This window comes from Mauremys reevesii, linkage group 1 (assembly GCF_016161935.1).
Source record: "Mauremys reevesii isolate NIE-2019 linkage group 1, ASM1616193v1, whole genome shotgun sequence".
NCBI classification, from domain to species: Eukaryota; Metazoa; Chordata; order Testudines; family Geoemydidae; genus Mauremys; species Mauremys reevesii.
In genome coordinates this window covers 271,138,583-271,256,734 of record NC_052623.1, presented here as the reverse complement: position 1 = coordinate 271,256,734, position 118,152 = coordinate 271,138,583, and the positions used below count along the sequence as shown (strand labels likewise).

At 47.9% G+C, this 118,152-nt stretch overlaps 5 protein-coding genes and 2 long non-coding RNA genes across 17 annotated transcripts in view; 2 read left to right on the top strand and 5 right to left on the bottom strand.

Annotated features, from left to right (window-relative positions):
* Positions 1–3,006: 3,006 nt before the first annotated feature.
* SMDT1 (single-pass membrane protein with aspartate rich tail 1) lies at positions 3,007–7,990 on the bottom strand. Its single transcript, XM_039496988.1, has 3 exons — positions 7,729–7,990; positions 4,691–4,830; positions 3,007–3,305 (listed from the first exon to the last, which is right to left on the bottom strand). Exons 1-2 carry the CDS (start codon positions 7,882–7,884, stop codon positions 4,693–4,695), a joined length of 294 nt encoding a protein of 97 aa, XP_039352922.1. The 5' UTR covers positions 7,885–7,990; the 3' UTR covers positions 3,007–3,305; positions 4,691–4,692.
* A 3,797-nt stretch (positions 7,991–11,787) lies between these two features.
* Positions 11,788–26,287, bottom strand: PHETA2 (PH domain containing endocytic trafficking adaptor 2). 6 transcript variants are annotated; one of them, XM_039496983.1, is made up of 4 exons: positions 22,802–22,966; positions 19,437–19,556; positions 17,836–17,988; positions 11,788–16,610 (listed from the first exon to the last, which is right to left on the bottom strand). In XM_039496983.1, exon 4 carries the CDS (start codon positions 16,604–16,606, stop codon positions 15,794–15,796), a length of 813 nt encoding a protein of 270 aa, XP_039352917.1. In that variant the 5' UTR covers positions 16,607–16,610; positions 17,836–17,988; positions 19,437–19,556; positions 22,802–22,966; the 3' UTR covers positions 11,788–15,793. The 6 variants fall into 6 exon arrangements, with proteins under 6 accessions (XP_039352917.1, XP_039352919.1, XP_039352920.1 ...); XM_039496985.1 differs by having other exon boundaries at positions 22,855–22,873; XM_039496986.1 differs by lacking the exons at positions 19,437–19,556; positions 22,802–22,966 and adding an exon at positions 26,178–26,287.
* Positions 26,288–30,370: 4,083 nt separating this feature from the next.
* NAGA (alpha-N-acetylgalactosaminidase) lies at positions 30,371–49,200 on the top strand. 3 transcript variants are annotated; one of them, XM_039509936.1, is made up of 9 exons: positions 30,371–30,540; positions 36,955–37,113; positions 41,623–41,797; positions 42,071–42,248; positions 43,194–43,288; positions 44,265–44,426; positions 44,894–45,091; positions 45,692–45,835; positions 46,689–46,871. In XM_039509936.1, the coding sequence occupies exons 2-9, from the start codon at positions 36,959–36,961 to the stop codon at positions 46,869–46,871; spliced, it is 1,290 nt and encodes a 429-aa protein (XP_039365870.1). In that variant the 5' UTR covers positions 30,371–30,540; positions 36,955–36,958. The 3 variants fall into 3 exon arrangements, with proteins under 3 accessions (XP_039365870.1, XP_039365860.1, XP_039365881.1); XM_039509926.1 differs by having other exon boundaries at positions 30,372–30,540; positions 36,936–37,113; XM_039509947.1 differs by lacking the exon at positions 30,371–30,540 and having other exon boundaries at positions 36,959–37,113; positions 46,689–49,200.
* A 4,378-nt stretch (positions 49,201–53,578) lies between these two features.
* On the bottom strand, positions 53,579–68,550 carry WBP2NL (WBP2 N-terminal like). Of its 2 annotated transcripts, none has more exons than XM_039491755.1 (8): positions 68,433–68,550; positions 63,453–63,561; positions 61,613–61,748; positions 59,514–59,606; positions 58,389–58,595; positions 57,672–57,809; positions 56,785–56,861; positions 53,579–55,735 (listed from the first exon to the last, which is right to left on the bottom strand). In XM_039491755.1, exons 1-8 carry the CDS (start codon positions 68,489–68,491, stop codon positions 55,688–55,690), a joined length of 867 nt encoding a protein of 288 aa, XP_039347689.1. In that variant the 5' UTR covers positions 68,492–68,550; the 3' UTR covers positions 53,579–55,687. The 2 variants fall into 2 exon arrangements, with proteins under 2 accessions (XP_039347689.1, XP_039347698.1); XM_039491764.1 differs by lacking the exon at positions 68,433–68,550 and adding an exon at positions 64,837–64,885.
* Positions 68,551–71,166: 2,616 nt separating this feature from the next.
* On the bottom strand, positions 71,167–107,565 carry SEPTIN3 (septin 3). 3 transcript variants are annotated; one of them, XM_039491778.1, is made up of 13 exons: positions 107,381–107,565; positions 105,984–106,941; positions 89,855–90,046; positions 89,389–89,517; positions 88,884–88,965; positions 87,551–87,688; positions 86,903–87,020; positions 85,746–85,841; positions 82,777–82,876; positions 82,289–82,340; positions 79,482–79,606; positions 72,582–72,615; positions 71,167–71,919 (listed from the first exon to the last, which is right to left on the bottom strand). In XM_039491778.1, the coding sequence occupies exons 2-13, from the start codon at positions 106,912–106,914 to the stop codon at positions 71,850–71,852; spliced, it is 2,067 nt and encodes a 688-aa protein (XP_039347712.1). In that variant the 5' UTR covers positions 106,915–106,941; positions 107,381–107,565; the 3' UTR covers positions 71,167–71,849. The 3 variants fall into 3 exon arrangements, 1 of the variants encoding a protein (XP_039347712.1); XR_005585521.1 differs by lacking the exons at positions 82,289–82,340; positions 82,777–82,876; positions 85,746–85,841; ... (5 more) ...; positions 105,984–106,941; positions 107,381–107,565 and adding an exon at positions 80,118–80,227 and having other exon boundaries at positions 71,210–71,546; positions 71,780–71,919; XR_005585520.1 differs by lacking the exons at positions 71,167–71,919; positions 72,582–72,615; positions 82,289–82,340; ... (7 more) ...; positions 105,984–106,941; positions 107,381–107,565 and adding an exon at positions 80,118–80,227 and having other exon boundaries at positions 79,421–79,606.
* Positions 82,124–85,899, top strand: LOC120373400. Its single transcript, XR_005585525.1, has 3 exons — positions 82,124–82,231; positions 83,098–83,171; positions 85,779–85,899. It is a non-coding gene; the product is annotated as an uncharacterized LOC120373400 (long non-coding RNA).
* Positions 107,566–116,329: 8,764 nt separating the features above from the next.
* Positions 116,330–118,152, bottom strand: part of LOC120373393 — a 7,125-nt gene continuing 5,302 nt past the window's right edge. Inside the window, exon 3 of the long non-coding RNA XR_005585523.1 lies at positions 116,330–118,152. This exon is cut by the window's right edge and continues 358 nt beyond it. This is a non-coding gene — a long non-coding RNA (uncharacterized LOC120373393).

Here is a 118,152-nt window from a genome sequence, read left to right as displayed (position 1 = left end):
TTAGATTCAACCTTTAGTGAAGGCTGTCCTTGATGTGGGCATAGGACACTAAGTACAAGCCACCTCAGAAGGAGTTGGAAAACTTCATGGAACTGGCCAGTTCTGAAATTCTACAGTGGGGCTGAGGGCTACTGTGTTGAAGGCAGCTGTTGATCAGTTAGTATGTCCAAGCATAACTAAAAATGTGCTAAGTTAACCCAGCTGGTAATTCTGGATATGCTACTTGAGTCAAGTCCAACTTAAAAAAACAAACCCAAACTCTCCGCCTGGGGCTGCTTACTTTTTACCCAGCAACCCTTACTGTACACTTGCCTATGCAATTGACTACAACCTATTAAAGCTGGTGTATCAAACTTTTTGAGAGCTCTAATGTCAGCAGCTAACATCTATCTATTACTCTTGCGGGAATTTCTCAAACACTTCAGGGCCTGAGCTAGTCTGTCTGCAGCCATGAGTGAATGAATGCTGTGGTGGCATAGAATTAAATTAATATTTATTCACCACTCTGAAGCCAAATCCTATGGTAGCAAAACAGCATCTTTTCTAAATATCTTCATGTGTTACTACTCTCCCACGCATTATGTGGGCTAACCCTTCTCACATGCTTTGTCTGTAGTCCTGTCTACATTCCAACTAAGATCAGGGCAAGAGGAACCTTTTTGAATACTGGTCTGAGACTTTAAGGACCATTGAAGATTCTAGCATGGGACAGATACCTCATGACTGAGAGCTGTCTATGGCAAAGCGTAACTAGCTCTCTCTGTGGTACAGCCAGAGTCTGTTTTTGTTGGGGAAAAGTGAAATGAGCCCCATTGTTGGCCAGGTATCAAGGAAAGATTTTTCAGTAGCATGTAAATTGTTTAAAAAAAACACCCTAAACAAATTTACCTTCAGCTAAAACTTGAAATTGGCCAGTGCTCTTTGTAATACTAGAATTAGAATAGCTTTACAATGACTGTTTTCAGTGGATATATTCTTGATATTAAAGATAGTGCCACCTTATGTATGTGATAGAAGGGGTCTTCTGCCACCGGTGATTACTTTTCCCTGCCCTTGTAGAGTTGTGGCTCCCCATTTCATGCATAGCTTACAGCCCTGGATATGTGAATTGGGGTCACTACACAAAAGCTGGATAGCCTTCAGGAAAGCACCTGCACCTTACCTGGCCACACAAGCACTCTTGCATTGGGGAGTAGCAGAATCTGGGTTATGCAACTTTCTCTATTCCCACTTTCTTCACATCACTTATCCCTTCTCTGAACTAACAGCTGCCTTCTCCCTTTAACATTCTCTGCTAAGCCTCCCAGGCAGAGGGACTAGTGCTTCTGGGGAAACTTAAATATTAAAATTATAAACATTTAGCACACAAATCTGCTCCCCTTTAAAAAGAGAATCTTATAAACCTAACCAATGCTGCTGCTACTTTTCCACCCCAATAGGCAAGTGCCTGAAGAGAGATGAGTGGTCAGCATTGTTACCAAGAGGTCAAACTTGGGCTGTGGAGGAGCACCTAGGGAAGTGCATAGCAGAGGCCAAGTCTCTTCTTCTAAACACATTCTACTACCAGCACCTTTATGTGTAAATCAGCTAGTAATTCCTGAACTGTCTTAGCTAACTTTGGTATATCACAGGAAGAGAAAGCGCTCTCTGGAGTAGTAAAAACCCTTTATAGGTCATATTGCAAAGACATCAGTTCCACCAAGTAGAAAATAGTAAGCCATTGCAGCTGTTGGACTGCTATGTTTGTGTCTACTAGGACTCAAGTAGCTCACTTTGGTTCACCTGTAGACTTCCAGATGTCTGAGTACAGCACAAAATCAAGCACACTAAAATACTCTGACCTAGAAGTCAGAAAGCAATAGATTATTACATCCAGCTCTGCAGAACAAGTAACAAACAATTAACATGATGAGGCATGCAGGCTTATTAAAATGTTCCTGTTCAGGGTATCAGACCGTTGCCAGACCTGAAAGAATGAATATGAGTACTTGTCCACAGCCAGAAGGCAAATGAGATTAATGTTGTCTTTATATCAGGATTAAAAGGGAACAAGGAAATTTAAGATGTCCAGATAAGTGAGGCCTCAGTGGAACCTTTTCAGGAATTAAAAGAGAAAAAAAGGATGATATACAAGGAGGATTTCTAGCATCAAGGGATGGCTTACTGAGAAAAAGAATAAAACTCATTAAACAGAAGAGATGCTTTCCTGCAACCACCTTATCACATCACTGTGACACCCAATACATTCTGGGATATTTGAAATATAAATAAGCTATTGTCCTGTTAGCCAAACCTGGCAGCAAATACTCCAACCACACACAAGCAGCAAAGGTAAAACCTTCAGAGTCTACATGGGTCAATTTAACTGCAACAGTAAGTACCTTTTAAAAACAAAAAGTCCAGGAAACTAAATTTATAGCATTAAGGTGTGCACACAGTCAGAACATAAGATACATTAGGCTTCTGATAGGTATGTTCACTCAACCCCAGTGCAGATATGGAGTAATTTCTGGTAAAGTGTCTAGCTGAGTATTTCCTTGTTTATGAAATGCCACAAAACATACAGCATGTAGTTGACATTTGGTATTTAGAGTTTCATCCTCTGCATTAGCTGACATTAATTTTAACTCTGCAATCTTAAAGTTGCATTTTATCCTTAGTGTGAGGTGAAATTAATAGTACTTAATGCTGTAGCAGGTTGCATGGGAGCATTATAGTAACCCTAGGTCCAGTGTCATTTTGCAGTGATTGCCTTTCAAAGCAGGTGAGTCCACCTGCAGTGGCCTTGCATAGTCCAACATGAATTATTTTTCTATAGTCAACTGACAGGTTTTAAAGTAATGCAATAGATTCCAGCCTACTATGGTCCTTTTATATACTTCCAGTAGAGCAAAAGAAGTGACAGAACCTCAGCCAAAAAGAAATAAGAACATATAAAGTCTGAAGCATCAATGCTAATTAACAGGAACTTATCTGATAAGCATGAAAACAAACAACAAACCCTTACATGGTTCAGTCTGCCATTCTTTATTCATAATCTAATCATTTATACGGCCCAGGCTCATTATTACAGAAACTCAAGTGGCCTAGGGTGTGAAAGGTACAGCAGGCAAGGGTTGCTGGACCTACTGTATATACACCCCTTCCCAACTGCCATATAAACATGAAGAGAACATTCATTGGTACAGACGGAGGTCCAACTGCGCGTCCTTTCCTCTTTAAAATGAGGGAGGGGGCATGAGGAGACAGTGATGTCAGACCCAGTTCTTTGTCTATGGCTTTCTCCTTTCTGTTCCATTACAATCCTGAAAAGAGGTAAAAAGAAATGTTAAGCCAGCACCATGGAACAGCCCCATGTGATTCTTCAGCTAGACAATACTGGTTCCAGTCCATAATTAACAAGGGCAAAGCCCATAAGCAGAGTCATGTGAAATAAGCTTCCTGTGCTGATAACTACACACAATTTAAGCTGATTGTGTGGCTGAAAACAGGGAATGCACCAATTTGACAGTAAATGCAAACTTTTCAGAGGAAACCTGGCCAGGGGACCGTGGAAAAGAGAATTAACAAAGGACATGTATTCACTAAACTGATATGGAAAAATTATAGAATGTTTGTGCTGCTGAACCTCTAAAGGAAACACATGCACTCTACATAAAATATATTACCCCATTTCATCTTATGCCACTTGCCTTGTCCTCATTAAGTAATATTTGATGTAGAGTAGATAAAGAGAGAGTTGAAATAATACAAGACTGGGAGCAATCAAAGTTTAATCTTCATTATTATAAGCCATCATAATTTATATAAATCTTCACCCTGAAGGATCGGAGTACTCTTAAGACTGCTTTAGTATGGAATACAAGTCATCCTCTGAATTAATAGGGGATTTTTTAAGTAGGCAGAATGTAATAAAGTTGGAATTAGCTTAGGACACCTAAGCTACACCTGCCACACTTGCAATGGGGCAATGGTCCCCAAACTGGGCAGCATGGAGGAACATCGGGGGGTGCAGTGGGGCCTGGGCCAACCTGGGGAGGGAGCACCACCCAGCACCACTCCCAGCCCCGGGTCTGGACCCCAGCCCTGCTCCCAACCAGAGGGGCACGGATACATTCCATTACAGGTAAGGGGGAGCACAAGAGGAAGAGTTTGGGCACCACTGTGCTATGGTAATACAAATAGTAATATGAACCATCAAATTCTGTAGTCACTACAAATAGCCAGGTTTCAGAGTAGCAGCCGTGTTAGTCTGTATCGTGAGCTTTAGCTCACGAAAGCTCATGCTGAAATAAATTTGTTAGTCTCTAAGGTGCCACAAGTACTCCTGTTTTTTTTACAAATAGCCAGTTTGCTTTATATCTGACCCAAATTACAAGACTTTGAACACATTACCAGTTTCGTACTAGCTCAAAAGCAAGAGTCATCTACAGCATTTCTGTATTCTTTAGACTAGGTCTCATTCAAATACTGATACGGTCTGATCCAGATCCAGCATATATATATATATAAGATCATAGACAGAGGTAGTACATCAGCAGGTTTTTATGGGATCAAGCACCAGTACTGAATGTACAGCAGTTTTCCAAAGCAGTAGCTGTCTACATCACCCAGTTACATAATCCCCTCCCTCTCCCATGCCAAACAGGTAATACAAGTAATTGAACTGTTAGTGGCACTGATGTCATACCTTTAATCATCATCATCATCATCCTCTGGGACAAAGATATCATGTTCCTCGAGCAAGGCTGCAAAATTCTTACTGATCTGAGTCCCGATGTAGAGGAAAGGGATCACAACGGTAAATACTCGTAGGAGGCCAAAGGGCATCTATACATGTTCAGTCAAAACAAATTAATCTCTATCAGCAAGTTCCATTTTGGATCAACTGATGTGCATTAATCTAACAGAGCAAGGAGGGAACTTTAAAGTTCTGAGACCACATCTAGAATATTGTGTTCTGTTTTGAGCATTCTGAAAGATATTAATAACCTAGAGGGAATTCAGAGAAAAGAAACAAAACTGATTAAAGATTAGAATGAAAAAAAATTAAGTGTGTAAGGAACCAGAAGAATTCTTCTGGGTGATAAAGGGATCTAATTAGGAGTAATAGGACTAAAACATCTACGTTTCCTCTACAATGTAAATATCTTCTATATTAAGATATCCAGCTACAGCAATCCTGTTCCCAAACACTTACAGCACAGTCTTGTAGCATACATGACATCATTCTGTATTTTACCCATATTCCCAAATTGTGCTATTGGACTTTGCAAAGCTGTAGTACCCTTTGGAAACATGTATATAACATGCCTCCAAACCCATTTCCACTGCAAGACTAAACCATATTGTAACAACGTCCTCCAACAAGATATATTTTGTTGAACAGAAGGGACTTTATTAGGTAGAACAGTCTCCTAAGGAAATGGTGGTATTAAACCCAATCAATAGTAATTTAAAAGTTAGGCAGAACATTGAATATTATTAAACAGAATGGTGAAATCATGTACGGTAACTCCTCACTTAATGTCCTCCCGCTTAACGTTGTTTCAAAGTTATGTCGTTGTTCCATTAGGGAACATACTCGTTTAAAGTTGTGCAATGATCCCTTATAACGTCACAAGGGAGCACTGCACAAGTTCCTCTTCTCCACCTCCTCTCTGCTTCTCTCCGACCAGCTTTGAAGACGAAAGCGCCGCTTCTCTCTGGCCACTGGCTGCACGGCTGCCCCTGCTCCTCCTGAGTCCTCCAGCCCGTGCTTGCAGGGCTGCATTCCGAAAGGGGCTTTAAAGCTGCAGGCCAGGGCCCTGGGGCCCCCTTAGCCCAGGACCCTACAGCCCCCAAAGCCCCTGCGTTCCGGGTGGCCCTGCTGTTGGGGGTGGGGGGAGCTCCCAGAATCGTGGCTCCCAGAATCACGGCCATGGGGGCGGTGCCACACTGCACAGAGCCACCTGCACACCCCCTGCACAAAACAGGAGCTGCCCCAGGTAAGTGCTCTGCACCGCCTGCCTGCCCCAGCCCTGAGCCTCCTCCCGCACCCCCACCCTGAGCGCCCTCCCACACCCTAACTCCCTCCCAGACCCCACACCCCACCCTGAGCGCCCTCCCGCACCCTAACTCCCTCCCAGACCCCACACCCCACCCTGAGCGCCCTCCCGCACCCTAACTCCCTCCCACACCCCACACCCCACCCTGAGCGCCCTCCTGCACCCTAACTCCCTCCCAGACTCTGCACTTCCAGCCCTGAGCCCCAGGGGCACCTCCCCACCACACTACAGTATGGTACTGTACAGTATATAATGCCTTTTGTTTGCGCCCAAAAAATGTCCTTGGACCCTAACCCCTCGCATTTACATTAAGTCTTATGGGAATATTGGGTTCATTTAACATTGTTTCACTTAAAGTTGCATTTTTCAAGAACATAACTACAACGTTAAGTGAGAAGTTACTGTATGTTCATCCACTGAGCTCTTTGTTATGAAGCAACTTTATTATTCTATAGCACCCTTCATCCTGCAGTATCCTAATGGATTTAATCCTATGGATTAAATACACAGGGAACACTCAGCCACCACTGTAATGCACCTGGAAAAAGGCAGTTCTGTTTGCATCAAGGAAGGAAAGTGAAGAAGAACTTCTGCCTTACTCTTGCAAAAAGTGTCACTGGATTTCTTAATAACCATGAGTAACCAGGGTTTTTATTTTATAACATACCTGAAAAATTGCACCTCAGGTAATACAATGTCCCCAATACCATGCTGGACAGTTGGTTCTGTAATAACTCAGGGGAAAGATGGCCACCTCTGTGATCACCAATACTATTTCCAGCATTACCATATTATGACTTGTCCCAGGCAAGGACTGATCCCAGGCCCCACCCAGCCTGTTCAGTTTATGAGAGCTGACAAGACCACAGTCTGAGCTGATAGGACTTAATTCTAACCTATTATAACGTGACTGTCACCGGGCAGTCGGACACACTGGCTTCCCCCATCCCACACAGCCCTCTTAAAAAGGTCGCTGTTTCACACACTGGTTTTAACAACCCACATGTTAACTAACCCTCAGCCCCTCCCCTCACCCGGCTCCCGTAGAGCTGCCGATGTGCTGCATCTTCCAGGCCCGTCTATGCCTCAGTAAAGTCTTTCGCTGAAGCCAAGAGTGCTGTGACCCCAAATGAGGCACCTGTCACAGGCCGGGGCAGGGATTTCGACCCCCAGCGTCCTGCTGCTGTACCACCCCTCTCACTTGGACCCAGCGTCCCTCGCTTCCAGCAGAGTGACCAGATGTCTGATTTTACAGGGACAGTCCTGATTTTTGGGTCTTTTTCTTATATAGGCTCCTATTACCCCCCAGCCCGTCCCCATTTCTCACACTTGCTGTCTGGTCACCCTAGCTTCCAGGCCGGTGCTGTGGCTGTTCCACTCCCTCCTCCCTGTCCCACCCATCCTGTGAGCGGCCAGCGCCAGGCCTGTGGTCCCCCGCGCCAGGCGACACAGGCCCCCGCCTCGCAGCAGTGCCGCCTCCAGGGGACGCTTCCGCATTCCAAGCGCCCCCGCAGAGCCGTTCCCATTGGGCTGGACTCTCAACTTTAATCCCGCCCGACAAAGACGTGGCTTGTGCCCTGATTGGCCAACGCTGCTGTCATTAACACCAACCGGCGGCTGCCCGCGATCTGTGATTGGCTGTTCCCCCCCCGCCAGAAGGCGCCCCTCGCCCCTCACTCACTTTGGGCGGTTTGGGTAAAATGGCGCCGCTGCGAGTGACGGTCTCGTTCCGCGAAGGCACAACGGTCACCGCGGGGCCGCTCCGGAGCCCGCCGACCCCCACCCGGCCCCGGGAACCGGCCGCTGCCGCCAAGAGGCGTCCCGCCAGACCCGCCATCTTCCTGCCTTCGGCCGCCCTGCCCCGGCCCGCGCTGCTATAGCGACGCGCCCGAGCTGTGCCCGGGGCGCCGCCGCCGCCTCCTCAAATCTCGCGATGACCGGGGAGGGGTGGGGCTGTCGGGGTAAAGCGGCTGGCTCCAGTGCGCATGCGGAGCCTGCTGATTTGTGCTACGTGAACCCGGCTCTGGGCGTGACGGGGCTGAGGGTGCCCGGGCCTGTGAGTCACCTTCCCCCCCGCCAGCTCCCTGGTGTCCGCTCCCTGACCTCCCCAGCCCGTTCGCCACAAGCGCCGTCCCCGGGGCCGGGCCGGGCATCGCTGTGCCCTGCAGTGTCACAGCAGGTGCACCCAGTCCCCTTGGCACAGCCCTGCCCGTCCTGCTCCTTACCCACTGACCCCTCAAATACCAGCCCTGCTCTCCCCAGGGGAACCGGGCACAGCACTGAACTCCAGCGCAGCACCTTGCTTAATATCACAGCGCTCAGATGTAAGTAGGGGAAAAACAGGACTAAGAATATCAATCATTCAGAAGTCATGTGATAGTTACATATAAACCATATAGCATAATAGATGTAATATGCTTTCTAGAGACTAAACTGACAGGTTAACCAGCTCTCTAAAGAAGTTTCTTTCATGCCCAAAGTCCACTGCAGGATTTGAGCCAAGGTTGCCTGAGGTCCAATTTTCATGAATGTAAATTCACTGCCTATTTATTTCCTAGGTGCAGGATAAAGGGTTTGTCTTCTTTGCCTTCTACTTATATCCCCGAACTGCACACTCTGCTCAGACTGGATAACCACCCATGGCTTAATTTTCCTGGGTACTGCTGCTGACTTCACATTTATCTGTTGATTTCATATGTAAATGGACATCCATTGTGTTTGTGAGTAACAGAAGGGGAAAAATTAGCATGGGGAAATAGTTTTTAGTGTGTGTAATGATCCATCGTGTGCCAGCAATGCCCCTCTGCCATGTACATTGGCCAAACCAGACAGTCTCTATGCAAAAGAATAAATGGATACAAATCAGACGTCAAGAATTATAACATTCAAAAATCAGTTGGAGAACACTTCAACCTCCCTGGACACTCAATTACAGACCTAAAAGCAATTCTTCAACAAAAAAACCTTCAAAAACAGACTCCAACGAGAAACTGCAGAACTGGAATTAATTTGCAAACTGGACACCATCAAATTAGGTTTGAATAAAGACTAGGAGTGGCTGGGTCATTACACAAACTAAAAACTATTTCCCTATGCTAATTTTTCCCATATTGTTACTCACACCTTCTTGTCAACTATTTGAAATGGGCCATCCTGATTATCACTACAACAGTTTTTTTTCTCCTGCTGATAATAGCCCACCTTAATTGATTAGTTTCATTAGAGTTGGTATGGCAACCCCCATTTTCTCTGTATATATATCTTCCTACTGTATTTTCCACTGCATGCATCTGATGAAGTGGGTTTTAGCCTACGAAAGCTTATGCCCAAATAAATTGGTTAGTCTCTGAGGTGCCACAAGTACTCCTCGTTCTTTTTTCTTATCTGATAGAAAGCCTGTTTCTCCATCTCTGCTGTGATATAGAATCTACAAACATATTTTGAGTACCTAAACATATATTTGCAATGATATTAATGACCAGCGTGACCCCAGCTTTAATTTAAAACTTCACACAACATTCTTTGGTGAACCAGAATGAACATACCAGTGTCTGGATATTCCTGTAACCCAGTTGGTATTAAGGGGTCCTTGAGTCACAGCAGGCTCTGCAAGGACCCCACACTCTCAGTGGAATCACTGTCCCATCCCCCTAGCCACAGTCCTGAAGAGGCAGCCTCTGACACAGCAGAATGGACTTTCAGCATTTCTCATATACAGCCACCAGGGGCTTTTCCTGCAGGTACAGCCTCTTGGGTGGCTGGAGGGGAGGGGAGGGGCGGGGCAAAGCAGTAGCCCCTCTCTGGGGAGACAAAAGCTGGCGGAGCAGGCAACCAGTGAGTTTCCCACTTTCCCAGAGTTGCGGTTGGGTTGGGCTACAGTCCTGGGGTGGCAGGGGGCAGGCTCCAGCTAGGGGGCTTTGGGCTCCATTCCCTGAGCTCACTACCTCTCCCATCACCTCTGGCCCCCGCTGCCTCTCCTAGTGCCCCATTGCCCCTGGCTCCCGTTGCCTCCGTACCCACCTCCCCATCCAGGGCTCAATTTGTCCCCAGGATTGACAGGGCTGAGTAAATCTGCTGTGAAAAGTGATACTTGTGTGTTTGCTAATATCACTTTTCACAGCAGACTTAGTAGCTAGCAAGTCTTTAAAAAAAAAAAAGCAACCAAAAAAGCAAAAGAAACAATAAAAAAGACAAGAACATGCAAAGCACCTTATTTGTATTTCTATTCCATTTAGGTCCAGTAAAGAATAAAGACAACTGTACATTATTTTTATTATTGAGTCTGCAAAAAAAAAATCCTACATAAATAAATTACAATTATGTGGACATGTATATGTGCATATTCATTTGTGTTTCCTAAAGTTAATTAAGTATGTTAGGAAAAATTGTCAGAGCGGCCATCAAAAAATTTGTTGTGAGAACCCCTAGATTAGATCCTTTAATGAACAGAAAAAGCCTAACCAGACTGTTCCTCATTGGCTGTGGCACTCTCATCAGATTACATAGGCTAAACGGGGTCAGAGTTGGATGGAAGACCTTTAAATGAAAACCTGCAAACCTGAAGCATCACAGGGCACGCTTTTCCGAGTCAGTACTGTGTTAGTGTCCCAATACCATGCTGACATCTTTCAGATAAAAGCAAGGCCCTTATTGCTTGGTAGTTATACCGGGAAAGCATTTTTGTTAGAGTAGAGGGTATTGAGGATCTGTCCAGAGCAATGGGGCTAACAGGTGTCATTGCATTCTTTTGACCTAAAATTCCCATGTGGTTTCTTTTATGTCAGATTCTTTATCTGGTGTCTTGATCTGTTTGGATCTGAACACTGCTATGTAGTGTTAAATAGTTGCTACATTCCACATCAGTGGTAGATGAAGTAGTGCTGGTATATAGTATATGGAGCCCACACTTCCAAGACATTGAGTGCCCTCTGCGATTCCATCCCTCAGCTCATTTAAGTTATTTCCCCCCACAGCCTGGTTACTATACAAAGTAAAACACATCATTTTACACAACTCCATACAAAAGATGCACCAATGTTTGGAATGGAGCATGTAATTAAGCAAAGGAAAACAGAAGCTGAATATCTGCAAAAAAGTTGTGAGTGGCAAGAGCTGTTAGGCTGTGGTAACCTTGATGTTGGGGGTCATTTAAAACTCTCTGAGCCAATCAATATCAACCCACATTACAAATTCAAAAACTGTTTATTTAGCATTACTAGCTTAAAATACAAATGTTAATAATTAAATGCACAATAATATGGTGTTTTTATGTAAAATAAAGGCCATGCAAAACTGCCTTCTTTAAAAAAATATATCTACTTAAAGTACTTAAACACTTCAAGATAACTAGAGAGAAACATACTGCAAGTTGTTTTTAGTGTTCTTTGTTAAATTGTACAGACTTTACAAGGGAATTTGGTGCTGGTGAAAGATGCTAGATTAGCAGCACTGGAGACTCATCTCCACTTAATCCACAGACCAAATACACCATAGGTGCAAGCTTCCGACCATCACCTCCTGTTACTGATCTGGAGATGCCACCTGTATGGGTGAGCAGGCAGGTCAGTCTCCATGGCTATTTGAACCTTAGGCCTCTCGACTAAAACATCACAAAAAAACACTGCAATTGGCTGGGAACAAGTATGCCATTGGGAAATAGTCTGAAACCCTAAATTCACATGGGTCCACCAGATGACATATTTTGGTTACTATCAGCCCTGTCTCAATTTGAACCAAGTGGTAAACATCATAGTGGGTTGTTTTTTTGTTGTTTTGTTTTTTTACAACAAAGTGTAGGTAAATAAAGCTATAAAGCAAACAGGTCTGGAGATGAAAACCCTTCCTCAGAAGAGTACAACTTCAATTATTACTTTGGCAGGATCAGACCCAATCTTTGGCAGAGCTCATGAAGAACCACCAGCCTCCCTCCATTACTGAAATGTTATCAAGCATTTTCCTCCCGTATATGACAGAAAGAGCTTTTCATATTGTACCAAAGATTTATTGCAAAAGACAGCATCTTGAATACCTTCAGAGGGACAGCCATCAAACTTTAAAATACTCAGTCCTCTTCTGCTAGAAATTCTGTTCTGGGCAGAGATTTTCACTGTTTAAGAATAGTGAAGGAGGGGAGGAGATAAAAGAATAAGCAGCCCCAACCTGAATGACGGGGAGACAAAAAGTTTGGCTAAAAGCTAGGTCTCAGTTCCTTGCAGGGGAGACTGTGCTGGCAGGCTGTGACGTGTCTCCATTGCCCTGTAATGATCTGTGTCTGAAGGTACAAAGGCAGCATGGTCCAACTCAACTGCAATATCAGGAACCAGACATCCTGACCTGCCTAGGGAGCAGTCCAAGGGCACAGCCAGCAGGACTGATAAGGAGGTTTGACGTTCTATCCAATAGAGGGCAGTGGTGCGCACACACACACTAGCTAATTGAGCCCCTGGCTAAAGGAGCACTTGCCTTTGCTCAACCAGCAGAGAAAATTAACTACACATGAGCAGATCTTTGCACAGACCCAAATGTGATTTTTTTTTTAAGACACCAGGTGCCAATACCTACTATGGAACTGAGGTGGGAAAGGGATGAGGAACACCCTAAATCAGTGCATCTAAAGTCATGCTGCACCATAACCAAATGAAGTCACAAAAACATTTGTAGGGCAGGCACAAATATCACTCAATGTTTTCGTTTCTGATCATTAATAAGCAAAATTATCCCAAACACAGACACTGGTATCCTGCCCCTGGTTCACAGGATTTAGGGATATAAAGACCAAAAAAAAAATTAGAAAAACACTGGATGCTTGAATATAACACTGTGGGTCACACTCCAAGATAACTATTTAGCGCACACACTAGCTGTGAAGCCAGATAGCGTGAAAACTATGTAACGGGATAGGCAAAATAAAAATATTAAAATAAAGCTTTTAGCAGTGTTACTAACACTTCTTAGTCTAATTAAAATGAGAAGAATCTTAAAAATCAAACAGACTTAAATCAATTATACTAGTCCAATTTCAGCTCCAACAGCAAAACTGGCTTGATTACTTATTTTCTCTTTCAGTCATTTTTACTTCTTTGTTCTCAGGCACCAGCAAAGTGCTGGTGTCTTTGGGTTTCCAACAGTGACAGGGAAGGCTTAACCTTCCAAATACAGCTGTTTTGATTTACTTTAAAAAGTCTCAAAATATTTCTCTCCATATTAACTTTTATATACACTTTCTGCATCCCCAACCCCAACCAAAAAACCCCAGGACAAAACAGAAATTGGAGTCTGCAGTAGTTGGCAGTGTCCCGTTTAACTCATGAATGCAGTAGATACGATACAGAGAAAGGGGTGGGGATTTCAGCCAAAGAATGCTATAAAGAAACCGAAATGCAGCAGTGAATAAGAGAGACACAGATTATGTTGTTCACAGTTCAAAGTCACGCCATTTGGGATTTTCAAAGGCACAAAGGGCAGTTAGGCACCTGAAGCATTGGAAGTTGGGGGCGTGACTCCCTTTGTGCCTTTGGAAATTTCTCCTGCACATTGTGAAGAACAAGGCTGAATGCTTCAACCAGCCAAGAAGTGGAACAGTAGCCACAAGCCGGAGACCCTCATTGCTCTCACAATATGGTTCATTAATGGTACATGTAATTTAAAACATTGTTTAAAAATTCTTTGGCTGGCAGCAGGGGTCTGCGCAACGTGTTCTGCTCTGAAACAAAGTTCTTAGTAAGAGGATAGAAGGAAAGAGTAGGAAAATTATAAATACTATCTCTGCATTATATCAGCCACCAGCTTTTTACACAGTTCCTGGACAATTTGCTCTCCTTGTATATGTATCTTCATCCCTCCGAAGCCCAACTGCCTTTTTAACAGCAATTTGTGGCCTAGCAGCCTCTCTCTCAACTCATTTTCACTTATTGAAGCTATGGACTTGATTCACCACTGAGTTAGTCCACTTCTGAGCTGGTGAAACTCCACTGAGATCAGCAGTGACATAAAACCAGAGTGACACACTGGTGAATCTCTCTTAATCCCAAATGCCTCTCTTCATGCCCCTCCCTCTCTGCCCCATCCCTACAGACTGCACGATTATCTTTATCCCTCCTCCACTGATTTTCTCCTCCCCTTCCACATTGTATGAGTGTGTTCCAGTGATGAGGCCCCACTTTTGGAAGGAGCGTCTCAGCTACAATATCATCAGAAAGACCCAGCCAAAACGTGGCTCTGGACAATTAGTGTCCTCAGCCATACCCCAAGAACTGTGACCATGTAACATACAACACTTTGCACAACAACGCACTGTACTGAGGTTAACAACAGAAACCTTTGGGAGGTAGAGAAGTATTATTATCCCCATTTTACAGAAAGGGAGACTGAGGTTAATTGACTTGGCCAAGGCCACACAGCAGATCAGTGCTAGAGCGAGATTAGAATTTGGGAGTTCTGGTCTCCTGACCTTTGGTTCAGTCCAGAATTTGCTGCCTCTCTGGGAGTTTTGCTTCCAAGCTCACATTCAGAGAGGGGAAAATATGAGTTTGTGGGGTCTCTGCAAGTCTGACTGATGGGTTTAGCAGGGTTTGGCTTGGGTTTTTTTTTGTGCCTATGAAAGTGACAGGTGGTGCGCACCCAAGTATCACTGTATCCCCTTATCCTCCATAAATATTACGACACCTAAAATACACTTGTAGATATGCTAATTCTATCATATGCAATGAGATGGGCATTGACCCACAGATCCCTGCACCCCCAATCTGTCAAGAATTTCTTGGGGGAGGGGCAGTTGGTACCACAGACTTGTGTAAATAATTACTGGTTATTGAGTCACACCTACTCTCATGCTTTATACAACCATATGATCCAGAATCCTTTGGTGGCCTTTTATGTTTCTTCTCTTTAGCCACCCCATACTATAATGCATTACTGGATATACTGTATAAGAATCTGATCCTAGTTTTGAAGGCTGGGAGTCCTATATCCATAAATCTGAGCCCATTCAAATCAGATAGACTGAGACTGGGGTAAAGCACCATCAGGGACCCATGGACCAGCCAAAACAATGGGGCCTCAAATCTGCTTGAGTCCAGGCCAGTGAGTAGTGCGAGAGGTAAACCTTCAGGTACTCTTCAGAGCAAAGGGCCCGGTTCAGCCACTCTGTTCAATCCAGTCTTAATTCACCACTGATTACTCTGGGGTTCGAAGGAACGTGAGGGTGACATAACAAGCCATTTTCTAAAAGCTAACAGGCAATAGATGCTCCTTGCCTCTAACCTAAGCAAACATTCAGTTGCTGACGATACATCGTAACGGATTACTCAAAGGCTTAACAGTAAAACACACCACTCCATCCATTACTCCAGATTGGTAGGCAGTAAAAACAGCCACCTGAACGGAAGCAGAGCGATGACCTTTTTGTGTATGCAAGTCTGGTCACACACACCCCACCCCACCCACTCTACAATCTGCATCCCAGATTCAAAATATAGAGTTCCTGACATTTTACAGCCATGCTGCAATATTCCTCAGGGGAACATACACTGTCTGAGGCCCCAGAGGTGAAAATGAGGTCTTGGGACAATGTCTCTGCTAGATCCCACACTCACCCACCCACGCAGCATGCAATGATTCCAGAAAGGAAGGAGAGAAAACATTGTCGCTTATTTGGCTATTTTCTTGGATGGGAGAGAGGTCACCAAGCACAGCAACGATAGTGTCAAAATGGGCTTGGTGTCACTCCATGCCTTGCCTTCCCCAGTTCACAGTTCCCCACTCCTCTGGCTCTCCAGCCATTCCCTCCTTATCTCCGCAATCTCCTGACCATACCAGTTGTGTAGCTTGGAGAAACAGGCTGTCTCCGGAGACACGGGGCTTTCCTGTCCAGTCAAAGACAGGCCAGTGGCGAGTGCTCCGCATCCACTGCCAGCTGCCAAGCGCCGGCGAGGAGGCAGGGGCGGGGGTTTGGAACACCCCCCATCGTGGTCAGAGCAGGAGGCCCCTGCAGGGATGTAACCACTGCCCCATGTGGAGTAACCATTCTCCAAGATGGGAGGCTGTTCCTGGACGAATGCCATAGCAGGATTGGACAAATGCCTTTTTCTGCCAGATGATGACTTCCTTGGAGATTTGTGGCAGGCAGCCAAGCTCTTTCGGGCATCCTCCAGCTGCTTCTCCAGCTCTCTCACCACCAAACGCATGTAGTCAAAGCTGGCTCGTGAAAGCGCCTTCACCCATCCCTCCATGGTGGCCTGGCAGTCGGCCACCAGCACATAGGCCTTGGCGCCAGCGTCATCAAAGTGGATGGCAAAGGCAAACTCCTCGGCAGCCTCGCACAGTTCCACAGTGCAGCCCTCCAGCACAACAAGCCCCAAAGGGTCCCGGCTCTCACGATCTTCAAAATAGAACAGCAGGTTGCCCTTGAGGATGAACCAGCGACGGTGGTAGGAAGTGGTGTGGTGGTGGTGGTGGTGGTGATGGTGGTGCCGCTCGACACGCTTGTGGAGGAAGCCGGCATGGTCTGTCGGAGAGTCACATGTGGCATAATGCGCCACACTTCGCTCGTTCAGCTTCATCGTCCTGGCAGGGCAAAGACAGACGTGGCAAGAGAGCCAGTTCAGTGCAAGGAACAACTCCTGCTCTGGAACAGACTATTAAGCCAGTTAGTGCAGTGTCCAATCTTCTCAAGTAGCAGCCACTGCTTAATATTCAGGGGCGGCTCTAGGCACCAGCAAAACAAGCTGGTGCCTAGGGCGGCAAAATCTAGGGGGCGGCAAAAGGCTGGGGCCCCAGCTCATCCTGCCGCTGCGAGCCGAGGAGCGGCCCGTCCCCTGCGGCCGGGGGGGCGGCAGGCTGGGCCGGCGGTCCTGCCGCAGTCATGCCTGCGGGAGGTCCACCGGAGCCCCGGGACGACTGGACCTGCCGCAGGCATGACTGCGGAAGGGGCGCTCATCCCGCGGCTCGGCTGGACCTCCCGCAGGCATGACTGCGGCAGCTCAAGCGGAGCCGCCGGACCCGCGAACCGTCCGCAGCTGCGGGAGGTCCAGCCGAGCCACGCGGGACCAGCGGTCCCTCTGCAGTCATGCCCGCGGGAGGTCCGCTGCTCCCACGGCTCCGGGGCGCCTCCCGCGCATGACTGCTTGGGGCGGCCAAAAAGGTAGAGCCGCCCCTGTTAATATTGAAGAGGAAAGTGTAACTGCCCCACTCTGCACCTTACAAAGCAGTACTAGACCCTGGGAGAAACTTCATCCTGATTCCAGCAAATAATCATCATGATGTCTGTTGTACAATGTTTAATACTAAGTGTCAGTGCAGATGTTGGGCCAGATCATCAACCAGCATAAAAGAAGCACAGCTCCTCTGAAGTCAGGGGAGCTGTGCCAGTTTACACCAGCTGAAGATCTGTGGCCTTTTATTCTGTTTTATTCAAACAAATGGTTACTTCTTTAAATTTTTGTGAATTTCACTATTTAGTTGAATATCCTGCAGCAGTGAATTCCACAGATTAATTGTGTGTCACTTAAGAGGTATTTCCCCTTTATTCCTTTTACATCAGTTGTCTCTTAATGCCTCCGAATGCTCTCTTACTCTAGTATTATGGGACAGGATAAACAGAAGGCATCTTTCAAACTGAGCAATGTCTGTTACCTCCCCTCTGCAGCAAATGCTTCCCCTGCCCTCCCACTTGTCACCTACAAGACCAGCAGCAGCCCTCAGCCCAGTCCCCTTCCTTCAAGGCAGTAGCCTAGCTTGCCCAGAATGTGGACAGGATCAGGGATGGGGGCAAGGAGATACCATACCTTACCAGCTATGATGGTCAGATTGCAGCTCACTGGCCTCTTCCCTGAACAGGCTCGGTCTTTGACAAGGGTCCACAGTGCTCCATCCTTCTGCTCACCACGTCCAGTCAGAGGGAAGGTACCAAAGAGAGGGTCACAGAGACCAGGGCACCAGGGAACTGAAACACAAGGTCACATCACTCAGATATATATTCCCCATCATAAAGTCAACAGAATGAACCTGAGCAGAGTTCACACTAATGGCAGGGCTGAGTACAAGATTACCTGAACCACACTGTCAGGACCTGCCGAGCTCAGACACTCAGCCACTGGGTGAAAAGGGAGTTCCAGTCTAGATGGAAACACTGAACTGACCCCAACCCAGCCTTGTGTGGTCCAGTACTGCCAGTAGCTGATGGAAGAATGGATTTTAAACCGTTTTCCTTTGAAATATATATGCAACTCAATTCTCAAGGCTGGAAATAGATTCTGTGGTTGATTCTGGATCCTGAACAGCTTTTTTTGTTTACAGAAGCATTTCCGTTTACTGCAACCCTGTACTGTGCAATCCAACACACAGTATACAGTGGATCATACATAACAATGTTATGAGTGCGGTCCTTTTACTTTTCCAGCCTGCTGGCACATGTTCTCCAACTAAAACTTAGGACAAAGAAATGCACAAAACAGGATGAACTGGATTATAAACCAAGACTTTCACCTCCACCCAATCAGCATTCAGGATTCCTCTCCCAGGGCTGCCCAGAGGATTCAGGGGGCCTGGGGCAAAGCGGGGGAGCTGCGGCGCTTGTACTCACCCCGTAGCGGCCCAGGTCTTCGGCAGCATTTCGGCAGCGGGGGGCCCTTCAGTCGCTCTGCGTCTTCAGCAGCACTGAAGGGCCCGCTGCTGCAATGCCGCCGAAGACCCGGACTGCCACCGGGCCCTCTGGGCGGCCCTGTCCCCTCCTCCTACATTCCTGCCCTGTCAATTAGACTATAAAATCCCCCCAGCCCCAAATATTCCAAAGTGTTCCTCCCTAGGCTGTGCTCTTCAGGCAGGGATACAGGGCCCAATTCTCCTCTCACTTCAGTTGGAAGTGATTCCATTGACCAGTGTAAGTGAGAGGAGAAACAGGCCCTGGTTTTTCATGGGTGTACGGACAGCACATAAATCATGGGTGCCACTGGAATACATTAATGCACAGTAAGTCTCCACTACCCTCCCGCAATGTCCTGAAACCCTCCATGTCAACTACTGTATATCTGAGAACTCTGGAAATAAACCCTGGGGATACCCCTTCACTGAATTCAGCATTTACTCCTGCTCTTGGATTTTGTACAAGGGACCTCTTTAGAGTATATCCCCACTCTTGCTCACAATACAGGCACCAGAATCTCTCTGCATTTTCCTCAACCTCTGACCACTCACAAATCAACACCCTTAACTCTTCAAGGGTCCCCAGTCCCAACAGCAGAGAAGCAGTTATACAGAAGGCTGAGCCATACAGGAAAAATCCCATAGTGTGCAGGGACTTTGTTTTTATTTGTCTGCAAACGGCCTGGCCCCTTTTTGCTGTTACATACACAAAAAGAACAATCATCTTGTTCGCATAAAGGATGTGGTTACCTCTGGGTGGCTGGTAGGAGCAGCCAATTTTCTAAGCCCATGATTCCAAATGCAAATGTGAAGACTCACAGAAAGGGAAGTTTTGCTGTTTCAATACTCTTTTCCCAGGGAAGTGAAAATCTAAAAAAAGGGGGGGAGGGGGAGGATTTCCATGCACAAAAGAGAAGATCAATGTACAGCAAAGTAAATACATTAGGCCAGATTTTCAGCTGGTATAAACTATCATAACTCCATTAAAGTCAATGGAGCTATGCCAGTTTATACCAGCTGAGGATCTGGCCTACTGGTTTTGTGCCTGTGTATTTATGTTAGTTGAGTTACACTGGTTTGATGCCAGTGAACAACAAAGAATCAGATCCTCTGCTCTTAAAACAAGATTAACAATGAAAATAATCAATGATGGTGCACACATCACTTTGACTTCAAGGGCCTCAGAACTAGACTCTCTGGCTACAGGCTGACGACCACCCACACAAAGCCCACAACATTTAAAGATTCTATAAAGAAAAATCAGAGCTTTGTTTGAAGCAGGCTGCAGACACATGTGCTCAGAGCTCCAGCATAGAGCAAAGATATTGACAAGCTTTAAAAGGGACAATGTTTCAGAGTATGCTAAAGATGCCATGACTGGACTGCGATCTCTAAAAACTGGTCAAAATTCATCCACCATATAGTAAAACAATTCATGCATCAAACCTAATGTCTAAAAACCACACATTAAAAGACTGCAAAGTGCTCCCGTACTACCGTAATGGGGGCCACAGAAGTACCCAAAATAGAAATACAGAACCTACAATCTTAATGACAACCAATCAGCACATGCAACGCAGCTACCAGTTCTTGCAGCACCGCCCACAAAGTGACCAACAGCAAACTAGTGCTCACTTCTGAGGACTCTCCAATAAATAAGCTAGCGCACGCAGTCCCACTGTTCAGACACAGCCCCACAAACGACTGCCTTCAACCTATTGGAGAGACAAAGTGGGCAAGGTCATGTCTTTTATTGGACCCCCTTCTGTTGGTAGGGTGACCAGACAGCAAGTGTGAAAAAGTGGGACAGGGGGTGGGGGATAACAGGAGCCAATATAAGAAAAAGACCCCAAAATCGGGACTGTCCCTATAAATTCGGGACATCTGGTCACCCTATCTGTTGGTGAGAGAGACATGCTTTTGAGCTTGGACAGAGAAGCTTGTCTCTCTCACCAACAGAAATTGGTCCAAAAAAAGACATTACCTCACCCACTTTGTCTCTCTAATACCCTGGACCGATACAACTACAACTACACAGCCTTCAGCCTAGTCGTTCCAAATGATCCTACAGTAACAAATTGTGATGCTGGGAGGCCAGGTGCCAGCTCTTGCCAAGGCTGCAGCCATTAGCTAAGAACTGACAAGCTCATAGCTGGAGATCAGACCAGCTCATTTATGTATTAGGTCTGGTCTACACTACAAACTTCTGTCTGTATAACTATGTTGCTCAGGAGTGTGGAAAATTCACACCCCTGAGTGACGTAGTTATACCGACCTAATCCCCAGTGTAGACAGTGCTATGTTGATGGGAGGGCTTCTTCCATTGCCATAGCTACCACCTCTCTGGGATGGGGAGTACCTACGCCAGCAGAAGAAGCTCTCCCGTCAGCACAGATAGTGTCTTCAACAAGTGCTACAGTGGCACAACTGCACCAGTGCAGTGCTGTAACCGTAGACAAGTCTTTAGTGTTGCTCAAAATAGGTATTAGTCTACTAAGAATGTATTTAGTGTTTAGACTCTAAAGAATGTGTGTAAATTGCTGTATGCATTAATCTTATCTGTAATGTCTCTATTCCAGGTTGTAAGGAAATGTGTAGGTTTTGCTTTGTAACCTTGAAAATGTTTGCTCTAAACTTGTGAATTCAGATGGGAAGAGTGTTCCCCCCCGCCCCCTGCCGGTCCAGAAGAACCATCAAAAATCAGATGGGCCATCAAGGACCATCACAATACAAAGGACTGGTGAATGGCCCTATTGCACCCTGGAAATGCTCCGTGCAAGAAAGCTTGTCTTACGGTCTTGGAGGCTGAATGAAGGAAATAAAATGAAGTCATAGGAAAATGTTCCATCTCTTTTCTATTTGAACTCTCACAAGGCCAGAGACACTAAACTGAAGCCAGAGATCCCAGGGTTTACGCCTGGGTGGATCTGCCCCCCTAAAAGACATTTTGAACTGACAGATCGCTACAACTCTGTCACTCTTAGGATTTAGATTGCAATTCATTTATGTGCCTGTTTGCCTGCTTTAACCTGTAAATGACTCTCTCATTTATTTTTACTGGTTTATAAACCTCTAGATAGTTTATTACAGGACTTGGCTACAGGCATTGTCTTTGTCTAGGGTACCCACTGATCTGGGGTAAGTGACTGGTCTCTTGGGACTGGGAGCAACCTGAATATTTTGTGATTTTTAGTGTAACTCAGCTGTTCTCAACCAGGGGTCCAAGGCCCCCTGGAAGGCCCCGAGCACATTTCCAGGGGTCTGCCAAGCAGAGCCGGCATTAGACTCTCTGGGGCCCAGGAAGAAAGCAGAAGCCATGCTGCCCCGAGCCCTGCCACCCGGGGCCAAAGGCAAAGCCTGGACAGCTTCGGTGTGGGGCTATGAGCATTTGCCCTGCTTGCTACCCCCTAATGTGGGCCCTCACTTTTATATGCAGAAAAACAGTTTTTGTGGCACAGGTTGGCACTGGAGTTTTTCTAGCACGTTTTGGGGGGTGGGGGCAGGGTTCAGAAAGAAAAAGGTTCAGAACCCCCGGTGTAAGCGACCATTTATCACTAAGTCCAGCTTCCCTGGATGACAAGATAAACTGGAGAATCTAAGGGAACTGTCGTCTGTGACTCCATGGTCAGACTGTTACAGTGATCCAGGGGTTCACATTTGTCACTGGCTTGGTGCAATCTAATTATAGAACCTACCCCCAGTTTGGGCTGTCTACCCTGTTTTGACAGTCTGCTCTGTCACTCCAGACGCCGTGACACAAACAACCGCCTACTACCCCAGCCCTCATGCCGCTGAAACAACAGATCATGGCATGCAGCCGCCATGCTCACAAACATTCCTACAATAACACAGAACCACAAGGAATTCCTGTACTCACACAGAGCCCTCAGTGTGCAAAGCCCCAGCACTTATGAGCGTTCTTTCACTAACAAACCTGCACAGAGTGTCCAATGCCCCATAGCCACCCTACAACAAACCGGTGTGTTCAGCCCCGCACTTCCAAACACACAAACCATCACATACACTGCCAGTGCCCCGAATGCCCCCTTCCCTCAAGTTCCCCCACTGCACTCGGAGGTCACTGTACATTCCTCTCTGCTGTATACATTTCCCACCTTTCCTGCCTCTTTTCTAGCAGCTTTTCAAGGGGAGATTTTCGCAAACTAACTTGAGCCAGAGACCATCCTTTCTCCTAAAAGCTGTTCATTTCTAATTTCCCCTGCTGCTGCTGAAGAATTAGAGCCAGAATGAGACCTTTTCCTGCGACCGCTCTGCATCACAGTTTGTGCCGCTATGCAATCTGTAGCTATGACGACAACTGTAATGTCACAAATCTGTTACTTCAGCCACCCCTGTGGGGTTAAGCACCTTAATGGGGGAGAAAGCTGTCTGGTGTAAACACAGTTCTAGCTCATTAGAATTTTAAAGTTAATTTAGTGCTAGTGAAAAGCACTGGATTTTCAGTGGAGGGGTTCATAGATTCTAAGGCCACAAGGGACAATTGTGATCTGACTCCTGTATAACACAGGCCAAAGAACTTCCCAAAATAATTCCTAGAGCAGATCTTTTACAAAAACATCCAATTGTGATTTTAAAATCATCACTGATGGAGATTCCACCTTGGTAAATTATTCCAATGATATTACTCTCACTATTAAAAATGAACTCCTCATTTCCAGTCTGAATGTGTCTAGCTTCAACTTCTAGCCATTGCATCATGTTATACTTTTTTCTGCTAGATTGAAGAGCTCCTTATTAAATATTTGTTCCCCATGTAGATACTTTTACACTGTAATCAAGTCTGTAATTCAAAAAGAATTTGAAGAGCAACTAGCAAAAGACACAAACACTAACACCAATTTTTTTTTTAAGTAGATCAGAATCAGGAAGCCTGTCAAACAATCAGTGGGGCCACAGGATGATCACCATGCTAAAGGAGAAGCTAAATCAGGGGTTCTCAAACCAGGGGTCAGGACCCCTCAGGGGGTTGTGAGGTTATTACATGGGGGGGTCGCGAACTGTCAGCCTCCACCCCAAACCCTGCTTTGCCTCCAGCATTTATAATGGTGTTAAATATATTAAAAAGTGTTTTTAATTTATAAGTGGGGGGTCACACTCAGAGTCTTGCTATATGAAAGGGTCACCAGTAAAAAAGTTTGAGAGCCGCTGAGCTAAATGAATTCTTTGCATCAGTCTTCACTGATTTACCCCTTCATGTAACACAAGAACCAGGGATCACCTGATGAAATTAATAGGCAGCAGGTTTAAAAGAAACAAAAGGAAGTATGTCTTCACATAATGCACAGTCAACCTGTGGAACTCATCGCCAGAGGATGTTGTGAAGACCAAAAGTATAACTGGGTTCAAAAAAGAATTAGATAAGTTCATGGAGGATAGGTCTATTAATAGCTATTAGCTAAAATGGTTAGGGTCAAAACCTCATGCTCTGGGTATCCCTAAGCTTCTGACTGCCAGAAGGTGAGACTGGAGAACGGGGGATGGATCATTTGATAATTACCCTGTTCTGTTCAGTCTCTCTGAAGCATCTGGCACCAATCGCTGTTGGATGTGGGGCTAGATGGACTATTGGTCTTACCCAGTATGGCCATTCTTTTGTTCTTACGTCTCCCCTTAATCTTCTCTTTTTCAAACTAAATAGATTGAGCTCTTTAAGGCCTGTTTTCTAATCCTTTGCTCATTCTTGTGGTTCTTCTCTGAACCCTCTCTGATTTATCAACATCCTTCTTGATTTATGGACTCCAGAACTGGATGCAGTATTCTAGCAGTGATTACGCCAGTGCCGAATACAAAAGGTAAAATAATCTCACTACTCCTCCTTGAGATTTGCTTCTTTATGTATCCCAGGCTCACATTAGCTCTTTTGGCCATGGTGGCATGCAGGGAACTCATGTTCAGCTGATTATCCATCACCACCCTCAACTCTTTTTCAGAGTCACTGTTTCCTGTATGTATGGTCTGTACCCTTTGTTCCTACTTGTATATGTAGCTTTTAGCTGTAATCAAATGCATGTTGTTTGCTTGCATGCAGTTTACCAAGTGATCTAGTTCTCTTTGTTATTTGCTTCTACCCTGTTCTCTTGGAATCATAGAATATCAGGGTTAGGAAGGACCTCAGGAGATCATCTAGTCCAACCCCCTGCTTAAAGAGGGACCAATCCCCAATTAAATCACCCAACAGATTTTTGCCCCCTATCCCTAAACAGCCCCCTCAAGGATTGAACTCACAACTCTGGGTTTAGCAGGCCAATGCTCCAACCACTGAGCTATTCCCCCCCTTTCATTATTTGCTACTTCCATAATTTTTGTGTCATCTGCAAACTTTATCAGTGATGAGCTTATGTTTTCTTTGAGGTCATTGATAAAGATGTTAAATAGCGTAGGGCAGCAGTTCTCAACCAGGGGCCCAGTGTACCCCAGAGGATCACGAGCAGGTTTCAGGGGGTCAGCCAAGAAGAACTGGCATTAGACTCTATGAGGCCCAGGGCAGAAAGCCCAACCCTGAGCCCAAGCCCGAGCCCAAGCCCCGCCATCCAGGGCTGAAGCCAAAGCCCAAGCAACTTAGCTTCACAGGGCACCCTGTGGCATGGGGCCCTAAGCAATTGCCCTGCTGGCTACACCCTAATGCTGTCCTGGGCTTTTATACGCAGACAAACAGTTGTGGGGGCACAGGTAGACCTTGGACTTTTTATAGCTTGTTGTGGGAGTGGGAGGCTCAGAAAGAAAATGTTTGAGAACTCCTGGTGTAGAGCCAAGAACTGATCCCTGTGGGTCCCCACTAGAAACACACCCACTTGATGATGATTTCCCATTGACAGTTACATTTTGAGACCTATCAGTGAGTCAGTTTTTAATCCACTTGTGCCGTGTTAAATCCCATCACTCTCCTTTTCTAACCAAGACATCACGCAGCACCAAGTCCCCGGCCATACCGTATGTTATGAAATCCTGATGGCTCCACTGAAGTCAACAGGAAATTTGTCATTGACTTCAACGGACCTGGGATTTCACCCTGGGAGCCTACTGTACTAGGGCCTCAGGTTTGGGAGATTCCAGGACATTCAGCCCTTCCGCTCTTTGCCGAGACCACCAGCATGGGGGGTACAGGCTCCCCAACCCGGGCCTGCTGCGACGCCAATCCCCCAGCCAGTGGCTAAGCCTGATCGAAGCAGGCTGTTGGGGGAGGAGGGTCCCCCTGGTTCTAGCAAAGGGGGGCGCTGTGCTCCTCCCCACTGGCCTTTCCTGGAACCCCCCCCCCCTTTGGGACCCGACCGGAGGCATTTCACACAGGCCACTAGCCCCAGGCTGGCGCGCTCACGCCCCGGGGCGCCTGGCTGCTGGGACGCCTCTGCGCTCGCCCAGCGGGCTTGGGAGGCGGGATCGCAGCTGCACGGGCGGTCTGGCCGGCTCGCTGTCCCTCTCCCCTAGCGCCAGTGGCTCCAGGGCCGCGGGCCGCCCCAGCGTGTTACTCACCGCCGCCGCCAAAGCCCGTCCCCCGGCCCCGGCCGCCCTGCCGGCTCCGCTCGGCTCGCTACAAGTTGGGGCAGCTGCTCTGTGCCGCCACGGTACAAAACCCGGAGGGCCGCGCAGCCAGTGGAACAGCTGGGACTCGGCGGGATCCATTCACACAGTCCCGGGCGGAGCCGGCCGCCAGGATTCCGAGCGGATCCGGGTTTTCCACTAGGCTTGAGTTTACATAGAGGGGCGGCTGGTGTCAGTCCCCCCACCCCCAGGGCCGGGGAGCCACGTAAGAGCTGGACCCAAGCGCTACACCGCTTCTGATCTGACTTCATGCCCTTCAAGCCTCCCCTTCCCCGCTAGCTCTAGCTTAGGCTGTGCTTTGACACCAGGCTCCTGCTGTGCGGATTGTGTGGTCCTGCATTCATGAGCCAAACTTGCACCCAGTTCAGCTGCAGAGAGGGGAAAAAGTTACTGGTCGTGACTCCACAGGCACTTGCATGTGTCTGTCCCTATGTAGGTGGGACAGTCCCTAGAGTGGATCCACCCAGTGGGGTGGGGCCACAAAGCAACTGTCCTTTCCCCACCTTCCACTCCCGTGTATTTCAATGGCCTTAAAGGGCATTTTCCTGCTTTTCTCGCCTAGCTTTCGAATGCGCCCACGCTGCATAAAACCACGCACCCTGCTGGTTAACTGTAGAGCTGCCGGATCCTGCTGTCTTTAAGGATATTAGACAAGGGCAATTCTCCACTGCATGATGGCTCTTTTATGTTGCTCCAGTGCCATAAAGGGGCCATACAGGGTGACCAGATGTCCTGATTCTATAGGGACAGTCCTGCTATTCGGGGCTTTTTCTTATATAGGCGTCTCTTATCCCCCATCCCCTATCCTGATTTTTCACACTTGCCGTCTGGACACCCGAGGACCATATAGCTGGTGGAGCTGGCTCTGAAGGATACCCCTGGCACAGAGGGGGCTCCCCACTTGGCACAGAGCTATACAAAGAGCCAGCATAGTGGGTGTGCCAAGGAGGGAAAGCCCAGCACTCCAACTATGTTTGGCTGCTGCAGTGGCCCAGGACTAAGGCTACAACTTTTTCAATGAGGTCGAGGATGTCATTGAATCCGTAAATTCCAGCGACCTCCATGACTTCAGCCTCGGCTGGGAGCTGTGGGTCTCCTGACCGCCATGGGTGTCAGGGGGACCCTGGAGCACCAACCTGCCATGGGTGGTGGGGGGGACCCAATAGCTCCAAACCCCTATAGGCAGGGGCGGCTCTAGAAATCGGGCTGCCCCAAGCAGCGCAGAGCGCTGCGCCGCCCTTCCCCGGTCCCGCGGCGGGTCCCCTCTTCCCGCGGCTGCGGTTGAGCTCCCGCCGGTATGCCTGCGGCAGGTCCACCGGAGCCCGGGACGAGCGGACCTGCCGCAGTCATGCCTGCGGGAGCTCAACCAGAGCCGCGGGAAGACGGGACCCGCCGCAGTCATGCCTGCGGCAGGTCCGCTCGTCCCGGGCTCCGGTGGACCTGCCGCAGGCATGCCGGCGGGAGCTCCACCGGAGCCAAATGCCGCCCCCCCGGGAAACGGCCGCCCCAAGCGCCTGCTTGGCGCGCTGGTGTCTAGAGCCGCCCCTGCCTATAGGTGGTGGGGAACCCCAGAGCTCGGAGTGGGTCCCTACAGCTGCTCAGACGCTGCAGACAATGTGGGGACCCTGCAGCTGAGCTCCCCATTTTGTTATGGATATTTTTAGTAAAAGTCATGGACGGGTCACAGACTTCTGTGAATTTTTCTTTATTGCCCATGACTTTTACTAAAAATATCCATGACAAAATCTTAGCCTTACCCATAAGGGCCCCCAGAACTGCTCTACCTTTCACCAGAATAAGGCTTAACACCACCTTTGCCCTCCCCTGACGCCTAGTGCTGAGATGGAAGAGAGCAGAATTGCAGTCTGCAAAGCAATGGTCTAACTTCTGTGTCATGACAAACTGGTTCGCCCCATCTCTTAGGCCAAGTAAGAACTCACCAGAGGCATTGCTCATCATCCAAATCAAAATAAACTCTTAACTGGAAAAAAAAAGTGTTTACCTCTTGAGCATCCTGCTTTTGGAAGCAGGAGCACTGGATGTTCCCATGAATAGCTATTCTCACAGTATTTCTGGTATGGATGAAACTAGAGAAGTGCCAGAAATCTCCAGAGGGGATCTGATCTTGTGAGAGTTCCAGTCTAATTAAGCATCTGAACTTTTAGAAACTTATTCATGGATTCCAAGGCCAGAAGGGACCATTGTGATCATCTACTAATCTGATGATCCTATATAACACAGGCCATACAACTTCCCTGAAATAATTCCTAAAGCACATTTTTTTAGAAAAACATGCAATCTTGATTTTAAAATTGCCAGTAATGGAGAATCCACTACAACCCTTGGTTAATTGTTCCACTGGTCAATTACTCTCATTGTTAAAAACTTGTACCTCATTTCCAGTCTGAATGTGTCTAGCTTCAACTTCCAGCCATTGGGTCATGTTATACCTTTCTCTGCTAGACTGAGCCTGTTACCAAATATTTGTTCCCAATGTAGACACTTATAGACTGTAATCAAGTCACTCCTTAATCATCTTCTCCGGACAATTTGTGGTTCACACTTGTCAATAGTTGTGAGGCCATGGAGAGAGAAGGTTCCCAAACCATGTTTAATTGTCCTAGAAGATGGAGACTCTCAGGATGTGAGACAGACCCCTGAAAATCAGACCAAATGAATTTCAAGACAGGTGGTCATCCCAGTTACCACACTGTTCATGTAGCTGGTCTCTGTCATGTAACCCAAGGACCCTAACTATACAAGACTACAGATTGGGGTTCCCGGTTCCCTACACGGGACTTGAGTCGCAAGCCACTCCAGACAACGGGACAGTATCTATCATCACAGCATTCCCGGGAGGTAGGGAAGAGCCATTTTACAGGTGGAGAACAGAGGCACACATAGGTGCTGGAACTAGGGGTGCTGCGCACTCCTTGGCTTGGTTTCTATCATATAGGGCTTGGCTACACTTACAAATTTGCAGCGCTGCAGCAGGGTGTGAAAACACACCCTCTGCAGCGCTGCAAATTGCGGCGCTACAAAGCGCCAGTGTAGTCAAAGCCCCAGCGCTGGGAGCCGCGCTCCCAGCGCTGTCCGTTATGCCCCACAGGGAGGTGGAGTACGGACAGCGCTGGGAGAGTTCTCCCAGCGCTGGCGCTTTGACTACACTTAGCGCTTCAAAGCGCTGCCGCGGCAGCGCTTTGAAATGCAAGTGTAGCCAAAGCCGGGGTTTACAGTTTGGTTCAATGGCTCTGGGTGCCAGTATAAAAATTGTTCCGGTGCCCCTGGAGGCACAGAGAGACTTAGGGTATGTCTACACAGCTGCGGCAGAGCTCTCCCAGCACTGTAATAAAACCACCTTTGCGAGGAGAATAGCTCCCAGTGCTGTAGCGCTATCTACACTGCCACTTTACAACACTGAAACTTGCATCGCTGAGGGGTGTATTTTTTCACACCCCTGAGCGAAGAAAGTTTTAGCGCTGTAAGTGGCAGTGTAGACAAGGCCAACGCCCAGATCTTCAAAGGTATTTAGGCATCTATCTGCCATTGTTGTTACCAAAATATCTTTGAGGATCTGGGCCTTGTCCAAGGTCATACAGGAAGTCTAGCAGAGGAAAGAATTGAATGTGGGGTCTCTCAGGTCCTAAGCTAGTACTGTAACTACTGGATGATTGTGCGTGTGTAGACACAGGGTGAGTATAGGGCCCAATGCAGTGGAACCCTGGTCTCTAAGTTCTACCATATTACAGCTATAATAATAGCGCCTTTAGGAACCACAATCCTCTCTAGAGAAGTAAATACTGTGTGCGCCCAGGCTGACAAAACACCTTTCTTCCCTAGCATTGATCACAGGCTCAGCAATCGCACTCCACCTACGGTGACCAGATGTCCCGATTTTATAGGGACAGTCCCGATTTTTGGTTTTTTTTCTTACATAGGCGCCTATTACCCCCCACCCCCTTCCCGATTTTTCCCCTTTGCTGTCCTGTCACCCGCCCCAGGCAGCCAGGCTATGACGATCGTACAGCCCCTGAGGCCCCACAGGGCGGAATCGGGAAGGGGAGAGTTATGGGGAGGGCGTTGTCCTGCCTCCGAGTCCTCCTACTGGGTGCCGGGAAGCGGGCGCCTCTGCTCCCCGCCCACACCGGGAGCGGCCGCGGCTGCTCCCGCGGGACAGGCTGGTCAGGTGAGCGGCGGCCGGGGATCACGTGGCTGCGCGCCCTCTCCTGGCCGGGCTAGACGCTCACTTGTGTTGCGGCAGCTCCTGGCGCCTGGCCCGTCCCGCTCCGCCCGGGTAAGTGAGCCGGACCGGCAGCGGGGGGCTCGGGGGTTGCCGCGCTGGGGCTCTGCCGGCTACAAGGGTCTCCGCGGAGTGGAGGAGGCTAAAGAACCGGACAGATCCCGCCAGCCGCTGGGGCGGGGAGGGCTGATGCTGCTTGTTCCTTCGCTCCAAGGGCGGCTGCTTGGCGGTGGGCTGGGGGGGCTCTGGCTGTACAACCTTAAAAGTGTCTTGGGATCCTGCAGGATGAGGCGCTGCAGACTGCGGGGTGCTAGTTCGGCAGCTCCGTCTTTCCATCTCTGCCTACGCAGAGCTCAGCCATGTGCTTCTTGAGTTTGAATTGGGGTCCTAGATGCAGACTGCTCCATTAGCACGGACTGTGCAGTGTTCCACCCCGTCTGAGACCAGAGTTGGTTTATGGTCAGTTCCTATCCAGGGACTTGTAATTGCTACTGACCTGGGGCTAGTTTGGGACAAGTAAACTAAAAGTTAAAGATTCCATGTCCCCCTTTCCCAGGTCTCTGAGCTGCTTATCCCCTCATTGTAAGTATGTTTAGATTACTACTGTTTCCCCAAGGTGGGGGCCTCAACCTTCTCAGATCTCTGGGAATCGTTCCCAATTTTATCTTAGGGGAGATTGCAAAATCCAATGCCTGTAAAGTCAAGCGAAAGACTCCTGTTGATTTCCCTGGTGTTGGACTGGGGCCCCTAGGAAGGAGCAGTGTGTTATGAACATTCAGTTGTATTAAAGAACTTAGGGGGCACATTCAGCATCTCCATGATCATATTGTGATATCCGTTGGAGTTTTGCGCACAGATCAAAGCAAGATGATCCTGAGCTTTTAGAGCAGGCCACGTCCCAGTCCTTTCTTTAACACGTCCCCATTATCAATAAAAAATAACACTTTGCACTTCTGTACTGCCTTCCCTTTGAAGGCCTCAAAGCACTAGAGAAACGTTGACAACATTGTTACTGTCCCAGTTTGGAGATGGGGGAAAGTGATGCCAGAGGATCTGGGCCAGACAGACTTGCCCAAGATCACACAGCATGTCAGTGGCAGAAGTTAGAGACATGTCTCCAGCTGGTCCTGTGCTCCAGCCACAGACCGCAGAGGAGTTTTGCTTCTCTTTACTTTTTATTGTCTGGACAAATGCAGCTGTCTATGCACCACTTTTCTTTAGCATTCAGTATAAGCCCAGCATCTCAATATGGTATAAATCATTTTCTCCTTCATGTTTTGGGAGGAGTTTGTGACCTGAACGTACTTGCCTGGTGGTGGGTAAGCTGCAGGTGGGTGCTCTGATTGTGGCAGGTCAAAAGGTAGGTATTTCTCTGCTGGGACCAGCCCAGTCACTTTGGTGATATGGTTACAATCTGGCCCATATACAAGGGCCCAATTTTTTCCCACATTGCTCTATATGACTGGATTCAGATTAGCTACTGTTCACCCTTCATTAATGCCAATTTACTGCACACAGATTGCAGCTGCACCTGACTCCTGACCTACATTGCACCGCCACTGCTTCTTGTTTTTGCCCTAGATTTCTCTACACAGGTCTGGCAGTACAACTTGCTCCTGACAAGGAGCATCCCTTCCCCTGCTATTTTACTCCATGTGGGCCCTCCTGGGCGGAAACTGTAATGGAATCGTAGAAATGTAGGGCTGGAGAAGTCGTCTAGTCCAGCCCCCTGCACTGAGGCAGGACCAAGTACACCTAGATCATCCCTGCTGATGGGTGTTTGTCCAACCTATTCTTAAAAACCTCCAATGACGGGGATTCCACAACCTCCCTTGCAGTTAACTATCCTTACAGTTAAAAAGATTTTTTTAATATCTAATCTAAATCTCTCTTGCTGCAGATTAATCCTGTTACTTCTTGTCCTCCCTTCAGTGGCTGGGGAGAACATTTGATCACTGTCCTTTTTCTAACAGCCCTTAACTTATTTGAAGACTGTTATCAGGTGCCTGCTCAGTCTTCTTTTCTCAAGACTAAACATGCCTAGTTTTTTTAACCTTTGCTCATAGGTCAGGTTTTCTAAACCCTTTATCATTTTTTGTTGCTCTTCTCTTGACTCTCTTCAGTTTGTCCACATCTTTCCTAAAGTGTGGCACCCAGAGCTGGACATGGTATTCCAGCTGAAGCCTCACCAATGCTGACTCGAGCTAAAGTGAATGAGGTTTTCATAATATGGACCCATCTCCTCAGGAAGTAATGAGACCTGCCATGCTTGATTCTCTCTTAGTTATCTAGGTATTTATAACGTGTCTGTTGCCCTGGTGTCTGCAGCTAAAGTTACAAAAAAGCAAACAGACGGTCCGTACAGCTGTAATCTCCCTGCCGTCTGTGTGTGTCTCTCTGTGAACTTGTGACCACTTCAAGATTTGATTTCTAATCTCCAGACTAGATCTATATCTTGTTAAACAGAAAGGGGAAGCCTAGAGGCAGCTGCCCAGACTTCAGCCCCAGCTTCTCCTTTCTGTACTATTTAGACCAAGTTCCTCTTTCTAGCTGGGCAAACACCACAAGGCCCTACACTCACTCCACAGCATTTCTTTGTCACTTTTGAGAACTGTGCCAGACCAATTCCAAAATTTCGGGGAATGTTCTAGGTATTGATGGGTAGAACCCTAGTGAGCTGGGTGAAAACCAGAAAAGCCTCATTTCCACTGACATCAGGCCCACAGAACACCCGTTTGGTACTGCAGGCAGAGGAAGCTCTGGTGCCCTCTGCAAGCTGCCGCCTGCACCTAGAACAGACCGGGTCAGTCGCACACCTCGTTCCTTATGCAGCTGAGTTGTACACTCAGCCAGGCCCCATCCTCACTCCAGCCGTTCTCTCCCCTAGTGAGGCCACTCAGCCCCCCACTCCAGCCAGGCCCCTTGCCCTCCATTTCAGTCAGCTCCTACCAAGCTGGGCCTTCGTTTGCATGTGGATTACACACACAGCTTGGCTAGGTGAGCAAGGAAGTGTGCGAACCTCTAGTATGACTGCCTGGCCACTCTGTTTTTCCAGTCCCTTACCGAACGGCCCCTGATGGAATGGATGTTCCCCTAGTTGTACTCATGGCGGTCTTCTTGAATTGCACACACAGGCCCCGAGTCATCCCTGGCCTGGTGGAGAATCCAGTGCAAGGGGGAGCAGCTGGACCCTGCCCTATTCTGGAGCTGCTGGGGGCTGGTTCGGCCCCTTGTGCAGGTTAAGCAGCCCTTGGGACTGTCTTACCTTGTGCTCTGCATCTCACGGTGCTTGTGGGCTTTGTGGCAACTGATAAATATCTAGGGTATAGGAAAGCCCCTGCTGCTCTCCTGCACCAAAGGTGGGGAGATGCAGAGCCAGCTCTGGGCTGGCCAGGGAGGCCCTCTGTGCTAGAGGTATTCCCCAGCAGAGCCAGGGCTGCTGCTTTGCTTTACATTGTATCCCCACTTCGGGCAAATAGCACCCACAGTTTGTTTTTGTTGTTAACTTAAACAGACGAGTAGAAGATCCACAGGGAGCAGATGAGGCAGACAGTACCATTTTTACACAATCATGTATGTTAAACATTGTCAGTCCCAAGCATTCAAAATCATGAGGTAGGCCCCCAGAATCATGCAATTGGCTTAAATCAGATTTTTTTTAAAGTAATACCTTTTGAGGTTCGTTCTGTCTTTGTGGGATATAGCATTTAGGGGGTCATGTTCTCAAGCTTTTCTCCACAACCATGAAGGTTAGAAACCATAGGTTTTTTTTGTTGTTTTTTTAAATGCTGAGCATCTCACATCATCACATGACTCCAGGAGCTGGGGCTTGAATGAAAGCACCAGCTATTCCAAGAGTTGCAATGAAATTGCATGAGTTGACAACAATGCACTTTTTCTAACCACGACCACATTTAAATGTCTGATGCAAGCCCTTTAGAACCTCTTTCCGTGAGTGAAGCACTGTGTTGTGTAGGTGTGCTCAGAACAGGGTTTGAAGGCTGGCAGCCTGTCTGTACTAGTGCTCCCATCAGCGCTACTGCCACTGTAGCCCAACCAGTGGGAGCAGTCCTGGGAAATATTTAGGAAAAGGCCTAGTTTTGACAGGGCCACCCAGAGAGGGGCAGTTTGCCCCGAGCGCCCGTTTGAGAGCTGAGTGACATTGAGACCTGGCCCGGGGGGTTGCAGTGCCACTCATGGAATTTGGCCTGGTGGCCCCTCCAAAATGAGGGCCAAACCTGAGTGGCCCGGTGATCCAATGTGCCCGGTCACAATGCCCAGAGCGGGGAGCTGGGCCTAACCCCATGGGGCAGGTGCTGAACCACTGCTGTAGGGTGAGTGTGGTGTGGACTCCCCTCCAACCCATCCCTACCCCCTGGACTGCCCTTCAGTGGTGGTCTTTTTTAGGGAGGGCCTCAGTTTCACATTTTGCCCCAGGCCTCCCAAAACCCTCTGTTTAGCTTTGAGTGCCAGCACCCCCAAAGGGAACAGTCAGGAGGGAAAAATAGCTAGAGCATAGTGCAGGGCAGGGTGCGTAGGAACAAGAAATGAGAGCAGAAGTGGAGTCAGATTCTAGAGAGCTTGGGGAGCAGGGAGACATTTGAGCTGTATGTGGAACATGAGGTGAAATCAGTGCAGGTTCAAGAAGAGGGGAGGGACTTGGGGCCAGCAGAAGGGAAGGAAGACTATCCTGGCAGCGAAGTGTTAAATGGGCCGGAGGGAGGAAGCAGGGGATGGCTAAAGAGGAAGGTGCTATGGCCAAAACAGAGATTCCTAGAGCTGGACTAATACCTTGGTAGTGGGAATGGAGAGGAAAGGACACAGTTGGAAGATTTTGTGCAGATAAGCAGCAGGATCTGACTATAAACACAGTGCAAGCCAAAGCAAATATATTTCTTCCACTCAACCTATTATTGAAGGTCTCCTAAGGCAGAAGTGAGGATCAAAGACTAGAAAAAGTCAAGCCAAACCAGGAAGGCCTGAGGCTGCCAAGTAAATGGGTGTAGTTAAATGCTTGAGCCCACGCTGCATTATAAACCTGGGCTTACAGTTGCTGGACCCGGGGCTCACAGCCATGCTAACGTGTCCATACTGCATTACGCTGACCTTCTGACTCAGGTCTGCAGCTTGAGCTGCGTCCACACTGCAAAATAACAGGGCTTGGACCTGAGTCGTAGCAGGACCCAGCTCTGATCCATCCCTCTGGCAGGGCCCTAGGACCCAGGTGCTGAGTGCTTGCTACTCAAGTCAGACTGGCTTGTATGTGGACAGAAGTGGGGCTTGGGCTCAAACTTGTGTCAGAGCCTGGGCTTAGTGTGCTGTGTAGACACACTCCCTCCCCTGCCCCATGTCTGTACTACCCTGCGGTTGAGATTTTGATGACGTGTTTGTTCCCATCACACTTGTGGCCCAGGAGCAGAAAGGCTTTACAGCCTTGAGCCAGAGAACACGGCATCCCCCTCAGGACAGCAGAAACAACGAGTTCACCGCAGCCAAAGCCAATGGTCCAGCTCAGAGAGGATATTGGGAGGGGGTGTCGCTGAACTACGGGGCTGGCGGCGAGTGTATGTTCAGGACATCTGAGTGCACTGGGCTATTGCTAGTGGATAATGGCACTGAAGTGCACTGGCTAGGGATACAGCGGTGCTTTGGGGTGCAGCTGTCACCACTGAGGTGCTTGGGGGGACAGGCGGGGCGTTGGACTGAGCCATTTTGCTATGGCAGACTGGAGTGCATGGGGCGTAATGGAGTGAATGCAGGAGGATTGCTGTGCAAACGGGAATGAGTCATTGAGAGGAGGACCTGACACCATGGTGCTTTGAAGGATGTGTAGGGCAGGATGCAAGTATCTTACTCTGGAGTTTTGGGGGTGCAGGACAGTATGATGGCATAGTGGGGTACAGGTAGAATATTATGAGGCCATATGGGTGGGATGCTGGGGTGCAGGTGGTGTAGTAACATGCATAATTACAGTCAGGGCTCTGGGTTACTCACGGATTGCTGTACTGGAGATGGGGTTTGTGGAGGAACAATGACAACGCTCTCAGGCAGCTGGACTAGAGGGAAGAGGAAGTGGGGCTATGGAAGGAACCCTAACGCAGTAATGAGTGGATGATACAACCTCCCTTCCGAGGTAAACAAAGGCAGAGAGGGGTGATTAACAACTAGAGCCACTGTAGAACCCTACATAGATAGGTCGGCTGGGGTGGCCTGAAGCTGATAACAAAGGGCCATGATTTGCATAAAGCTGGGTTGGGGGAGTGGGCTGGACATGCCATATCTCATCATGTTCCTCCCCAGGGACAGTCTGTGGTGGATGGGTGGGTGGAGCCCTGTGACCTGCTGGATGACCCACTGCAGAGGGAGGATCCCCCGAGTGGGACCCCATTGATTTCCGAGGCAGGAGAGGGCTCTTTCCACTTGAAAGGTTTTTGTCTCTCTCTTGTCAGTATTTACCCCTCATTCCAGAGCAATGAAGTTGGTAGTCTCTGTCTCTGGCCTGGCCCTAGTGGCCTGTGCCCTGGCTCTGGAGAATGGGCTCATGCGGGTGCCCCCGATGGGCTGGCTGGCATGGGAGAGATTTCGCTGCAACACTGACTGCAAGACGGACCCTGACAACTGCATCAGGTGAGTGAGGCAACGCCAGGGGCTGCATCTGGAAGTTCTGTGTGGAGATGACGAGGTGTGAGGAGAGAAAAGGCAAACTGCCCCTACTTTTGCCTCGCCCTGCAACTGAGGGCACCATGAGGAGTTCCCATGCTTCCCCTCTGCTTGTCAAGGGCTAAAGCATCACCTTTTTGTAGTGCTCCGTTTGAAGAGCTTTTGGCTTCAGTGCTTTGGAGAGTGAAGGCAGAGGGGGAACTCTGAACCTTGGGCTGAGCCAGTGCCCCTTCCCACCTCACTCAGAGACACCCCGAGCAGCACCAGCATCCCCCTCCACTTCATCTCCTCCCCCCATTCAGAGACACCTCCATCAGAGTCCATCTCTCCCATTCCCTATCTCCTCCCCACCCCTCACTCACTCTCAATCCCTGGACATGAGTCCCCCACCAGCTCTTTGGCAGCTGGGGGAAATAAAAGGCTTGGGTGGTAGGTAGAGGGTTGGAGCAGAGACATTTGGGGGAGTGGCGGAGGAGGCTGCAGAGAAGCAGGAGCTAGGTTGTGCCATAGCATCCTGCTCAGGATGATCTGAGGTGAGAGAATCAGACTCATTTCACTCATGACTCAGGTCAGATGTGAGGCAAAGATCGCTAACCCCTGCACCATCACATCTCCGTGCCATGAAGAGTAATTTTAAAACATCGTGAAAGCCATTGAAGGAACATGGAAATTGCCGCACTGGGTTGGTACACTGGTCCATCTGGTCTGTCGCCCACCGCTAGCAGCACCAACATCTCATGCTTCAGAGGAACACTTAAAATTGTCATCATACACCTAATTGTGCAAAATGACATCCTGGAGGGACACTTCTTCCTGGCCCCAGCTGGGGGGAGCGTTACCTGCACACATTAGGGCACCCCACCTTTTCCCAATTTGTAGGGCTCCAGGCAAAAAGCACTTACCCTTACCCAATTCATAGGGCTCAGGGTGTAACTAACCTGGTCAATTTACTTACCCACACCCTTTCCCAGTACGTAGGGCTCTGGGTGTATACTACTTCTGCAGGACCTCTTACCAGTGAAAGAGCCTTTTACAGTAATATACTACACAACCTCTATTTATTAACAATCACCAAAAACAGAACGCACACATTACACATACAGGGCTCACCACTCCCAGTGAGACAGATGAACTTTTCTTGATGGCCAGTAAGGATCAGGTCCATCTAGGGGACTCCAGTTTCTGCATGGTGTCATTGGCCGAGTGTTGAGGTCTGGGAGCCCTGATCTTTGGGGCTGTGTCCTGGAGTTGATTCCCAAAGAACTTCCTTTTGGACCCCAGTTTATATAGTGAAATTTGAGTTCTTTTAGCTATATCTTAACCAATCATTATACTAAAATTTTACTAACCAATCGTAACAGTGTAACAAAATTCTTTAACCAATCCTACCCCACCACCTTAATTTACACTTAGCAAAATTAATTATGTAACAGACGGAAACAATTAAAGAACCACACAGAGACCATACAGATAAACAATAGAGAAGTGGGGACCATAATGACAAAACAATAAAGAAATTAGGATTTCACAACCACAACTATTGATAAGTGATTTCTTGACAGACAGGACGCTATCAAACTAAGGTCTTTTTGCTTTTTTTTTTTAAATCATCTTAAGCTCTGTTTCTTTATCTGGTGATAGCGGGTGCCATTAGGACAGGACCGCCTTCTTAACAGCCCGATATTACATTGTTTTAATATAATTTGGATGGAATGTGATGATGTGACTTCCTGCTTCTCAGCTAATGGCGGCTGCTGCTTGGCTGCTCTTTTAATCTGGCTGCAGACGAAAGCCTTAGGGTTTAGGCCCTACAATATGGCTGCAGACAAAGGCCTTCTCCTTACAGGAGGGATGGGATGTTCCATGTGTGACCCAAAGCCACAGGGTTGACATCCCTCCTAATTGTACTCCAGCTGGTGTCTCTGTGTTTGCTGTTCTTATTCATGGAAATGTCAAACCTAATTTGGGAATCCCCTGTCCAGTGTATGGAATCCCAGCAGACCTTTCAACATCTACCATAGAAACAAGACACCTTTTTTGAAGGGGAGGGACAATGCTTCCTTTCTCTGCAGCAGCAGAAACACACCGGGGCCCCCACACTGTGGTGAATCAGGATGCTGCTCCTTTCTGTGCTGAGGCCACCAAGAAGTACTGTGCTTAAAGCAAAGGGCATTCTGTAGCACCAGCCTGAGGTCTGAAACATTGTCAGCCCGTCCCTCTCGGCCCTGTAAAATGATCAAGCAGCCATTTCCCTGGCTCCCCTCCTCACTCTTTGATCCTGCTGACAGTCAGGGAAGGTGGAGGATGATGATCTTGCAGTGTGGCGTGTTTGCAAAAGGACTCGTGCTTTGGAGTTGAGTATGCAGAGACATCACAGCTCGGGTGCCCCGCAGGGATTGCTGATATACATGGTCGGGGCTCATTTATATTATATGTAATTTTTTTCACTTAGCTAGTCTATATAATCATAGGTTCCTGTCACTGTGACTCTTACACAACCTCCTTCCCTCCCTGTGGTCATTCTGTGACACCCCCTCACAGCAGCTCGTCTCAGACGCCAAGCTCTTCTGCATGGACACCATCTCCCAGCACTGTGCGGTCCTGGTCCTGCTTGGGGTCGCTGGATGCTACTGTAATACAAATCATAACTGTAGCCACTCCCCCGGAGTGGTGGACAAAGCCTCCCCCCGCTTTCTTCTCCCATCAATCACCATTATTTGGAGCTTGTCCGTTCTCTTTGCGTTGCCTGGCTTTTTCCTTCCTGGTGTCTCCACTCAGGTGCCTTCTTGCTGTGCCAGGTCCAAAGGGGAGCCAGCCCTTGAACAATCAGTGACCATACTACTAGCTGGCAAGGGGTGGAAAGCCCAGTACACAGGGGACAATAGAGTAAATAAAACGAATCCCAGTAAAGGAATGGCACACCAGAAATAACTGCATAACAAAGGGGGACTTTATTAGGAACAGAAAGCTAGGATCTGGGGAAGGAATGGGTTACGGTTAACTAATTGATAAACATGGATAAATAAGCCATTTCCCCACCTCCGTGCACACTCAAACTCCTCCAACCCCTTCTTCCCAAGGAAGATGCTAGGCTGAGGTTGTGTGTCCTGAGATGGAGTGTTGCAGCGCTGTGGCATTGGCTGACTTCAATAAAAGTCACCTTCACGTTTTTTCTTCACCCCTGGGCGGGACAGGGTGCTCTCCAGACTCTGGTCAAGCTCGCTGTTCCCTGGCCTGGAATCCTCCTGGTCTCAGCTGCCTCTTGGCAGCACATGTGGGGTTGGATCGATCTCTCTCTGTATGCCGGTCCCTCCAGTGCTGCCCGATCCATGCAGCTAGAGTTTCAGAGCAGTGGGAATTCAATGGCGACTACCTGATCCACACTCACTGTCTCTCTCCAGACCCAGATCACCTCATGCAGAAGCCTCCCAAGTCCCTGTTGTCCCCAGTAGGGGTTTCTAACTCCTTCTGTCCCCTCCCCTAGCTCCAAGCAAGCTGGGAATGGGGTGAGGGGACTTTGGCAGCAATATGAGTCGTAGCCCTTTTGGTAGGGCCCCCCAAGGCTCAGTCTGGAGCCCAGGAGCTGACAAACTCCAGGTGGGGGTCACATGGCTGATGAGGGAGGGGGCTAGCCCCTCTCTTTACAGGCCTCATGAGGTCCCCACTGACAATTCTGTGTTCTGTTCTGGGACCTCAGTAACAGAGAGAGATTGAGAAACTGGAGAGAATTTAAAGAACAAACCTGCTGATGGGGTTGGAGGGTGTGACTTGAAAGGAGAGAGCGAATGGACAAAACATGTGTGTCCGCACAGGCCATGAGGACTGAGGGAGGGATCTAGCTTCTATTGACAAACGCATGAAGGATGTAGACAGCAAGGCGAGTAGAGAGGGAGGATGGTTCAGTGGTCACAGCACTAGTCTGGGACTTGGGAGCCCCAGGTTCATTTTGCTGCTCCCCATGGACTCCCTATGTGACCTGAGCCTCTGTTTTCCCATCTTCAAAATGGGGATAACAGCACTTTCCTATCTCATAGGGACGTGGTCGGAATAAATGCATTGCACATTGTGAGGGGCTCAGATACTAGTCACGGGGGGGAGATAAGTGCCTTAGAATTGTTCAGGCTCTGCGACCTAAAAGGAGGAATAATGGGGAACGTTTCCTATTGATGAGATCCGGTGGACAAGGGAATAGACTCCCAGGAGAAGTGGACATTGCTGGAGTCCTTTAAAACTGGACTGGACAAAGCCTTCAAGACTCTGCTGTGGAGACCAGACCCCTGCATTGGCAGGGACAGGGGAAGATGGAACCTAAAATGTCTTTTCCATCTTGGTTAAAGGTTGAATGACTCCATGGTTTTTGTAGTAGCCTTTGAGGATAAAGAGGAGCAGGTGCTAAGTGTTGTTGTTAATAGTGGGTTTGTTTTGTTACCTCTGCCTGCTCTGAGCCTGTTCTCTCTCTCCCCATCCCCGAGGTAGCGAGAAGCTTTTCGTTGACATGATAGATCGTCTAGCGGACGATGGCTGGAAGGAGCTGGGCTACGTGTATGTGAATATAGACGATTGCTGGATGGCGAAGAAGCGGGACGCAATGGGGAAACTGATCCCAGATCCCGAGCGTTTTCCCAGTGGGATCAAAGCCTTGGCGGATTACGTGAGCTGATTCCTTTGGTGTAAAGGCAGGATCCAGAGAGGGAAGGGGCAGGGGATGGGGAGCAGGGTGGGTTCTCGTTATTTCAGTCACATCACATCTTGTGGCCTTGAGGCATGGGGTCCGTGACCTGAGAGATGTGGAAGGTGACGCTCTAGCACAGTGAGAGAAGCTAAAGCGCTGTCCACTCTGACATGCTCCCCGCACAAATGCACACCTGCCCCGAGTGGCAGCCAGGGGCTTTCAGGCTCTCTCACACCCCTCTCCTTTGTACAGGCGCACTTCCGGGGACTGAAGTTGGGCATCTATGGAGACATGGGCAATTACACATGCGGTGGCTACCCAGGCACCACGCTGGACCGGGTCGAACAGGATGCCCTGACCTTCGCGGAGTGGGGCGTGGACATGCTGAAGCTGGATGGCTGCTACTCATCAGAAGATGAGCAGGCCCAGGGTAAAGACTGTGTCTCCTGGGCTGTGTGGACTTGCAGCCACGCCACTGTTACTGTCCTCGGTGTCAGAGAAACTGAGAAGACATTTTTTCTTTATGCTAAAGCAGAGGCTCTCGCAGCCTGTGGGCCACCCCAGGTGGGGGCTGTTGCACGTATCAGGGGAACAGGGCTGCCATCTTGATTCCTACTCCCCATCTCCATAACTCATTGCGTTGATGCTCATGGTGCTTCCCATGACCCACCGGGGAACTGGGGCAGTCTCTGAGGACGTTGGTGGCACGTTTCAAGAGGGGTGCGCAGAAATGGCTGAATGTGGGACTGTGGCTTGGTAAAAGGTTGAGAACCTCTCTGCTAACGGGCACAAACCCACGTCCTGTTAGGTTCATTTCCTTGTGCCTCCCGTTCTGGATCTTCACCTCCAAGCTAGATCCCTAGCTGAGATTTTAGAAGGTGTCCAAAATACCTGCTTTACAGTGGGGCTACAGAACCTTCAGAGAAGACCTTTACGCGTGCATAGGATGTTGTCGTGGGGAGCGTGGGGGAGATTGTCCTTACTGGCCATAAGGCAGAGCTGTTTTTCTACAGAAATCCCATTGGTGGCCGGAGAGGGGCTTGTCTGATGGGTCTGTGTTTTGGTGGGGGACCTGGTGGTTTGGCACTTTTGATGGTGTTGGGGGGATAGGTTTCAGCCTCACAATCTGAGTACGGGTGGAGAAGCCCTCAAATATTTGAGTTCTTAAGGAAGGCAGCTTCTGTTATTCACCTCTCCTCTCCCCCCCCCACCATCCCTGAGCCCCTTTCTTTCTACTTGTGTGTCTCTCAAAATAGCCCATTAAAAATCCATGTAACTAGGTTCATCTGAGTGATCGTTCCAGAAAGTGCTGCTGTTTTCCCCCTGGTCAATGCCAGCCGTTTCCTTGACCAATTGGATTTCTTGTCTCTCAAAGGCTACCCTAAAATGGCAATGGCCTTGAATGCAACAGGCCGCCCTATTGCCTATTCCTGTAGCTGGCCAGCCTATCAAGGAGGGCTTCCACCCAAGGTAAGGCTCGCCCTGGCAGATCCTGGGGTTCCTTTGATTTTCCTCTAATCGTCCTGCACTGACTGTCCTGGGGGGGAGCTTTTATTCAGCGTTGTATGAATTCCTAATGCCTTCTTTTCCTACCCCTCCTCCACCCCAGTTGCTATGATTGGCTTGTGGGCACTGATCTCCCAAAGGGACTGTGAGCTGTCAGACCGGCTGTGGATCCATGTGGAAGGATGCCAGGCTGGGGTGCAGGAGGAAGGGCAGTGGTACCAATCTTTGGACTGGGTTGTTAATGTAAAAGGACACTCCTGAAAAGTGGCAATGTCTGCAGGAGAATCACTGAAGTTAAATGTGGAAAAGAGGCCTGTAGGACACCTCTTGTCCATCCCTATCCCAGCCAACCCAGGATCGTTCCCCACCCATGTATTCTTCAGAGCATTGTCCAGTTTGAAATGTCTCCAATGATTGGCCTTCCACCAACTCCCCTGGGAGGCTCCTCTGCAGTGGAGCATGAGTTTTCCATTGGCGCACTCTCATTCCACCCCCACCTGCACTCTAGGCCTTTGGATCACCCTGAATAATCCCCCTCCTCTCTCCCCCCCCAAATTGCTTACACCCTTCAAGTGCACTCGTGGGTGTTCATTGTGTCCTCCCCATCCCGGTTGCCTCTAGCTGGTTAGCCAGGCTGTTCAGCTTTCCCCACAAATGAGGCACCTTGCCCCTTAGTTGCTTGGTGTGTTGCACTTCTCTGAATTCCCTCAAATCCATCAACACCTTTTGGCCACTAAGGCTCTCTGAACTGAGCCCAGCGTTCCCAGTGAGTCTCACCGGTGGCTTCTGAACTAGCAATGATAAGTACAGTGTGAGCGTGTGGGGGAGGGGGTATTTTTTCCCCCGCCCATGACAAAGGTGCATCCCACAGCTCTGTGGGCACATCCCCTCTCTCCCATTCACCTGAGCTCCTCCTCCTGTACACCTTGTTCTCTTCCAGGTGAACTACACCCTCCTGGCGAACATCTGTAACCTCTGGCGTAACTATGGTGACATTCAGGACTCCTGGAACAGCATCCTCTCCATCGTGGACTGGTTTTCAGCAAATCAGGATGTGCTGCAGCCGGTGAATGGCCCTGGCCACTGGAATGACCCGGACATGGTAACTTTGGGCTGTGGATGGTGGAGAGGAGGTTTCCAGGGATTTCCTGTCTAGAAGCAGGGTGGAGAATTGGAGATCATGGCTGGCAGGAATTCATTAGCCCGTGGCACAGCATACAGGTCTGTAGGCTGCCAGAGCTGCCTAACCCTCACGCCACATCCCTCATCCACCCTGAAAAGCCCTGTCTAGACTAGGGGCAAGGTGGGGGTTTAAACGTGTTAGTATTTTAATTAATACATATTTAACATCACTGAGCACAGATGGGGCTGGACATGGTGTTAGCTGGGCATGCTCCACCAGCGGGGGAGGGAAAGGGCTTGCCAGGATGCCAGTGCTCTCCATGAGCTGGGTCCTGCCACTGAGAGCAGCAGTTGTCTTGCTAATGTGTACCCCCCGCCTTCTGCTCTTCCACTCTCTCCCCCTCCGCCCCACCCTACTGTCTGCCTGCTCCCCCTCCTGTGCCACAGCTGATCATTGGAAACTTTGGCCTCAGCGATGAACAGTCCCGATCCCAGATGGCCTTATGGACGGTGCTGGCTGCCCCACTCTTCATGTCCACAGACCTCCGCACCCTCTCCCGCAGCTCCAGGGAGATCCTGCAGAACCGGCTGATGATCAAAATCAACCAGGACCCCTTGGGAATCCAGGGACGCAGAGTCCTTAGGGTACAGAAGGGCACGTGTGGGAACCCAACTGCATAAGGGCCAGGGAGAGGGGAGTAGATGGGGCGGGGGGGAGCCATTGAGAGGGACTGGCTGGGCGTCAGGGGAGAAGGTGAGCCAAGCCAGGGAATGGCTGTGGTTAGCTGGGGATTTATGGGGTTAGCATAATATTGGGGAGGCCTCGCCAGGGGAAGGGTTGAACTAAGACACGCTTGTTAAACAGCTCTAGTATTCCCCTCCTCCATTCCCTCCCCACCAGACTCGGCTGCTTGGTTTGTCCTCCCATGCCCTTTCTTGTACCTTGCTTTGGAAAGGGTTCATCTTGGGACTCTGGGGCCACTGGTGGGTAGGAGGGCAGCCATCAAACAACCCCAGTTCACTCCCTCCTGCTGATGCCTGATGTGTCAGCGTGTGGCTGGGCACCTCAGGCCCAACAGAGAGACGTGATCCGTGCTGCTTCCAGGCCCCTGCCAGGGCAGGTTCATGAGCCATCCCAAGAGCTGACGAGCGTTTGGGGGAGTGGGTGGCAGCTGCAGGGAGAGGTGCAGAGAAGCTGGAGATGCACCTAAACTCCCTCTTTCTGCTGCCCCTGTGCTTCCCTAGGAGAAGTCTCGTATTGAGGTGTTCCTGCGCCCGCTTTCCCACTCAGCCAGTGCCCTGGTCTTCCTCAGCCGCCGGACGGACATGCCGTACCGCTACACCACCTCCCTCAGCAAGCTCAACTTCTCCGCCAGTGCCGTGTACGAGGTGAGCAGGGAAAGCACAGCAGGTCCCAGCCCAACGCCCCTGCCACGCAGGCCCCTTATCTCCGCAGAGCGAGGAGCCCAGCCCCCATGTTCACGCACGATGGTTTGCAGTCCCCCTCCTACTCTCTTCCTCAGAATGTAGTGTTTGTTTGTCCTGTCTCCCCACTCTCAGCCTCACACAACACCTAATACTGTTGGAGACCGGAAGCCAAGCCCACAGACCCAGTTACATCCACCCACTGGTGCTGGGACTCATCCCTCCCCTGGTATAGTCACGCCAGGGATTAGGCTGAACTTTCAGTGCTGCAGTCCTGAATGCGGGCAACTGGGCCCTACACGTTGTGGGGGTGGGGAAACAGCTACAAAGCTCCTGCCCCTATTCTTACTCCAGGATGGTGCTGGGGGGGAGATGGGGTGGCAAGCGACTGTACCAAATCACTGACTAGCCTGGCTCTGGGACTTTGATGGTGGGCTTGCAGTTAGGCTGCGGTCCCCGTGGCTCTCACAGACCAAAGTGGGTTAGGCCTGGTCAGTGTGTGGATGAGATTTCTAGGAGGTGATAGGGGGAGCGTTATCATGGGCCTTGGGTTTCCTGGGATCATTCTGACTGTGGGTATTTTCAATGGAGTCGTTCCCACTCCTGCAGCCTCAGATCAAAATCCCTTGGGGCTGGATACAGTAGTCTGCCCTTGTTGTGTAGTGTTACTGTGCCCCGCTGCACAGCTGCTTACTCGGCCTGCCAGTGCAGGCTACACTTCCTGGGATCTCTCATCTGCCTTGGAATTAAAGTGTTTTTTTACATACTTTGAGATGAGGCACCATGCAAATGCTGGTAACAACCACGTCTCTTCCAGGCACAGGATGTGTACAGCGGCGGGATCATCAGCGGCCTGAAGGCTGGAGAGAACTTCACTGTCATCGTTAACCCCTCGGGCGTAGTCATGTGGTACCTCTATCCCACAATGTACCTGGATCAACCCTTGGACTTTGTCAGACAGCGCCCCCAGGGGAAGGGCTTCCACCCATTTGCACTGTGAAGCCAATCAAAAAGGAAGAGGATGGGGGGCCAGCTGTGATTTTATCCAGCCCCGATGGGTACATGTTGCTCTCTGGCCAGGAGCGACTCCCCTGAGTGTTTCCATCACTACATGGAACAGACGTTTTGCTTGTTCAGTCGCAAACTAATGATCTACACACAACCTCTTTGTGCTTTGGTTTTCCTCTCTGTCAACCAGAGAGAATTACCACCTCCCTCCCAGGCATGAGAGGAGGGTTAATTCATTACTGATTGTAAAGTGCTTTGAGACCCTTCCCTGGATGGTGCCAGGCAAGTGCAGAACACGGTCACTGTGAGCATTTGATAACTCTCGCTACTTGGACACTTGGCTTTGATCCCGCGCTAGAGTAGCAGGGGCTGAAGGCAGTATCGCAGCTCGGTGAAGGGGTCATTTCCCCTAGATTTGCAGTAGGGCCTTAGAGCTGACCCCTGACGTACCTGTCACGAGAAGCGAGTCTCCCTGGAGGTGCTATACTGGCAATCACATGTTCCATTGGGGGGGGAATTTTCCTACCATTTCCTTCGCTTAGAATGACAACTTCAGGCAGTAGAACTCACCCCCTTCCAGTTGTAAAACCATTAGCGCCTGTAGGAGGCAGCATTGTGCGGTAGCCAGAGCAGGGCTCTGGGAGTTAGAAACTCATGAATTTCAGTGCTGCCTCTGCACATACCCCAGCAGTTGCTAAAGGCGATGTCTGCACTACCTCTGCTACAGTGGCACACCTGTGGGGCTGCAGCACCCTCATGTAGACCCTTCCTGCACTGATGGGTGGGGCTTTTCCATTGGTGGTGTTAATCTCACCTCTCCAAGAGGCGGGTGGCTAGGTCGATGGATGAATTCTTCTGCCATGCCAAAAGCAGGGGCTAGACTAACCTAACTGCAGTGCTCAGGGTATATAATTTGTCACAGCCCTGAGCGATGGAGCTAGGTTGATCTAATTTTTAAGTGTAGACCAATGGTTCTCAACCCAAGGCCCAATCAGCACTCAGCTGTGGCCCATGTGACATCCTCACAGCCATACAGGTGGTATGTATGTTGTGTGGATGCAGCCCATGTAACACAGAGAGAGCTGCATATGTGGCCCACAAGGGTAAATCAGTTGAGGACCATTGGTGTGGACCAAGCTTTAGTTTCCCCGTCTGTAAACTGGGGACAATACTCCTCCCATACCTGAAGATTATTAGTCATATTTAACACTTAACATCTTCCAAGTGCCCTACAAATAGGAGCTTGATCATCACAGAATCCCAGTTTGGGTAAGCCTTAGTATTGCCCTGGTGCTGGATACTGAGACACAGGGAGGCTGTATAATAAATCAGTGGCAGAGCAGAAATTAAACAGGACTCCCTGGCTTCTGCTCCATCCAGCCTGCCTCTTCAGTTAGTTCACAGAACAGGGTGGAGATTTACAGTATTCTCCACTGATTTATGCCTTGTTATCATCTTTAAAAAAACACCACTGCTAAATGTACGCAGCAGAGAAAGCAGCAGTGTACAGTGTCTGTTTCATTGCCTGAGTGGGGCTCGGAAACACTTGTGCACCCACAATCTTGTCCAGCTGAGAATTGCCTCATATTAGCACTAGCCTACCCAGCAACTGAGCTGGTTGTTCCTGCTGGATGGGGACAGGCTCCCTTCCTTCTCTAGCTGGCCAACATTCCAGGATTTCTCAGGGAAAGGCAGCTGTGTATGAATTTGTACGTTTCCATGACCAGCCTTTTAGCCATTAATACACTGCCAGGGGACTGCATTAGGAGCCTGTCACTTGCGTTGTGGGCCCCAGAGCCACAGCTGGTTGCACTCCATTGTCTGAAAGGGAACCCTGTTGCTATGTGTTACAGTGTAAGTTGTGCTAGACAATTAATGTTTGAATAATGTATTTGTATGGACAGAAGAGGAAGGTTGTAACTGGAAGGAAAACAGCCTATCTTCATCCCAGCTGGGCCCAAACTGACAGCTCAAGGGCTGGGGAAAGGGGGGTATGGGCTATTCTGGGAGAATTCTGCACCAAAAAATTAAAAATTCTGTGCCCAATATCAAAATTTTGCAAAATTCAGCATATTTTATTTTGTCAAAATAATGTAATCATGCTGGTTTCAATTATTTAGGTAATTTATTTAAACAATACAATGGGTGGAGAAGGTGAGTGAATAGCATTGGGGAAATCCCCAGACCCCCTTGCCTAATAGTAATGGAGCTAGGTTTGATCCTTTATTTCTAGTTATTAGTCAACCAATATATGCAGCCAGTGATGAGCTGCCAAAATATTAACAACCGGTTCCCTCCTCCTCACCTCATGAGGGGGTTGTGCCCCATCCAACCCCCCAAGTTTTTTGACACCCCCCCGGGACCCCTGACTGCCCTTTTCAGCCCCATCCAACCCCTCCTCTCATTCTTGATGGCCCCCTGGGACCGCTGCCCCATCCAACCACCCCTTCTCTCTATCCCTGAGTGCCCCCACCACCTCATCCAACCCCTGCTCCTTCCTGATTGCCCCCCGGGGATCCTTGCCCCCATTCAATCCCCCTGTTCCCTGCCCTCTGACCGCCCTGACCCCTATCCACCCCTCCACAACCCACCGAACACCTGCTCCCTGCCCCCTTACCACACTGCCTAGGGCCGGGACCGGGGCTGCTCCACCGGGCCGGCACCAGGGCCGGAGCCGCTCGGTCGGCACCAGGGCCAGAGCCGCAGGTCCCGAGCTGGGCCGGGTCTGAGCCGTGCAACCGGGACCAGCCCAAGCCGGGGGTGCTTGGCTGGGACCGGGCTGGGGCCAGGGGGAGCTGTCCTCCGGCTTACCTGCCTACTGCTTTTTTCAGGCTTCCTTGCGAATTTTTGATTGTGGGAATCAGGGAAGGTGAGGAGGGCGGAGCATTCAGGGGAGAGGGGGAGGTGAGCTGGGGCCGGGGGCTGGGTGGACAGCTGCCCGAGCCTTTGTTAAATTTAGAAGCTTTGTAGAACCGGTTGTCCTGGAACAACCGGTTCTAAAAAGGCTTCTAAATTTAACAACCGGTTCTTGTGAACCGGTGCGAACCGGCTGGAGCTCACCACTGTATGCAGCCATATGCTCAGTGTTACATCATAGGCAACTGAACAGCAAGTGAGGGCTGGGGAATCAAACTCAATTTGTATTGGTTACTGCATGGAGCACATTTTTTCAGTCCAAAAATTTGGACCAATTCTAATCAGTAAAGCACTATAAGCATTTTTAAGGCCATACTGTCCTTTACACCACTCTGGCAATGTAAAGGAGCCTTAAAACTTTTACAGCTGTTTTATACTCCTGGGAAAATTCACTAAGCAGGCAGGCTGCTACATTCTGCTCTGCCTGAAGGGACAGAGCCTGCCCCATGCCTACCTCCTCAGAAACATTCTGAAGCCCTGGCCCTCCACACCAAGTGTGCCGCAATAGCGAGTGAGAGGAACAGTGTCTCTCTCTCACATACATATGACTGCCCAGCTCCCCTCCCCTCCTGGCAGAGATTTGTGTCTCTACCAGCTGCTCTGGGCTCCTGAGCCAACCTGCCTGCGTTGCCAGGGAGGGATGTGTGACCACTCTTGTGGCTTCCCCATCAGAAGTCATTTTTCTGCAGGGAAGCAAAGAAATCTGGGGGGGACAGGAATTCTGCACATGTGAAGTGATGCAGAATTCCTCCAGTAGCATGGGCTTAGCTCCTTACTCAGTGGGAAGAATATTTCAGAACACTAGGGGCCCACTAGGCTAGATGAATGGGACAGGCTGCAGGATATGGATTGGAGGAATGTGTGGAATGCTTCTGCATGCACCAAATGACACCAGCAAATGGCTGCCCACTGCTCTCCCCCTTCCCATACAGCAGCCTAACTAGGGCTCTGACTATGGGCAGCGCTTGCGCAGCGGCGCTGCGCGCCAGCCAGCGCTGGGAGAACTCCTCCTACTCCTCTCCCTGTGGGGGACAGACAGCGACCGCGCTGGCAGCGCCAGGGCTGGGGCTTGACTTACACTGCGCTTAGAAGGCTGCAGCGCTGCAGCTGCAGTGTGTGTTTTTTTCACCTGCTGCAGCAGCCAAATTTGTAAGTGTAGCCAAGCCCAATGTCTCACTGCAGTAGAATGTACTGTTTATACAATGGGAGAGGCCCATGCTTTAAAAAAAGCTGGGTACTGAGTGGCTGCTAGCAGAGCTGGCCTTGGCCATTTTGGACAGAACCGCAAGTCTTTTGTTAGGCGATCCTTCCCCCACAACGTAATCAATACCGGTTTATTAGTACACTACAAGCTGCAGGACTGGCCTGAGGAGTTTGGGAGAATCTCTACTAGGTCCACCCAACCCTCCTAGGGCAGAAATAGAAGCCAGCTGCATGTTCCTTTCCACTCCAGCAAGCTAATAACATTGATTTCCAGCTGTTTGTGTTTTCAAGCCTGCCTCTGCAAGGAAAAAGGCTAGACACCTGCTGTAGGACAGACATTCTGTGTTCCCTGCATAGTTCCCTCCAACCAGCAATGACAGTAGGGAGTGGCCCAGGCTTTGCAGAACCAGCCAGGTGCTGGTGAAGAGAACTCTAAACATTGCTTTCCACTGAAAATAAATAAAAGAGGAACTGCACTTGAGCACTGTAGGCAGGACAGTAGTTTCTAGCTCGATTTTATTTTAACTAGAGAAGTGAGTCACAGCTCTAAGTTTTACTAGAACTGCTGGCCGACTAAGCAGCATAAAATATGTTACCAGCTAGCACAGGGGTTATCACTAGGGTGACCAAATGTCCCATTTTTAAAGGGACAGGCCAATTTTGGGGGACTTTTTCATATCTAGGCACCTATTTTTTTTTCACAGTTGCTATCTGGTCACCCTAGTTATCAGTCATACTTGTAATGTACCATCTCAGGCTGGAGGGCCAGTGCTATAAAACCCATGCTAGGAAATGGAATTGCGTACATTATAGAGGGTGAGCTGATGAAGAGCGGGGCCTAGTTTTAGAATTCAGGCTTCACTGCCACAATCTTTTTTTTTTTTTTGTAATGAAAAGTCCTCTCTCAAATCTGTAACTTTGTCTACAATAAAAACAAGAAATTTAAGATTTTCTCCTCCTGCATAAGAGTCATTGTTAGATCTTCCTTTTATCCTTGTGCCATAAAGAAAATCTAGCAAGTCAAGTTGTTATGAGGTACGGACCCACTTTCTGTCCTCACACTGTCTGGGGGGAGGGCTGGCTAGAGGGGAGAGAACACGGGCTCTGTGTAGGACCCATATAAACAGTGCAATTCTTTTGTTGACTTTGTTACTGGCCAGAAAACATTCCCAGAGCAATAGTCTTCCCCACCACACATCACTCACTGGAGTTTTAAGGAGTCAAAAGTTGGCACCAGCTTCCTTTTGCTCTTCACTAGATAGAAACTGGGAGTTGGAGCAGCCAGCTGGAGGACAGCAGTGAGAGTGGCCCTGTCCATGCTAACAGCTCCTGCTGCAAGCTCAAAGAAGGGCGTAAGCTTTTCTCCTTCCCATTAGACAGAAGGCTCAGTCTATGCTACTCAGCCAGCCAGCCTGGGTGCAGGCAACAGCTGGCTGCAGTCACACTTTTGCCAAGAGCTTCTTACTTTTCCTCCTCTCCTCGCACGGTCCTTGTAGCAGTGCAAACCAAGCTACTAGTGTCAAGCCCTCCACTGCAAACATGGAGGGTGACCAGACGTCCCGATAAAATTGGGACCGTCCTGGTATTTAGGTGTTTGGCCCGTGTCCCGACCGATATTTCGCTCCGCTGGCAACACTCAGTTGTTTTGTTTTTTAAACCAACAGCAGCACTCGGCTTTTAGCTTTTTCTCCAGCTACCTACCCCCCTTGAAGCTATCCCACATTTGGTGCCGCTCTTTCAGCGTAGCAAGTGTCAGATGCATGAGACAAACTGTACAAGGAGGGAGGGATAGCTCAGTGGTTTGAGCATTCGCCTGCTAAACCCAGGGTTGTGAATTCAATCCTTGAGGGGGCCACTTAGGGATCTGGGGCAAAATCAGTACTTGGTCCTGCTAGTGAAGGCAAGGGTCTGGACTCGATGACCTTTCAAGGTCCTTTCCAGTTCTAGGAGATAGGTATATCTCCAATTATTATTATAGGTGAATGTGGAAGAAAGGTATTTTGGTCCCAGGGATTTAACCTACACGCAGAAGCTGGAACAGCTGACCACCATCACAACTGGGCAGCAGAGGAAGAACTGAGGACCTTCCACTTTTGATCCTTAACTAATAAAAGGATCAGTGCTAGTTGTGGGACCAGGGCAAACAGCAGTTTATAGAAGAGCTGCAGGAATACTGCATTAGCAGAGAACTCCCACAGCCTGTTGGTGGTACTGGGCATGCCACAGGAAAGGGTTAGTGTGCCAGTCTGAGTTAGCTAGGACATTAGTTGCAGCAGCTAAGGCAGCAATGGCAAAAGGCAGCCCCCCTCCCCTCCCAGCCTAAGGGATAGGCTATAACCACAGCCAGAGGTGCAAGTGGAGTGGGATTTTTAACTAAAGGTCATTTTCCCCACCCTAGTTCTACAGCCCAGCTAAGCAGTGCTCCAGGGGAGGGACCATGCACTGATCACAAAGCCACAAAAAACAATCCCACAACCAATTATGTTTTTTTGCAATTCGTAGCCTATCCATTCCATTTTTCTTGCCCATTGCATGGCACGCTGGTGGCTACACGCACACCACTGAACTGACACAGAGGCCTGAAGATTCCAATGCTTCTGTATTAAAGTGCAACACAAAAGATATTACAAACATTGATGGCAGAACATTTTTAATTCCAGAAAGTTGTTAGAGAATCTTTGACTCAGATTAAAAAGGTTTCTTAGAAAAGGAAGTTCCTCCCTTGCAGATGGCTGCTATGCGGAAGAATGTCAGGCAGCTACAGGAATACACACACCTTGTGTGAGCCTTGCTTGTACAATAGCCTAGCACATAGGGAGCAAAGGGGGGGGGGGGGGAGAGAAAGAGAAAAAGTCCCTACCCCTGAGTGAGAACAGGGGGTGGGGAGGGGGCTGAGCAGGCCCTACACTGGGAATCAGAGATGCTCCACTAGACACGTGTGATTCTCTTTGGGAAGCAAGTTTGCGGGGCATCAGCTCCTAAGGGAGAAGAGAAGGTCCCGGCTGAGTTGCTCTACTCTCAGTAACAGCCTAGGGTTAGCAGTAACAGCTACATTACAAAAACATATTGGTTAGTACTGGTGAGTGGGCACCGCCACACCCCAGGGGGATACCATGCAAGCTGTAAAGAGCCATCCAGTTACCCCACCTCCATTGAACAAACCAACCCACCCCCTGAGATTCTCTTCCTCACCCCCACTACTGTTCAGATGCCAGCACATTCACACCAGCATGGCTTTAGTTGCCCATGGAGGGGAGACGAACTCCTCTCTGCCCCCACCTAGTGCTTTCTAGGGAAGCTAGCACAGGGTATGAGGTTGCTCAGAGCAATAGCTTCTGACCCCATCCCTATGGTAAGGCTGTTGCCAAGGGTTATTCTCTCCTTGGTGAAACGTGCTGTCAGTAGAAAACCCTAATACTTCTCACTCACCCGCACCCGCAGCGTGGCTGCTGTGGCACACAGCACTGCTGCACAGAGGGGCCAGTTTCTAGGAGAATGAAAGGAAGATTTGGATTAATTCCCACTCCCATTTGCTCAGAGCTCTGTAGCCAGATTCCACTCCCCTCCACCCAATCCCAGTTTGCTTTTCTACTGCCCATCTACACAGGCATGCTGCTTTCAGAAAGCCACTGCCCATTTCCAGGTTAGACGCACGGGTTCCTCCCAAGTCTTTCATTGGCCACCTGCATCAGGTGGACACAGAGTCTGGCTTTCACTGTATTGAAGAGATCTGGTAACACATCCCCCTCTCCTCAAAACTACATTTACAATACAAAAGAGAAGCTTCTCACAATAGAGGGGAGAGGAGGAAGAACCAGGCATCCCTGGATGTCTGCACACCCCAGCAAGTAGGGCATCTCGCCTCTTCCAGCCATCTCCCGTTTTGAGAGAGGCAGGTTTCCTGGGAAAGGAGATAGGTGCATACGGGGGGCTTTGCTGTGTCCAAGGCAGGTGTGTAAAACTGCACCTGTGTTTGCTCTTCTTTCCTGCAGGGCCAGTGATTTAGCCAAAGCCAGTTCATACTCCCTTGCTGCTACTGCTTAGTCAGCATTGTACTTGGCCTCTCCACACTGAAGCCCACACTGCAAAATGCTTAACTAGGTTGAGTGTGTCTCAGGAGCCATTTCCCAGGTTACAACGTGGCCCAGTTCCAATGAAGCTGAGGTGACACAAGCCTCCAGCACTTCACTCGATTCCCTTACAAAGGGAACAGCACCCATGAAAAATGTGACATGCTCCTCCTTTATACCAACATGGGGAAACCCAGCAGCCCATTGCCTCTTTCCTTCTTACTTACGGTTGCCCCAGAGGAAATTTAAAACCACTGTCTCAAACCATTTTCCCTCACTCAAATCAAGAAGCCGTAATGTTTTATTCCTACGTTAGTGATGCGCTTTCTCTGCTGGTCTAAGGTTTCAGCCCTCCCCTCAAACTCATGGCAAAAGCCTCGGAGGAACAGCGCTCTGGCCCTGGGATGGAAAGCAATCAGGCGGGAAAACGCTGCTGCCGCTTCTGCTGTTCCACTTGTATTGTCACACTCAATGTTTAAAGAGGGCGGGTGTTACGCCACCCAACGCTATGTATATTATAGACACACATGAAGCCTAGAGATACACTGAACTGAGGAGGTGGTGGTGAGGACAGAAGTGTCTTTGGGGAGAAGGAACGTGGGTGGGTGGGTTCCTTCTGTTAGTTGTTCTTTTTCTCAGCAGGAGGTGCATAAGGAGGCGGCTGGTCCTGCAAAGTGAGAAAAAACAGACATGGTGACTGATTCTATCTACAATCAGCAGTGTTGTGTGTAGCTGTTCACCTTTCCGGGCATTCCCAGGATTAGCTTATGCACCCAGCCTTTGCCATCGGCTACAGCTTGAGAGATACTACAGTGACAGGGGTGGGGCCTATATGTTAGGCTACAGCTACCCAGGGGAGTTTCTTCCCAGTTTCAGTTCCATCCCAGAACCTTTGCCAGTTCCCATAATGCTTTAAATGAGGCACCACACAAAAAAGATGAACACCAAAAGAGTCCCTTTAAAAGCCCATCAGGATGTGTGTACTTCATTAAGAGGAGCACTGTGATTGGACATTGTTTTAATCCTCATCTTCCTCTCAACCTCCCATTGACTCTGTAGTTCCTGTGGCAGTTTGTTAGGACAGACCTTGTCAGTCTCCCCTGGCCCAGAACAGTCTAAATCTGCATTACCCCTTCCTTTTTAGTTCCTAAATCTGGCTACCCCCATTCTTGCAGAAGCTGATAAATATATTGTTTCTGTACAGGAACAATTTTCGTGCAGGTCTGAGAGTTCCCTGCCTTCTTGATCAGAAAAATACTAAGACTGATTTCAGGAACAGTGATTAAGCATGAGTATTCTGATGAGCCTTCTTTGTAGGAGAGAGTGGATAGATCATTTCTAAATAGCAAAGCAGTGATCGTAAATCTCCTGCTTTGGGGAGCCAATTGCCTGTGGGGGTCAGGAAGAAATGAGACACCTAGACCCATCTAAGTTCAACTGATCTGGTGCATGTGGGTGGGTCCACTCTCCTCTTGAGGATCAAGCACTGCCCGAAGCTAGAGTAGATGGGCAAAGAGCCTGCTCAGGTACACCCAGAAGCAAGATACTAGACTTGGTGCGATGTGGCACGGCATGGGCTATGCGCTGTGACCTGAGCAGCTGCTGCAGTAAGATGACAAGCTGCCCAGGATTCAGCTGTAGCAGCTGAACAGCAAGCATGTTAGCTCCGCTTACCCCTTTGCCCTCCAGCCCAACAGACAACTCAACCTTGCTTACCATAGGCATATAGACATTGTGGGGATTGGCTGGGTTGTAATAGGCACTCGAAGCTGCTTCTGCTGCTTTACTGCCACCTACAGGGTACAGAAAAAAACACAACCTTCTTAAGTGCTTTACAAGTAGTGAATTCAGCTTCCCAGCCCCCACCTAACAGAGAATATCTATTTTTAAGATGGGGAAAACAGATTCCCAGACAAGTTAACTGGCTTTCCTAAGGTCACAAAATAAGTCTGTAGCAGAGCAGGGAACAGAACCCACATCCCCCAGCTCTGCTTAAACCACCGGACAATGCTTCCTTGTTAATAGATATCCTGGGCTTTACAGCTCTCTGGGAGCAAGACAAGTCGCCCCTCACATGAGCTAGGTCACACTTGATTTTAGCCTAAAGATAACCATGGCATAGTTGTGGACAGTGGAACTGTGGCTATTAGCCAGGCATAATGCTAGACTATAAAATGATCTGGAACTTTACATCGCCAATTCCAACTGATAGTATCCGGCAGCAGTTTGACCTGTACCTGTGGTCATCAACGCAGACCTCCTGTTCCAAAAGGATCCCCAGGTAACACTTTCAGTAGGGTCTCCTTCCTGCTATAGCAGGTGGCTTCTGTGTGCCATACCTTTTAACACAGCTTTCTTAAGCAGACTCTAGAGACAAAAGGTGCCAAGAGGACCAGTTTGCAACATCAGAGTCAGCTCTCAATTGTACTTTGACCCTGCTCATGAGAGCAAGGGACTTGCTCATGCTGGACAGAACTTCCCCCACCCACCACAAACTGCCTAGAAATGGGTGACTCAAAGAGCCTGGAACAAGAGAAATTCCATCATTCACATCTACAATCCCTTTTGGACCTGCACCTCGAGAGTCCCTCCTGCTCCCTTACCTGGCATTCCAGGCTCCATGCAGGCTGTAGGGGCTGTGGGAGCTGTAGGGGCTGAAGGTCCTGCAGTAGGAGGGCCGGGGTAGGGGGGAGGAGGAGCCATATACAGGGGGTTCATGTCAGGAGGAGGTGGGTACATGCCTGTAGAAAGGAGACACATTAAAAAGGTGCTTTAAGCCATTCCCGTGGGACATATGGCAGGCTTAGTTTACAGGCCTGTTGCTTCTGTCCAGAGCGGATACACACAGGTCAAGGCAAGTCACCCGAACATAAACAGCAGCCGCTCCACAGCAGGATTTTATATGGCTGTAGCGCCTTTGACCACAGAGGGCTTTGCTGACAACAATCACTCCCCATATTTGCCGGCCATTCTCTGCCAGAAGGTGCTACCCAGCTTAGGATGTCGTATCCTTTATTTCCTGTCCCACTGGATCTCCAGGGAGACGCAACAATACTCAAGCTGGATTTTAGCAGGACACCCCAGTCCTTGCAAGGAAATGCTTCCGTGACCCGGAGGAGTCAGGGCCCTTATAAGGCTAACAATGCTGCTCAGAGAGAATGGGCTGCTGCTATACAAGCCATCCCCCAGCTATGTTGGAGTCTTGTGTTCTTTACTCCAACACAGTCCTTTACAGCTCCCAGCACACACAGCACTTGCACTCTGCCTCTCACACAACACTGGTATGTTACAAGAGGCTGAAGCCCGTCAGAAGGCTTTACCTGGAGGTGGTGCGTAAGGGTATCCCATGGGTTGTGGAGCTGGTCCATATCCATTCATTGGTGGGGGCACGTAAGGGGAAGGTCCATTAGCTGGCTGAGGGGCATAGCCCCCTGGTGCCGGTGAATAACCTCCTGGAGCAGGGGTGTACCCCCCAAAGGCAGGCATATAGCCATAGCCAGTATTCTGGGCAGGAGCCCCTCTGGAAGCTAAAAAGAATTAAGTTCAGCAGGTCTGACTCAGCACACTGCCATGCAATTAAAATGGAGCAGCAAAGAAAAGGAAAGAATGGTCACATTAATTTAGTCTGATCTGCCATTGCAACAGAGCTATGAGCCACTGGGTCCTGGAGCAATGGCTCTGCCCAAAACCCATCTAGCAATAATCTCTTCTTCTCCCAGGTTCACACACTGCTGGGGTAGTTAGCTTTGCCAGTCTGGAGGCTGGGGAGCAGGGTTGGACCCTGAGCTGGGAAGAGTTTATGGAGATGACTCAGATTAACCCTGCTCTGCAATATTTACACAGATACTAGCCACTAAAGCTTGCCAAAAAAAAAAGTCTCCACTGAAGAATGTGGTTTCATAAAAAATAATAATAATGGAAAATCCCACACACATTTAAGAGGTTTTTCTGATCAGGAAAATCTATACAAGAAGTTTCCAACCAAAATCTAAACAAAAAAAATCATTTATCTATTTTTGGAAGCCAAAAATAGGAAGTTTTCCTCCCTCCACTCCATTTTTAATACGCTTTCTCCCCTTTGGGAAAACAGAGTTGGGTAAGCTAAGTGTGAGAGTAGTTCCCCCACACACCACTCTAATCTCATGTTTTCCTACTTTTTCCAGTTGGAAGACAGAGGGGAAAAGATTTTTTTAAAAGGGAGTAGGGGGCTCATTCCAAGAATTGGGAATATTACATTTTTTCAGTTTTCCAAAACCAGAGCATTAAGACCAACAATAGGGTGTAGAATGAAGACAAAAGTTCTCATGGAAAAGTCCATTTTTTTTATTGAGAAGTTTAGAAGGGTTATTCCCCCTGCTCACCCCAAGTTGTTTACTGCAGCAAAAGTTAATTTTCCAGCCAACTCTTCTAGCTAAAGAATATTCAAGCCTCTGAAGGTCACTTACCATTAGTGGCAACCCTGAACATCAATTGTCCAAACTCAATGGCTCCTCCGCTGTTGAAGGTCATTTTAAAGGAAGCCTGCCCTTCCCAGCCCCCTGAAGGAGAAAGTGGGAATTACAAATGAAACCATTAAATATACTCTGAAAGATTAACACCAAGAAACGGGTCTGAAATTGGATACGGATTATTAGCTGATTTGTTTCCTAGAAGCTCCCAACTTAAACAAGAGACCAAACAGGGTTTGGACAACTATTGCAGACCTGCCAGCAGGAAGGCACCACCAGCTTCCTTCACACTGGTCACTCAGCCAACTTGTATACAAGATAAATCTCAGTGAGACCAGGAGAGGGTTTGTCCGGGAATTTCCTTATTTTTTTAAAAGGAGAGTCTAAAATATGGACATGCAGAAGTTGCTGTAGATCTATATTTTCTGCTGGCAGGCTCAGAGAGAATCCAATTGCAAATACGATGTAGAAAGGACACCCTTTCCACCAAACTACATGGACTTTGAATCAGGGCCTGAAACTCAAACCAGGATTGGAATCAAATATTCCATCAGCAGACTCTTCACCCTCTTTGAAGCAGAGCAGCTTAGATAAAGATTACCAAGTTTTAGGCCTAACAGGAGTTTTTAGAAATTCATTAGCACATGCTAAAACCCCCAAGATAAGTCACCCAAACTGTACAAATGGGTGGGTTTCCTTATCGGAGGACAAGTGGATAAAGCAAATTGGAAGTTTTTAAAGCAAGTTGCCAGATGGGAGATTAAAGTTTGAGTTTTAAAATGAAAAGCCCAGGTTCCAAAATCCGTTGTCTGATTAATTTATTCCAAGAAAAGTTGTCCAGAGAGACTGTATGAGAAGTTTGGGGTTTTTCTGCACATGGTTAGAGGAGGAATAAAAAAAACAAAAAACCATCAGGCATCTAAATTGAAAGGGGTGTGGCGGTTCAACACCACACTTAAACACTGCATTACTCAAATTTTATTCTTTCCTATTGTCTTATCAGTAGTAGTTTGGTAGTTAAGCTTGGGCAAGTTACCCAGTGAATCAGCAACCTACCGCTATACTTCCCATCATGAAGCAACACCCCAAGCCAGCAAGAAAGGCTGGGGTAGAAGGAAAAGATTTCAAGAAGTATAAAAACAAACTGATATAGTAAAAAAGGTATCTGAGACCACTGCAGTGTATGTGCAGAGTAGATTATGCAGAAATCTCTAGCTATTCAAGAGCCTGAGTGACCCAGACATAAGACACCATTACTGTAGCAGAATCTCCACAAAGAGTGATTTTATTGCCAGGGAAAGGTGCTGGATTCACAGCCTTGGAGAGCTAGTCCTCACTAGAACAAATACAGAAGCAGCCAGCAGAGATGTAAGATTTCCTGATGCACATTTCGCCTACCCAGGTGCCTCGACTCCAGAGGAACTAGTACTATGACTGAGGGGAGTTGTCTCAGGGGCCCTTTTTTGTCCTGATTTTGTGTTCTGTAAGTGCCAACAATTAGTGCCAACTGTGACTGTTGTTTCTGAGATGGACTACTAGGAACTAGAACAAGACCAGCAAGTCATTTCAAACAGGGCATCACAAGTGTCAGATGGTCACAATTTTCAGCCACTACTAGCTTGGGGTCAGGTCTGAACCAGTGATATACAGAGATGCACATGCATTTCAGTGAAGAAAGGTCTGCTGATCTCCAGAGAAGCGCTCTCACTTTGTTGGCTTCTATTCACGACTGTACAAGATCAGCAGTTGAAGCTGGTGAACCCATCACTCGCCTACCCTCTCTAACTCCCTCTCAAGCTGAGCCTAGGAAGCAACTAACACATGTAGAAATTCAAAGATTAAGTAATTTTCTTATAACATTTGGATCATGGTTACAAGTTTATACTGGACAAAAATATTCATTATGAGTCTTTTGGGGGGCTTTCCACTAAACTTAGGACATGCCTATGTGGGGAAATTGACTGGCATATTTCACTATTGCTATGCCACACAATTTCTCATGTGGACAAGTCCTTGGCTAGAAATTCAGCAGAAGGGAAAAAGTACTTGGGAAGCTCAGTTAAGTCTGCTTGGAGCGACAACACATTAACACACACCTCCTGCCTCAGCCTGGATCACGCCTTTGATGTAATTGGCAGCGAAGACAGGCTGCTCGATGGAGCACCCTTTCACCAAGTAGAATGGCATCATGAAGGACATCAGGGGGTCCTTGCCTTTAGACACAAAGATCATCTGCAAGATAGAGAGGACATTTTAAAGTTGTTAATTTACAATCAGTCTTTATACCTAGAGTGAAATAGGCAATTTCAAGAGTGTTCAAAGCGGAGACTGCTTTAAAAAGCTGGTAAAGAGAAACTACAGCTCTGGAACGATTATACATGCAAGTTCCTCTTCTACAGCTACATAGCAGTTTTCATCCTGAGAGATCCAAAAGAACTTTGACAACCACATATTTAGGGCTCCCACACCTGAAACGTGCAACTTCCACAGTAGCGTGCAGTTGACACCATGTAGATTAAGAAGTATTTTCTCCCTTTAAAACCTCAAACTACTGCACTATTTTTGTGACACAGTCTGCGGCACTGCAGCTTGAAGCTCTACTGCACCGAAGTGGACCAGAAGTTCTGGACTGCTTAGATGTGTGGTCTTTCTGCCCAAATCTAGCAGCCTGTTTGAATAGTAACTTAGCAGTTACTATGATCATTCTTAAATAAGGAAAACCAGAGGCAGGGGATAGAAAAGCAGTGCCCTGGCCTAACATTCCCCATCTCATTAAAAAGAGATAATGTCACAGGCTACTTGTAACTCACTGCAGCGTACAGAAAAGCTGCCGCATTGCATCTTTCACAGCTATTACACCCTTCCTGGATCTAACTCATTGGTGCGTCCAGTGCTTTGGCAGATTCAGTGCAGCATATCTAGTTAAAGCTAAGTCAAAACAAGACACTCAAACCGAATGAGCAGCCATCTACAGACTTACAAACCAAAAGCTGTGAATTCAGACCAGCTTAGTTCGTTTGGTGACTGTCTCTAGAGAAGCACCGGCTAAGTGAAGAATTCTAGAGTGCTGCTGGCACCTGAAGACTGGATACAGTCCAAAGGGATGAGGAATACTTGTAGGCATACAAAATTTTGCATGAGCCACACCATAAGCCACAGGACTGAAGACAGGAAAGATTTACTGTCCATCCCTCAAGCCAGTACAGAACTGACCCTTTTAGGAGGTTCTCCAGGGCTTTCCTAGTCCAGTTTTTGGGACTACACTGAACAGTTTCCCCAAGTCCTTTGTACGTTCGCTCATCAAAACACTTGCAGAAGCATCATAGCCCCCTTCAATGATCTCTGGAACAGCAGGAGAGGGTTTTTTACCCCCAGCTTTTAGCTTTCAAATGTTTACTAAGAAGGGAGTTGTTTCAATCAGGTTAGGCCACTGTGCCTGTATGATAAGCCTTAACAGGTCAAAGCCTAAGCCCATTTACATGGACCTAGAGTACAGTATAAGTCAACTCCTGTTCCAGTTTAAAAGGCTACATACAGCAGCAGGCATGAGAATTGAGAAGCCAAGTTAAACAGTGGCTGGTGTTCAGGACAGACAGACTTTGGATGTGCGTATGGAGGGGTTTACACACACACACACACACACACACACACACACACACAATTTTGAAGACTTTCAAAGGAAATAGTGGAAGCTCCACTGACTGACATTGAAAACAGGACAATGTAAAAGACACATGAAAACATGCTGTAGAAAACAGAACAATCTGGCCCTGGCTGGGAAAGGGGGCTGTGGAGAAAAGGACAAGCATGATCTATTTCCACCACTCTCTCCCATCTTGAATTTCTAGCCTCCTCATAACTAGGAGATTTACCCAATTATTTACAAGCCTCCAGGTCTAGAAGCCTGTGGGAAAATGCTGCTGGCTCAAGACTTACCCTGTAGGGGGTGAGGTATACCATTCCCTTCTTGGTGCCTTTGAAGATTTCAGCCTTGTCAGACACATCGCTGAAGGAAAGCTCCACATCTTTACAATGCTTAAGAATACTGCAGGAGGAGGAAGAGACAGACATCAGGGATGCATAGTATCAAACAGTCCTAAAGCTTGTGCAATCAACATACGTTAGTTGGCATGCCAAGGGCCAGGTCATTTCCCTAAGAGGCTCAGTTCAGATATGGATCCCACCGTCTCTCTCTGCGTATGCATGCACCGTTTATGCTACTCTCTCAATAAGTACAACACCCAATCCTATTCTGCCCAGGGAAGCCTCTAGCCTCAGGAGGGTTTGTTTCTCCCTGCATTTCCAAAGCCATTTGAGACAGTTGTTGGGGAAACCGTTCGTTTCTCATTGAAAGCCAGTTGGTACAAAAGGTCACAGCACAGAATAAGCACAACTAACTGCAGTATTTCTTTCGGGAATAAGCGCATTGCCTCAGAGCAAGTCCCTGTCTGACTAGTCCAGTATCTGTATGTTGATGCTACGCAGGAAAGCATAACCCCAGTAATGCAACCTCAGTTGTGTCAACTGTACTAACGACAACGCTTCTTCATAGCTAGGCTAACTACAGATGCGGTCACATTTTCTGGAAATGACCGAGGACTATCAGCAAAGATTAGCGATAAAGAGCAATGCTTCCAGGGATAGGAGAATTGGGGAAACACTGTTCCTGGTGGTAGGGTTTAAACTTATTGAATGATCTAGGAGAGGGAGCCAACATGTTAGTGAAGTTTGCTACAGACACTACCCCGTGAACACTAGCAATGACAGGAAATAATATAGAGGGACTTAGGGATAACAAATATGAGTAGAAGATAAAGTCAATTTGAGAAAATGTGGGGAAGTGCTCCAAAACAGACAAAGAGAAGCGGAAATACTGACAGACTTAGGGAGTGACGAGTTTGCAGTGTATTATGCCAGGAATAAAAAGACAAAACAAAAAAAAAACAGTACACTGCAATTCTGAGCAGCATACAGAGGCATCATAGATGAGGTGGCTACATAGGGCCTTGATGAGACCATATTTCAAAGGCTCCATTCAGTTTTAGGGACCCTGCTACAGAAATATGGGCAAATTAGAAAACAGCAAAATTACTGAAAGAAGAATTAAAGGGACTTGCTTCTGAAGTAAACAACTGAAAGCTAGATAACATTTAGTGGAACTATTTAAGGGAGACACAGGATAACAATCCACAAGGACCTGAAAGGTGTAGCTGTCAAGGATGGAGGGAAATTTAGGGTATTACTGAAAATGCAATACTCTAGTGACACTCCTGCAAGGCTGGGAGGGACAGACTGAATGACTTAATACGGGGTGGCCAACCTGAGCCTGCAAAGGAGCCAGAATTTTCCAATGTACATCGCCACAGTAATACATCAGCTTCCCAGTGCCTCCTGCCTGCAGGCAGCCCCCACCAATCAGCACCTACTCCCACTGCAATCAGCTGTTTCACATGTACAGGATGCTATGGGGGGAGGGGAGTGAGGGCATGCAAGGCTCATGGGAGGGGCAGGGGCGGAGAGGGGGTTGAGCAGTGAGCACCCTCCAGTACATTGGAAAGTTAGCATCTATAGCTCCAGCCCCGGAATCAGTGCCCAAGTAAAGAGCCGCATATTAACCTCTGAAGAGCCGCATGTGACTCCAGAGCCACAGGCCTAATAGGTTCTCTCCAATTCTCAGATGCTATAGGAAGACATTTCTTCTTAACTAGAGCAATTGCTCATGTCTAATCCAGTTCTGAATCCCACCAAACTCTTTGCCTCAGCAATATTCTATGGCAGCACATTTCATAGGTCACTTTTACATTGTGTAAAAATAACTGTCATGTACCCAATTTAAAATGTGCCTTTTTAAAGAGCTTGTTTTAATCATACTTTATACAAATGTAGGTAAAACAGCACTTAATACGTTTAGTATACCAGTGCAGTGGTAATTACATTAAACCTACTGAACAATTTTACTTATAAGTACAGGACTGTCACAGGGAGGGCTGGGCTCTTAAGTCAAACTGGCTTCATCTCACTTGTGACAAAGCTTTATCCCTGGTAATGGGTTTGAGGTCAGAGCTCAAGTGATTCTGGCAGGTCACCTGGCTCTTAGTTAAGAGGCCAACAAGTAGCAGGTGTGGGGAAGGATCTGATTTAATTCATGTTGGAGTTTTTTGGTTTTTAGACATAAACCCATCCCTAAAGAAGGCTGAAATTCTGCTGCTGTTGGGAATTTATATACTGTCCAGCAAGATGGCCTAGCAGCTTACAAGGAAAACTACAGCTGGTCATATACCATTTGCCAAATATTACTTGACAAGATTTAAAGATTTGAGCTTCATAATATTACTTATTAATTTATTTCTGTTATTCACCCAGCTTAAAGGACAATTTAGTAATCTAGAAGGCAGTTTTCTTTCCCACACTTCTCCGTTCAATGTCATGTGTGTCTCCAGGATCTCAGAGCTACCTTCACACAATTTAAGCAGATTGCCTCATGACTTGCAGATCAGGTCCAGCACTAGCAGCAGTACCATCCCAAGACACCTGGTTTGGATTTCATAAGTGAAGTTACTTCCTGCTACAAGGAGGTGAGGAGTTTGCTCTGCTCAGACCCACCCCGTCTTCAGAGAGAGCGTTTTGTTAGTTCTATCTCTGCTCTAGTGACTGTTTTGTCACCCCCACTGCAAGGGACTGAACTTGTGATTGATGTTGGTGGTGGTACTGATTAGGGTACATCTCCCCAACAGGGATAGGCCAACACACAATCATATTTGAAAGCCGACTGCTCACATACAACAATTTTGCCCAGAGGCTGTTGACTTTTCACCAGTGATGCTGTTTGACATGCAAGAAATACACACCAAGCTCGAACATTGAAACTAGGCTGACCAGTTTTGTGATTTTTAGCCATGTTTACTTCCTTTTTCATGCACTAACCCAGTGCAGCTGTTTCAGAGCAGCCAGGGAACCAAATAAACTCCATGACTCCATTGTTTTTAAATGGCACAAAATCATTCTATTTGTTTCAAGTTTGGTAAAACCCCCTCTTTAATTAAAAAAAATCAATAAAGGGCTTGAATTAGCATGACTCTGTGCCTTTAGATTATGCCAGCAGACCGGACATTGACCATCCGTCATGGTGCTCTTAGTATCAAGCCACAGCCTCAAGCTCCAAGACCATTTTGGATAGCACAGGAAGCACCACCATGGCCACTCCAGAGTTTGGGAATGAGCCCATAGGCTGAAGTCCTTCAATCTTTTCAGGTTGCAGATTATTCAGGAGGGAAATGGGGCAGTTGCAATGGTTGTTTTAGGTCTGAAAGGACTTACTGACAATGACATCTATACTAGATAAACAGAAAGAAGGAAAGAGAAAAAAATGTTCAGTAGCTTGGGAAAAACCAAGCATGAACAACAGGTTGAATAAACAATCTAATAAGACATCCATGGGTGCAGCTTAATGCAAAAGATTAATGTCTGTAAAGGTGCTGCTTTATTTTGATGGTTCACCAGTTGTGAATAATTGTGCCAAACCATAATACAGAATCAGACCAGGAAAACACAGGGCTTGTCCCCATCACTCCTCTCCAGCTCACTATTTACCAGGAGATGAGAAGTGGTCTAGATGTATCTTTAGGGATACCAGAATAGCAGTATTCCGGTAGTCTCCTTAAGAGGTGCACTAATGAAGAGAGGAGGCCCAGAGTTTGATCTGATTTTGGTGGTGCGTTGTTTAGGGTGTAGTCCCATAAAAATACTATGGACTCTTTAATGGTCACAAGCAGTCAGAGACTCAGAATTACATTTCATTTGGAAAAAGCAAAATAGGAGCTAGAAAGTCAGTGCCTTCTCTACATACCTCAGTTTTTTAAAGGCAGTGCAGCTTTGGGGACAGGGAGAATTGGGTCTCAAACTAGAGGTATGTTTAATATTTAAGGGTATGTTTATTGAAGTAATTTACTGCAGGTCTATTCAGACAGTGACTACTCCCCTATATGCAACCTAAGCATATTTAATTCAGGCCTCAGCACACACTCAAACCCATGCAGATGTTGCTAATGACCGACTATTACAAACACTGCTAATGAAAGTGCACGTAATGCCTTGTGATGGAGCTCAGTCACTAATCTGCTGACAAGCTGCAGCTCATGTGACTAGATTCACGCCTATACATTTCCTCTGGGGTTGTCACGCCCATTATTAGTGAGCCAACAGCTTTCAGAACAAACTGCCCGGCTGCCAGCTTGAGAGCTGGTCAGAGAGCACAGGGAAACACAGATGCAGAAGTCAAGGAAACAGTATGTGGAGAAGAAACGCTCCTTAAAGAGAGCGGGCTAAGGGAAGCCGGGTTTATCCGGGCAATGATCTAACCACGGCTCATCTCCCAGCGGCCTCTGGGCAGCTCCCGCAAAGAGCCGGACAGTGCTACACACCCGCCTCAGTCTCCCCTCCGCTCACTGCCGGACACACCTACTTTTCCCACCAACTTTGCACTGACTGGGAAGCCAGTGACCTCCGGCAGCCTGGGTCAAACCTGAAGCTCCCGGGATCGGGTTTTAAGAAGTGAAATTGGATACGGATTAATCCGCAGCAGCAGGTGTCCCGGGCAGGGCTGCCTCAGCCGGCCCAAGGGCGAGACCCGTGCGGCAGGGCAGCCCTCGTTCCTTCCCCGTCCCTCCGCTCTCCGGGACCCCGGGGCCGGAGCCGCCGAGGCGCCTCCACTCCCGCGCCGGGGGCGGGCCGGGAAAAGCCCAGCCCGGGGCGGCCGAGCCGGGGCCAGCGGACCCTCCCGGCACGGGGCAGGGCTGGGGCCAGTGACCGGGCCGGGGCTCTGGTTCGGCTCGGGCCGGGCCGGAGCCGCCTCAGTCTCGTGGGGGAGGGGCCGCGGCACGCGCGGGTCCCACCCTGCCCGGGCACGCGCCCCGGTACCTCTCCCCGGGGGGGGCGATGACCCCGCCGCCCTGCGAGTGGTTCCTGTTCAGCGCCATCTTCCCGGCCAATGGCAGCGAGCGCCCCCTCCCCCCGCCTTATGCCGCGGCCCCGCCCCGTGACCTCATCGCGCACAGCCCCGCCCCGTGACCTCATCGCGCACAGCCCCGCCCCCGGGGACTCGGCGTAGAGCCGGGGCGGAGGTAGTCACGTGGCTGGGCAGCCTGTGCGCCAGCCAGAGCGGGGCTGGGCGGATGGGGCGGTCCCCTGCTGGCTGGGCAGACAGCGGGTTGGAGCGATGAGCGGATGGAGAGAGGGGCGCAGGGATGGGTGGTTGGGTTGACAGACAGAAGGACGGAGAGATCAGTGGGTGGATGGGCAGACAGAAGGACAGAGGGAAGAGTGGGTGGACAGAGAGGAGTGGAGGGATGAGTGGAGGGACAAACAGAGTAGTGAATGGATGGGCAGACAGAGGGGCGGAGGGATGAGTGGATGGACAGACAGAAGGAGGGGAGGGATGGGTGATGGACAGACAGGTGTGGAAGGATGGGTCTTTTCCAGTTTTATAGCACTGTGGCAAAGCTGTATCTGAATGGCTAATTTCTGTCTTTTACTTGTAAACTTTTTAATCAAAGAGCTGTCTGCTCTTGAGGTTGGTGAAATCCACATTTTTGTTTGCTTGTTTCTCATTGGTCTAGAAGGGCCGGTTTGATAACCTGTTAATAAAAGGCCAACTCAAAGAGGTAGGAGAATATTAACCTGATGGGAAAGGACAGCTGAGAAGAAATATAGCATAATGCAGGTTGAGGGTAGAAGGATGAGGCCACTGAACCAGATTCCAAATGGTTTCACTTTGCTAATATGGTTCTGTAAGGCAATGTAATGTGCAGACCACCAGCTTGATTCAGAAGGGCAGCAGGTGCCTTTTTGGAGAATCAAAGTGATGTATTCCTTACAAAGGGGTAAAGGAGTTCCAGTCCCCATAGACCTTCCTGGGGACATTTGACAGACTGAAAGACAGAGACAGCTTTGCTGTTTGATCAAAGGCTCTTCTACCATGTACAGTTTTTCATGTATCTAACCCAATATTCTGTAACCTAAGGTTTGGGCCAGCTTTCTTGTAGTGGCTGTGCAGGTGAGTGCAGATTTTACTTATCCTTTTATCGTTTCTTCTCTTGGTTCCAATAATTTGCCAATAAAATCTATTTTTAGTTTCAAGTACCATAAGTGGGTCTTGAATACTATTCAGTGGGGATAATCACCTCAGAGAGAATCTGACTTCTGACTAACGGGGAGGTAGGGACACAAACCATAAAAGCCGGCAGGTCTCAGACACAGTGGCTATTGAGTTCCCCACTCTCAAACACTGCCTGAACAGCTGGCATGGTCCCATGTGGTACAGGGAGAACCAAATCAGCCAAAGGATGTTAGATCTAGTGATCAGACACTGAGAATGTGGGTGAGACCTGCCATCCAGCCAGACACATGGAAAAGAATTCTCTGTAGTAACTCAGAAGCCTCCCCGTCTAGTGGCCCATCTCTGGCTGTAGAGGATATTTGCCAGTCACAGATCGGCTACATACCATTGTAGACAATCGCATCATATGATCCCCTCCATTCAGTACAGCCCTCCTGCTCAGTCGGGCTCTGCATAGACCTCACATCACTCCTTCCAGGCCAGTGACACAAGGGCTGCTTATAATGGCGTGGGAAAAGAATTCTCCAACTGTCCTAAAATTCAGAAGGCAGTCCTCAATCTATTGGCTCTGCCCCTCACACCTGTGAGCCTTGCTTTCAAGACAGTTCCAGATTTCCAGCCGTATTTAGGTAGAAGTTAAACTCAATCCCCCTCTGCCACCCAGAATTCCAGTTCTGTGAGCAGATCCGATTCATCTCCACCAGTTCCCTGCCTGTGAGGACCCTGGCTTGTGCAGGTTTAGGCCAGACCTTGAATTGAGAAGAAACTTGGAGGGGATCTTCTAGAAGGGCTGATTCCATCTAGCCTTCCTACGTCAAGCTCTGGTCTTCATGACATCACACTGATGGGAGTTGAAAGAAGAGCAACCCGGATCATTAAAGAGGCTGGCATGTTGACTTGTGAAGAAAGAGAAATATTTAGTGTCGCTAAATGACAACTGGGAGACTCTGAAGGGTGTAAACACCAAGCAGCAAGAATAGTTCAGGATGTTTTAGGGGAGTATATGTAGGAATAATAGGGGTTGCCACTTTAATATACGACACATCCTCTAGTTGGAAACTCTCCTGCATGAGAAGATTATCTAATAGGTCTTCTCTGTCTCTGAGTGCTGTAATTTAAAGGAAGCAAAGGAATATCCCAGCCAAATATCAAGGAACTTTGCCTGGTCTATTAGGCAGTGAAGAGTTCTCCCAAGAGAAGAGGGGGAAGTCTCATCACTGGAGTGATTAAAATCAGATTGGACAAAGTCCAGGATAATATATGAAATGTAAGGAATCAGTCAGCACTGGATGGGGGATTGGGAGGCAGCAAGCAAGATGTGACCTAACAGCTCTTTTCCAGATCTTATTTTTATTATTCCTATTACCTGGACAGGCCCCTACCCGTAGTTGCAGGATTGTACTACACAAGGATAGTGCCAGATGGATATTGCATGGGATTGGGGCAACTATGACTGTACAGGGGAGGGTAAAAAAATGAAGTGTAAAAAAACAAAACAAAGAAGAAACAAGACAGGCACTTGTTGAAATGGTGACATTTTGTTTAATCATACAACACAGATAGAAAGTTAAGTCTAGCGACATTTACACCACAAGTTTGTGTGATTTCGTTCTTTTTCGGCCTGCACCGGACTGATACAAGAAGACTCCATCATGATACTGTCAGTGTACAGGAGTGCCAGGAACCCGGTTTCATTTGCTTGTTCATGCTTCCATTTCTTGCTCTACCGTCTCTCAAGTAAAATGAACTGTCTTCCACGGCACTTGCTTCCAAAAGAAAGAAGTGGAGTCTAGATTTCTGAAAACCGGTGGGTGCATCTTGAATGGCTGATGGTGGCACAGTATTTCCAGAACCAAGGCAGGAGTCACCATTTATTTCTTTTCTCTCTCTGCCCTGCAAGTCTTGGTGCCCTGGAGCTGCCATACAGATTCATAAGTAACATCGAAGGGGAGTAGATGTCCCCTGATTGCTAAGGGGCTATTTTTCGTTCTTCTTTGTAGAGTTCTGTACTAAGGTACATCAGATTTTGGGATGCACCAAATGATTTTCAGGTTGGCAGTGGGGAGAAAGGAAAACCCGGGGTGCTTTGTCACCCACTATTAATTGAAATATGTTGGATGGGAACATCCAGCTTTAATAGTGGAGTCACCTGTTTTGTTGATGGGCATCACCAACTGATCCGCTGCACTGCACTGGCATTTGTTCTGAAATCAGCAGCTCTATATCTTTCTTAAGCTCAGGGGTACATGGGAAGCTGCATGGGAAGGTGCTGCATAAAGGATATGGGGGCTGGAAAGAAGAGAGAGGGTGGGCATGACAGCCAACATCAGAGGAGCATGCTCAGAGTTTGGCCCATGCTTTTGAGGAAGAAATAAGCTGTTAAGAAGTGACCCTAGGTTCCTTATTGTTTGTTCAAACCACAACAAGTGGTTCATTCAAGGTACAGGATGTTCCCCACCCTTGGTTTTTAAAAGCACATGGTGATGTGGGAGGCAGCATAGCTGTGGTACTCAGGAGGTGTGGATTCTATTCACAGCTGTGTCTCTGATTTGCTGGCTTTTTTTAGGCAACTTGTGTAATCTCTTTGCCTCAGTTTATATCTGTAAAATGGGAGTAATTGTTACCCACTTTTGTAAAGTGCTTTGAGATCTCTGGATAAAAAGCACTACATACTTACAAAGTATAGTTATTGTATTTAATTATTAGTATTTTATTAAAGAATGTGTTTTCCCCAAGGAAGAGCTTACTGCAGCATCTGATCTGCATCAGCATCTGATGTTTCCAGTGAGGTTCAAAATTTTCCCAGTTGTATTTTCTGGTGGACAATGTTAAGTGTCCTTGGGGGAAAATCTTTACATTTTACAAAAAACCCCAACACACTGTGTCATTAACACTCTCTCTTACCAAGACACGGCCAGTTCAGTCCTTGAGCACTTCACTTATACATTTACCTCTTTCCAGATGTCTTCTTAGGCCTTGTCTGTACTGGGAATGAAAGCATCCTGTTAGAGAATGTGTTGACTAACACAATGTTGCTGCTATTAATTAATTAATTAACTTATTTATTTACTTACTTATTTACCAACCAACCATAGCACGTAGGTGTCATAGGCATGGAATAGGACCTCACTGTGTTACATACCGCTTTGTCCTTAGCGTGAACAAGGACAGGTATGTTTAAAAACAGGAGCTGGTCAGGGTTAGTTCCCCATAGGATTAACCATGATGAGTTAACACATTTTTTAATGCAGCTGTCCTTGTCCACCACCAAGGGTAAAACCACGTTTAACATCATGTTAGTTAACTTGCTAATGTGACACTTTTTTCCCATTACAGTAATAATAAGAATACCTATTTCTTATATAGCACTTTTCATTAGTAGAGCTCAAAGTACTTCACAATCTGTAATGCAGTTATCCTCTTGTGAGGTAGGGATGCATTATTATCCCCATTATGCAGATGGGAAACTGAGGCACAGAGAGACGAATGACTTGCCCAAGGTCACACAGGATGTCTGGGCAGAGCAGGGGATTGAAAGCAGATCTTCCACATCCTAAGCCAGTGTCCTAATCACTGGACCATCCTTTCCCATATGAGCTAGGTTGTGCAACCCATATTCATCTTGGTGAACACCTCTTAACTGGAAGAGTCAGAGAGACTTTGAAGTCACTAGGGCTGCTTGCATGAGCAAGTGTTCACTTGCTTGAGAAAAGGTTGGACAATCAATCCCTATATGTTAGGAAAATGCTTAGCATATTGTGTGGGTGCCAGTAAAATAATGTCTATTAAGGAAGATCATCTTACACAGGGGGTCCGTGAGTGGCACAAGAGAACTGGAAACCCTGCTTGGATGACCAGGCCCAAGTTCCTCCTCAGAAGACCATATCCGCTACCATCCTTCCACATACACGAGCCCCGTTGACACAGATCACAGTGCACGGCCCTAATACTTATAATCCAAGTGACAGACAAAGGGAAATCGGTCACTTTTGTGCATGTGGCCTGGAACTGGCCATTCCTCAGTTAGCCAGGGAGGTATCCACACTCTGCAATGACCATTCTTCAGGCCCCAAAGTCACAGAAATGACCTTACCACTGCACAAAGACACTCTGATGTCACTGGAGTTGATAATACCCTGGTATGTTCAGCATGAACAGGTGTGGTTAGTGGGGAAGCCAGCTTGAGTGTTTTAGGTACATCTACACTGCGATAAAAAAACCTGCATCAGCAAGTCTCAGAGTTCTGGGCAGCAAACTCAGGCTGACGGGGCTTGGGCTACAGGGTTGTTGAATTGCTCATTTGGGCTTAGGCTGGAGCTTGGCCTCTCAGATCCTCCCCCCTCATGAGGTCTCAGAGCTCAGGCTCCAGCCCAAGCACCTACACTGCAATTTTATAGCCCTGCAGCCTGAGCTCAAGGCAGCTGACCCAGACCAGCCACAGCCATGCGGCAGGCATTGTCTACACTGAGATAAATAGCCTTAGTTTCCCCAGCATGGCAGGGCTTAGGCTCCATCCTTCAGCCTGATGGCGAGGGGAAGCACTGATGGAATCTTTGTCCTGCTGGATGGGCAGGGGCAGCCTTCCCCCAGCAGCTGGCTGAGAGCAGCTGAGATGAAGGCTTATGGGCAGCTGCAACACTGAAGAGACCTTCACTCTGCAGCAGCGCTGGGGACAGCTGCTATGTTTGGCTGCTCAGGAGCAGAGGCTCCTGGCGGGTTGAGGACAGCTGAGATGGATTGATGGACAGAAGCGGCCTTGAAGATGCTTTTGCCTTTCAGTGGGGTTTAAAACAGCCGAGTTTGATGGACAGATGGGAATAGTTCTGCGGAGGCTTTTGCCCTGGATTAGTCTGTGAATGGCTGGATGGAGAGAAGCACTGCAGAAGATGTTTTCACCCTCCATTAGGGCTGGGAACAGCTGATATGGATGGAGGCAGCACTGAAGAGGCCTTTGCCCTACACTAGGGCTGAGAATGCCTGGCCCAGGTGGAAGGATGGGAGTGGCAATGAAGGCCCTCTTCATGCAGTGGAGCTGGGAGGAATTGATATGGATGGATGGACAGAGCAGGGCTGATGGGGCCTTTATGTTGAGAATGGCTGATCTGTATGGACTTACAAGAGCGATGCTGAAGAGCCCTTTGGCCTGCAGACAGCACTAGCTAACACCACAGATCCAGCGCAGGCTTCTCTGACGCAGCTCTGCTAATGCATGTCACTTCTAGAGCACTCCCTGCTCTTCCAGTCCTGGGCTTCACGCTGTTCTGCCAGTATACCTCAACGGCAACACGCCCTGCTGCTACAGCTCTTCCAGAACACCTCCGTCCTGACCTGCAGCTCTTTCTGCTGGTTGCCGTGCTGGATGACTCAGCACTGCAAACAAGATGTGACCTACTGCTCTTCTACTACTAAGGGATGACCACTAATCATGGGACCTGCATCCTCTTAGAATCAAAAATCACCAAACTCATTGCACTTGTCATCAGGTTGGAGTGATTCCAGCAGCTCTCTGCCATCTTTGTCAGTCTCGCTGCATTCTAAACAGCTGAGCTAGAAAGAGGAATGCTTGGGCTTCAGTGTCAGAGACTCCGCTCCAAAGCAGGAAGAGTTAGCCAAAGAATCAAAAAGTAATAGCAATTTTTTTAAAGTACATCAGAAGTAGGAAGCCTGATAAACAACCAGTGGGGCCACTGGATGATCGAGGAGCTAAAGAAGCACTCAAGGACAATAAGGCCATTGCAGAGAAACTAAATGAATTCTTTGCATTGGTCTTCACGGCTGAGGATGTGAGGGAGATTCCCAAACCTGAGCCATTCTTTTTAGGTGACAGATCTGAGGAACTGTCCCAGATTGAGGTATCATTAGAGGAGGTTTTAGAACAAATTGATAAATTAAACAGCAATCAGTCACCAGGACCAGATGGCATTCACCCAAGAGTTCTGAAGGAACTCCAATGTGAAATTGCAGAACTACTAACTGTAATCTGTAACCTATCATTTAAATCAGCTTCTGTACCAGATGACTGGAGGACAGCTAATGTGACGCCAATTTTAAAAAAGGGCTCCAGAGGTGATCCTGGCAATTACATGCCTGTAAGCCTGACTTCAGTACCGGGCAAACTGGTTGAAACTATAATAAAGAACAATATTGTCAGACATATAGATGAACTTAATTTGTTGAGGAAGAGTCAACATGGTTTTAGAAAAGGGAAATCGTGCCTCATGAATCTACTAGAATTCTTTGAGGAGGTCAACAAACATGTGGACCAAGAGGATCTAGTGGCTATAGTGTAATTAGATTTTCAGAAAGCCTTTGACAAGGTCTCTCATCAATGGCTCTCATGCAGAATAAACTGCCACAGGATAAGAGGGAAGGTTCTCTCATGGATTGGTAACTGGTTAAAAGATAGGAAACAAAGGGTAGGAGTAAATGGTCAGTTTTCAGAATGGAGAGAGGTAAATAGTGGTGTCCCCCAGGGGTCTGTACAGGGATCAGTCCTATTCAACATATTCATAAATGATCTGGAAAAAGGGGTAAACAGTGAGGTGGCAAAATTTGCAGATGATACAAAATTACTAAAGATAGTTAAGACCCAGGCAGAGTGCAAAGAGTTACAAAAGGCTCTCTCAAAACTGGGTGACTGGGCAACAAAATGGCTGATGAAATTTTATGTTAATAAATGCAAAGTAATGCACATTGGAAAGCATAATCCCAACAATTGATATAAAATGATGGGGTCTAAATTAGCTGTTACCGCTCAAGAAAGAGATCTTGGAGTCATTGTGATTAGTTCTCTGAAAACATCCACTCAATGTGCAGCAGCAGTCAAAAAAGCGAACAGAATGCTGGAAATAATTAAGAAAGGGATAGATAATAGGACAGAAAATATCATGTTGCCTCTATATAAATCCATGATATGCCCACATCTTGAATACTGTGTGCAGATGTGGTCACCCCATCTCAAAAAAGATATATTGAAATTGGAAAAGGTTCAGAAAAGGGCAACAAAAATGATTAGGGGTATGGAACGACTTCCGTACAAGGAGAGATTAATAAGACTGGGATTTTTCAGCTTGGAAAAGAGATGGCTAAGGGGAGATATGATTGAGGTCTATAAAATCATGACTGGTGTAGAGAAAGTAGATAAGGAAGTGTTGTTTACTACTTCTCATAACACAAGAACTAGGGGTCACCAAATGAAATTAATAGGCAGCAGGTTTAAAACAAATAAAAGGAAGTATTTCTTGCCAGAGGATGTTGTTATGTCCAAGACCATAACAGGATTCAAAAAAGAACTAGATAAATTATTGGAGGATAGATCCATCAATGGCTATTAGCCAGGATGGGCAGGAATGGTGTCCCTAGCCTGTTTGCCAGAAGCTGGGAATGGGCGACAGGGGATGGATCACTGTTCATTCCCTCTGGGGCACCTGGCAGTGGCTGCTGTCGGAAGACAGGATACTGGGCTAGATGGACCATTTGTCTGACGTAGGGCCGTTCTTATGTAATGCTGTTCTCCACAGATAAAATACAAAGTAGAGGCCTTAGTGTTAAGAAAACTGATATAACCATCCAGTGACTACATCTACTCCTAATCTAGGGCTCACACTCAGTGCTGAGAGAGAGACAAGTCCCTTAATCAAATACCAGGCCATCTCCTGGAAGATCAGAGGGGGAAACTGATAAAGCAGTCGCGATTCATATCTGGAAGTTGTGCAGAGACTGACCACGTTTGTTTGACAGCTGGAGAATGATATAGCTGTGACTGGGAAGGGGAAAGGGATCCTTAGTACAAGAAATCCAGGGGATTAAAAAGCATTTCTTCATAAAGCAATTAAATAAGATATGAACTTTACATCTCTATAATGCCCACATTTCATCCCAAAGGATCTAAAAGCACAGTAGAGGCTCTGGGCCCCAGGGTAAGCCAGTGGAAAGGTTCCCAGTGTAGAAAATCTGCAAGGAACCTCACAAGGTATCCACAGTTCTCACTTGCTCAAGGACTGGTATCAAACACTATGTCAAAAATGGGTGGCCCTGGCCAGGGGGGCAAGGGTCATATGTATTTTTCTCTCCTCCTTCCCTAAAAGCAGAATCCCTATACAGCAGATAAAGGGATCCCATGATGTTTCCCAACAGAATTAGGAGGTATTCTTGTGTGGAAAGTCACTCCAGTGCTGGGAAAGATGATTTCCTCTCTGCTGCCAATGTCCCTTTTCCCTTCTCATTCACCCTCCCTTAGCACATATTTCTCCCCCTCTACACATCCTCTGATGTCCTCAATAACTAACTAGTGAGAATGTGCTGAGAACTGATGGGTATAGAGGGGATCACTTGACCCAAGCCCAGCAGGCCAGCCAAAATTCTGCCCAGTTTGTCCATGAACCCAGCTCTTTGTGCTAAGGAAAGAAGAAGGGATGGTCTCATGTTCACATTAGTATGTGCAACTCATGCTTACTGGTATTGGCATAGTTTCAAGTGATTAACTCTAGGGCACATTCCAAGGCCCTCATTCATTTTTTTACTTAGGCACATCTCCCATGGTTTCAGAGACAAGTTTGTCCAAGTAAATACTGGGTAAAAACTGAGTGAGAGTTCTGCCTGAGTAAACTCCTGGGGGCCAGATTAGGGGTGTCCCTTGCATGGGTGACTACACAAGGAGCCTACCCTGTGTGTCATGCAAGGGGCATTCGCAATTGCAGGAGAGTGCAGGGCCTGCCCCTCTGCTGTGTCCCAGCAGGTGTATGTTGCCCCACAGGAAGGGAAGCAATAGAGCTATGCCTGGGCCTGTTCTCCTCACCCTTTGCACTGGCTTGCAAAGTGGGCCAAGCACATTGAGGGCAGCAAGCTGAAGTATCCTAGAAGATGGGGCAGCCTACCCAGGCCCCCTGCCTGCTGGGGCAGGGAGACACCCTGCCAATTCCAGGGCAGTGGTTAAATGCCACTATTTGGCCCTGAGTAGGGTGACCAGATGTCCCGATTTTATAAGGACAGTCCCAATTTTGGGGTCTTTTTCTTATATAGGCTCCTATTACACCACACCCTCTGTCCCGATTTTTCACACTTGCTGTCTGGTCACCATAGCCCTGAGTGAAGACCTCAGGATTTGTCCCTCAATTAGTGTTCCTGATGTTTCGTCGTCTCTCCCCTCCCAGACACCTGTGATGGGAAGGTAAAACAACAGCTTCTAGATCTTACAATGAAACCCTAAGGTCCAAGATCTAATTTGTGCTCACTTCCCACCACCACCCATCTTCCAGTTAGAACATGGAGTGGAAAATATGATAATATGCTCCCCTCCCAGCCACAAATTACCACTAGCCCCCCTCCCCCACTTCCCTTTCTTAACAGGCCTCAGTGAGAAAAGGGGATATGCCATAGCCCCCTATCACTCCCCCTAATCAACCGCCTACCTTCCCCATCCACACCAGGGAACTCCACTCTCCAGTGCCACTGCCATTCAGAAGGCACTGTGCTCATTGATCAATCTGTCTGTCTTTGGAGTCTTTCTATGCTTTTCAGATGTGCAAACGCAGAACCAAGTCATCGTCCCCAAACACCCCAAACCCCACAAATCAAATCTCCCAGCATTCCCTCCGCTACTTCCCACAACCAAGACATGCAACTGAACCACAGAACACAAGAGAGGGGAAGACAACAAACAGCCTGCTGTGCAAAAAAACAAGAACGACGACATTCTAGGAAGGAGAAAGGTATGCCCCTGCTCCTTCTCCCATACATACACACACAGAGAGGATGTGCCACATGCTTTGGAGACAGGCCTACAGTAAAGTCAAGGGTAGCTGGGACAGGTTGTAATATCGAGACAGTGGGAGGAGTGATTCACAGATTACTTTCGTGGTTCTCCTCTGTCTCGGTGGTCACTGGGGGGAGCCCCCCATTGTCATTCAGCCGCTTGGCCCTGTAGGTCTCATAGTGGATGTTGTGCGTCACTTCTTTTAGGTCTTGGAGGTGGGTCCTGCAGGAAGCAGAGGGAGACAGAAGGAGGATAAGAAAAATAATCTGCTGGGTCAGTGTTATTCTTTCTGGGTCTATTTTATTTGCTAAGATAAATGGGATGGTTTCTTCAGTCTGGCTGGCCAATGAACAGGATATTCATTTTTTATGGAGGCCATAATACATTAGCCAATTGAAACTGCATCAGTCAACAAAATAAAATAGGCACACAGGATATGTCACACTGGCTCAGATCATTGGCCTCATCAGTGCAATATGCTGTCTCCTGCTACACCAGATCAGATCAATCAATGGTCCATTGAGTCAGCTATTCTGCATCCTGTTGTATCAGTTAAGACAACTGGTTCATCAATCTTCCAGCAGCAGCAAATACATGATGCGTCAAAGAAGGTAAAACTTCCCCATGATGCATCTGGTCAGTAGTGCAGTGGAGCCCACAGTAGCTGTGCTGTCGTCACCAGCCCCCCTGGAAGAGTCCCCACAGCCACAACTCCTTCCAACAAGTCACTAACCGCCAGAAAACGCCTGGGCTTTGACCACCTTTTATTGAAAGATTTGGGGAAAGTCCAACAGTGACAGCTAGGTGGTACCAGCATTAGGAATTTGTTGTGAGGGACAAACAATGCAATATTGTGATGTCACCATGACATCACTGTGTCACAATCTGAGGTTTCATCACTCCCAGATGCCAAAACACCATGACAACAGGAAGCATACAGGGGATTGTTTTTTAACTTTGATGTATATTTACATTGGGCTTCTTAAAAAAAACCTACCTTGTTACTCTATAGGGCATAAAGATTACCTTCAAACAGGGGTTGTCATAACTATAGAGGGAAGGGTAACAACCCTCCTGTATACAATACTATAAAATCCCTCCTGGCCAGAGGCCAGGGATGGTTCCAGACACCAGTGCAGCAAGCACGTGCCTGGGGCAGCAAGCCGTGGGGGGCAGCGTGCCAGTCGCCGTGAGGGTGGGAGTCAGGTGGCTTTTGGCGGCATGCCTGCAGGAGGTCCGCTGGTCCTCCAGTTTTGGCAGTAATTCAGCGGCGGGTATGCTGAAGTCATGGGACCAGCGGACCTCCTGCAGGAATGCCACTGAATCCACGTTACCAGCAGACCTCCAGCAGGCATGCTGCCGAAAGCTGCCTGACTGCCGTGCTTGGGGCAGCAAAATACATAGAGCCACCCCTGCCAGAGGCACCAAAATCCTTTTACCTGTAAAGGGTTAAGAAGCTCAGGTAACCTGGCTGACACTTGACCCAAAGGACCAATAAGGGGACAAGATACTTTCAAATCTTGGGGGGGGAGGGGAAGGCTTTTGTTTGTGCTCTTTGTTTTGGTGGTGTTCGCTCTTGGGACTAAGAGGGACCGGACATCAATCCATGTTCTCCAAATCTTTCTGAACAAGTCTCTCATATTTCAAACTTATAAGTAACAGCCAGGCAAGGCGTGTTAGCTTATCTTTGTTTTCTCAATTTGTGAATTTTACCTTTGCTAGAGGGAGGTATCCCTGTTTTGTTGTAACTTTGAAACTAAGGCTAGAGAGGGTTCCTTTGAATCTGATTACCCTGTAAAGTTATTTTCCATCCTCATTTTACAGAGATGATTTTTACATTTTATTTTTAATAAAATCCTTCTTTTAAGAACCTGACTGATTTTTCCATTGTCCAAAGACCCAGGGGTTTGGGTCTTTGATCACTTTGTAACCAATTGGTTAGGATATTATTCTCAAGCCTCCCCAGGAAAGGGGGTGTAAGGGCTTGGGGCGATATTTTAGGGGAAGAGGAACTCCAAGTGGTCCTTTCCCTGTTTCTTGTTAAATCACTTTGTGGTGGCAGCCTACCAGGTTTTAACCTAAGCTGGTAGAAATAAGCTTAGGGGGCTTTCATGCGGGTCCCCACATCTGTACCCCAGAGTTCAGAGTGGGGAAGGAACCCTTACAGGGGTGCTGAAACAATTTGTATAGTGGGGATGCTGAGAGCCATTGAACCAAACTGTAAACTCTGGATATGATGGAAACCACTTCAAGCCAAGGGATGTGGCAGCACCCCTGGCACCCATAGTTCCAGCGCCTTCAAACTATGGGACTTGCCCACAGAATTTCGGACAGATGTCAGTTCTCCTGAAAGGGCTTCAATCCATATATGAACTTGAGAGAAGGGGAACTGGAGATTGGGGATATGGAGCTTTTTATCTCTTGGTCAATTCTAATCCATCCCCAAATCAGGAGGACTATATAGTCTGGGGATTGGGAATGGACTAAAGAGTCTTTCCCTCTTTGTCACTGAGTCCAACTCAGCCCTAAGTCAGGAGCAACTAAAAAGTGTTCCCATCTATTGTGTGTTTGCATAATGGGGCATGGGGGAGGGTCTCACTCCAGTTCCTTGTCACACAGGCCATCCACATCACCCAAGCACCATCACAACTAGCCCCCTTGTTGGCATAGCAATCATAGACATTAAAGATCAGCTAGGTTGCCCTGTCCATTATTTAATTTAAGATTGTTCCCTATAGTAGTCAGCCCAGCTTGAATTGTCTCAAGAAATATGACTTTCATCCGTTTGGAGACTGTTCCATTATCATGGCTTTTGTCACTAGGAAATTCTATCTGAAAGTCCGTTCAGTAAGTACTGTAGCTCTTCTCATCAGGAATAAATAGTTGCATAACCGCTGGCCTCACCTGATGACAAAGTCTCGAAGTAGGGCAAATTCACAGTGATTGAGGTTTTCCACTGTAAACAGAGAAAATTGGGGAATGGGGTGTTAAAAAAATCCTTCATTAGTACAGCACATGGGATGGTTGTCAAGGCAGTGGGCAGACAGGCACAGATCTTATATTTCAAACAGGCCGTATAGTGCTATATGTGCATAGCATGCAGTCTATTGGGCTTGTCAGTTCTTAAAACCACAAGGGAGGGTTCACTTGAAAAGTGAGGTGACCTCATGGGCCCCAACGTGGCACCTTTCATATTCTAGAGTGGCAGCAATACCCTACCAGTTGGTGATACCACAGTGGTAGCTCCAATTCCCCTCAGCAGAGGTGTTTGAAAATATCTTTGTTTTATTTTGATTAAAAAATATGTTTAACTATAGGTGCGAGGGGTAGTGCTCTGCCGCGTGCCTGAGCCTAGGTAGATACATCCATCTCGGAAGGATGGACCTGTTTACCTTCAATGACGCCCCAGGGGGTTTTCCTGCCCAGGATTCTTTTGCCATTTACTTGGTATTCCTTGTCGCTGCCCACCACTGCAAACGGCATGCTTTCCTGCTGGAGATAGACAGGCCTAGTCAAGCTGTTCCTCTGCGCACTAGACAACAATGAGATATCGGCCGTAGTACTACTCCTCTCTCTCCACCCTTCCCCGTTACCCTCTTCCCTCCAGCATACGGTCTTCTGCAGGACAAGAGGCACTCACTGCCAATGACCATCCAATGATTGGCCACTGCAGACTATGACAATATCCCTAGCATTTCAACTGTTGTTTACAGCTGTTGCCAGAGCTGAGCCTGCAGAGGTTCCAGTGATTCCATGGGTTCTGCAGATAGGTGCAGTATTGTTCTAGGTGAGTCTTCAGATGTGACCAGCATTTTTGAATCATAGGAGTGATTAATATGGAGCTCTCTAAAATCATTTATTAATACTGTATGCTGGCCTGACTTTGGCCTGGTGTTTGCTGCACTCATATTTTGATGTAAGTATTTCTCCCCAGGGGTCTCTCTGGGGTGGTTCCCAGAAGGAAAGAGGAGCTGGCTCAAGATGGTCACCTATGAGTCCTAAAGGGACAATGCCAGAACTATTTGCTCTGACAACTCTAACTCAGTCTCCTGCCAGGCTTTGAAACCTTTTCAACCAGAGGGCAAAAGCCACCAACACTTGACCAAGTCTCCTGCAAGACAAAGAGCTCGGGAGTATGTGTGGGTGTGGGTGTGTGTGGGGGGGGTTAACAAGGACACTGTCTTGAAGCTGCAAGGGGGTGCACAAGATTAAAAAGACTCAGACACAGGAACCCATGGGGGTGTCTGAAGAAGCTAGGCCTACCTAGGTTTTGGGCCTACCAATATGGGATGGTAGTACTCTAGGTAGGACAGACGTGCAGGTAGGCTGTTTGTTATTTTAAAATCCTACTTTTTTTTCTCTAGTGCCCCATTCCATGAGCTATATGTTGTTTTAAGGAGGCTGCAGATCACTGTATCACAGGGTGATAAGTGGTTGCTATACATGGAGCATTGTGCACACGTCCCAGGCTCAGAGTGGAAGAATCACATGATTACAACTCCGAGATAGGCCTTTTGCCTGTACCTATCACCTGAGGAGATGCACTCAGGGAGTTTGTCTCCACTGCAGAGTTAACTTGGCCTTTTACTCAGGTGTTGCCCCTAACTCTCCTCCCTTCCACACACAAAACTCTGTTACCCAAGTTGAGTGGTGCTTTCAACCCCAGCTAGCTGTCCAGTCCTGGGTTATAGCCCCCGACCTTACTTGCGGGCCCCATTAGTACCTTTGCCTATTATTGAAGTCCCTTTCGAGAGGATAGCCATGGACATAGTGGGCCCACTGGAAAGATCGGCACGGGGCCACCGAAACGTACTAGTCATCCTTGATTACGCCATGCGATATCCAGAAGCCATTCCTTTAAGAAACCCCACATCCAAGGCAATAGCAAAAGAACTACTACAGGTTTTTGCCAGAGTGGGCATCCCTAAGGAGATCCCGACAGACCAAGGAACCCCTTTCATGTCAAAATTAATGAAGGACTTATGTGCCCTACTCCACATCCAGGCCATACGGACCTCAGTCTCCCATCCACAAACAGATGGACTGGTCGAGCGGTTTAATCGTACCCTTAAAAGTATGACCCAGAAGGTGGTAGCACAGGATGGAAAAGACTGGGATACCCTTCTACCGTATCTAATGTTTGCTATACGGAAAGTCCCCCAGGCGTCCACTGGTTTCCACTTGAAGCAGGGGTTTTTATCATGTGACTGACTGCAGGTGCTCTAATTGGCTTCAGGTGGTCTAGTTAAGCTATAGCAAACTTTCTTCCCCTTACAGGGAATAAGGCTCCCTTCTAACCCTCTCCTGCTGCCCTCTGGCCATGCTGTATCACAAATATATATAGGCATGGAAAAATTAGATTTTTATTGGTAAAAGTAGGTAAACATCAATTTAAGGGACACACAAACTGATGAAAACTATTTCCTCTGATAATAATTGAAATTTACAGATAGACAAAGTAAGAAAAATGCTGCTTGAGAACTTACTAGGGTTTGATTTAAGGATATTTACTTTTTATATTTTGACATGTGATATTGACAATTTGTGTTTGAACAGTTATAAAGCTTTAACTTTTTGCATCTCAACACTACTGTCATTAAATAATTATTGTCCTATCTTCCCTGTCATCTGACCAGCACCTCAATTTTGCCCACTGTGAAAATTTTAATTGAAAAAAATGCTTAAAAATAAACTCTGATATTATCCATCAAAATTATGAAAAAATAAAAAATCTAATTCTGCAAAGCCTAAGTATATACATAGAGAAATCCCCAAAACCACTGATTTTTGACATCTACACAAAACTCAAAAATTGCTAAAAATAACCCCCCTGCAAGTGAAATTCATAAACCCCCAAAAGGAAAAGCCCTACATGTCTTCTACAGATGTCCCCAGCTTCCTAGAGGTTGGTCTGCAGATATCCCCAGCATTTCTACAGGAGATGGCTGCAATGATGATTGACGTGAAGGGGAAATATGATCAAATGTTTACTTGGGAGACTTCCAAAAATAAGAGTTTGAGGGGTCAAGCTGGGCTTAAATAGCAACAGCTCACATGGGAAGTTAAACCCAGCCCAAACCCAGTGTCCAGCAAGATGAAGTGAAACAAACAGTCCTCTTAAATTCAGCAATCACAGCACTCTATGGTGATAATGAATGGAGACAATGCAAATTAAATTAGAAAGGTTAAGAGAACCCATCCTCCCTACTGGATATAAACAGTAATAATAATCCTTTGCATTATAGCATCTTTCATCCAAGGATCTCAAAGCACTTTGAAAACTAGAGTGATTTATCTCCATTCTGCACTCAGTGAAATCTAACCACTCCTCAGTACTCTCTCATGATATGGTGTGTCCTACCCTGATTTTGTCATTCTCTGTTTTATCCTCCAGGTCCTCATCAAACTCTTTCTGGGGGTAAAACTCGATCCCATTCACCTCCAGTTCTTTGCGCACCTGGGCAGGGAAACATTGGAAAGTAAAAAGCAGTGCAAGCATTGAATTATGGCAGATAGCAGGTTGCAGTGGTATTACATTCCTGCTGCAACATTCTCAAAGGGAAAGCACCTGCAAGGAATACTCCTGAAGGAGTGTGTGATACGGTTGTGACACACAGCAGTGCTGGCAAGAGATTGGATTTTATTCACTGGCCCCATGGGTCAGGGTTATGAAGGATTATTAACCCAGTCACAACAGGGATCAGCAGAAAGATATTTTGGCAGGTCACAGCACAGGTGTGAAACCCTTGCCATCACTGTGACAGATGCCCTTTGAGAGACTTCAGCATAGAAACAGCTGCTCTTCCACGATAGATGCATCCCATCAGTTAGTTTTTGCCCAGGGTGATCTCTAGTAGATTTCAGTTCACCAAAAGATCCACCCATTTTTAATTCTCCATTGTGGTGCCCCAGCAGACCATTCAGCATTATTCTTTGTGGTCTTAGTTGATCATTTCCTTGGGCTCATTTGGGCTAGGAAGGTACATTCTCCTATCGATTAGTCTGAGTTCAGAGGTAGGGTTCACTAGCACAGATACATGCTAATGTCAGCTCTGACCCGCTGTGGGCACATGTTGTGCGAAGGTTCATTTAAAGGACAAGTGTGTTCTTGGATAAGGCCATATTGTCAGGAATGTACAGCAACTTTGGAAAGAGCTGAATTGCTGTGATATCCTACCAGCTGGAAAGGTGGCCTTCCCCATATTAGTCTGAACAATTTAGGCAATCTTCTGCCATATGAGCACACCCAGATCATCGCGCATGCCCCACATTGACACAGAACCAGGTCCTGTTTTAAGGTTCCACGATAGCTGGACTCTGTCAGTGGAGGAGAATCCAATATTGTATCCCATGGCAGCAGCTGAGTGCTGTTCCGAACCATGAGGGGAAACACCAGGATATCTGAATGGTCTAGACAATATAATCCCAGTCTGAAGGATACAACCACCTTTCCCACCTTCCTGCCAGGACAGGTGAGGCTGGGAAAGATTCGTTCCACAGAGGCGTGGTGGTACTCACCCTTTGTTTGAACTCAGTCTTCTCTTCCAGGGTCATGGTGTCTGCCTTAGCAATAACAGGGATGATGTTTACTACTTTGCTGAGATGTTTCATGAACTCTAGGTCCAGGGGTCGCAAGCTGCAGCCCGGGAAAAAGGAATAAGTGAGAGTCATTTTACCACATCACCCTTAACGCTGGCTCTGCTCTTCCCCCTCCCAGAGTCCAGATGAGAGGGAGAAGGGAGAGCTCTCCTGTGTATCCCCCAAGAAATGCTCCCATTAGATCTCTTCTCCTCCTTCCTCCTCACTCAATGCCTAGAAAAAAAACAAAAACCTATGGGGAGAGCTGGCCTGTCTATCCCATTCTAATGCTTTTCTGTACAGCCTTCCCAGTGTCCGGCCCAGTAGGGAAAAGTTAAACAACAGTGGGATTCCTACGCATGACCCATGGGAGAGATGAAAGAGGCAGAGTGGGATGTATATAGGAGTGATGCATGGGATAGGATACCGGGTGAGACTCGTGGAGGACATTAAGGAGAGGGAGTAGTGAGATACATATGACTGGTCCATAGGGGGAGCTAAAGTAGAGGTGCAGTAAGATATAGATGAGATAGGATACATATAAGTGATGAGTGGGAGAGATGAAGCAGTCAGCAGCGGGATACGTACGAGTGACCCGTGGGGGAGATGAAGTAGAGGCAGCAGTGGACTCTCGTGTCTGGGATTCGTTTCTTCCTTGCAATATTCACTTCCTCTTTCAGGAATTTTTCATATTGCTCATTGATGTATTTCTCAATGGGCTCCCAGCTGTGAAGGTCAGAGAGAGAGAGAGGCACATTTCTTCCTCATGCTTCATACATACAGTGCCTCTGGCACTTACAGGAACTAAGAGGGTTTACAGGGTGGGAGGGGATCATCCATTAGCCTGATCAGATCCTGCCAGGGTTATTGATCAGCAGAGGTGCTCAAGCTGAAGCCCCAGTGGCATATGTGGAAAGGGGCTGCTGGCAGGGCATTCTCTGTGAGGGCCCCCTGTGACTTTGGAATTTGCCTTACTCTGATCCAAAATAGGCAGAATCTACTGAATTTGGGGGTGGGGAGCAGGGGATTGCAAGCTGGGGGGGAAGAGGAGGGGACTGTTGGAATGGGAGGGGGACTTGAGATGGATGGGTTGCCTGGTTTGCTGGTAGTGGATTATACTGACTGAACTGCTGCACCAAAATTACACTTGGGGTGTGAATTTTGTTGAGTTTTTAAGTTATGCCTAGGGTCCTAGAGCATAGCGATAGGCACCCTTTTATAGCATGTGTATGCCTAAGTTAAACAAATGAAATAATAATGATAAGGATTTGACATTTCCTGAGCTTCTTTCATCTAGTAGGATCCCAAACACTCTATAAGCTGTGTATATAAGAATCATGTCACCTGCCACTGAAGTGCAGCCACCTCTGGAGTGGAATGTGTTGGCAGTTTAACAATTCACAGCAACATTTCACAGCAGTATATGGGCCTGATCCAAAGCCCATTGAAGGCAATAGGAATATTTCCACTGACATCAATGGGCTTTGGATCAGGCCTCAAGCGAGGAAGAGAAGAAGAATATTACATCCCTTTGGAAGCCCCGAATACCATTATCCAGATTGGAGTTTGGCAGGACGCTGTTCTAACACCTTTATTCTTCTCAGATTTACTATGGGATCTGTAACCAATACATCTTGTATGAAAGAAAACAGCTGGAGCCACAGAGCACCCCCAGTCCCATGCTAGGGACTGGTTCAGAACTGAATCAGAAGGAACATCAACATCCCATCCTGCTGCGCTGACTCAGCCTGGAGCTGAGCTCATACTGACCTGTTTACTGTGTTCCAGGGGTGGGGTCCATCTTAGAGCATGGACCATGCTGGGTGCTGACTCTTCTGTATCCCCAGCCCTATGGGTAGGTCAGCCACCCAAAAGGCAAACAGAGAGAGGGGGAAGATAGATGGGGAGGTCAGACACTCACCAATTCTCATTGTTGATCTGGTCACCAAACCCTGGGGTGTCAATTACCGTCAGTTTCATCTTGACACCACCTTCTTCAATGACTGGGGAAGAAAGAAGGAAAGACCTTATGATCTCCCTCGAGATCGGCTTCTCTGTGTAGGCTTCTATGACACATGTTGTGGGAACGATGATGTTCTGCCCTATCCACCACCACAGAAGCGAGTGAGAGACAGTTCATGCCTCTTTCAGAGCAGGGACTTTGAACCTAGGTCTCCCACTTCCCAGATGAGTGCCCTAACCACCGGGCTACTGGCTAGTCTGGAGTGGGTCAGGGTCTCTCTCTCCCTCTCCCAAAAATTTGGAAAGGTCTCAGTTTCATCTTAATGTGGAACTAAATCATGAATTCTGGTTTTCCATGCAGCCCTAGTAAAAGGTCCTTGACAGGACTGTTCTAAGACACCAGCACTCCCTACGCTTTTTCAGCCAGTACTGGTGGTCCTTGGGATACTTTTCCTGGTTCTTACCATGCCCAATGGCCTTGATCTCCACTGTCTTAGGGATCTTCTCCTCACGGTTCCAGCCTGAAGACTTGCGGCTAACTTGGGATTTGAAGAGGGTGTTCACCAGTGTTGATTTCCCCAGCCCACTTTGACCTGATAAACGTAAAGGGGAAGAATGTAGCATTTACCACAGCTCTGCCCTGACAATACGCTGAAGAACTTAAACCCAGGGAAGTTGCCAGGTCGGGTGTGCGGGATCTTCTTGCCCTTCGTAAGTACCTTAAGGGAAAATCACAAGGACAGGGACTAGGGATCTACTGGAACTAGGCATGGCCTGATATTAAAGCATCTGTCCTTCACCCATACTCCCAATGATCCCCTGTACCCTTATAACCTTTTGTACTTGTGCCTGTGAGAGTGAAGTCAAAGCCCAGCAAAGCTTCTCTCTATGCCCTCCAAAGGCTCTGTAGGCCTTGATGACCCCTCCTACCTACAACCATGATGTTGAAGTCAAAGCCCGTCTTCATGGTCTTCTTGCGCATCTGCTCAATGATGGTGTCGATCCCAATGTAGCCCAGCAGGTTGGAGTTAATGCCAACAGGTTTCATTGGCACTGCTGGTTTTTGCCGGGGCTCCGGCACCAGCTCAGACATAGCTGCCTCAATCTTGTTGTCTGCTGACCCTGCCCGGGAGAAAGCGGGGAGAACTGTCATTCAGGTGGCACCACTAGTAATCTCCCTCTGCCCTTCTCTGGTGCTGGGTCTCGGATGTGTGTGTCACTGGCTGCTTGCTGGGCATGAATTAGGTTACAGATTTGAGCTTTACGGCCCCTACTGGACAGTTAACTTTCTGGGGCTCTGACTCCATGTTATACACCATTGCATCCTGGGAGCTCCAAGGGATGGATCCCCTAGAGCATGGCATGTGCAGGGGGGACAGGAGGGAAAACGTCTGTCTCATTGCCTCTGTGGCCCCAAGGCAGTGGAATGCCCGCCCCTTTGACCTAGAAATGTCCCCGGAATCAGCCCCTTCAACATCAGGTTGAAAACTGGCTGTCAGCAATGTACATTCGCTCCGTCTACGTTTCCTGCTGCTAGATGGTCTTGTAGGTTTAACCATATGGTTTTTAATATGTAGGTCTAAATTTCCAAGTGTTCCCTAATTGTGGGTACTCGACAATGAAGGCACCCAAAATCTGGGAGCACTTTTGAAAAGGCGGCCCTACCTAAATATAACACCCTATTTCTGCTATCATAGCCCTCCTTACCTGTCACTTTCTTGTTCTTTTAAGGAGAGACTGAGTGTGCAGGCTAATTATCAGAGCAGGAGCATGGGAAGCCAGAGATCCAGCTTCTATTTCTTACTCATCTATAGACTCACTGCATGTCTCTGGGCAAGTCACTTAACCTCTCTGTGCCTGTTCTTCTATCTATATGGGGTTACCCACTTTGTAGCTAGCGTAGGCAGAGCTCACTGCACCCCAGTGGCTCCTTGTATCCATCCATTCCCCCCACAGACTCCCTGTGCCACCCTCCATTCCCCCTCTATTTCAGGGACTCTCCCTACCAGCCACGTTCAATTTTTTGAATGTGGCTGGTAGGGAGAGTCCCTACACTGAACGTGTACAAAGCAATTGTTATCGCCATCACATATAGCAGTGAGACATGGCAACTTACCAAGAAAGCTATGCAAAAGCTGGATACATTTCATCACTAATGTCTGAGAGGAATATTGGGAATAACATATAGAGATAGGAAGATGAATGAAGAAGTCAGAAAAGTGACTGGACAAGGCACCCTCTAACAAATAATCTACAAAAGAAGACATCAGTGGCTTGGACATGTGCTGAGAATGGAAAAAGAACGCTTACCAAATACCGCCCTTGAATGGAAGCCAGAAAATGCAAGAAGAAAGAGAGGAAGACTGCAAATAACATGGAAATGAACAGTTCTGAACCACATCAAGCACCTCAACATGAAATGGGAAGATTTGGAGAGAAGGGCAGTTGACAGGCAAGGATGGCAAATGTGGGCAGCCTAATGTGCAGCAAAGCACAGGATGGACTAAGGTCGAAGGTCCCTCCCAGCCATGTCTACACTAGAGAGCTTACAGTGGCGTAGCCGTACCAATGCAGCTGTGCCGCTGTAAGATCTCTCAAGTAGCTGCTCTATGCCGGTGGGAGAGAGCTCTCCCAGTGACATAATTACTCCACCCCCGGCAAGCGGCGGTAGCTATGTTGGTGGGAGAAGCTCTCCTGCCGACATAGTGCTGTCCACACAGGAGCTTATGTGGGTGTAACTTACGTCACTCAGGGGGATGTTTTTTCCACACCCCTAAACAGCATAAGTTACCCCGATATACGTGGCAGTGTAGACATTCTTCTTCTTTCTTTCTCTTTCAGGGTGTCAGCATTTTTACACAGTATTGGGGTGATGGGCAGAGCTGAGAGGAGGGGTATTGTTATGCTCGAAGGGGTTAATGACTGCCATCAGCTAACACAGAAGTGGCTGAAGATGTAGCTCTGCTAACCAGATGCCAGGGGCTCTGTGCCTCCTCCATTGCTTTTGGTTTTTCTGATTTTCAATAAAGTCAATAGGCTTCTGGCCACGGATGCCTTGAACACGCCCTGTTGTATACAGTATTGTAGCCGGGTTGGTCCCAGGATATTAGAGAACCAAAGTGAGAAGTTGGTCCAATAACAGATATTACCTCACCCACCTTCTCTCTCTAGAACCTTCCTGACACTTGGGAAGTGATCGAATGCAGTATTCAAAATGGTCATGTTATAGCCAGACAGACAAAGAAGTTCAGTGTAGAGCCTCGCAAGCTCAGCCAAAAATGGGGCTAATAGTACCTAGCTCACAGGAACATCGTGAGGCTTCATTAGCATTTGTTAAGCACTTTGAGGATCTCAGATGAAAGGGGCAAGGGAAGTGCAAGGTGTTGTCATTATTTCATCACTTCCCTCTCCCTCAGCCCACACATCCAGGCAGGGTCCCACAGATTTCTAAGATCTGACCTTTTCTCTCTGTCCACCCAGCTAAAATTCTTGTCCAGGCCTTCATCATCGCCTCTCTGGGTCACCGTAACCTCCTTCTCCCTGGCCAGCCTGACACCCACATTGTACCTTTCCGGCCCATACCAAAACACAGCCACTCGGATTATCTGACCTTAGCACAGTGGTGCAAGTAGGGCGGTCTGGTCCGGTCCAGGCCGGTCCACTGTACCAGTAAGCTACTTATAGCCTGTATGGCATACCGGAAAGACATAGGAGGAGGAACGTGGGGCCACCAGCAGCTCCTCCAGCATGCTGTACCACCCCCAGGCCTTCCACAGGCAGCTGTGTGCCTGTGTCTTCTGTCCGGGGTCTGTACAGCAGCCCCACTGGAGGGCAGGACTGGGGGTGGTACAGCCGCGCTGGAGGAGCTGCTGGTGTGGGGCTGCTGTCTGCTCCTTTTGCCACTGCAGTTCCAGAGAGCCCTGTGGTTGAGAAGTCTCCGGCAAAGGGGGAGGAGGACAGAGACCCTTCCTCTCCCCCCGCCAGGTAACATGGGATGGATCATGGGGAGGAGAGGGGGAGAGCACAGGGCCCAGGCTGGGGGCGGGGCAGAGTCACATGAGGAGGTCATGTGCCTCCCCCTTTTAGCTGGTGCAGCATACGGGTACGAAATGAATTCTACTTTCCCCACTGCTTCAGCACCACCACCTCTTGGAATGTCTGCCCCCTCACATACATCTCTGTGCTTTCTTCCATACCACCCTCTCCACAAGGCACGAATGCCATCTCTGAGCTGGTCCACAAGGCCACTATCTTCTCATTTCTAGTACTATTGAAGACCCACTACTTCTGCAGTGCCTACAAAGAAAGAAGCTAGCTGACTCAATCTCTCTCTCCCCCATCTTCCATGTAAAAGAGATAGACAATAGTGAAGTCCTTACTGGGTTTCATGGAGTCTCTGGCTCTTTTTCTTTATTGGGTTAGAGAAAGCTCTGCTTGGGATAGTAAATCATCTGCTTCTCTAAATCACTGATTTATCTCATTAATGAACTGCTCACATACATGGAGGGAAGGGGGCTGACTGGCGAGTGGGATTGCTGGGAGGGAGGAGTGTATGCACACTGGAACTAGCGCTGGGAATCAGTATGGGGGGAATGCAGAAGGGTTGAATTTGGAAGGGAAGCGGAAGAATTTAGTACGTTTATTTTAAAAAACAACAGTCATGATCTTTGTAAGCTGTTGTCCTATCTCCACTCCGCTCACTTCGCTTGTATGTTTTTAGATTGCCAGCTTTCCAGGGCAGGGGCAGTGTCTTCCTTTGTCTGGCCTTTGCAAAGCATTCAGCACATTGTGGGCACTACTCCAATCTAAATAATAAATGACAGATTATCCCCTTAAATCAATCCCTCTCACCTCTTGTTTCCTCTGCTCTCCCCTGCCCCAGCCACACCTGAGGAAGCTGGCAATCCAAAGTGGCAAGTGAGCAGTTTTGTGGCATGACACCATTTGGCATGTTGCAGCCACTGCTTCTGGAGGAGGAGACATCTGGGGCCCACACACCATGCCATGGGCCAGAGGCACCAATGACCAACATCATGGGCTGCAGCAAAAATAAGTGTACAGAGTAGGAAGGAGTCATGGATAGAAAGAATTTCAAGGAGTGTTTCAAGACAGAGATGGTCTGAGAGGAAAAGCCGGTCTGGGTGACTGAGGAACTGCTTAACATTTCCCCATTCAAAGCACTGTACAATCATTAAGGGATTCTCCACACAGGGAAATTTACTGACATAACTATACCAGTATAAATGTATAACTAAATTGTCATGGTTATTTTTAGTCAAAGTCATGGACAGGCCATGGGCAATAAACAAAAATTCACAGAAGCCATGGTGGCTGGGAGCTGCAGGGTGACCATATTTCCCAAAGAGAAGATGGGACACCCCAGCCGCTTGCCTGAGGCAGCCCCCTTCCCCCCCAAGTGAATCTGTTGCCCGTCGCTGGAACCTGAGGAGGGTCCCTTCAGGAGTCTGTCACCTGTCGCTGGAACTTTGCAGGGGGCTCCCTGTCGCTTGTCACTGCTGTCGCTGGAACCCTACCAGGGGCGGGCCCCACTGGCTGTCAGCTCCAGAGTCCTGCAGCCCCTGGGGCTGAAGCGGAGAATGTCACTGGAGGTCTCTGGAAGTCAGGGATTCCATGACATAAACAGAGCCTTAGTTATAACTATAGCCACATAATTATACCACCACAGCCACACTGGTAAATTTCCCTGTGCAGACAAGCCCTAAGGCCAAAAGTTCAAAAGTGGCAGTGATTTAGGGGGTGTGTGTCAATGTTTGAGTGTCCTACCTGAGACTCTTTAAAGGAGAGTAGTTTCCAAAGGGTGGGCATGCACGGACTAGCAAGCAAGTGTGAAAAATCAGGGCAGGGGTGGGACGTAATAAGTGCTTTTATAAGACAAAGCCCTGAATATCGGGCCTGTCCCTATAAAATCAGGACCACCCTACAAATGGAAGACAATGCTCCTTCTAAGGAATAGAAATTGTACCTATGCCATGCATATGCTTATACCATCATAGAAATGTAGCACTGGAAGAGACCTCAAGAAGTCATCAATCCCAGCCCCCTGCACTGTGGTAGGACTAACTAAACCTAAACCATCCCTGACAGGTCTTTATCCAGCCTGTTTTTAAAAACCTCCAATGATGGTGCTACCACAACCTCCCTTGGAAGCCTGTTCCAGATCTTAAATACCGTTAGAAAGATTTTCCTAAGATCTAACCTAAATTTCCCTTGCTGCAGATGAAGCCCATTACTTCTTGTCCTCCCTTCAGTGAACATGGATCACTGTCCTCTTTATAACAGCCCATAACATATTTGAAGACCGTTAACACGTCTCCCCATAGTCTTCTTTCCTCAAGACTAAACATGCCCTTTTTTAAAAACTTTTCATCATAGGTCAAGTTTTTTAAAACTTTTATCATTTTTGTTGCTCTCCACTGGACTCTCTTCAATTTGTCCACATTTTTCCAAAAGTATGGTGCCCAGAACTGAACATACTACTCCAGCTGAGGCCTCACCAGTGCCAAGAAGAGTGGGACAATTACCTCCTGTGTCTTTCATATAACACTCTATTTAATAAACCCCATAATATTAGCCTTTTTCACAGCTGCATCACATTACTGACTCATATTCAATTTGTGATCCACTATAACTCCCAAATCCAGTACTACCACCCAGCCTCAGTTTGTAGTTGTGCACTTAATTTTTCCCTCCTTAGTGATGTACTTTGCACTCATCTTTACTGAATTTCATCTTGTTGAATTAAGACCAATTCTCCAATTTGTCAAGTTCATTTTGAAATCTAATCCTGTCCTCCAAAGTGCTTGAAATCCCTCCCAACTTGGGGTCATCTACAAGCATGCTCTCCGTCCATGATCAAAATCATTAATGAAAATATTGACCCAAACCTAAGACTGACCCCCATGTGTCCCCACTACATCTTTGGGGCAACCAAAAACCCCTCTGAAAGCCCCCTGAGCTCCCAATCAAAGCTAGTTGGAAAATTTCCATCAAAACCATTTTCTGACAGAAAAGCTGCTTTTGTCAAAAATCAAAATATATAAAAAAATGTGTAGATTCCAATGAAAATTCTTGCAGAAAAAATATTTTGAAGTGAAAATATTTTCATTCTGGAAAAATGTTGTTTTGTAATTTGTAATTTTTGGTTCTGCATTTTGACATTTTGTTTCTTTTTTTTCCATTTGCATTTTATTTTTATGTTTACATTATTTCATGACATGCTGGTGGAACAGTGCATAATATAATAATTTGCACTACTGCTGACAAAGTCAGACCTGGCAGCTGTAAGAGTGGTCCTATTGGGTTCCACAGCCTTAGGGGAGGATCCACAAGGTCCAGGAATTCAATTAATTACGAGGGAAAACCAAAAATGTAACGGGCAGGTGTGAAGGTCAAAGGGTCAAAGAAAGGGAATCTGAAGAGGACACCGAGCAGAAAAGCCTGGACAGCGCCCACTGCTCCTCGAAGATGTCAAGGGAGCCAGCGGACGCCGCCCAGAGGAACTCTGCCTGGATATATGAACGGAGGGAGGACCAGAAATAGATCCCACAGTCACAAAGAACCCCATCAGCCAACCTCCTCTCCTTGGTATTGTAGATGACTGCTTTGGCCATCACCAGAAGGAGATTGACAAGGAGGTCCTGCAACTTTGTGGGGCCACGGATAGAGTGTGTGTATATGAAAAGGTGAGGGGGAAAGTGCAGCCAGAAATGTAAAAGGATGTTCAGAAGGACCCAGAACAGGAACTGCAACCTGGCACATTCCAGGTATACGTGCACCAGGGTCTCCCTCATGCCACAAAAGGGGCAGGCATCGGGGACAGTGGTGAACTGTTCCAAGTACATGCCCATGCTCACAGCTCCGTGGAGGAGCCACCAACTAATATCCCTGGCAGGCCTTAGGACTAGGGTGGAATATAGTCTGGCCCACTGGGGTTCCTCACTCTCAACAGGTCGCAATAGGTCCCGCCACTTTGTATCGGGGCAGGACATGAGGCTGAGGAAATGAAGTATGTGAAGCACGAGCATGTACAGATGTTTTCTTGGCATGGTCCAGAAGTGAACTGGCTGCAAATCGTGCAGCCGGGTCATGGTGTATGGGTGGGACAGCTGGGGGGACTCATGGGGCAGGGACCTGATGGAAAGGTCCGGTAGGCCCAGAGTACAGGGTGGGCGAGGAGTACCCTCCCACAGGACCCAGTCGAGGTAAACCCGAGCAGTGGGCAGTAAGGCTGCCCTCACCTCCTGAAGTACACGCCAGGGGCTATGAAGGGTGGAGAGCCCCATGTGCTGAGCGAGCGTCGGGGAATCCACCCAGTCTCCCTGGTCGTAGTCCAGGAGGTCTCCAACTCTGGTAACTTCTGCCAGGACCAATCTCTGGAACTCCACCACCTGCACACGAAGTTAGGGATTGTGTAGCAGGGGCTCTGTGAGGAGATCTACCCCCTTGGTAGCCGCCACGGACCTGGTCGCCAAAACCAGCTTCCAGGTCCAGAGGAGGTTCTGGTAGAAGACCGGCAGCTCAGAGAGGTCTTCTGGAAGATCTCTTGGATGGAAATAAAGGAGCTGCCAGTCATATCAGAGCCCTCGGAAGTGGCACAGGAAGGCATGTGCCAATGTGCTCCAAGCCGGAGTACCTGTACCATAGAGGAGTCTCTGCAGGGTCTGGGGGCGGAAGACATGGACCTGAGTGGTGGAAGGCAGATATATCCATCCTAGAATGGTGAAGTTCCTAGGAATTGAAAAAAGCTTACCTCAGGTTAGTTAGAGACACCTGAGTCCAATTAGGGGCCACTGGTAACCTTTTAACATCCCCTTTCCAACGAAATGGGAAGAGAAAGAAACAAGCGGCAGCAGGGAGAAAAGGCGGACAATTGTTCCCCTCCCTGTAGGGGAAACATTAAGTTTACTTCTATTTTGGGAAGTGCTGGCCACCAGCAGCCATCATAACAAAGCAGTGCTCAGGTGGAGGCAAGGAAATGTATTTCTTTTGTGTTGTGGGGTTTTTTTGCTTACGAGAACCACTCAGGCCAGCCCTGAGGCCCACCTTGTAAATACTGTGAATAAACCAAAGTTAAGAATTAAAAACCTGCAGAGTAGGATTGATCTACTCCAGCTCCCTCATCCCATCCCCCTGCCAGAGGGAGAAACACTGAGGCTGACATGGTGAAAGAGGTGTCTGGATATACGTGTCATGATATGACATCATAGCATAGTTTAAATCTTCTATTTTTATTTTATTTTTAAACTCATTAAGGGCAGCTGCTACTTAGTACTGATTGGAACCTCTGCTCTTCTCGAGCAAAGCGACACCTCTTTGTGTTGCAATGAAACAGTGCGACACTTTGAAAATTTCAGCTATGATGTCATATTATAACATGCCTGTACGAATGCATATTACTACCGACATGGCATGACTGAATGCATAAATAATAAAGCTATAACAATGAAAAAAAACCTTTAAATAAAATAAAAATAAAAAGGAAATTTGGAAACAAAATTCAAAAATTCAAATTTCCCAGAACTGACATTTTTCAGATTTTCTGTCTTGTGGGAAATTTCAGAAATATTTGGTTTTGATTCCAGATCAGAAGAAAAGACATTTCAAAATGTCAACATTTCCTGCAAACAAGAAATTCCAACTTTTGACCAGCTCTGGGCCCAACCTGGGAGCCTAGTGAGGGCCCTGATTGGCTAGTATTGCTGATGTCATTGTGCTGTCACAGCAGGCCATGGGCTCCTCATAAGAGGATTACAGAAATGTCTTGAGTGAACCTTGGAGCTGGGAGAGCAGGGAGGGAGACAAGGACATTCCAAGCCAGGGATAATAGCTGTGCCCGGAGAGCCAAGCATCATATTGCAGTGAGGTTTCAATAACCCCAGGCTGAACCTGAGCACCCAATGTAGTTTAGGCACCCAGTGCCGAGAGCAGATTTTCAAGGAACCGGCACTGCCCACACTCTGCTTTGAAAACACCCCTTTTGTCTGAGGGCCCAAGTCTTCTCCAGAGCACTCATAGGAGCCCTTTGAAAAGTCCCTCACATGACTTGCCAAGGCCACCCAGTGAGTCAGGGGCAAAGGCAGGATCAGGACTAGTGGATTCCTGATGCTTAGTCTTGTGCTCCAGCCCACACAGCCTCCGACAGCTTCGATGGGGAAGAGAAACTCAAACATTTGGTGGATCCAAGATCCATTTAGCCTTCATCCAGTCCTTGCCTGCAGGGAAAAGGGCTGTCGGGAAGAAATCACCCTTCCCTGGTTTTCTAAACTGAGGAGGTGCATTATAAGTTATTTGCTCCTTCCTCTGGAGCATCCAACATTAGTCCGGTGTGCAGGGTGGACAGGAGGCCGGATGGACGATTAGTCTAATGCAGCCTAGCAATTCTCATCTCCTAATACAAAAGAGAGGCTGCAGAAGCCCCAAGGTTGAGGCAATAGCTGTTGAGCTGAGATTTTCTTAGCTGGAAGTCACTCTTCTGCACATCACAACTCGTTGTGATTTTTATGCTGACAAAGCATCCCTCAAGGCTGCTGTTGTCTTTTTCCAGCTTTCTCAAAGCTGTTGCCAGCCAGGAAAGTCCAGATATCAGATGAAACATTCAGAGCTCAATCAGCCTGCTCTCCTACTCCCTTTGCTTAACCTGCTAATCCTTCTCCTTGATATCCCAAGTCATGGGCATCCCTGCAGCTCTGCCAAGGCCCTTCAGTCCTCACCAAGATGCTCCCCAATATCATATTGCTGTCTCTGAGCCCACAAAGTGCTGCCACTGCACCTTGTTCCTGAGCTGCAGCAGGGGACTAGACATCCCTGCTAACTGGGATTGTCCTAGTCTGAATAGGAAAGTGGTCTTAGTTCACTGTGGATTAAGCTACAGAGGACTAAGGCCACTTTCCTTCTGAATGAGAGCATCCACACAGGAACTAAATGCATTTGAACTAATGTGCTTTACCTTCACACCATATGTTAGTTCACCTTAGCTTTCATCCCTGAGACACAAGCTGGGTCCAGCCTGGCTTTCAAGAGTTCCTTGGCTTCCCAACAAAATGGAAGTTGGGTCTGTTCTTTTCTGGTGCTTGAGCCGTGAAACAGCTGATTCGTGGGGCAGGGAGGGAGGGGGAGGAGGTGGAACGCAGCGCGCCGGGGAAAGAGGCGGGGCCGGGGTAGGGATTTGGGGAAGGGATCCAATAGGGGGAGAGAGGGGGGCAGAGTTAGGGCAGGGACTTTGGGGATGGGGTTGGAATGGGGGCAGGGCCAGGGTCAGGGATGGGGTGGAGTCGGGGCAGGGCCGGGGGCTGGGAAAAGGGTGGAGGGGGGCACGGGCACCCACGGGCGCCGGAGAAGGTTGGCACCTATGGTTGTTATAAGAAGGCCGTTAGTCACTATAGCACCGATTCCCCAAGGGAAGAGATGCAGGTGTCCAGTCAGACCTGCATGGTGACAGGGTGTTGTACCCAGATCCTGGTCCAAGAGTGAGAGAATTGCAAGATGCCTCTCAAGAATATATAAGGGCACAAGGCTGAACACTGAGGGGGTGCACTCAAAGTGACAGGAAAGGGAACTGAGGTGCAGCTAGCCCTGTGACTGTGACACTTAAAACACATTAATCTCTATGGATGAACAGCACTATGTACGTGCTAAAAATGAATAATAATAATGATAGTGACTGCTACTATTCAGCATCATTAATATTCATCCATCTAGTATGTCCATCACTGTTATATTTACAGCAGCCACCCAAAGCTGGATGTAGCCCCACAAACTCATTACACATAGGCCGCTGAACGGAGATCAGATGCTAAGGACTTTCAGTCATCACTGCCCCAGGGGAAGATTAGAACCAGTAACCTAGATATGAAAGGCTCCTTATCCCCTCCCGCTGCCTTCCTGTTCTTTGTCTGAATGGCAAAAGGAGTGAGGGGTGGAAACATTCAACCACAAAGAATCCAGCCTCTAGGAACAAAGTGCTATTTACTACTCAGGCAATACAGCTATAGCTTTACTGTACATCTCCTTCCACTCAATAAGGGCCTGATCCTGACACTGAAGCCAAGGGCAAAGCTCCCAATAGTCCAGATTCCCATTTACACTACAGCTCCCTTACACTGTCCTGGCAACATAACTTCACCTACATACACTTTAAGGCTCCTTTTACACTGCCAAGAATCTGGCCCGCCACGCATCAGTGTATGCCCCTGAAAACACAAGTGGCTATTGTTTAAGCCAAATCTCCATGTGGTTTGCAGACATTAACATTCGTTAATTCAGACCTAGAGAAATGTCATAGTTAATTATTTTTTCTCGCTTGTCTAAGCTTTAGAAGAGATGCCTTTCATTTTTATCTAGGTCCCAGGGTTCCCAGGGGGCCATTTATTTCAGCATGTACGTCCGTACAATACAAACAATTTATAGTGCAGGACAATCCAATCTAAATCATTAGACTAGGAGGCCACAAATCAGTTTATTTTTCCCCCCCACTAAGGACAAGGGTATCTCGAGTGGGACAGAGAGACTTATTCCAGCTCTTTGTGGCTGCTACATTCTCCCCAAAGGCAGCCTTCCTTAATATGCCTCTAAGAACCACCTGGTGTACTGGGGCTAGACTGTAGCCCATCTCTCTCCAATCTGCAGTGAAATCTAGCACGCTGAAGCCTCACTGAAAATACAGAAACTAGAAAGGAGGAAGAACTATTAGGTCATTTCCCCCCCTCCACCTCAGCTGCAGCAAGAGGGTTCTCGATTCTCTAGGTTGAAATGGCTCCGGTGATGGGGCTCCCTTGGAAAGCTGTCCCATGCTCTAACAGGTCTGACCTGAAGAAAAGCTCTGTGCAAGCACCAACGTTTGTCTCTCTCACCAACTGAAGTTGGTTCAATACAAGATATTACCTCACCCACCTTGTGTCTCTAAGATCTCACCATTGGGGCATTCCCCTGGATCATGTCCTACCCCTGGGTCAGTCCTCAGGAGGAAGCTATGCTCTCCCATGCCTGTCCCTCAGCCCCACATCAGCACACACCTCTCTTCCCCATGCTGCCAATCTCCCCAGAGCCCCCAAGCTCTTGGCTGCACTCTGTCTCCCACCCTCATGTCCCAAAGGGTTTTCGCACAGTTGTGCCACGAGGCAGCCTGGAGAGTGCTCTGCCTTGGGGCCCAGGAGTATGGGTTTCCAATCCCCTGTCAGCCTAAGGGCCCTCATCCGTGTCTGGGTTTCTTTGCCTGCTCACTGAGTCCCATTTGGATGCTTGGGGATTAGAACAGGACATTCCTATTGCCCAGAGCGCAACCATCTGCAATCGACAAGGGCCAAGCCAGCTACAAAGCAGCTTGCGGTTTCTCCCACCCCTGGGCCAGCTGCTGGGGTTATTTCCCTCCTTTGGAGCAGCCTTGGTGACTGCTATTCACCATTACCAGCACACCCGCCCTGCTCTCTCCTGGACACCAGAATTTTGCCATTGAGAGGAAAAAGGCTTAAAGAAAACATTCTCTCTCCTCTCTGCAGCACTGACAAGTCACCATTCTGTGTGTGCGCGTGTGTAAGGAGCGATATGCCAGCAACATCAGGGGATCCCTCCAGCATCCCTGAGCCCTGACAAAACCATGCCAGTGTGCAAGCATCAGCATGGACCACCTACCTTTGAACATGAATCTTTCTTTGTCTCTGAATATGCTCCCGAGCGGTAGCTTCCCCTGCCACACACACTTTTCTCTCCTGACACCGGTGCAGTGTGGCTGCCTCAGAGGTTTTGCTTTTCTTTCTCACTTTGTCCTTCTCTCTCTTTTTTTCTCTCCTCCACTAGATGTTTCAGATAAGCAAGGATGCTGCTGCTGCTGCTGCCGCTGCCATGGTCATATCATGTGACCTGAATATTAAACATCCCTGCAAAATCTCCCCCACTCTTTCCCTCCCTCCCTTCCGGGGATCCAAAGCTTCATCCCCGCTGCTGCTGCAAGACCCTGGCTGGATTGGTGGGCACAAGAGGGTGTGCTTGCTGCTGGGGACGGGAGGTGCTGTGATGAATGGATTAGATGTGCCCTGAATATGCTCCCCCTGCCATACACAAACTCGTTCCCTCCCTCCTCTCCTTCCCTATTCCCAGGCGGTTTTCATATGCTTCTGTCTGTGGAGCATCTCTAGCCACAGCCACTTGTTTATGCAGAGAGATTTAACCCTTCGGCAGGCTGCTGAAGGGGTTTTGCAAAGGGAGGACTGAGAACAGGTTGGGAGATTTTAAGCATTTGGGGAGTGTCAATCCCAAGGCCTGACTCCAATCTCACCTACACCAGGGACAATCAGGAGTCACTCTGTTGAAGCCAATCAGGCCTCCAGCTGGGGGACTTTCAAAGCTTTTTGCCTGGTAAGTGGATGTCTGGTTGTTGGCCAGAGGCAGAGAGTGGGCCATCCTCTGTGGGGCGGGAGGGGAGAGAGCAGCAGTGTCTGTAGGCCAATGCCAGGGCAAGGAGACGTGTGTCTTTGTGTCACTGTGCATATACTGTCTCTCTCCGGGTGCCCATAGGCATCTGTGTCTGTCTGGGTCTTTGTGCACATGTCACTGTGAGTATATGCATGTGGTTGAAGATGGGTATCTACATGGATGTCACTAGCGTGTATCTCTGTGAGGGATGTTGGGTCTGGATCTCTGCTGTCTTCCTCCTGGTGTAATCCTGTGAAAAACTGGCCTGATTCTCTACTCTGCTGTGGTCTATATGCTGCTCCAGTGATACACAAGGCCATACAGTGACCAAAAACTGACACCTACTGCCCCCCGTCAGGATGGGTGTCAGCTGTTAGGCATACAGCTGGCAGAACAATTCTATGCCACCTTTCCTTGCAGCTTCTGATACAAGGAAATGCCAGGGGCAGAGATGAAGTGGGAGGGAGCCTGAGAATACTGCTTTCCACTTGTTCACAACTGCAGGGCCATGGACAGTCCAAATAGGAGTTAGAATAGCCCCAAGTCTGCTCTAGTTTATACTGGGGGCTGAACAGGTGCTTGGACAGAGTCATAGGGTGTGTCTGCACACTAGCACCCCCTAGTGGCCAAGCATAGTGCTGTAGGCACACCCATGCCTCAGTTTCCCCTCATCCAGTTTTTCTGTCTCTCCCAGGGATTCACATGGTTCTGCCCTCAGGCAGTGCCATTCTCAGAGTTCAGTCCCTTTCTGGGGAAACAAAAATCCAAACAAAAGTCCCAAACAAACAAAGGGTTCTTCTGTCCTCTTGGGCTCCTCTTCACCCCACCGCCTGGCTCAGCTCCCTGTCCCTTCTGAGTTACCTTTAATTCTCTCTGGCTCTGGGATACAGCCCTGACTCCCAGCCTCCTTCCCTAAAGTCTTCCTCTCAGTCTTAGTCCCTTTGAGCAACCTTTCTCTCTTCCCTGCTCTGCACCTGGGCACTGACTCCACGGCCACGCTAGTCCTTCCAGATCCTGCCACAGGAGCCCAGCTTACTCCCTATGGTTCCTCCAAAGGGAATTTTCTCAGCAATTTTTTTAAGTCCAGGTGTTTAAGGCAGTCACCCGACCCCAGTTAGTCCAGCCCCCTTAGGCTGGTAGGCAGATAATTAAGACACAGGTGGGCTCTTTGAACAGGCCTGGCTGGCCCAGGCTTCTTGTCCCCTAAAGGAGCAGGCCACCGGTCACAGAGCGTATCAGGAAATGCGAAGGTGGCTTTGCTCTGTACTGTGGCCCTGTGACCAGCACAGGGATGGAGGAGCATAGCCCCTGGCCAGGGAGTGCAAAGTGGGTTTGAAACACTATCAGATCAGAAGGGCTGCACTGTACACTGACTGTGCCCAGCAGCAAACAGCTGCACAAAAATCAGGCCTCTTGTGTCTGCCAAATAGTGGCCCAAGAGAGGGAATTTAGAGGCCAAATGCAAATCAAATCTCTAAATTCCACTTTCGGGATATGATGCCTGTCTGTCTATTTGTGATGCACCTGGCAACACAGTATCTAGGCACTACAGACAGGATTAAGAAACCCAATGTCCATCTGGCAGGGCTGTACCCTTCGTTCCTCCCATGATCTGTGCCACTTTCTTACTTGGGATTATCCTGCTGTTTATCTGTCAGGGAAGCACTGCCAAGCTGCTCTGCCATGACCGTGCCTGGGGGATAGTCTGCTCAAAGAGAGGTGTTTGAAACCTGGCCATGAAGGATCATCCTGATCTCTGGTGGCACGGAATTCCACAGCGGAGGACGTTCCTCTGAGAATGCCCCAGACCTCACCTGGGGCTCCATCAGGTACAATGTCTCCATCAATCGCAGCTGTCTCGATGTGATGAGACAGGAATCTCTGAGATAGCTAGGGCCTAAAACCCAGTGAGGACTACAGAGCATTCTCCTGTTTGGCTAAAGGGGACATTCAGCGCTTTGCCACCTAAAAAGAATCAACTGTATTTTCACTTCAGGTCCCCCCACACACAGTCACAATGGCTGAGATCCTGTGCTGCTGCAACTTCCCAATCTGTGCGATCCGGGGGGGAGCACAGGGCTGGCCCATGGAGATGCCAGTCAGGGCTGGCAGGGTTAGTTCTTTTGTGAGGTTTTTGAAAACCTCCTTTTTTAAAATGTAAAAAGAAAAAAGAAAATTAGATGCTCCTTTCTATTAAGGGAACATTCAGAAGTTGCTTAAAAACAATTGCTAGCTAGATTAGATAACCATCTAGAATAACTTCTTCTGATGTGCTGGTAACCTGTATTACACACAGTACAGATGTGTCTGCACTATGCTCACAACATCTAGTAATCATCTATTAACCCTTTATATACTTTTATAAATGATGAACTGTTAAGATTATGCAGTGTGACTGAAAACGTGAAGGAGGAAAATTGCCACCCCCACCCCTGGTTGATGTAATGCTCCATCAGGACTGTCTGGTTAGCTGGGACTTCTCCACATGAAACAGCATGATGGGAGAATGGGACCCCATGAAAGATGAAACCTCAGGGCTAAACCCTCATGCCTGTTTCTATCTCCATGCACCAGCATGTTTCAGGACAAGACCCCAGACTCAACCCAGTCTAGCTGCCCTCTTTGGACTTACATGCTGGCCCAGCTGTGTCCATCACAGGAGACATCATGGTATCTGCAGCAGAGAGTCGGCCCCCCAGAGCCAGTCCCTGAGCACACAGCTCAGGAATGGGACTTGGCGTATTCCCACATCCAAGTGGCTCTTGGAGAATTCCCATGCCAAGTGGGTCACTGTATCTCTTGGTAGCCACGTGGTCCTCTTGACCAGCTGCTGTCATGGATGAGTTCATGGGATGTTTCCCCTTGACTTGGGGATGTGGCAGAGGAGGAAGTAGAGTAGCACGGGCCAAGCATCTCTGGAAATCTGGACCTGAGGGAAGCAATGTGGTGGGCATCTCTGACCCTGGATATGCAGCACTGATTTGCCCATCATGCCCAATATTTGTTTGCTCCTCCATACAACCAAGAGGCACTCTTGGGGGCAAGGTTTGTACTCCAGGTAATGGCTGCAGATTCGACAAGGGCAGTTCCCCTCCTGGTGCTTCCTTCCCCAGTGGACAGTGGAGCTCTCTCCTTGCAGAGGCTGGTGGGAGCAGTTGCCGGTCAGGTGGAGGTGCACAGCCACTCCGGCGGAGGGTAAATGAGATGGAGCTCATCTTCCGTGGTGCTAAACCATTGGCAGTAGTCCACGGAAGGGACTTGGACGAAGGGTGAAGAGGGCATGGGATGGGCAGCCCAGTGCTACTCAGCTCCCTTGGGCCTGCAAGCCTAGAGTTAGGCCTGGCACTCACTCTCCCCTTTGCAAGTGGACTCTGCCTTGCGGAGTCCTGGCTGAAGGAGTCAGAGTGGGTTTCCTTTCTCAGCTTGGGGCTGAGAGGCGCCTGCCCCCTGCCTCCCACCGGCCGGACTGGTAAACCTGGGATGCGGCTGGGGCTGGAGCAGCTTCCCAGAGTTGGAACACATCTGCGGACCCTGTGAGGGGATGGAGCGAAGCCCTTGTCCATCCTAAACTCTTGGTACCTTTATTCTTCCTAAAGAAACAAATTAAAAGGGAGCATCAGTCTTCACCTACAAGTCTTAGTGCTGGCAGAAGGGCTTGGACTGGCTGGGCAGTGACATTACAGGTTTTCCCATGTGCTGTCCTCTGCCAGTGTTCCTCAGCTCTGCCCTGGCAGATAGCAAATATAAGAGCTGTCAAGAGGCTTCAAGTCACATGCTGCTGGGCACACTCTAAGCCCCAGCTGGGACCAGGAAGAATTTCCCCCACACCCTCCAGAACTGTACTATGGGGATGAAGTGTTACCTTGCCTTTCTCTGCATGTCCTGCATCCTGGATACTGATCTGGTGCAGCAGTTCTTAGGTCAAGTCAAAATCAGCTCAAGGAAGGCTCAGATTTACCCAGCCCTTTGTCCTTGTCATCTGACTCTCAGAGGGGAGTCTGATAATGAAAGGGAAATTTAAGAGCTTACCTGGCTCTTGGAGCACAGCAACTGAGGGTAGACTGTCAGCTGGGACCAAGCAGCTGATGTCCCAGATCCCTCAGCCGGTGAAAGGAATATTCCACATTTCTGAGAGGGGGCAGCTGTGACCAAATCTCCCATAGACTGTGTTGGATCCGGCTGGGAGATTTTAACCACATCAGTGCTTAGCAGGAGCATTGATCACAAGATGTTCAGATCTCCTGGCTTCTGTCCTGGCTGAGGCAGCCACAGAAAATGCACCAGAGCCCTTCCTCCTGCCATCCATCCTTCCTGCTCTCTCTCCTTCTCTCTCTTCATTGTAGGAAGTTTTCCCAGCTTTGTTAAAAGTAAGTGGGAGAGAAAGAGACTTGGAGAGCTTGGGGTGGAACACAGCTGGCCCCAACAGCAAGAGGGAGTGGGCAGAGAGTGAATGAGAGCACTCATAAAAAGCCAGGCTAGGAACTGAAAAACAAGGACAAGGGAATCAAAAAAAGCCTTGAGGCACATGGGATGATGGGAATATTCATGGCTTGCATTTCTACATAGAATGTTTCATCTGCAGGATTGCAAAGCACTGTACAGCCTAGATACACAGGTTTTATTCACCTACTTACTGCTACAGTGCAGCCACTTCTGGGGAGCAGCCGTTAGAGCAGATTGAAACAGGAAGGGGAGCTCCAGTCAAGAAGGAGAGGAAGTAGTCTGGGGATGCTGCTCCACCAAGACAAGGAGAGAAGAGGGGAGCTGTCTGTCACCCTACATCCCTCCCACCCAACACTCTCTTACCTTATACTGGGGAGGAACGTTGCAGACATTCTGAGCCAGCAATGCTGCATGACAATTTGAGGATAACCATGTTCACCTGACACCAAAGGAAGATTTTTTTAGACCAGCAGAATGCATTGATCAAAGTTAGACTATATCTGGGATGTCAGGGTTAACAATTTTGCCATAGGCTCTTTAAAGAGAATGAGTGTGTCAGTGCCTCGGTTTTATATCTCATCTGAAAAACAGCATCTCCTTCAGCGCAGCATCCCCTAGCAACACACTGGGACATTGCAAATATACTACAGTACCTGAGTTCCTGGCATTTCCTGCAGCCCCTGGGTTTTCCCTGGGGATTTTCTCACCAATTTAGTACTGTCCAGCCCCAGCCCTGCTTAATCTATGAACTCTGACACAATCCTAAGCCAAGGTGCCATGGTTCTCTTCCCTGATCCAAGCCAAGCTCTAGCAAGGACAATGAGACTCTTAATCTTGGTTCTGGATCTCCCAATGCCCTTTTTGGCTGTGGGTTTATCAATCTTCACCCCGGTTGTGGAGATTGACAGAACGGTGTGTGAATCTGAGAAAGATGTTTGGAAGGGAACATGCAAGTGTCTGGATTCCCCTCCATTCTCTACCATCCTGCTTCTGTACTGAATGGTGAGACCTTTGCTTCCATCTGGTTTGTCAGCATTCCTGAAAACTCCCACCAATTTCCCCCAAAGTCAGGAGCTGTGCGAGGGACTGGCAAAGATAAGGCACGGTAGGTCAGGACAGAGGTGCACTGGCAGAGCTGTGTGAACTGGAGTAACATAGAGTGTAACAGGTCAGGATGAAGCAGCACCATGAGAAGGGCCAGAACTGGGTGTTTACAAAGAATGCTCCTCTGCCATGTACATTGGCCAAACCAAATAGTCTCTATGCAAAAGAATAAATGGACACAAATCTGACATCAGGAATCATAACATTCAAAAACCAGTGGGAGAACACTTCAACCTCTCTAACCACTCAGTGACAGACTTGAAGGTGGCAATTTTGCAACAAAAAAACTTCAAAAACAGACTCCAAAGAGAGACTGCTGAACTCGAATTAATATGCAAATTAGATACAATTAACTTAGGTTTAAACAGAGACTGGGAATGGTTGGGTCATTACACTAATTGAATCTATTTCCCTATGTTAAGTTCTCTTCACACCTTCTATGGGTCATCTCAATTATCACTTCAAAAGTTTTTTTTCTTTTCTCCTGCTGATGATAGCTCATCTCAATTGATTAAACTCTTCCAGTTGGTATGTGTACTTCCACCTTTTCATGTTCTCTGTATGTATAAATATCTCCTGTCTGTGTGTTCCATTCTATGCATCCGAAGAAGTGATCTGTAGCCCACGAAAGCTTATGCTGAAATAAATTTGTTAGTCTCTAAGGTGCCACAAGTACTCCTGTTCTTTTTGCGGATACAGACTAACATGGCTGCTACTCTGAAACCTACAAAGAGATACATCACCAGAGCTATGAGTCCTGGGGACTGGATTGATAAGAAGGGAAGCTGCTGGATTTGTGTGCATTAATTGAGCTGTGTTAGGGGATCCTGAGACTGGAATAGCAGTGAGTGCAGCTGGCTGGGTTTCAAGTGCCCTAGCAGCCCTGTATAGGGGGTGCATTTAAATACATTCCCTACCAATGTCTATAAGCCTCTTCCTGTTCAGCTTTGCCCTTGTTCGGTTTTCTGGATCTCTTTGGCTTGGCTTCTCTGTTCGAGCTGTGTGCCTTGCCCGAGTCTAGCTTCAAAGCCTCTGCCGAGCAGCCTGGACCACCTCCAGCCTCTGACCTACTTACAGTCATTGGGAGGAAGAGGAACATCACCCCCATCATCATCATCATCCCCTCCCCTACCCACACCCAGCATTGACAGGAGACAAGAGCAGCAGGGGGTGGAACAATGAGCTGTTTGTGGAGGGTCTGAAGGGCTTGGAATCTTAGCATTACAGCCATTCCTGCCCTGTGACCCTGGCACATTCTTGCCTCCCTAACCCTGTCATTCCCGGCCAAGGCTGAGTCCATCCACATGGCCTAACCAGAGGTGTGGATTCCTCAGGGACAGGTGAAATTATCAAAACATGCTGCACTTCTATGTATCTAGACAATAACCTATATGCTCCATGTATTACTGAGATGGCACACTATGATCATTTTTATTATTTATATTAAAGGACCAATTTTGTGAACATTTTCAGTTGTTTCTGTTTCACATGGGCCAAAACAGAACAAAATTTATTTTATGTATTTATTTGTTTAGTACAAATATTTTTGAAATGTTTTAAATTGTTAAGATTTTGATTTTTTTGGTTTTTTCCTTTTCTTCCCCTTTCCCCTCCCCCCGCAAAAAAAAAACAATGACATAAATTATGTCCAGGGTTTGTATTCTCCCCACACACACACACACACTTTTTTCTCTACCTTTTGCTACTTTGTAACTTTTTGAAATTTCTCCAACTTTTGAAAAGTTACTACGTTTCATTTTGCTATTCTGTAACTTTTCCAAAGTTGAGGAAGTTTTGAAACATTACAAAGTGGCAAAATGAAAAAATGGAAAATGTAGAGAGCACTCACTCTGCTGAATTTAGTGGCAAACAGGACTAAAGGGAGAAAGAGAAGGGGGGAAATGAAATGAAAATAAAAAATGGCAAAGTTTCAAAAATTTTGGTATCAACCAAAATCTGCAAATATATATATATATATATATATATATAAATAAAATTGTGGAAAAGTTGGGGGTTTTAAAAAGGGCATCTTTTCATGACTAAATACAATTTTCAACCATATTTTATGAATTGCTATTATTGTGGCACCTCTTATCCAGAAGGGTCCCAAAGTCTTTTATCAAGGATATATACAGGAATCATGCACTCCTCCTACCAGTGCAACCATGGCTGGGGTGCAACCTAACAGCTGTTTAACAAACAACATAATAGGGATTTTAGAAGGGGAAGTGAAGAATAACTTTTCTGTCTGAAACTGCCTGGAGGTTACTGTAGGAGGGCAGAATGTAATTACTCACATTGGAATTTGGCTAGAGTATCAGAGCTAGTAACGCTTTCCTTATGAAAAGTGCCAAGTGTCCTGGAGCTTGATTCCATGTCTCCATGGAAATACAGCACTTCCAGCAGCACAGCACCCCTGGCAGCCTGCTGCAGCATTGGTTCAGGGCTAGAATCATCAGCACCTTTATTTTCCTGGGAGGTGTCTCGTCCTAGTATTGGCCACTCCTAGCCTTACTTCACTGGGGCAATTGTGGTTTGTTGCACTGGTACAACTGCAGGCCCTTTTTTAAATGCAGTCTTTTTATTTCATCTTTTGTGTTCCATGATGTCAACCCAGAAGACAAAACAAAGCAAGACACCTAGAAAAATACAAACAAAAAGGAAAGACAATGAGGAGGCAAAAGTATACTGTAGCAATAGGGTGACCAGATGTTCCAATTTTATAGGGACAGTCCCAATTTTTGGGTCTTTTTTTTTAATATAGGCTCCTATTACCCCCCACCCTGTCCTGATTTTTCACATTTGCTGCCTGGTAACCCTACACAGCAACCCAGTCGTATACAGTCAGACAGACCCTTCTGAATAGATAGGCCAACAATCTAGAGCTATGGTGATTCGGAGTTCCTGAAGGCTGTTTTCATGACCAACACTCCAACACAAGAGAAGTTTTAGATCCCTGGACCAGAATTCAGCACATGGAAAATAAAGAGAGAAATGGACTCCTTGTAGTGTAGCCAATTACCAGCTGTAATGGAGATAACTGGATTGCTAGTTATTGAATGCCTGGATTTACACTAAACCAGCACCTGCAGAGGTAGGAGGAGAGAGAAAATATTACCATGCACTGGTTTTCTAAGTGAATAATTTATTATGTTGATTAATTTCTATGGTCCTATGAGAAAAAATGTGAGATGGAAATAGAACTATTAGATAATCTAGTCCAGTGGTTTTCAAACTGTGGGTTGTGACACAGTACTGGGTCGCGGAATGTCAGGCACTGCTCGCGGCGGCTCTGGTCAGCACTGCTGACCGGGCTGTTAAAAGTCCCATCGGTGGTGCTGCCCGGCTCAGGCAGGCTAGTTCCTACCTGAAGCAGCCAGTAGCAGGTCCGGCTCCTAGGCCGGGGTGGAGGCACGGGGCTTTGTGGGCTGCCCCCACCCCAAGTATCGGCTCCACACTCCCATTGGCCAGTTCCCGGACAATGGGAGCTGGGGAGGCAGTGTCTGCAAGTGAGAGCCACACAGAGCTGCTTGCGCACCTCTGCCTAGGAGCTGGACCTGCTGCTGGCCACTTCTGGGGCGCAGCACAGTCCTCGGTGCAAGGACAGGCAGGAAGCCTGCCTTAGCACCCACCCACTGACCAGGAGCTGCCCGAGGTAAGCCCACACCCCAACCCCACACCCCAGTCCCCTGTCCCAGCCCTGAGCCCCCCGCCCCAACCTGGAGCCCAAACCCCTCATCCCTGGCCTGACCCCAGAGCCTGCACTCCCAGCCCAGAACCCTGCCCGCCTGCACTCCCTAGCCCTGAGCCCCCACAAACCTGGAGCCCCCCTCTCACACCTGACACCCCAACCCCCTGTACCAGCCCAGAGCCCCCTCCCATACCCTGAATCTCTCATTCCCAGCTCCAATGGGTTGTGGGCATCAACTATTTTTTTTCAACTGGATCGCCAGAAAAAAAGTTTGAAAGCCACTGATCTAGTCCACCCCTCTCTTGTGGCCAGTGCAGCATTATTCTCAGTTCTATTGTTTTTTTTTCTCTAGAGTTTTTTCCAGTTTAGTTATAAATGTTCCAAGCACTGGGGCTACTCCCCCTTCCCTTGAGAGGATTATCATCAGTTGGCTCTCTCTCACGGGGAGGAAATATTTCCTGACAGTCAGCAATTTTCCTTCTCCTTAATTACTCCAAGATATACTCAGACCATCCATTACTGAAACCATTGAGATAAAGAATTGGCCTGCATTAACTACAAACATCCTTACCTGATGTCTCAAGAAGGCTGTGACTGCCTGATGTTAGAGGAGAAATTACAGCTTCCTTTTCTTTCTCCCTCAGGAATATTATTCAAATATTGCTGCCACCTGTCAATTACCTCTGGAGACACCTGTTCTAGGAGCTAGTACATTAAGAATGGCAAAAATATTGTGACATCAAGGCCACAGGTCAACTCCGAGATGCAATTGCACAGTCAAGAAAATTACCATTCCAATGACATATGGCACAGCCATCAATTAATCCTATCAGCCTAGAGGATGAACATGAGATGTTAAGTGACTTGTCCAAGGCCATACAGGAGTCAGAGCTAGGAATCTCCCAATTCCCTGTCCCATACTTTAGCCTCTTATATCACCCGTGCCCCTCATACCTGCTTAGTTAACTGGGATGCTCAGTTATATGGGTTCTCTCCTCCTCCTCAGGCACATATCTTCACCATTAGCATCATTGGGAGATGTGCAAATGGTGACAGAGGCATAGAAGATAAAGGACTGAATTCTACCAGTTCCCACACCTGAAGTCATGAGAGAATGATCATGAGGGATTCAAAATACCTACTCTGTGTGATCCCTGCTCCGAGCTCCATGAATGAAACCCCAAGGACAATAAAGCACCAGAAAACTCATGGCTCTATAGATATTTTATTACATACACTTATTATATAGACTTTTGACTCTAATGAGAATAAAGTACAAAGTAACAGTGGAAAACACCTGATGGTTAATGATAATTTCATCAGGACCAGACAGTGCAAAACACACGCTGCAAAAAAAATATTAAACAGCTTTGGAGCTTGTGTCTATTTTAGCTCTTAGGTTAAAAGGTGGGGTGTTCACAGTACTGGTGTATCAGACAGATGAACAGAGAGAGGTATAATACAAGTTAAAGATGGCAGATACTTGCTATATCAGATGTAGGCCATCCCCCTGCCCATGAAGGATTGTTCCCTAGAGTCTCCAAGGCCTTGTCCAGTCTAGCTTTAACAAGTCCCAAGTGACAGGGCTTCCACCACTTCCCTTGGGAGACTATTCCAAGACCTAATGGATCCCACTGTTGGGAAATGTTTTCTCTTCGATTTCTGACAATTAAATTTCTTTCTGGTCAATTTCATCCAGTTAATCCAGGGCCTGGGGGAGGTGGGATTAAAACATTTGAGACAACACACAGAGAATGGCACAGAACAGGAAAGAGGCCCAGAGGATACAGGGAGAGAAATAACAGATCAATTGGTCCAGCCCCTACTCCAGCAGGACTTTGTAACTTTGTTTCCGAGAGAGTGGGGTCTGTGGGGATTCCTTTGCGAGCCAGAATAGCATACGGATAGGGCTTCCCACACACACACTGAAGGTGGGGGCTGTTCCAGACAGTCATTCTGCCTGCCACATCCCCCACAGAGCATTGGCACGAGACTCAATCGCTCATTTTCTTTTTTTCCCCTCCTTCTTCTTTTGACTTAGTTTATGAAGGTGAATTTTCTGCTGGTGAAATACAAGAGCGATTGTGGAGTTCATGCTGGTGACATTCCTGGAGACTGAAGTCCTCCATCCCACAGCCCTCCCCCTCCCCACGGACTGTTGGAGCACAGTACAAACTCCCCATCACTTCCTGACATCCATCCAGGGCCAGAGGGATCGCCCGTGGTGGAGAGGAGATGTCAGTCTCTATGGTTGGGTCCTTCCTGACACTTTCCGTAGGAACTGTTAGACCCCTGACTGTAAGTGGGTGGTTGAACTGGCTCCCAGCCGTTTCTGGAGGGCAGACTGCACCTGCAGGTTGACTGCCATACACACAGTAATACGGATTCTTTCATAGAGAGAGAAACTGGGAACATCAGAGAGAGAGAGAGATTTCCTTATCTTGAGTCTTTTAAAAACATGGAACCTCAGTCTTATGGGGATATTTTAACCTGTCCCTGACATCTCTGAGCTCCTGACCTCTATTAAAAAGGTTTTTATTGCTACCCCGTTACTCAACCTGGGGTCCATTTGCACTGGTGGCCTAGCCACCAGGTTACAACAGTCAAGGCTCAAGAAGCAGGTCTCTATGTTGACACTCAGAGACTATGGCTTTATTAATTTGAGTGACCTTTGGGCAATGGATATTGTCAGTGTGATTGAGGGCTGCCATTTATCTGTATTCATACTGAGGAACAAAATCATCACCAGATGATATGGTGATGCTGCACTGTGACATTTGCAACTTCACAGCCTTGATTCAGCAAGGTACTGAAGCACGTAGGACAACTCATGCACGTATATTTAGGCACATGCTTCAGTACCTTGCTGAATCAGGGCCCATGTTATGATATCTGCATCAAGATCACCATGTTCCAGTCTGAATGTAGGGACTCAACTGTCCCACACTGACAGACCCAAGAAGGTCCCACCAGTTGGGACCTTGGTGCGGGTGATGATGCCTTATCTGACCTGGGCAGATGAAATGGCCAATAAAGGCCGACATTTGCCAGGTGTTGAGGACAGTTTCCATTTGTACCACAGCCATCACTGCTAACATAAACGTTATTCCCCAAGCAACCCCCAATGACAAGTCACCCGCTTAAATCGACATAATATGTTCTCCATCCTTCATTCAGTAACGGATGAAAAAGCTCTGTCAACAGTTTTCAGTGAGAATTATCACTGGCTCCAAAACTCTCATCCTAGGGACTATATGCTGTGAGCTGATCCAGCAGCCATGATGAGGGGAGGAGCCTGTCTGCACCCCTGCGTCTAATGGCTCCTGCTGCACAATGGAGCCACCAGGGAGCATGGCACTGAACCAGCACCAAGAGCAGTCTGATGTTATGGAATGTACTGAAGTATGTACAAAACAGCAGCACTTTGTGTGTGCATATGGTATGGAATGTACAGACGTGCACAGTAGGGCAGCAGGGACTGTGTTACAATGGTATAGAACAGGGGTTGGCAACCTTTCAGAAGTGGTGTGCCGAGTCTTCATTTATTCACTCTAATTTAAGGTTTCACGTGCCAGTAATACATTTTAATGTTTTTAGAAGGTCTCTTTCTATAAGTCTCTAATATACAACTAAACTATTGTTGTATGTAAAGTAAATAAGGTTTTTAAAATTAAGAGACTGCATTTAAAATTAAATTAGAATGCAGAGCCCCCTGGACCGGTGGCCAGGACCCAGGCAGTGTGAGTGCCACTGAAAATCAGCTTGCGTGCCGCCTTTGGCACACATGCCATAGGTTGCCTACCCCTGGTATAGAATGTACAGAAGGGTGCCCATAGGGCAACAATGGCTGTATAATAATATCATCAAATATGCAGCAGGGTATATCAAAGGGTGGCCATGAATGTGCTGCACTGGTATGGAATGCACTGACAATGGCACGGTGGTGCCATATGACAGTGGTACTATATGGAATGTAGATAACTGGGCATGACTGGTCAACAGTGGAGTTTTATAATATATAATGTATAGAAATAAGGACAATGGGGTTTGTTGGCAGAGTAAGTGAGAAACAGTCAGGGGCATGATGGATCAGAGATACAATGCACCATGGAACAGGAGCCAGTGTCTTACTAGAGTTCTAAGCAGGTGTGGCACAGTAGTACCTGCTGTGGAATACCTCAAGTCATAGGCTCTGAGTTGGGCCAGTGTTATCTGCTATGATTTGCACACTGTTCGCAATGAAGAAAAAGGTGCTGGATTCCCACTCTCCCATGGAGTCACATTTTCTTACAGTACTTTGTTAGCAAATCAGCCCTAGGGAAGCGTGGAGGAAAGTGCAAAAACAGTGTACATATACACATCATATGGTATACAGGTGGGATATAGAAAGCACAGTCATTAGCAGTGCCCCATCTCCACCTGTCTGGCTCAGCGTCTCTTTCCGGAGATTCACAGTGAAGGGTTCTCCAAGGAGCATTTCACAGTTTTCAGTGTGGAGGACAGTCAAGAGGGTGCAGCACCAGAACTGATGCACTAAGGGATCCATTTCAAAAAATGCTGTAGAACAGAGGACTGAATGAGTGCAAATCTATTTATAATAAAGGACCCTTGATCCCTGGGTCATGGACAGGTGCAGAAGATCCAATGTCTAGTAATGAATCTGTTGAGGCCTATGCGATAAATCCAGAGCCCTGGGTCAAGGAGAGGTGCAAGAGATTTCCTGGCAGGATCCACACAGACCTCCTTAGCTGAAAATTGTGTGTGAATGTAGTGCTCATGAAAGTTGACCCTGCTTTGAGCAGGGGATTGGACTAGATGACCTCCTGAGGTCTCTTCCAATCCTAATCTTCTACAATTCTATAAAAGTACTAAATTGACAGCCCTGGAGACTGACGTTCTCTATCCCCCAAACAGGTACAAATGGGCACCAATAAAGCAATCTTTACTCCATTTGCCCCTCCTGTGTGTCTCACTCCAGAGCTGGGAAAATCACCTCTAGTGGTGAGTAGGGAATTCACTCTCCATGGCTCATTCAATCCGTGGCCTCTCTAATAAGACTCCCAGCACAGATGGCAATTCAGTGGCATTGGTGATTTCTGTGATGTGCACAGTTGCACATGACGAACTGGACTGAGACCCAACAAATTCATTTTACGTAAGTTGCCAAAGAGGCATCCAATAATAACACCTTTCAGACCCTAGCAAATTGGGCTAGATTTAAACCAGTAACCTAGCAGTAAAAAGATCTATGTCCCATATCCAGTCTATCTGTTATCATCTGGTGCCCATAAGATTTTTCTTTTTAAAGGTAATGTATAGGTGCAGGTATCCGCCATTGGATAATGAATAACAGAGACCTTTACCTTTGGTGGATCCAAAAATCCAGGTCATGGAGTGGTGCAGGAGATCCTTTGCTGAGTGATGAATATCTTGTCTAGAGTAGACCTAAAAGCCTTGAGTTAATAGAGGTGCACAAACCTTGCCTTAGAAAGGGAGGAGAAGAAGACGGGAAAAAAAGAGGTAACTCTGGTGATTAACAGAGACCCATGTCAGCAAAGAGGAA

What these genes read in the sequence shown, in the direction of transcription:
- SMDT1 (XM_039496988.1), bottom strand. Translation starts at nt 7,884, where the DNA reads ATGGCGGGTCTGGCGGGACGCCTCTTGGCGGCAGCGGCCGGTTCCCGG. An exon ending in TTTTACCCAAACCGCCCAAA is followed by an intron (nt 4,831 to 7,728) that starts GTGAGTGAGGGG and finishes GAACATGTATAG; the next exon opens with ATGCCCTTTGGCCTCCTACG.
- NAGA (XM_039509947.1), top strand. Translation starts at nt 36,959, where the DNA reads ATGAAGTTGGTAGTCTCTGTCTCTGGCCTGGCCCTAGTGGCCTGTGCC. An exon ending in AAGGAGGGCTTCCACCCAAG is followed by an intron (nt 43,289 to 44,264) that starts GTAAGGCTCGCC and finishes GTTCTCTTCCAG; the next exon opens with GTGAACTACACCCTCCTGGC. An exon ending in ACTGGAATGACCCGGACATG is followed by an intron (nt 44,427 to 44,893) that starts GTAACTTTGGGC and finishes CCTGTGCCACAG; the next exon opens with CTGATCATTGGAAACTTTGG.
- PHETA2 (XM_039496986.1), bottom strand. Translation starts at nt 16,606, where the DNA reads ATGAAGCTGAACGAGCGAAGTGTGGCGCATTATGCCACATGTGACTCT.
- SEPTIN3 (XM_039491778.1), bottom strand. Translation starts at nt 106,914, where the DNA reads ATGGACAAGGGCTTCGCTCCATCCCCTCACAGGGTCCGCAGATGTGTT. An exon ending in CTTCAACATCATGGTTGTAG is followed by an intron (nt 89,518 to 89,854) that starts GTAGGAGGGGTC and finishes TACGTTTATCAG; the next exon opens with GTCAAAGTGGGCTGGGGAAA. An exon ending in AAGAAGACATCTGGAAAGAG is followed by an intron (nt 71,920 to 72,581) that starts GTAAATGTATAA and finishes TCTTCTTTCCAG; the next exon opens with CCCCCATATCCTTTATGCAG.
- WBP2NL (XM_039491755.1), bottom strand. Translation starts at nt 68,491, where the DNA reads ATGGCGCTGAACAGGAACCACTCGCAGGGCGGCGGGGTCATCGCCCCC. An exon ending in TATACCTCACCCCCTACAGG is followed by an intron (nt 61,749 to 63,452) that starts GTAAGTCTTGAG and finishes TCTATCTTGCAG; the next exon opens with ATGATCTTTGTGTCTAAAGG. An exon ending in GTTCAGGGTTGCCACTAATG is followed by an intron (nt 58,596 to 59,513) that starts GTAAGTGACCTT and finishes AATTCTTTTTAG; the next exon opens with CTTCCAGAGGGGCTCCTGCC.